Source organism: Panthera onca, chromosome A1 (assembly GCF_046562875.1).
Source record: "Panthera onca isolate mPanOnc1 chromosome A1, mPanOnc1 haplotype 2, whole genome shotgun sequence".
NCBI lineage: Eukaryota > Metazoa > Chordata > Mammalia > Carnivora > Felidae > Panthera > Panthera onca.
Window position 1 is genome coordinate 79,145,558 of NC_138339.1, and position 144,179 is coordinate 79,289,736.

The 144,179-nt window shown below is 36.1% G+C and overlaps 1 protein-coding gene, 1 long non-coding RNA gene and 1 pseudogene across 4 annotated transcripts; 2 read left to right on the forward strand and 1 right to left on the reverse strand.

The window, feature by feature from the left end:
* Positions 1-10,265: 10,265 nt before the first annotated feature.
* Positions 10,266-33,627, reverse strand: LOC144616593 (uncharacterized). Its single transcript, XR_013555939.1, has 3 exons — positions 33,549-33,627; positions 14,142-14,265; positions 10,266-11,718 (listed from the first exon to the last, which is right to left on the reverse strand). It is a non-coding gene; the product is annotated as an uncharacterized LOC144616593 (long non-coding RNA).
* Positions 32,901-109,911, forward strand: CHD1 (chromodomain helicase DNA binding protein 1). 3 transcript variants are annotated; one of them, XM_060635300.3, is made up of 38 exons: positions 32,901-33,990; positions 36,073-36,268; positions 42,580-42,637; positions 59,103-59,304; positions 60,263-60,373; positions 61,408-61,472; positions 64,383-64,532; positions 64,662-64,930; positions 66,619-66,844; positions 67,297-67,397; positions 67,623-67,801; positions 68,684-68,811; positions 69,576-69,792; positions 70,482-70,571; positions 71,617-71,807; positions 72,523-72,711; positions 74,463-74,625; positions 75,697-75,849; positions 78,687-78,758; positions 79,235-79,384; positions 85,364-85,512; positions 85,907-86,003; positions 86,148-86,243; positions 88,241-88,417; positions 89,342-89,502; positions 90,797-90,838; positions 91,961-92,091; positions 92,795-92,933; positions 93,155-93,305; positions 94,289-94,411; positions 95,238-95,366; positions 95,819-96,082; positions 96,435-96,575; positions 101,597-101,775; positions 103,455-103,551; positions 104,540-104,591; positions 105,342-105,552; positions 107,318-109,911. In XM_060635300.3, exons 2-38 carry the CDS (start codon positions 36,220-36,222, stop codon positions 107,661-107,663), a joined length of 5,448 nt encoding a protein of 1,815 aa, XP_060491283.1. In that variant the 5' UTR covers positions 32,901-33,990; positions 36,073-36,219; the 3' UTR covers positions 107,664-109,911. The 3 variants fall into 3 exon arrangements, with proteins under 3 accessions (XP_060491283.1, XP_060491286.1, XP_060491285.1); XM_060635303.3 differs by lacking the exon at positions 95,819-96,082; XM_060635302.3 differs by lacking the exon at positions 42,580-42,637.
* A 31,692-nt stretch (positions 109,912-141,603) lies between these two features.
* Positions 141,604-142,145, forward strand: LOC132680153 (peptidyl-prolyl cis-trans isomerase A pseudogene; annotated as a pseudogene).
* Positions 142,146-144,179: the final 2,034 nt, after the last annotated feature.

A 144,179-nucleotide genomic window follows, 5' to 3' on the forward strand; every position in this document is an offset into this window, starting at 1 on the left:
GGACATCAGGAGTGTGGCCTTCTACAGCATAAGTCAGTTAGAGCCTCTCCTTTGGTCAAACTACAATTGTGGTCTTTAGTTCCTCCTATGCTTATCATCATAAGAATGTAAACATTCTGCAGTTGCCTCATCCTTATCTATTTTTCACAATGTTTTGCTGACCTTACACTTTCCCCTGAATTCAGTGACCTCATACATTTTGCTCTGGATAACCCACATTAATATAATTTCATCCTCTAATAGAAGATATTTTCCTTCTGATCAATTCTACTCCACATCAAGGATTTGAATAGTCTAATCCTTCTGATTCTCTCCCTTAAGCTTTGCCTCAGCCCCTGCTCTCCCGTCCAGAAACTGACTGAACCTTCCTTTTTCTGTCTAATTGAATTCTCCCTTTTAAAAAACCGCTAGGCTAGTTTTTTTGTTTGTTTTTTACTCTGATCACAGTTCAGTGTGTTGTGAATAGTGTATTTAAAAGAAATGAAATTATAATGAATAAAGTATATCAAAATACATTGCAAACAATAAGAATTTTTTATGTAACAGCTTCGTTTCAGCTATAACAGAGACAGATGATAGATAGAAAGATGGCGGATAGATAGATAGATAGATACTGAATATAATACATACAAGTGAACTGGGTCATAACACATTGTTTTCTATTGTGATTAGTGGTGCTTTGAAAGCCCAATAGCTATCAGGCCTAGCTTTTGATATGTTAAATGCAAGTAAGAGGAGTTTGGGAAAACCTTTTCACTCTCCAGGTTTGCAAGACAATTCTCTTCCTAGAGAGGTCAAGAAAGTCAGCTTTTGAGTCTAAAGCTCACCAATGTCCTTTTTGGTGCAGCTTCTTTTGTATAATAGTCTCTAGCTCTTTTTTGTGTAAGAAGTCTCAAACCCTGGGGGAGAAAAGATGCAAACAAAAAAGCACTAAATTGTATCAGTGTTATATTGTAAACTATTACCCTATTAAACATGCCAATTATAAGTCTTGGGCTTCCATGTAGATTTGCAGTTGCTTAAGCAAGAAAGGCATTTTTTCTCATTGACCTCGAGACATGTTTGAGGAGATGAAGCGATGTCGACTTGCAGATCCCTTGGACAGCTGTGGGAGAAGATGCTGGTACCTGCAGGACAAGCAGTTTCTCTTCTTAACTAACTAGTTCAGCCAGGTGGGTAGGTATAAATATTATGGTCAGCATTCCCCTCCCTCATCTCTGGGCTTCAACAGATGTACTTATCCCACTAGACTACAAGCATTTTCGTTGACTGCTACATCATTAGCAATCAGAACTGCATCTAGCGTTAGTGTATACTCAAAAAAATTTTTTTGTTGAAAAAAAAACTGCTGATTTAAAGTGTATTTTTGCACCTATCTTTAGGAAATGTATGTTCCTAGAATCAACAGCAGCAGAACGCCCATTGTCCCCACACAGGGATTAAGTATTACGCTGCCCTGGGCTACAGACCTTCAAGCATGGGAATGACCACGGTAACTACATTGACTGCAGAGGCCCAGAATAAAAAAAGGTAAGTCAGAATCTCAAAATTCAAGATTTAAGAGCCAGAACATACACACAAATGCCAAGTTGAGGAAGTAGAAGAGATGGAGTGAAAACTCAGTGTGTGTATAAGAAATGGACCAGAACCAGGGAAGTGGGGCCCAGAATGGGCTTTGCAAACACCACCGAGTAGTGTCTTTTATAGGCCTACAGTTAAGTGACCTATAGTGAATTAGACTAAGAGGTAGAGGACTGAGAGAGAAAGTGGGGGGATGGTTAAAGGAGCAAAACTTGATATATAGATGGGCTTTTGGGCAAAAAAAGTAACAAAAGAGAGAGGGCCTGAAGAAAGTGAAGGAAAAAATAGATTTGGGACACATTTGTTTTATTGTAATCTTCAAGATTTGGTGACCAAGTGTTTGCAAACTCTTAAGAATAACAATGATTAAGGTAATCTACTTTGAGGAACTGAGAAGATAGTGATTGTATTAAAAAGGAATGGAGACTATGGGGGAGCAGTTTTGTTCGTTTTATGAGTTTACTTCTGAACATAATGAAGTGTCTGTAAACATTCAACTTGAGAAATCAAAAAGGCCTTTGGAAAATTTTATGTACATCTTAGAAAAGACATTAGAGCTGGAACTAAAGATTTAGGAATCCAGAGCACCTGGGTGGCTCAGTCAGTTGAGCATCTGACTCTTGATGCTGGCTCAGGTCATGATCTTGTGATTTATGGGTTCAAGCCCCCACATCAAGCTCCTCACTGACAGCTTGGATCCTGCTTGGGATTCTGTCTCTCCCTCTTCCTGCCCCCTCCCTTGCTCTCTCTCTCTCTCAAAATAAAGAAATAAACTTTAAAAAAAGAAAGATTTAGGAATCCATTTGTAAGTGTTAATGAATTTCATAGGAGTAATTTGAATGTAAAGATTGCTCATGGAATCGTACAGAGAAAAAAGAATGAAGCATGGAAGGATGAGGTAGTTTAACATTTAGGGATATATGGAAGAAGATCATCCAGTAAAAGGAATATAGATAAAATAGGGCCAGTGGTATTTAAGAAAATTAATTTGTTATTCAAGTCTTATTTTCTTATCCTTCCCCCATGATTATGCTACATGTGATAGCGAAAATTAATCACCTCATTCAGATTCTTCCTTTCTCTCCTCCATTTCCACATATATAAATATGTATATTATTGCAGATTGGGATCCCAGGAAACAGACTCTAAGATTCTAAGATCTGCATGTAGGGGTCCCATGGAGGAGGGAGATTCTCTTGGAAAAAAAGATCTGTGAGAGGTAAGAGAAATAGGATGGGAAAGAGGGAGATTTTGCTTATTTTTAAAAATATTTATTTATTTATTTATGTATGTATGTATGTATGTATGTATGTATGTATGCATGCCAGAGCAGGGAGGGAGCAGAGAGAGAGAAAGGGCAAGAGAGAATCCTAAGCAGGCTCTGCATTGATGTGGGGGGGGGGGGGGCGCGGGGGTGGTGAGAGGAGAGGGGTTCAATCTGGAGACTATGAGATCATGACTTGAGCAGAAATCAAGAATCAGACACTTAACCAACTGAGCCACCCAGGCACCTTGGAAAGAGGGAGAATTTGAACTGTGATGCAGTTATAACACAGGGCTCAGTTAACCCACTTGGAGATCGGAAGCCCCTTGAGAGAAATTCCCGACATCAACAGAGGGGGTGTAAATTTGATGCAGGAGTTTTTTTTATGTCAAGATGAATTTCCAGAGAATACAACTATGAACAGTCAGCAGCCAATACTCTAGGCAGATGCAAGCATGGGTGTCTCAGTCCTTAAAGGGTTGAAATCTGGGTGTAAAAGCACAGCATCCACTACAGACTCTCGTTTATATCTTCATAGGTGTGAGCTCGCTCACATGTGTGTGTGTATTTAGTTACTCTCTGGTTTATCAGTCAGTATATAGTAAAAAAATGATTACTGATGACAAAAGCATTTTGGCGATTTAACAAATATGTTGGTACACTGACTGAACCTGCTGTTGTTGTGAAGCTACTAGTAAGAACAATTTTCCAACTCATATCCCAGAGGTGGAAACAGCATAAACCTGTGTGGGAAAACCAAGATCAAGAAAGCTTATCTCTTCCCTAAGAGAAACAGTCAATTAAACTGTCTATTTTGGGGTGCCTGGGTGGCTCAGCTGTTTAAGTATCCAACTCTTTATTTCAGCTCAGGTCATATCTCATGGTTTGTGAGGCTGAGCATTGAGGCAGGGTCCACAGTGTGGAGATCCCCACAGTGTGGGGATTCTCTCCCTCTCTCCCTGCCCCTCCCCCATTCTCTCTCTCTCACTCTCTCTCTCTCTTAAAATAAATAAATACATATTTTTTAATGTCTCTCTTATGCCCTGATCTTTACAGTTTGCTTATATTGTAGCATTAGAATGGGAACTGTATTATATTATTCAGAGCTACCTACATAATAACAAATGAGATGTTTGCCAGAAATTTTCACAGCCTATCATAGTGCTTACTAAGGATAATTTTTAACAGACATATAGATATAATGTGTTGTAATGATTTTTTTTTTTTTTTTTTTTTTTTTTTTTTTGGAAGGGACTTACACTATTTCTGCTTGGGCTCATTTGGAACTCTCAGAGGCACTTATATGACAGTGAGGGCCAGGCTCTGGCCAGGACTCTGGTGTCTGGAGGTTATGTGCACACAACATAACCAAGGTTTTAGCTTTTTGGTGGTAAGGAGGGGGAACCATAGTTCAGAGCAGGGAAAGCCCCCAGATGCACCATAAGCAGGGCAATGCAGAGTTCTTACTGACTGAATAATAAAAGAAGCATCTAGTCAAGCAAAGTAGTACAGACCTGGGATTTCATATGCAATTATTTTTATAGATCATCCAAACTTAATACTATAGTACAAAGCAAATCTAAGACTTCCACGCTTTATAAAAATATGTTTCTGGGTTGTCTCAAATCCTCTTTGTAAAGAATTCAGATGTATGTAAATACTAACATAGTAATAGAAATAGTAGTAGTCAGTGAAAACCAGGAATAGGATCAGGAAGAGACATCAGATTTATTTGTGAATTCGGGTAATACAAATTAATAATTTTTGACTCATTTTTTTGAATTATTAAATAATTCTGAGGGGATAAACTTGACTTTATTCAAGCCTAAATTTCTTCAGATCTCTTCTAAATCTACTGCACAGTTCATAAGTAGCTTCCATTTCATGGACACATACTAAAAAAAATGGTTTGTTGTGTGGGTGATATTAAGGACAAAATCAAATTCTGCCATCAAGTGGTTACATAGTTTTGGATATATCACATAAACCCTTTAGGCTTTCATTTTCTTACCTATAAAATGAGGGGTTAGACAATTACTAAGGATCCTTCATGCTATAAGGGATACATTTGAGGTATAAATGATTCATTAGTAATGAATTTTAAGAGCTTAACATAAAACTGAAGGAAGCATCTTAAAAGCAAAATTATAGAATTTTGCCTCTGACATATATGCTAAGCTATAGAATTCTTGAAAGTAGTCTGTTACTGCCCTCTCCTGTTAATTATATGGTGAAGATAAGAAATAAACCATAAGAAATGTGAAAGGTACTAATAGGTACATGAAAATATACACAATATCACTAATCATTTGGGAAATGAAAATTACAATCACAATGAGATATCACCTCACATCTGGCCATCATCAAAAAAAACAAGAGACAAGAAATGCTGATGAGGATGTGTAAAAAAGGGAACCCTCGTGCAATGTTGTTGGGAATGTAAACTGGTGCAGTCATGACAGAAAATAATATGGAGGATCCTCAACAAATTAAAAATAGAACTACGGCATGGTCTGGCAATCCCACTTCTGGGTATGCATCCAAAGGTAATGAAAACCAACTCGAAAACACATGTGCACCTCCATGTTCACAACAACATTATTTACAATAGCCAAGATATGGGACAATCTAAGTATCCATCAATGGATGAGTGGCAAAGCAGTCATTTACCCTCCTACCTATACACACGGCGGAATATTACTCAGCCATAAAAATCCTACCATTTGTTTTGTGACAACAGGGACAAACTTTGAAGGCATTATGCTAAGCGAAATAAGACAGAGAAAGACACTCTATGACCTCACTTGTATGTGGAGTCTAAAATAAACCAAAACCAAAAACCAAAAACCAAAAAATCAAAACTCATAGAAAAAGAGATCAGACTTGTGGTTAACAGAGGCAGGAGGGTTGGGGGAGAGGGAATTGGAGGAAGGTGGTCAAAAGGTACAAACTTCTAGCTATAAGATAAATATGTGTTAGGGATGTAATGTATAACATGATGACTACAGCTAATACTGCTATATGATATATAGAAAAAAAGTTACAATAATTCCTAAGAGTTCATCGCAAGAAGAAAATTTTTTCATTTTTTCTTTTCTTTTTATTGTATCTATATGAGAAAATGGATGTTAGCTGAAGCTATTGTTGTAATCATTTCACAATATATATAAATCAAACCATCATTCTGTATGCCTTAGTGATGTATGTCAATTATTTTTCAATAAAACTGGAAAAAAAGTAAACCAAATATGAAAGATTTTTATTTTAAACTAACTTATTAGATTCCTAATACCTCTCCCAACAAATATTCATTTACTCAGAAAGGAGGAAAGATATTAAAATACTGCATTCATGTTGAGATTGATCAAACATTGTAAATTTTTATAGTTAATAAAAAAGCCCATGACTATCACTGCATTAAGAAATTGATCCAAGGAAATAATATGCAACATATGAGGCATCATGAATTCATGTTATTAAATGTAAGTGTAACACTTCCAAAGCAAAAAAAAAAAAATTAAGTGCCATAAAGGATCACAGCTGATCTAATCACTATTTTGCCTTTAAAAAAAAAACAGCAAGAAAATTTCTTTTATATGCAGGCTTGCCAAAATCTCAAAGTTCAAGGATATAGCTCAAATATCTTTAATGTCTCCTGACAACTAATGCTGCTATTAGGTATTTTATGTATATTTCCTGTTTTTATTTTGTTTTCTCTTGTCTTTGGTTGTTGTTGTTTTATTCTGAGCATCAGACATAAACATTTTACCCTACAACCCAGCAATTGCACTACTAGGCATTTATCCAAGGGATACAGGTGTGCTGTTTCAAAGGGACACATGCACCCCCATGTTTATAGCAGCACTATCAACAATAGCCAAAGTATGGAAAGAGCCCAAATGTCCATCAATGGATGAATGGATAAAGAAAATGTGGTGTGTATATATATATATATATATATATATATATATATATATATACACACACACACACACACACACACACACACACATACAATGGAGTAGTACTCAGCAATCAAAAAGAATGAAATCTTGCCATTTGCAACTACATGGATGGAACTGGAGGGTATTATGCTAAGTGAAATTAGAGAAAGACAAAAGTCATATGACTTCACTCATATGAGGACTTTAAAAGAGAAAAATGATCAACATAAGGGGAGGGAAACAAAAATAATATAAAAACAGGGAGGGGACAAAACAAAAGAGACTCATAAATATGGAGAACAAACTGAGGGTTGCTGGAGGGGTTGTGGGAGGGGGGATGGGCTAAATTGGTAAGGGGCATTAAGGAATCTACTGAACTCATTGCTTCACTATATACTAATTTGGATGTAAATTTTTAAAAAAATAAAAAATAAAAAATCAAATAAAAAAACTGTACAGCATAGCACATTAACATTGAAATGTAAATTTTGAAATATAATTACTAATAACTGTATTACCAGGTCATTATTTATTAAATATTGATATGTACAATCTGCGCATTAATTTTAGAAATGCTAGCATCTTGTAATGAATACATACATTACCTATAAAAATAAAATTCACAGGGAATAAGACAAAAAAAATAAACATTTTAAAATTGCTACATGAATTAATGTCTACATTCAAAATGCAACATTTTATTCACTCAACAACTTTTTTAAAGGTTTATTTAGGTTTTGAGAGAGAGACGGGGGCGGAGGCGGGGAGAAGAGATTGTGAGTGGGAGAGGGGCAGAGAGAGAGGGAGACACAGAATCTGAAGCAGCCTCCAGTCTCCAAGCTGTCAGCACAGAGCCCGACGCTAGGCTCTAACTCACAAAACAGGAGATCATGACCTGAACTGAAGTCAGAAGCTTAGCCGACTAAGCCACCCAGGCACTCCAGCAACTTTTTTAAATTGACATGTAACTCACATACCATAAAATTCACAACCCTAATGTATACAGGGCAGTGATTTTTAGCTAAGTCACAAGGGACAACAACTATTTATTGAATGCCTACCATGTTCCAGGTTTCTGGTCAATTTGATCTTCATGTACTAGCAGAGTTTTCAAATTACAACATGAAAATTCCTTATCTATACCACATAAATCAGGCAATGTTGGAATAATTCTTAGTTCCTGACCAGAGATGAATTTAGCCAATACAAAAAATGAAATATGCTTCCAGAGTTAAAGACAATTCAGAGTACAATCAAGTTTTGTTTCCCCTTTGGCATAGTCTGCTTTGTTCATGAACCTAGATTAAATCTCTGTTATCACCTGGTTAGATGTGGAATGGTTTATAAACAGGTAGAAGGAGATCATAGAATTTAAGGGCTGAGAAGTGCCTTAGAGATCTCCTATATCCTATATCTCCACTGAGAAAATCAGGGAACCTAAGACCAGAGAAGGTTAATGACCAGCTCAAAATCACAAACTCAGAGCATAGCTTTCAAATTCTTACCTAGTGCTTATTTCTCTGTAACAGTTTCCCAGCTGCATTTCTTAGGGGCCCAGGATTCTTGAAGGAGCTAACAGGACTTCCAGGACAACAGAGAGGTAGCTGAGTGGAAGAACCTCTGCAGCCCTCCCTTACCTTCAATTCTACCATCTTTACTTTTACTTCCTTGATTGCCTATGATTCTAAACAAGTTTTTGTTTAAAGATAGCTTCCCTGCTAAAAAATAAATACATTTAAAATTTTGGAAATGCTTAACACCCAAAAAATAAATAATCTAATTTAAAAATGGGCACAAGACATTAATAACATTTTTCTTTTTTTAAAAAATGTTTATTTGTTTATTGAGAAAGAGAGAGAGAAAGAGAATGAGAGGGGGAGGGGGAGGGGCAGATAAGGAGGGAGAGAGAATCCCAAGCAGGCTCCATGCTGTCAGTGCAGAGCCTGACATGGGGCTCAATCTCATAAACTGTGAGATCATGACCTGAGCCAAAATTAAAAATCGGAGGCTTAACCGACTGAGCCACCCAGGCGCCGCATGAGTAACATTTTTCTAAGGAAGATGCACAGATGACCAACAGACACATGAAAAGAAGCTCAACATCACTCACCATCAGAGAAATGCAAATCAAAACTATAGTGAGATATTACCTCATACCTGTCAGAATCACTAAAATCAACAACATAAGAAACAACAGGCTCTTATGGCAAGGATGTGGAGAAAGGGGAACCTTCTTATACTGTTGGTGGGAATGCAAACTGGTGCAGCCACTGTGGAAAATAGAATGGAGGTTCCTGAAAAAGTTAAAAATAGAACTACCCTACAATCTAGGAATTGCACTAGTAGGTATTTACCCAAATAACACAAAAATACTAATTCAAAGGGATACATGCACCCCAATGTTTACAGCAGCATTATCTACAACAGGCAAACTATGGAAATAGCCCAGGTGTCCATCGACTAATGAATGTATACAGAAGATGGGGTATATATGCACAATGGAAAATTACTCAACCATGAAAAAGAATAAAATCTTGCTATTTGCAACAACATGGTTGGAGCTAGGGAGTATTATACTAAGCCAAATGAGAAAGTCAAATACCATATGATTTCACTCATATGTGGAGTTGAAGAAACAAAACAAATCAGCAAAGGGAAAGAGAGAGAGAGAGAGAGAGAATGAAGGCAAACCAAGAAACAGATTCTTAACTATACAGAACCGATGGTTACCAGAGGGGAGATGGATGGGGGGGGATGGGTTAAATAGGCAACAGGGATTAGGAATGCAATTGTGATAAGCACAAGGTGACGTATGGAAGTATTAAATTATTATATTGTATACCTGAAACTGATACAACACTATATGTTACTTAAGTGGAATTAAAATAAAAACTTTAAAAAAATAAAATAAATTTTGGAAATGACTGAAGTACTCCATATTGTCCAGAGGAGGTATGCACCTTATTACTGCACACAGTGTAAATATTCTGCCTAGAAAACTGCTCAACACCACCCAAACACTTAAGAGGTTTCTTACTAAATGATATGTTTTACAAATTGCTCCTTTTTCATGCTAGCAGGATTTTAAAAATATATTGTGCATATTTGAAAGTCTAAAAAGGAAAGCATTTTTTCATTTACTGACCTCATGTTCAGGTACTGAAACTACAGAAAACAAATACACATGGGGAGATGATTGTATTCATTAACTGAATGTAAATATACATGAAAAAAAAAACCAGATTCCTGACTATAGTTTCCATAGTATTACTTAATCCGAATTGAAAATAGATTAGCATCTTCCCAAGAACACTTGATTTTTAAAAGAATTTATAAAGGCTTTAAAGTCTAATTATGCCTAAAGGAGCAATATAGACACTTTGCCAAATAGTTTACTCCAATATATACTCAGTACTAGTATCGTACTTCTATTAATATAGTATTTATTTCCTAGGGGAACCAGTCTTCAAGGAGTACAAAAGGCTGATCTGACACTTAGCGTGACCAGCTGAACTAGGGGGTAAAAAGAGGGGGGTGAACACAATAGATTACCAAAACTCTGAAAATCATGTCAATAAATTGTCTTCTGTACACTTTGATACTTTCTAGGTCACTTAGTATATTAGTTTTCCCCAAGAAAGTACCACAGATTGGGTTTCTCAGAAAACAGAAATTTATTTTGAGTTCTGTGATGCCAGAAGCTCAAGATCAAGGTGTCGGCAGGGTTGATTTCTTCTGGAGCCTCTCTCCTTGGCTTGTTGGCCATTTTCCCCCGAGTCCTCACACGGTCTTCCCTTCGTACCCATTTTCAAATTTCCTTTTTATGAAGACACCAGTCTTTTTGATTAACTTAATTCCCTCTTTTAAAACTTTATTCCCAAATGCAGTCACATTCTGAGGTACGGGGAGTTGGGACTTCAACGTATGTATTTTGGGAAGGCACAATTTAGTTCACAATGCTTACCATGAAGCAATAAATGCTGCTGGTAAATGTTTAACAAGCAGCTCTCCAAAAAGGAAAGGTCCTGCATGGTAGCATTTGTTAGTTTCTATGATAAAAATTCTCCCACCACAGCCTATTTCAAGCTACCAATGTGATTTCTCTGAATACAAATTTGGGAAGGGATATGCCACAACACAACATTTTTAAAATTATTTCTGCCATAGAAATATATAAACATAACTAATCTTGAGAGAGAAGGAGTCAACAAAAACTTTTCCGTATAGTGCTAGGTAGTAAATATTTTCGATTTGCTCACCTCTTGTGTTGTAGGAAGAAAGCAGCCATAGGCAGTACGTAAACAGAAGGTCATAGCTGTGTTCCAGTAAAACTCCACTTTCCCGTTGGCCTTTGCCTGGTGATACGGACTTGGAGAGATCTAGTGTTGTAATTGCTTCTTCAGTAGCTTTCAATCAGCCCTCCTATTTCAGCCTTCCTTCCCATCCCCTGGATCAAGTTCTTTGGCTACTCGTTGCTGGCACACCTGAGCCTTCTCAGACTAGATCAGTAGGACAGACATGGAAGTGCACTACTTCGATCTCCCTTCAAGATAGAACTTGCAGTTCAGCTGCAATTAATGCCATTAAAGTAATTGCCTCTACCTGCAGCATTTTTGAGTTTTGATACAGCATTCCAGTGGAGACAACCTCTTCTCTGGTAGCCCTCAGCCAATGACTGAGCATGGCAATCACACTAGGGCACAGCCATTTCCCCCAATGTAGGATTTCCCCAACAGGCAATATTTGTTCCAGAGCTCCATGTCGTGTTGTGTGAGCTTTTGTCAGATTTGTACCATAATCTGAAAGCTTTGTTTCCCGATGCTGCTGTCTTTCCCTTTACCTTTCTTCCAATAGACTTCCTGTACAACTAACTTCATGTCATCTTTTTCTTGGAACACTGAAGGCGGCACAGTTGATAAAAGGTGTCGTCTGAGAAAGCAGTAGATGGGGTTTGGGAAACTAAATCAGAACTGTCCCACTGTCAATGAACCTCACCACACATGGTATCTGGGGCACGGAGAGGCCCTAGGAGAAATGTGGTGGCCCAGTTATGCCAGTTGGCGCTAAGGCAATTATTCTGAAGCAGAGGAATGCTATGGCTGGGGCAAAAATTTCAGGCAATTCAAAAGTGTGTGTACATGTAGGAACAATACATACAAGGTCTTATTAAGTTGCACAAAGGCCTACAAAAGGTTAATGAAAACCAGAGAGCAGTTAAACAAGTGAAAACTCACTACTTCACTAGTAGCTTCCAAAGTCACTCTTATCCCCTACCCTGGGAAAACAGAAAAAGCTTGAACAGCAAACTCAAAACTTAATTAATCAAGAAAGTTTTAAAACAATTGAAACCAAGGATAGGTAACTTGTTGGACAACTTGGGACCCTGACACGTGGGATATGGACAGCTGTGCGGATGCCCCCAGACATTCTGGCTGCTGAGACTCATCTGAACACTCAGAGCCTACGTATGCTCCCCACTTTTCTGATTAAAAGTTAGCACTCCCTTCAGGCAGAAAGTTACTATAGTGAGTGGTTCTGAACAAAGCAAAAGGAGGCTCTCTCAGAAACTTACCTCACCTTCTCTCATGGCTGCCATACCAATAACTAGGGTTAAGTCATAGCATAATCCACATGGGAATAAGCTACCCCTGATTTATATCCCAAAGAAGAGCAAGAACTAGTCAGCATATACTGATAGCAAACAGAGGAGTATTTGGGACTGGATTTTCAGAGTGCTTCATCAAGAGAGCTAGAACATAAACTAGACAAGGCTGAGCTTATTGACTTGGAAGCATTCTTGGAATATGGGATTTAACACCCTGGCAGGGGCCCAGGGGGTGGTGCAAACCTCCTGTTAGGATGGTTCCTAGAAGTCTGGACAAAGTACTGGTATGCTGAGAGATGTTGAAATACCTGAATTGCCATGGCAAGCAATGGAGGACGAGATTTAAAAAATCAGAAAAGTAGATACATTATTGAGGCCAGGAGCCCACAGGGAAGATTATGTTCCATGAGAGAGGTCAGAGGATACACCATTCACCAAGACATTGGGCATGCCCAGGTAAGAGAGGCATTACCCTTACAAAGAAGTTCAGTGACAGCTTGCCTTTAAAGGCCAGAGTTCATAATAGGTGATATTATCATAGAACTCGGCTTATTAACAGCAACAGGAATGTTGGGACCCAAATGCACAATAGATCCAGAAGACAAAACTTAATGCTAAAAGTCAGGGTATTCACAATTATCCTAATAACTGTCAAAACCAGCATTATAGCCAAAGGAGTTAACCTGGAAAGAGTTGTAGAGATGTTTTCTAGAACTCAGTGTTCCTAGGGGGAGAAATTGATGGGCAGTCAACAAGGATACTGCCTAATATATGTAATCAAAGAAAGCAAGAGTGGATGAAGATACTTGGTCAAAATAGAAAAAAAAGTCATGATCCCTTGCCCAGTTCCCAGATCTCAGCTCATTTTCAGGCCCAGAACCTGTTGATTATGGAGGCAGCCAGGTCCTGGAGGAAAGGACTCCACAATACTATGGAAAATAGATATTATACTGATTCTTCTAGTTAGTCCTTCTCCCAAATGAACCTCGGCCATTTTCTCAGGTGACTGAACATTAAGGAAAAGGAAATATCCAGACATTTCAGGGAAAATTGGACATAGGGTATGAGTTGACATTGATACTTGGAGACCAAGAGTGTTATCCTGGTCTCCCCATTAAAAATAGGAACATATAAAGGCCAGGTAATAAATGTAGTCTGGGACAAACCTGGGCTCGCAGTGAGTACAGCGGGTCTGTGGAAACAGGTAGCGCTCTCATTTCTTCAGTCCCTAAATGTTATGAGTATGATTGACATATTCGGCAGTTGGAGTAATCCCCACATTGGGTTTTAGCTCCTAAAGCAAGAGCTGTTACAGTGGGGAAGGCTAAATAGGAGTCTTGGAAACTAATACCCCGTTCACTTCTGACTAAACTACAACAAAAACAAAGCAATATATCATATTTTGGGTACAGATGGTAAAGATGAGTGCCACTCCTAAGGATCACAAGGATGCCTGGGTGGTCGTCTGTAATGGTTAATTTTATGTGTCAACTTGACTGGGCCACAAGGTGCCCAGATATTTGGTTAAACATTCTGGGTGTGTCTGTAAGAGTGCATCTGGATCCAAATTTCCATTTGAATAGGTGGACTGACTAGATTGTCCTCCCCAATGTGAGTGGCCCTCATCTGGATTTATTGAAGACCGGAATAAAACAAAAAAGGCTGAATAATGGAGAATTTTCTCTGTCTGTCTTAGAGCTGGGAATCAGTCTTCTGCCTTTGGACTCAGACTCAGACTTGAACTTACAATATCAACTCTCCTGGGTCTCAGGGCTTTGGACTAGGACCAGAACAATACCATCAGCTCTCCTGGGTCTCCAGCTTGCCAAATGCAGATCTTGGGAATTAGTCTCTAAAGCATGAGCCAATTCCTTAAAAAAAAAAAAAAAAAAATTTAAAGATATATATATTTATCTATCTCCTATTATTCCATTCCTCTGGAGAACCCTAATACATGGTCCCTATCATATCTCCATTTAATTCACTTGTCTGCCCCCTGCAAAAACTGGGTGAATCCTGGAGAATTATCATATACCACCATAAGCCCAAACAAGTAGTAGCTTTGACTGCAGCCCAGGCTTGGCCTGTCCCTTTAATAGAGCATATTAATATGGCTTCAGTTACAAAGTATATGGTAAAGCAAACTGAGCACAAAATCTTCTGGAAGTTTATGCTATTTTACTTTTTTTTTTTAATAGTTGCCTCACACACACACCTCATTTATCTGAATATTCTTGGCCAGTTGTCTTTCAGGTTTTCAAAATCATTCCCAAAATTTTTGTAGAAACTAGTTTCCCTTCTTAGTTCACCAGTTTATGTAATTTTTTTCAATGACTTAACTACAATAACAAGTACAACTAGCATTAACAGGCTTCAAAGAACAAACACATAATTTAAAATATGCAATTCAACTTATAGGAGTTCACCAGTTTATGTAATTTTTTTCAATGACTTAACTACAATAACAAGTACAACTAGCATTAACAGGCTTCAAAGAACAAACACATAATTTAAAATATGCAATTCAACTTATAGGAGCAGAAATGTATATTGCACTAGAGTAGCTTACCACCTATAAGCCTTTAGAAGTTCAGCGTGCTGATGACAGCAGTCAGTGTGTTTTACAGAGGGAATGGAAAGGGTGGGTTCTTCATTCCAAGGAGGTGTAGTGGATTTAAGATTAAGTGGCCCTCAGTTGTGATTATGTTTATACTCAGAAAGGACATGATTCTCCTCTCCTTCCTAGAGCCATGTATGTGTATATGGTGGGGGCGCAGATGAAATGAAAGGCAGTGGTACAGAAATGTACTTTTGGTCTTTCCAACCCTAAACATATCTGATCTTATCCTTTGCCTGCCCCAGACCATTGCTAGTTCTCATTGCTCTCAAGACAAATAAAAACTCCTTTAAAGTGCTGTGTAAATCCCTTCACCAGCTCGGAGTCCCTGTGTTTTCAATCATATTTGTACCTTTTTCCACTTCCCCCACCGACCCTCCTGCCCTGCCAAAGCAGAGGGGATCATGCTTTTCCACTTGCTTATGACTTTGCCACTCAGTCTAGAATGAAATTTTCTTTCTTCTTCAGGGTGACTATATCATTTACTGTCCAAACTGGTACATACTTGAGAGCAAAAGGGGACACGAACCAGGTGGGACAATGGGAGAAAATACAAAAACTGGGGTAGTCAATATTCATTATGGGCCCACTGATTTCCTCACTTCTGTGATCTCAGTGCCTAACACTCAGAGGATGCTCCAAAAATTTTGGTTGAAAATTGATTATATATTCTATGATCTTCTCCTACTGCTGTTTTTTATTTTCCTCTAACACATATAGAAACTGTGTGAATTATCGAATGTGCCCTTTCTTCATGGCAGCAAATTCCAGACTACATAGCAAGAGGACACAGGCTGGATTTCAGCCACTACTTTCCTCTCACGCGGGCATTTTTCTGTAGTGAAAAAAAAAATTAGATGTGTCTCCAATTATTTATCCTATAGAAAAATTAAGTGGTTGTGGGAGATACTGAAACACTCCACTAAAATATATGTTAGACAACATTTGAAATCTGGATGAGAAAAGATGCAAAGTGAATTTGTAGTAAGAGGAGGAAAGTATCAAATTATCCATCTAGAATTTTATGCAGAGTGAACAAGAGAGCACTGTGAAAATCTATAGGGGAACGATAAATTTGCTTCACATTGAAACAGGAAAATATTTTACAAGAGGAGCATGGGGCCATAATATTACTTAGAGAAAGCATACTGTCAGTATCAAACTAAAAAAAAAAAAAAAAACTGATACTCTTATTGCTCAGAAACAGGTTATAACAACTGTATACATAAAATGCTCATTTTGTTCTAAGAAATCTTAACAAACAAGAATTCAGTATTGTTTGGGTTGTTCAATACTTCTGCAGCATAGTACATACATTTAGAGATATTATCCACTGGGCACTTTAAAAACAGACAAACCTGCTAACTTTTTATCTTTTAAGAGCCTGCCTTTTTTTCTATGTGCACTCTCTATACCCCACTCTTCTATTACCATTCTCTACATCTAGGATGTCAGATACTTTGGTTAAAAAGTAATTAAAAAATCATTTTTTTAATGGACTCAGTTTAAAATTCTACACTTTAGGGTGCCTGGGTGGCTCAGTTGGTTGAATGTCCGACTCTTCAGCTCAGGTCATGATCCCAGGGTTGTGGGATCCAACCCCGAGTCAGGCTCTGTGCTGAGTATGGAGTCTGCTTGGGATTCTCTCACTCTCTTTCTCTCCCCCTACCCTCTACCCCTCTTTCCTACTCATGTTCTCTAAAATAAAATAAAAAATTCTAAACTCCTTTGGTTCTTTTTGAAAAAGTCTAAAAAATTAAAGTACATGGTTAAAAAAATGAAATAGTTTTGATGGACTAACAACTAAAAGAATAACCGATGCCTCCTTTCTCTTCTCTTCATCTCTGGGCCCTGAGGCAAACACTTTTCAGGTATTTAAAGCTGTTTCTTCTGTTAACAAGCCCCATTTCCTAAATAATAGATATTAAAAGCTATTTTATTTCTTTATTTACATATTTTAGACAATGTCTCTTCACTTGTTAAGAGACTTATTAAGACAAACCTGATAGGGCAAAGGACACCTGCGTGGTTCAGTTGGTTAAGTGCCCAACTTTGGGTCAGGTCATGATCTCCAGTCCTGACACGGTTTTGTCAGGTAGGATGCCTCAACTTCTAGTAATAGCAATCCGCCTCATTTAAGAAATAAGAACTGCACTGATTTCCACAATTGGAAGCCCAGAGTTTATTGTGAACCTGAGTCCACTTCCAGTGGCACTGGCTCCATTTTTCTGTGGTTCCCTCAGTTCTATTATCCTCGGTATGATGTCCCCATCCTTAGACTGCCTCTCCTGTGGAGGTAAATGGGTTGTAGGAATTCCTGGTTTCACATTAACACAGCTGACATCCAAAAGAAGAAAGAGGTCATTCTCCGATTTTTCACATTAAAACAAAGAAATCTCTTTTTCTGAATACCTAGACAAACCCCCGATAGACCTCTACTACAAATTGGGTCATATGTTCATTCCTGAACCACTCCCTGTAATCTAGGGGATGCCATGAATTTATTGGTTTCAAACTGCCCATCCACAAATTTATTAGAGTAGCAAGGGGAATTGGATTACAATAATTGATTTCATCAGGATGAGCTCTAAAGGGACTACATGGCCACTATGCAATGGGGAAGGGTGGAATGGATGTTGGATCAGCAATGCCAACTTCCACCATAGGCATTTAGCACTCACTTACTACATCCACCCCCTACCACTTCAGGAGGATTACATCGCCGTATGTATTAAAATCCCTAATAGTGTCAACTTCATGATAGCCATGAAAAAGATGGCAAGAGGGTACTACAATTTTATTTCCTTTCTGTAGAATGTTGTTTTACCTGTAGTTTTTAATTGCTTTTAAAAATCCTACCAAAAAAAGTTACTTTTAACATATCCTCAAACTTTTCCAAATGTTTCATCGTATCAACTGATCAGGAAGATTATCTTGTAGTAGGGGAGAAAACAATAGGCCAGTAAGACAAGTAAAATGAGGTAACTGTAAATCCTAATCACTATTTGTATGAGGAAAATAAAGAAGGGAACTAGCAAAAGTAACTGAGGAAAGCCTCTTTAGAGAATGCTGTTTAGAGGGCCTCTCTGAGGAAGTGACATCTGACCGGAGACCTACAGGATGACGGATAGCCTGCAGGAGAAGAGCTGAGAGAAGCATTCCAGGCCTAGAAAGGACAAGAGCAAAAGCCTGCAAGTGGAGAAGAATTTGGCAGGCTTGCGGATAGAAAGGAGGCCAAGTGGCTGGGACATAATGAGTAGGGGGGAGAATGATGGGGTAAGACTCTGCAGAGCTAGACTGAAGTGAGGTCATGCAGGCTCTTGGAAGACCATGGAAAAAGGTTGGATTTTTCTGAAAGGGTGTCAAACAGTGGAGCAATAGGATTTACTTTACGTTTTTAAAGACGCTCTACGGATTCTTTGTTAAGAGTAGATTCAGAGGGTGGGTGGGATAAGAGCTGAAATGGAAGTATGAGAATAGGCACGATACTGGCTGCCACTTCCTTCCTCATAGCAATTCTACAGACTGTACTCTTTATACTATGTTATTTATTTATTTATTTATTTATTTAATTTTTGTTTATTTATTTTTGAGAGAGACAGACAGAGCATGAGCAGGGGAGGGGCAGAGACAGAGGGAGACATAAAACTCAAAGCAGGCTCCAGGCTGTAAGCTGTCAGCACAGAGCCCAACGTGGGGCTTGAACTCACGAACCGCAAAACCATGACCTGAGCCAAAGCTGACTGAGCCACCCAGGTGCCCCCATCCTATGTTTTTTTTTTTAAAAAAGTTTGAATAGTGTTGAAAATGTTTAATCAGCTTTATTTATTAATGACTAGATGTTAATTTAACTATGAAGACAGAAAGAACATCAAATTTAAAGTACTTGTACTTGTTTGTCTTATTCATTTATTTCAGATGAATCAGGTAGGCTCACCTACCATCTTCTCTGGAAGTTTTGTTAGTGACATAAATAAAAGGATAGTGTCATGTAATTTTTACTTACATTTCTCTAATGAAAGTGATCTTAACTAGTCAGAGTAAAAAATAGGTGATCCACCATATTAAATAATATTAAGAAAGCATAAAATCAAATTGATTTTTAGTTTTTCTTTTTAAGTAAAGCATTTATGCCTTAATATGCTATACCAAAACTCTAAATATTTCACATTTCAGGGTAAAAAATTAACATCTATGGAGAATTTAAAATGTGAAATGTGTGCCTGGATGGCTCAGTTGGTTGAGTGTCCGACTTTGGCCCAGGTCATGATCTCATGGTTTGTGGGTTCAAGCCCCACGTCGGGCTCTGGGCTGACAGCTCAGAGCCTGGAGCCTGTTTCAGAATCTGTGTCTCCCTCTCTCTTCCCCTCCTCTGCTCATACTCTGTCTCTCTCTCTCTCTCTCTCTCTCAAAAATAAATAAACTTAAAAAAATTTTTTTTAAATAAAATGTGAAAAGATAGAGAAGCTTCTGGCTAAATGAGCACTTTTACTTCCTCAATGTTAATACAAAAATTAGTATAAACAAACAAATAATTTGAATGTGAGTGCTCACTCTATTGAACTCAAATTAGATTCCTTGTTTATTATTATGTACCCTCTGGCCTTATGGCTTTGTCCTCTCTCTTCCTTCTGCATGGAATGCCCCTGCCCCCGCCAAATATCTGCACGACTCTCTGCTTTACTTTATTCAGTTTTTGGCTTACATATCTATGACCTTATCAGAAAAGCTCTCTGTGACCTTGTTTAAAATACCATCTCCATCACCCTCTATCCCTCAAAATACGTATTTTTTTTCTTCGCAGCCCTTACCACTACCAGATATAAGGTATGTGTAATTTCTGGCTCCCCACACAGGAATACAAGTTTCAAAAAAATGCAGAGACTTGGATTTTTTGTTGATTGCTGTATGTCAAACACCTAAAACAAAAAGCACAATATGTATCTGTTTCACATATAGCTGTTGAATAGAATGTGTCCCTATCAAAATAGGACCTACATTCTTAGTATTAAATGAGTCTCTGCTGTATTAAATTAATAATGACTCAACTATATTCTTTTCAATGGAAGACTTTCTTTGCCCCTATATAGTGAATCCCAGGGACAGGCTCTGGGGCATGTCCTCCTTGTCTCCAAGAATATAAGGTCCTCTGAAGCTAATGTCACAGCTCTATCACTGGTCAGCCCTCCACAGCTGTCCACTTCTAGTCATTCTGTTATTTATTGACTGCTTTATTTCCTGGTTTATTATCCTATTTCCCCTTTCCAACACTATACGTAGTCATTCTCAGTGACTTTCAAGTATATTTAGATGATCCATCCAATGGCATAGTCTCTTAGTTCTTTTGTTACGTTTTTGTTTTTTAACCTCTATCATTCCTTTTTGTTTCTTTCTTAGGATTTCCAACTCTCTCCGTACATTGCCCATCTGCTCTTTTATGCTGCCTACTTTGTTCATTATTGTTCATTGTATATTAATCATAGTTGTTCTAAATTCCTCATCTGATAATTCCCAACAACTCTGCCATGTCTGGTTCTGATGCTTACACTGTCCAAGTTGTGTTTTTTTGCCTTTTGGTATACCTGGAAATTTTTTCTTCATAGTTGGACATAATGTACTGAATAAAAGGAATTGCAGTAAATAGACTTAGTGATACAGTGTTGAGGTGTTGGTGGAGGAGAAACATTCTACAATCAGGTGATTAGATCTTAGTCTTTTAGTGTCCCTAGGTCTGTGAACTGTGAACTGGGTTTCTCGGTTTTTTTCTGTCCTCCTGAGGTGGGACAGGATGACTAGAGTGGGTAGGAATTGGGTGTTTCCCTTCCCCTAGGTCAGTTAGGCTTTGATAATAGCCTAGCAAGTTAGGTAGGTGCTGGTTAACTAGTTTCTCCTGAGGGCAAGCCTGTTTTAAAAGAAGAATGATCTGAAGTATGTTCAAATGGTTCTTTCCCCCTCCCCCTGTAGAAAGCACAAGGGAATTCTTGTCAGATATTTACTGTGGGAACCTAGTCAAGCACTTGGAGGTAAATCTCACAATATTTGGGTAGGCCCCTCTATGACTGGGTCCCCTGATTTTGTAGCTCTCAGAGTTGTCTACACGAAGCCTCCAGCAATTCATCAATTACAGTTCAGACTTTTCTAATCTGTGTATTTGTTTGTCTCGCCAATCTTGGTGGCAGAGGTTTGTCCTGTGTTGTCCCTTCTCTTCCTGATCCAAGAAGAGTTGCTGATTGTATAGTTTGCTAGCATAGAGTGGAGACTTCCAAGCTCCTTACACATGGAACCTTCATCACTTCCAAAGACCATTGCCAACCTCAGTTTATATCCTGGACTAATCCTGGACTGTGTAAACACTGATAACTGTACTCTGTGAAATATCAATTTTGAACATCCTTTTTGGTCCACTACTTCCTATATGTCCAGCTCACTTTAGCTTGGCTGTAAGTCTTTAGCTTCTTACAGACCTCCAGTTCATTGACAGCCTCCTTCACTCCCACTGCTTTTTAATTATCTATATTCACTCTTACATTTATCCAGCTTGGATTTCATGTTTTCATCATACAACCATTCCTTTTGAAGTGAAATCAACTGCCTTGGTTCCCATCTCTCTGTTGAGCTCATTTCACAAAATCTGAAATCTGCTTGATTTCAATTATTTGTTTCTTTGTACAGAGACCCAAGCAATTTCATAAATAATACAATCAGCTAACTCATTTCTCTTTAAACTCATAACCACAGACTGCAAACAAACATCCAAGATAATCTGGCAGTCCTACTATGCTTCCCTAGGAAATTCGTCTTTACATCCTATAAGGGGAAAATGCCATATATATATATATTTTTCCTATCATGTCAGACTCCTTCACTTTTACTCATTTTCAGCTGATGATCTATTTCCATAAGTCATGGTGAGTACAGAAACCATCAGACAGGATTTACTTCATTTTCATTATAACAAATATTCAAACCTCTCTGCATCTGCACTCACCTTCTCAGCCTTCTTTCCTGTTAAAATGGAAATAGTGTCATTTTCCCAATCATGGGCGACTGTAACTCTTGACACCTATATTTTCTCTTCTTCTCAGTGTTGCTTCTTCAGTTATTCTGTCTACAGCACATCATCAAACTTTCATTCTCTGCTTATTATTCATGCCAGTGTACCAACATATATCAGTATTTTCAACTAAAAAAAATGCTTTGTTGACTTATACCATCCATTACCACACACCTTTTCACAACAAAGGTTTTATGTACACACACACACACACACACACTTTTTTAGTAAACAGTGATATTGAATGTTTATGGGAAAAAAATAGCATCTCCCTCTCCCAGTCGTCTCCACTCTGAAATACCTTCAACATTTCTAGCGCTTTGATATTTATCTCCACATTCCCCTCCAAAAATACTTGTTTGCTATTTACTGATATACTTAGATTCTACTGTATAGCAAACAAGGTCCTCAACTCAAATGTTGTTACTCTTCCATCCCAAATTAATCTTGATTCCACCTTTTCTACATTTCAAAGATACTCTTCTAATCCTCACAGCTATTGTATACTAGAATAGCTTTATAAGTGGAGAGTTAGAGCCATTTTCACTTTTGCTACTATTATCCATTTTCTACATAGCAGCTACAATTTTGTAGAAAGTAAATCAGATTATGCTATTCTTTGGTGTAAAGCCTTTCAATAGCATCTTCTTGTGTTTGGAATTAAACCCAAATGCTTTCCAGAGACGACAAGGCTCTGGATCAAAGGAGGTTCCTTGAATGTCTTTTGAGTCCATTAGCAACTTAACTTCTCACACACTATGCTACAGCTATACTTGCCTCCTTTGGTTCTTCACATAGAAGAAACCCCTTCTTACCTTACGGTCTTTGCACCTGTTCTTCTTCCTGCTTTTCCCAAGGTTCTTCATACAATAGGCACTACCTCATCTTACCAGTAACAGCTCAAAGAAGCCTTCCCTGACCACTCTACTTCTCTTTCCATTTAAGTGTTTTTACTTTCTCTGGCGTTACCTCACCTTTCCCCTACAAAGCCCATCCCAATTTGTAAACTTGTTTCCTTAATGATCTCTCTTCTTTCCCTCCCCAAAAGTAGAATATCAACTCCAAGTGAGAAAAAAACCCATGTCCATCTTAACACTGCTTTCCATATACCTACCACAAGGATAGGCATAGAAAGTGAACTTAAGAGGGATGCCTGGGCGGTTCAGTCTTTTAGGCCTCCGAGTTTGGCTCGGTCATGATCTCACGGTTCCTGAATTTGAGCTCTGCGTCTGGCTCTGTGCTGACAGCTCAAAGCCTGGGGCCTGCTTCGGATTCTGTGTCTCCTTCTCTCTCTGCCCCTCTCTTGCTCACACTCTGTTTCTCTCTGTCTCTAATAAACATTAAAAAATTAAAAAAAAAAAAAGAGCACCTAAGAAATACTTGAATAGGGGCACCTGGAAGGCTGTCGGTTGGGCGTTCAACTTCGGCTTAGGTCATGATCTCATGGTTTGTGAGTTCCAGCCCTGTGTGGGGCTCTGGACTGACAGAGCCTGGAGCCTGCTTCAGACTCTGTGTCCCCTTCTCTCTCTGCCCCTTCCCCTGCTCACACTCTGTCTCTCTCTGTCTCAAAATAAATAAATGTTAAAAAAAAAAAAAAGAAAAAGAAAAAAGAAATACTTGAATTCTGCAATATGGGGACTAAATGTAAATTCAACTAGTTCAACTAAATTATATATTATATCCAGCAGGAATGGGATAGTAAATAGGCCCTTGAAATCTTATCAGGCATGAGCTAATAGACACACTTCCTAGTAAGTTATTAGGAAATCTGGCTGCAACCAATTTGTATTCTCATTTACAGAGTCTTCCAGGGCCACCCCTGACAAGGGACACTAAGGTTCTTCATTTGGGTCAAGGGTGCCCACTTCTGGCTGGTGCAGATTCTTTTGTGCTGGAGAATGAGAGGTGTTTGAGGGGTTGAGGTAGTCTGTGGTCTGAGTCTACTATGGGGTTTATGGCATGCAACCTGCCAATTTTCTTTCAGGGAGATTTGTTTTGTATTTAGCTAATGCTGAAGACCTTAGTGGGTCAGGTTTCTCCTAAAGTTGTCAATTCTTCTGGACTTCTGTTTCTTAGCAACAGCTGTGATTCTGCCCATCCTCATTGTTCTGAGTTAGCCTCAAAGCAAACAAGAGGAAACGTGTGCATGACAGCTTGCAGTTTGCCATTTAGTAACATTCCCAGACACATAGTGCATTCCAATCTTAGCAGCTACTGATAGACAATCTAAAGGATCATCACACTTTTGTGAGGCATGGAAGGGGATGGGCAGTGAAAAATGTTTTGAAGGAAACTGAAAAACTGGAGTTCCTTAACATCATTTGCTTCTTCTTGAGTGTTCCATTGCTATTAATAAAATTTCACTTTCTGGAATTCAATGTAAAAACTTCAGTGTTAGAAACAAGGTGGCAAAAAAAAAAAAAAATGTTGCAATTCAATAAACCCCTTAATTTCTGGAGCTGTTTATACGCTTTCAGACCAAAGGCAAATTGGCTTCCAATAATTGTCCAACGTGCTAAATTTGGCATAAATAGCCAAATTTGGTGCAACTGACTTTCTTCTGAGAACTTTTAGAATTTCTCTTTCCTAATCGACTTTTAAAAACTCAAGTGCATATAGTAACCAATGCACTTGACTTTTTTTTTTTTAATGTAGCTACAAAATTCTCTAATGCCTTGTTGCCTCAGTGTATATATACTTTGAGTTCTAAGAGACTATTGGAGAAAGCCTAGGTAAAAGATTCAGAATTGTGTAACACAAGCTAACAAGTCCGCATGTTAGGGGAGGAAGAATTGTCTAGGATTCCACCTTGATTCAGTCAGTTTCAGTTTCTCTGAGCTTTGTTATTTTCAATCCCATTCACAAACTGGAGACTCTTATAGTTGCAACTGGCAGAAATTCAGTCAAGCTAGTTTAAGGAACGGCAAGAAATTTTATTGTAAGGATAAATTATGATGAAAAATTCAGAGATAGGAAGCAAACTCAATCTTTTCAAGGCAATGAGATCAAGAAATGGAAACCTATCTGGAGCCAAGGCAACTCTTACAGCTGTGTCTGATCTGTCAGCATGGCTTCATGGAAAGCACAGTCTCTGGAGTCAAACTGCCTGAGTTTTATTTTAGCTTCCTCTCATGTTTACTTTGGTCAAGATTCTGAATTTCCTCACCTGTAAGGTAGGGATAATAGTACCAACCTCACATAGAACACTGAATGACATTATAATCTGAGATCATTCTTAGTCTGCAACACAACTCAGATTGAGTTTGTACTGGAGAAAGAGAGGTGCTTGAGAGGTTGAGGTATCTGTGGTCTGACTTGCTGCTCCCAAGTAAGGTAGCCTTGACCTAACTTCCTTTCTCAGAACAGATCAACTGATAAACTTTCTCAACCCCAATTTTATTGTTTTTAATTTTTTGAGAAAGAGAGAGAGAGAGAGAGAGAGAGAATATGAACAGGTGAGAAGTGCAGAAGGAGAGGGAGAGAGACTCCTAAGCAGGCTCCATGCTCAGCACAGAGTCCAACGCAGGGCTCCATCCCATGACCTGAACCAAAATTAAGAGACAAACACACTTAACTGACTGAGCCACCAGGTGCCCCTCTCAATCCCAATTTCAAATTCTCAAGAGAATCTGACTGGTCCAGATGGGATGCAGTTGTCCATCCTAGCTAAAGATGGAGGCATTAAGTTACTTAATACACATATATTTGCTGAAGCTCACCCCTGGATGTCTGTAAATATTTCTCAGTGGTGGAGGATAATGAAATAAGACTAAAATTAAAACAAAACAGGGGCGCCTGGGTGGCGCAGTCGGTTAAGCGGCCGACTTCAGCCAGGTCACGATCTCGCGGTCCGTGAGTTCGAGCCCCGCGTCAGGCTCTGAGCCCCGCGTCAGGCGCTGGGCTGATGGCTCGGAGCCTGGAGCCTGTTTCCGATTCTGTGTCTCCCTCTCTCTCTCTGCCCCTCCCCCGTTCATGCTCTGTCTCTCTCTGTCCCAAAAATAAATAAAAAACGTTGGAAAAAAAAAAATTAAAAAAAAAAAAAAAAAAAAAAAACAAAACAAATGGTGGATTTTTCTATACTTTTAACTCACTGATCTTCTGTTCTTCCACAGTCACAAAAAAGTCCCAATATCAGTGACTTGCCCAATGTCACATAGCTAATAATGAAGCTGTGGTTCAAAACTAGATATAACTCCAAATTTGAAATTTATTTTCACTAAAGCAATGCATTAGAGTTGTTTGCATTGTGAACCTATTAGATAATAACACTGTATTTAACCAAGCACTTGAGATACAAGACTTCAAATAGTTCAAAATTAGGTTTCCTAGTTTCCTTCCTCAATTTTTTAAAAAAAAATTTAGTATTTATTTTGGAGGGGGGCAGAGAGAGAGGGAGACAAAGGATCTGAAGCAGGTTTCAGGCTCTGAGCTGTTAGCACAGGGCCCTACAGCAGCAGGGCTCGAACCCGTGTACCATGAAATCATGACCTGAGCCAAAGGTAGATGCTTAACTGACTGAGCCACCTAGGCACCCCTCTTTCCCCAGTTTTTAAGAAATGGGGATATATTATATACACAGTAACAAAACTGAAATGTTCAGCTCAAACTTTTTCATGTTTACACTCATAGAATCAGCCAGATCAAGATATAGAAAGAACATTTCCATCATTTCATTTATGCCTCTTCTAATATCCATGCCCTGAGAGGTTACTATCCTTTTATCATCATAGTTTTTTTTTTTTTATTTTGTATAAATAAAATTATATAGTATGAGTTCTTTTATATCTATTTCACTGAACACAATTCCTGTGAGATCCATCCTTATTGTAGGTCTTCTTTTTGACTGCTGGGTAGTATTTCATTGCATAGATATACTTCACTTTGTTCCAGTTTGATGCCATAATGAATCAAACTGCCACGAACATTTGTATACAAAACTTTTAGCAGACACCTACATTAATTTCTCTCGGAAATACACGGGGTAGAAACTGCTGATATAGGGCAGGCGTAAGTTCAGCTATAATGGATACTGCCATCAATTTTCCAAAGTGGCTGTGACCAATTTACACTCCCATCAGCAAAAGAGTTTCAGGTATGCTGTATTTTCTTTTAAACAAGGAAAACAACAGTCTATTAATGCTAGTTACATTTCTTTGTTCCGCAAATGTATTTGCGGGTTGTTTTGTTGTTAGCTACAAGCAAGGCTGAGTTTAGGCTGTCAGAGTAAATCCTCCTTCATTAGCACCCTTACCAAACCACAACTCCACCCGTTTTCACTAAAAATACTACCTTGCTTGTCATCCTTTATAGGAGGGTTTCTCAACAATGGTACTATTGTCTTTTGGGGCGAGATGACTCCTTGTTGTTGGGGCTGTCCGGTGCATTGTAGGATCTGTAGCAGTATTTCTGGCCTCTACCCACTATATGTCAGCAGCACCTGCCATTCATCGTGACAACCAAAAATGTTTCCAGATATTGCTAAATGTCACCTGTGGGCCAAAATTTCTCCTTGCCCCATTAATAACCACTATTGTCAAACTAAGTGTCCTGGCCTCTCCACAGTTTATCTAAACTGTCATGAGTCAATGCAGTGTTAATACAATGATGTCCACAGTTTTCCAGTACTAATAGCACATTGGAATCATCTTTAAAAAAAGGTAAGCTTTTGGGGTGCCTGGGTGACTCAGTCAGTTAAGTGTCTGACTCTTGATTTCAGTTCAGGTCATGGTCTCACGGTTATGAGATGGATCCCTGCACTGGGCTCTATGCTGACAGCATGGATCCTGCTTGGGATTCTCTCTCTCTCCTCCTCTCTCTGCCCCTCCCCTGCTGGTGCTACATCGCACAGATGCACTCTCTCTTAAATAAATGTTAAAAAAAAAAAAAAAAGAGGTGAGCTTTTAAAGAATGCATAGGCCAAGGCTTCACCTCAAAACAATGGGATATAATCTCTTGAGGTAGGGCTTGAGCATTTTTCTTGCAAAGCCACCCAAAATTTCTTTTTACACAGTTGAGAACTTACTTTATAGCATATTACTCTTCCCAGCAATATATGCTTTAAAATAGATTTGTACCAACAATTTTTCAAACATTAGTAGAGTATGAGGCATACATATATTTGGGGACTAGAAGGCTGCCAGAAATTCTCAAATCACATTAACCACCTATAGCCCCTAAGTATAAATAGTGGTATCTTGCGTTTAGTTCCTGATTGAAAAAAAATATATTTTTTTCTCAGATCAGACTTTTAATGTATTTCCTTTTTTGAATGATGAATGTTAATCCTTCCAGCTAATTCTTATCCCTCTTTTCTAATCAGCCTGTCTCAAAAGGGCATTTCTCACTGTCTTTGAAACATGTTAAGTCTCTCACCTAAACTAATAAAAATCCACAGCCCTTCCCCCATCATAAGCAAACAGAGCAGTTCATATTTCCTCCCAAGTCAAAGTCAAACCATCTGAAAGAGAATTTTAGACTCAATGATCCAATTTCTTCATTTGTCACATTCCACTCCAGTCTGGCTTCTAGCCCTATTATTCCAACAAAATAGTTCTAAGGCAACAGATGCTTATCGTGTTACTAAGTTCAATGGATATTTTGACTTTATTTCATGATTCTCAATAGTACTATACACTATTTACCTACCACTCTTTCCTTGAAGTACTTGTCTTTGTTCTCCATTGCACAACACCCTTGACATCTGCAACTGCTTATCCAGCTCATCTTCCTCTACTGGCCAAAAATTAATTTAAGTTCTTGACTGCATACTCCTAGGCTGTCTTCCAAGTTAATTTCATGTATACTTAAGACTTTAACTTCTCCACACACACTTAACAGCTTTTATTCAGTCCAGATCTCTCTTCTAAGTTCTGGACTCCTATCTCAAAGACTTAGATGGCTCAGAGGCATCAGAAAGTCAGTTAAATCCCAAATTTATGATCTCCACACCTACCCATCTCCAAACATTTTACAACTGAAGTGAATGCCATTACCATTTTTTCCATTCCATTATGTGTACAGCTTCCCTCCTCCTCCTAACCCTGATTCTAGTTGCATTGGCAAATCCTGTGGACACTTACAAATCTGCTCTCTTCTACCATTAACACTATCAAGTTATTTTTTAGCCTAATTCACTTAAGAATGTTGTGTCTTCCTTGACATGCCACTAATCTTTTTTTTAAGGCTAAACTTTCCAAATTGCAAAATAAACTCCACAGTTTAAACTCCTCCAAAAGTTTCCTTTTGTTCCAAGAACCCACTTCTTTACCTAGCTTTGGGCCCTGAATAGCCTGGCTCCTACACAGCTTCATCTCCCTCAGTACTGTCTGTTCTAGCAGTACCAGGTTCCATACCAGTCCAAACCAGAGCATTTCTAAAAGTGAAAAATGCCCATCCTCGGCAAACTGGGAGAGAAGTTGACCTCATTTCTCTGGCCCCAGAATTTTTGCCCATGTTATTTCTTTTACCTGTAAAGCTCTTTACATTTCTTTTGCTTACCTACTTCATATTAATTCTTCAGTTTTCAGAATGTCACTCCTTTGGGGAGACTTTTCTGACCAGGATTCTCCATTATGAATTCTCTTATGATTGATTCTTCATACCATTTTTCTGTTATGATTTCACACTAGGATTGTTTCCTGTACTAGACTTTAACTCCTTAAAGTATCTGTCTTTACTCTATTATGATCCCCTCACAACTCTCCCCCTCCCCCCGCAGAATGGCTGGTATGCAATTTATTGAATAAATATCAACATAATGCACTGGGGACAGACAGCCTGTACTCAAGGAGCTCACGATGTAGTATGAAAACAAATGCTTTATTACAAAGACACGGCTGCACTTAGGATACACAATTTGATGACCTAAAAGGGAGGTGTCGCATAAGGCGTCAGTACAACTGCATGAGGACACTCAACAATCCTTCATGACTTACTTAAACTTGTAAGAGGCTAATTCATAAGATAAACTATATCCATTTACAATGAAAGGTACCTTTAGGATGACCTGAAGAAATGTATGGCTAGTGTCATGTGCCTCTTAGGAATGACGGGAGGCAATGCTGGGGTCAGATTGTGAAAAGACTAAATAAAATATGTAGGCAGATTTGTGGTATATTTAAATATGTGTACTTAAATCAGGGGAACAATTTCATTGGATTTCAAGTCTGAAAGGAAGCCTACAGGCTGAGCTAGAGGAAAAGAAGTAGAGAAATTGAGGCCTAAATAAACATAGTGAGGATTAAGAGAAAGGCTGAAGACAACATACATGAGGTAAAATGGACAATAAAGAATCTGCAGGTGAGGAATGATACAGCATCAATGTACCAATTTGATATTAGTAGCTAAACTTTTTACCATCTGTACACTTCACTTTGAAATTAGAGGAGGTAGAATCTTCATATATACTCCAATGGTTAGACTTTATGTATTGTTGCCCCTTAGTATCACCTCTTAAAACTTTCATTTGAAATTTAACTTGTGATTCAAGAATTTATCAGTAAAAATAACCCAAATGCAATGGCCATAAACATGGCAAATGAGATGTTGGTGGATGTCAGAAAAAATTTCTAAACACTATCCAGAACCTAGAAATTTCTGTGCATCAGAGAAGGGAAGGGAGTGCCCAATATGTATCTTTAGGAAAAAAACTTCCTAGGTACAGACTCCTGCCCCTTGCCCAACGCTGGGAACCACAGCTCCTGTTCTAGAATTTTAATGATTAAGAAAATAGAAAATGTAAATATTCACTATAAGGTGACTTAGAATTTCCTGGGTTCTATTTATAGAGGGCTCTGTAAATTTAAGTATCATATTTGGAAAGCTATTCCTCTGTTTGGCAAGGATCTGGGGGATGATGACATAGGTTTAGATTCTAAGCTATTTTAATACTATTCTGATGGTTTTAGCAGCTTCTCAAACACAAATTCTCTAGGCAACAAGAACATAATTATGGAATTAAAATCCTATCTTGGCATCCAAAACATTTATGAGAAAAACAAGAGTTACCATTGTCTTTATGTTGAACATCTTGCAATTCTGGATGTTTCTCAATCTACCTTCACCTACGGATACCCATCAGTAACTAGTCCCAGTAGAGCATATCAGAATCAAGGACCCACAAAGGGCTATTCTAGATTTTGTAAAAGTAATATGCTTTCCAAAGAATATGGAATTTCTCAAACAGGAAATAATAAAGACTTCCTGGTTGACATTAATTTTCAGGATTTTGCTAGTCATGTGCTGAGATTATCAACTGTCTTTTTAGTACCAATAAAGACAAAGTTTGTTCAAACAAAGTGAACCTAAAAATTTAACTGTGCAGATAATAAATATCAAAAAAATACACTTGCTTTATTTATCAAATAACTTAAAAAACTTAACTGGCAAGAGTGTTCCCATTTTCCACTTACCTTGTTATTTCTTCACATTCTCAACATTCTAAAATTCTGTGGAGTCATAAAGTATATTATGATTTTACCAGAAATATAAATCTCCAAGGTTCAATATTTTCTTATAAATTTATTAAGTTTTTTTTGCAAAAAAATCCAAAGTGTCTAGTGTTTATATGTAGTATATCACACCCGAATAGCAATCAGTAGTTTAAAAACATTTGCTATATGCTTTCAAAAAAAAAAAGAGTAAGTTCATACAATTGTTTTTGTAAGATAATAACAAATTACAGTACAGTTATAACTCAAGACTTCATTATCTGAATCATACTTCTGATGATTCAGAATGGTTACTGCAATGGTTACTGCAATGGTTACTGTTTTTCTGGGCCTTTTTCTTTTTACTTACCACTCTAGTAATCCAAGAGAGATTAGAGGCACAAGAAGCCCCTATCAATAAGGCATCTTTATATTTTCAAAGCATAATATTAAAAACTAGCAGTTCCTACTTTTAGGGACTTCAGAAATGGATATTTGTTATGATCCTATCATTCTTCACAATCCAGCATTAGAACTATTTAACAACTAGGAAAAAAGAAAAATAAAGAGACTGAGGCATACATCATTTTGCAAATTATGGTAGTGTTACATTTTGTTTTACTAGTCATTAATATTTTTTTGAGTAGACCATGTGCACCTGTTTGTCCTTCCCTACTCCCAAAGGGTGAATGAATATACTCTTCCATATAATGAACAGGTATTTGGAGATACGTTTTGAGATCTTTTTGAAGGCTTTAAACCAAACTATTTCAACAGCTGGTAGACTAAAACATCAATATTTCCCACAGGAGAAAAGCATTATTTTGGGGATGGAGCTACCGCATTCAAACTCATTTGGCTTGGAAGGGAGGCCTTTGCACCAAATCCAATCACTGGAGAATAGGATTAGAGAGTTTTATCATTAACCTCGATTGATTCAAGACTGATCAATGGACTGGAAATAAAGTATAAAACAATTCTGATTTTAAAAATTCTTTCAAACAGAGTGAAACGGGACACCACCAGGCTTGAAAAGTGTTTCCGTCGACATTTCTAAAGGTTTGTAACAGGCCCGCAGTTACAGTTATGAAAGAAACCGTCAACTAAATTGCAGCAGGTTAAACTGACACAGTTACCAACGTCCCTTGAGTTGTTTTTCTGTTGCGAGTTGGCACCGCACCCTCCACCCCGCCCTCCAGGGACTTACAAAGGTAGTAAAAGCTTTTTACTGAACCAGGCAAGGGATACCCACAAATGAAGAAGAGTTATAGGAGGTCAATAACCCGGTCTCTATTTTTCTCCGTCTCCTCAGGTGCCCCGCCCGTTCGGATCAACAGCCACCCCCCACCCCCCCCACCCCGAAGGAGCCTGTGTCGCAGGTCGCCTAAGCGTAGTAGGCGGCGGGAGGTGACCACAGTTGCCCAACAGTTGGGTTCCCAGGCTGCCTGGTGTGACGCACAGCCACTCCACACCCCTCCGGACAGGCGCTCTGTCTGGTCCGGGAGCCCGAGGGAGATGCGATTCGAGGCTTGGGCAACCGGACCCCACGCAAGACCCTGCTCCCTCCGCGTATCCACCTCGGCCCTCCCGCTGCACCCCCAGGCCCAATGTGGTTTTTAGCATTTCCCTAGCCCCCCTTCCCCCGGGCCGCTTCCCCGATAGCTTCTCAGTCTCTTCGCCGCGAGGTCCTTGCGCAACGTTCCCAGTGACAGCAGCGTCCATACCCGCACGGAGCGGGCCTGCAGCTCCCACTTCCCGGAATTCAATTCCGGGCCTCTAAGGGAGGGCGCCGGAGCAAGGATCAACAGCCCACGGCCGTGGCCAGAGTCCTGCGGCCTCCGCGCGGCCGGCGTGCGCGCCCCCAACCGTGAGCGTGCGCGCCTCACTCTCCGCCCGCCTCAGCACCAATAGCTTTCCTTCTACACGCCGCGGCTCCAAAACGTAGCCCCTCCCACCGTCCGCGCGCCAGCCGGAGGTGTTCGGCGTGCGCGCGCCCGTTCGCCCGCCGGCCCGCCTCGCGCCGAGTGGGGAAGGGGAGTGAGCAGAGGCGCTTACGTCGCGCGGGAGGCGGAGGCGACGACGACCTCGGTGGTGGTGGCGGCGGAGGCGGCTACGACGGAGACGGTTGCGCTCGCTCTCTCGGCGTCATGGCGGCTGCCGGGAGCCGATAAGCGGCGGGAGCGGGAGCGCGCGCGTGGCCGCGGCGACGACGACGGCTCGTTACTTCTCGCTTTTGCTGCCTTCGCCGTTGGTGCTTCAATAATGAATTGATTGTTGGATCCGCTCCGCAGGGGATCGCGCGTTGGTGCCGCGGCCCGGGGCTTCCCCTTCCCCTCCGCGTCCTTCCCCTTCCCCCTCCCCCTCACGGACTCCGGCTTACCCCGAGACGCCCGGAGCCCGAGGACTCACTCGGCGGCGGAGACCGCGGGCCCGGGCGCGGGGGAGGCCGCTGATCCGAGTGGGCTCTCTCCGCCCCGCGAAGCCTGCACGCCCGCCGGTAAGAAAGGGGGTGGCGGGCGGGTCAGGATGTGGCGGGGAGGACGGGAGCCGGCCAGGCGGAGGGCGGGGGCGGCGCGGTGCCCGGGCGGCGGCCCAGCGGCCGGGCGCCGGGCGAAGGCCGGGCCGCTCTGCGAGGGCCGGCGGTGGCTGACGGGCTCGGAGCACAGGGGGCGTGTGAGTGGTGAGCGCAGGCCGGCGCCGAGGAGCGCATCCTCGCGCAGGACGGGCGGGCAGCTGGGCAGTCGAGCCCGGGCCTCCTCGGCTTGGGGCTGGCCGGGCCGCGAGGGGAGAGCTGCAAGGCTCGAGCGGCAAGCACTTGCCCGGTGCGTTGGTCCCGCCGCGACCCGGGCTCCCAGCACGTGGGGAGCGGCGGGGAGGGGGAGGGGGCGGCGGCCCGGGCGAGCCCGGGAGGGCGCGGGGCGGGTCTGCGGGAAGTTTGAGGCGGGAAGAGAGACTCTGGGACCGGGATGAAGGCCCAGAGAAGGACGGGGCTGGAGTGGGGTCGTGTGCGTCTGGTTGGGAGGCTGCTTGAAGCGAAGCTGCGAAGTATAGATGAGGGAGGGGGAAGGTTTCCAACCTCCTTTCGAGTACCGCTTTGAAAACTTAGCAGGAGTGAAGCAACTGTGAAAAGACGGGGCGCAGAGAAGGAAGATTGAAGAGGTTTAGCCACTTAGGGAAGAGTCATTGTTAAGACGCGTGAAAGGCACCAGAGAGCTGCGTGCGCTTGGAGCTTCACAACTTAAGGTTGTGAGAAGGGTCTCAGAAAGAGGACTTACTCCGACACGGAAGATGGGGGGGGGGGGGGGGACAATGTACGGAGAAAGCCATTTTGAGGGGCGAAAGGAAGGTGAAAAGGAAATAACGAAAAGATGAGTGAACTTTCTCGATGAAGAGAGACTTTAGAGAAAGAGAGGCAGTTTATTAAGTAGCTAGATTTTTAAGACCTAATTGTTTTATGGTGTAAAGCTCTTTGACTAGTTGGAATTAATATTTAGTGTTAAGAATAAATGTTGCGTGGAATGGTTACTTTTTGGATGACCAATTCTTGCAAAGAGTCTACTGGACTGTAGTCTCTGGAGAATTACAGTCCCAGTGAAGATGCAGAGTTTGCTCTGATTGAGTTGGCAACAGCATATTTTCCCCCTCTTTTTTGTGGAGTGGAAATAATCGTAGGAGTAAATTCTCTTTGCTGAGGTCGGCGGACAGCTCTGCTTTCAGTCGCCTGTCTCGGTACTTTCTGGCTGGGGAAGGATCTGACGTCTCCTTCCCCCGCTTCTTCCTCTCCCTCCCCTGCCAGAGATCTCCTTTGTTTATTCGTGGATGGCTTGTAGGTGACTCTCCACTGTTGTGCTGAAATCTTGAAAGGTGGAAATGCTGTGTCTTGGCTCATGATTTCTACCCCAAGCCCCTTTTTTTAAATAATCCTAGTGTATATTACCTTTTTTGTTGTTGTTTTTGAATGGAACCTCTGCAAGCCCAAACTGGATAAATATTATTTAAATTTTATCACTCCACTCTCGGTTTACCTGTGAAAGAACACATTTGTTTTGACCTACACATTTTTCGCTAAGATTATGTGATACACTTTTATTCTGTTCTTAATGTGAGCATTTTCAAAACTTTTTCTCACTCAAGTACAAGAAGTTCTTGATAATAGGAATTAGTGCTTGATTAAGTTTTTCCCCCTTCATTTGTTTGACCACGTATCCATTAAGACTTCATTTTCGGTTCTTGGGAAACATATACATGTATGTATATGTTATGTACTACCACTTTGCTTTAGTTATCTGTTTATAATGTGTATGTATGTGTATTGACACACAGTTTTAGTCTAAAAGTTTTGTCATTCCACAAATATTTTAATTTCGTCTGTCAAAAATAAGCAATAGTGTGCTAAATTCTAGTAAGTAGGCAGGAGTGTAGTTAGTAGAAGCCTAAGCATTTTGAGTGAAAGACTCCTACTCCTTCCTTACCATCTCTAATTTAATTGGCCTAAGTAGATTTGTATAAGTTCTGAATAGATGGATTTATCTTTTTTCTACAGGATATTTTCTTAGCTTTCTTAATATTTTTTTTTTAGGTGAATCAGAAGGGCCCCAGGAAGCCTGTGAATGTTGGAAAGAATTCATCTGTGAATTTTTGATGTTTAAGGAGTTCATATTTGTATTCATCTTTTTAACTGGGAACATTTGTGTTTTATTTTAAAACTTCTTGATATTTACAATGAATGGACACAGCGATGAAGAAAGTGTTAGAAACAGTAGTGGAGAATCAAGGTAAGCACTTTATTATCAAGTATGTATTATGAAGAGAATGTAAAACTTGTGTGACTCTTTAGTTTTCCTAATAGGTGGCAGAGTTTTCAGATCAAATTCTTCCTCTTAGTTATCCAAACACTTAAAAGTTTCTCATACGCTTTGTCGATAATACAGGTTTTCATTTTTTTTTTTTTCATTGAGATGTACAAAGAAGCATTTAAATACAGAAAGTTTAGGTGACTTAAATCTCTTTGTGGTTTATATTGTTTGGGTCAATGAACTAGAGCAAGTAAAAAGAAACATTTAAATTGATTTGCCTATTAGTGCACTCTCCAAATAAAGGCAGCAAGAAGTTCTTTACTTACTTTTCTCTAGGATTTTGTTTTCTATACCTGTCCTGTCCAGTATAGGAGCCACTAGTCACATATTGCTATTTAAAGTTAAACTATTTAAAATTACAGAATATTCAAAATTCATTTATACAGTCATGCTCAACACAATTCAAGTGCTCAAAGCCATATGTGGTTAATGGCTACCATGGTGTATTATGCACATAGAAAACCTTTCCCTTACTGCAAAAGTTCTTTTGGGCAACACCGTTCTGGACATCTGTTAAAGTATTGTTGCAACTCTTTTTCTCCTCTATTTTCTTTTTAAATTTGAGTTTTAATTATATACGAATGAGTAACTTGGGCCATGTCTTTGCAAAGAAGATATAGTTAATGGGAATAACCCATACTAAGCTGTTTGAATGTGTTAGAAACCTCTTAAATACAAGGACTCTTTAAATTCTTCTGTAGCCCCCTAATTTTGAGTTATCTGCACATTGATACAGTCCACATAGTTATGTGTACTTATCAGTAGAGATCAGGAATGTGAGCATTAGAGTCAGACTACCTGATTACTTTTCCCAGTTCTCCTTATTAGCAGTGTCAGGGAAAATTATGTTACCTCTGAGGTTTTGATTTTTCACTTACAGATGGGTATTACAATATTGTTTATTTTATTTAAAATTGAGAATAAGTGAGGTGTTCTATGTACAGGTCTTAAGAGAGTTCCTGATATAATGAGCACTCAATATTTGCTTATTATAATTAGCATCATGTTTTATGTACCATAGGATACTACATAACTGGAACGTTAAATTACAGTAGTGGAGAAAGGTGAAGGACAAGAAACAGGAAAGTTTTGGCAGTTGGGAGGGTTTCAGAAAAAATGTTGGATAGAAAATGAGAAAATGAAGCAGTGGTATAAGTATTTGACTTGAAACTTGGTATTTTCTGGTCATGTTAGGTAGGGTTTATCAGCTTTCACAGGCAGACTATTTAGATAACAAGAACATCATAGAGAAAAAGGAGCAGTTATGGAAAGCAGCATTATTTAGTTGAATAGGTATGGTATCAACATTACAAAACCTGAGTTGACAACTCTGTTAACTTATTTCTCAACTGTAAAAAAAAAGACTTAAACCAAATGATTTTGAAGTTTCGTCTTACCACTTAATTTACAAAGTATAATAACGTATCAGACAACGGAGTTCCAGAATCACCAGAGTTGAGAGGTTAAATTATAAGAGTTGTGAATCTCATCTTTGATTCATATCTCTATAGCTGTATTGACTGTATTAAGTGATTAGAAGAGTCACCTTGTCCACATTCTTTTATTTATCAGTGAGCAATGAAATGGTTAACAGAAATATCTAGAGAATACCCAGGAATTTAATAAACTACTCACAAAATAGGAAATAAGACTCGTGAGAGTAAATGTTATAGTTGAGTATTCAGATAGATCTTGTGCTTTTACACTGTGAGCCCTTATTGCTCCAGTCATGTTTTATGTATTTTGCTGCCAGATCCAAAGCAAAAAAGGAGTAGTAGTAAGTCAGATTTGGTAGTATAAAGTGAAAAAAACCCCTGTGAAATCAAATTCACTTAAAGCAATCTTTTATATGTATACTTATTTAAAATAATTGCAAATCATACTCTCTATTCTGAGTCATTATTTCTAGTGTATAAGTTTTATGTGCTTCTGAGTAGTGTGCTTGTCAAGTTATCTTGTTCTTGCAACTGCCCGGTGTTTATCAGAAGGAGGGAGACCTGCTTCTAATTTGCTTTCATTTTCTTCCTTATTGGTGTTATGCTATCCTTTTCCTTTGCTCTAGTGTCATTGTTACCAACCCTCAGTCACCGTCACCCCTCACCCCAGAAAAAAAGTTTTTATATTAAGGCAGTACAGAGAAGGGAGATTGTGCCTAGTTAAGAGTGACGATATGAATTTATATTAGGGGGATTTCTTGCAGAAACAAAATGTAACTATGAATATTAATATAGGGTTGAAAGAGGAGAAATACGCTCTGCTTTTAAAGTTGATATACATTGTAAATAGTTTTTAAGGTAAAATTTGATTTTTATTAGCTAGAAGTTTTAAATGTACTTGTGCTTTCGATTTTTTTTTTCTTTGTGGAGGTTCCATTTGTTTCATGAAATAAAATTAAGCAAGTAGCCATTTGACAATTTTGGTTGGTATAATTAGCTTTGTACTGAAAGTTTTTTTTTATTCTTGTCATGTGGAAAGGTATCTATGACCATTGACTGAAAGGAGGAAGAATACACAGGAAGATGTCTCTTTGGCTATGCTATAACTGACAATTTTGAAACTTATTTACTAAGAAATGTGGGTCAGGATGCACCTGCACATCAGTTTAAACTCAGCATAAAGTTTATTATATAACTGAAGTTAAGCTTTCTAAAGATGATTTTGGAAGATTTCAAAGCATCAATTCCCAGCTGTGTGGATTTGAGCAAAAAAACAAACAAACAAACAGTCCCTCCCCCCCCCCCCCCAGGTTTTCCAAATCCTAGTTAGACTTTATTTTAAAGTTCTCTTGAATGATGATTTAATCCAGAAATAGATTTGTGGATGAAGACCAGAAATATATAGTCACATTTTGCTAATTTTTAGATGATTACTACATGCTTAATCCTCAGAAGAATTTCTCTCCTTGGCCTGCAGATTAAATTTTTAATCTAGAATTGTTCATGTAAATTTGATTATGTACTTGAATCACTTTGATTAGCAAACTATGCTCTTGAAAAATTTCTAGAGTGAGGGAAATTGTTGGTGATGTGCTACAGTGGTCTTAAGCATTTACACTTAATGTATGTCTGGCAATTGAGCTTTATCAGCCTTACTCTTAAAATTCTTTGGATTTCAACTTTTAAAGTGTTTTGTATAACTATTAAGTAGGAAATACTATCAATGAAAAGTTTCCAACTGAAAATCTCCTTTTGTAGAAACTCACAGTTTTTAAAAGGCTTTTTAAAGACTTTGAGAAGCCCTGTAGTCTAAAGGACCTGTTAATTTTTTTTTTTTTTTTGATGTTTGTTTATTTTTGAAGAAGAGAGAGACAGAGCATGATGGGGGAGGGGCAGAGAAAGAGGGAGTCACAGAATCCTAAGCAGGCTCCAGGCTCTGAGCTATCAGCATGGAGCCTGCCCCATGTGGGGCCAAACTCCAGAACCTGGAGATCATGACCTGAGCCAAAGTCAGAGGCTTAACCGACTGAGCCACCTAGGCGCCCCTAGGACCTGTTAAATTTAAGGAACACCCAAGTTAAAGTTAACTTAGACACAGGCCATGTTGGTTTTTTTACCATATATTTATTAGTGTCTTGTTGAAGACTACTATGGTATACCATTTTTGGAAACATTGCATTTATGTACACACATTCCAGAAAGTTTTCTTGCATCAAAACAGTTTTTTTCACTAAGTAAATTTGAATAATTTTTAAAGACAATACTAGTTAAAATGGTATTTTCTAAGTTTCTTTGCATTTATCTCAGTTTTAAAAAAAGACAATTCTTAATTTTTTTTTAATGTTTGTTTATTTTGGGACAGAAAGAGGGCAAGTGGAGGAGGGGTGGGCGGGGGGGAGAGAGAGAGAGAGAGAGAGGGAGAGAGGGAGAGAGAGAGAGAGAAAATCCCAAGCAGGGTCTGCAGTGTCACTGCAGAGCCCCACATGGGGCTGGATCCCACTGACCTTGAGATCTTGACCTGAGCCGACATCAAGAGGTGTGCACTTAACTGACTGAGCCACCTAGGAGCCCCTCAGTTCATTCATAAATTTCAAAAGGTTGTGCTAAGAAACATTTTCCCATGATGTCATTATTTGCAGGAAAGTATAGCTCTTTTATGCCATATTCTGTTAATCCCTGTTTTTCAGCTCTGTATATACTGTCTTCATCTTTTCCTGTTAGTTTTTTCTTTCCTCAAATATTCTGTATGTGCTACTTAATCTAAGATCATTTCTTACATTTTGAAAATTCAATAAACCATTATCCAGGAGCTTTAGCAATAGGTTACTCTCTCTCTAAGTAGAATTTATTGAATTAAAATTTTCATAGTATTTCCTAGGATGGTTGTTAATCTAGATTACTATAAAGTGTTTAAATGTACTTATAACTGGTAAGGATAAGACAACTGTATATGATTTGACTTTCAAATACATTACTTTTATCTGCATAGGCATGAGACAGTGTGGAGACAGACATTAATTTGTAATTGCCCCTTTTTATACTGTTTACATAGTTGTTTGTTTAAGGTCTTGGTGACTGGTGGGTTGTATCTGGTACAGTTCTGTATTTAAAAATAAAGAGTATTTCTTTGTGGTGAAGAGATAAAGAATAGATGGAAAAAATTTTCTTACCTTTTTTACAGAAAATTTAAAAAAATACATAAATAGAAAAGTTAAAGCTCCAGTTGTGGTCCTTGGACCAGTAGCATCACCTGGGAGCTTGTTTGAAATGTACAACCTTGGCCTTCCCCCATCCCCACCCCCAGCCCTCGTGAATCAGAATCTTCATTTTAACAAGATTCGCAAGTGATAACGTGTTCGTATTAAATTCATATGTATGTAGATGAAGCTTTTTGCCTGGAGTCATTCAGTACCTTGCTATTTTTTTCGTTATTGAACTTGTTGTTATTACACATGCTTTCTGCCCCCCCTCTCCCGGAACCCCCAAAAGATGGTGTCATGGCCCATGCCAGCAAGAGGTTGAATACATTTCATATCTCTTGAAACAATATTAATGGCATGCAATAATTATTGAGCTCTTATTCTTACTAGGCAGGCATGGTGCACATAGTGCACAGTGTATTACATGAATTTATCATAGTTCATTCTCATAAAATTCCTGTGATGTATGCAGTATTATGATTCCTACTCTCCAGAAGGGGAAACCAGATTTTTAGCCATTTTTAAAAATCTTTTTTAAAAAACTACTAACTAAATTCCACACTTTACTTGGATTTCATTGGTTTTTCCATCAATGCCACTTCTGTTCCAGGATTCAATCCAGGGTACCATGTTGCATTTAGTTGTCAACTGTCCCCAGTATCCTCTGGTCTGTGAGAGTTTGTGTTTTTCCTTGATATCCTTAACAGTCTTGATAAGTGCTGGCCAGGTATCCTATAGAATATCCCCCAATTTAAATTTTTCTGATGTTTTATTAGGGTAAACTGGGGTTATCAGTTTTTAGAAAGAATATCAGAGATGAAGTGCTCTTCTAGTCACATAGTATGGGAAGCATTAATAGCCACATGATATTACTGATGATGTTAACCTTCATCACTTAGCCAATGTAATATTTGCCATACTTCTCCAGTTTAAGTTACTGTTTTTTTCCTTCCATACTGTATTCTTTGGAAGCAAGGTACCATATGTCCAGCCGTCTCTGGGGGAAGGTTGGAATTAAGTTCCATCTCCTGCTGGGAGGGACTATCTACATATATTAAATAGAATTCTTCTGTAAAGAACTCTTCTCTTCGATTCATTCAGTCATTCATTTATATGAGCCTGGACTTTCATGTATATGTATTTTATACTTTGGATTATAATCCAGTAAATTATTTATTCTGTTGCTCAGGTTATTCTAGCCTTGCCCATTGGGAACTGACTTTCAAGTTGGCCACTGTGTCCTTGTTACATACTTCTATCCTTTTGCCCTAGAACCAGCCATTTTTCCAAAGAGCTCTGGATCCTTTTGTTGGAGACAAGGGTATTAGAAACCAAGGTTTGGGTGCTAGGTATGCTCGTTACTATGCAGTTATCACTGCTTCCAGGTCCTCTCAGTGGAAAAAGCAGACAGAGCTATGTAGTATATGTATGTATACTAAACTACCTATATCTGCCTATCTATAGTTTCAGTGTCTATCAGTATGCATGTTAAGGTAAACATGAGTTCGTACTGATGTCTCCAACTCTAATTCTGTACTACAGGATTCATCCTAACCTTCCTTTCTTGCTCCTTTATAACTTCAATCTCCTTCAGAGAGAAAGCTGGCTCCTACCATCCACCATCCCATCATGCACTTCAAGCTCATATACAGGTAAAGCAGTTTCAGAATTTTTAGGCCATACTCCCAGAAGAAAAAAATTATCAGCTAGAATACAGTGTTTATGTAGCGTATTTACACAGTTGGTAATATATTTAGCCTTACGGTTTCTAGTCAAAACACTGTTTTCTAAAGTTACTAAAGTTAGCTTCTTCCTACCACCCCCTTTAGTGTGGTTGTCATAAATTTGTAATAAAGTTAGATTCATTTGGCACAGTTTACATTCCATTCTGTGTTCTTCAGTCACATGGGTTGATTTTTTTTTAATTTGCATATATTACATTTACTCTGTGATGTACAGTTTTATGAGTTTTGACAAATGCACAGAATCATTTATCCTCCACCCCATTACTATACAGAATGATTTTTTCACCCTAAAAGTTCTCCTGTGTCCCAGATATACTGAATCAGAAATTTCATTTTAACAAAGATTCCCAGAAGATTTGTATGCATATTAAGTTCATATGCATATAGGAGAAGCTATTTATCTGGAATCATTCAGTATCTTGCCATATTTAAAAATTATAAATTAACTTGAAGAAAGATTATTATGATTTAGAGGTGATAATGGAATAGCTAGGTGTTAACGCGCAGTGAAGTGAATATACTCAAATTCATGGAACATATAGGTATACAAGTGAGGTGAAAGAAAATGGAATTACTAGAGTAAATAATAGGCTATAGGGAAAGTTTTCATGGAGCTCTTCAACTTTTGTAATCTTGATGATAAGAAATGATGTAGTTTGGAAAGAAAGGAAGAACAAATGGTATATATTCAGTAGTGGGATGGAGAGGAAAGTTTTTGCAGAGGTCATAGTCCCCCAATAAAGAAGTGTAAGTTCCTAATAAAGAGAATGTGTTGGACCTGCTACCTTTGCAGTTCTTTACTCTGACGTTTAGTCCCAAATGAAGGAAGGAGAGAAAAGAAGTATAGCTGAATAAATGCAACATGTATTTTTTTAAATGTTTATTTGAAGAGAGAGAGAGCACATGTGTGCATGCAAATAAGTGCCAGCAGGGGAGTGAGGGAGAGAAGGAAGGGGGGGTGGGAGAGAGAGAGAGAGAGCGAGAGAGAGAATGAGAGAATCCCAAACAGGCTCCACACTCAACTGGAAGGCAGACATGGGCTTGGTCTCACAACCTTGAGATCATAACCTGAGCCGAAATCAAGAGGCAGACGCTTAACCAGCTGAGCCACACAGGAGCCCCAAATGCATCATGTACTGAGAGAAAATCACTCATGTGAATAGACTGGTCAGAACCACTGGTTTAAGGAGATAGTCTAGAAATTTATTGTACCAGAATCAAGTTCTTAATGTATGAATGACTGAGAAAATTGCTGTTTATAATTAAGGATATATTATCTGTCACTGTGATAGGAGGTGATTATTTAGTCAACTTTAAGTAAATGGTAAACTGTATTTGAAAGTTCTTTGGTGTGGATGTATTGAGATCTAAGTTATCATTGAGGTTAAAGTACAAAGACATGGAAAGTTTTGTCTAAACAGTACTGGTTTCTGGCATCCAATGTCTACAGTAACTCTCGGAGATGAGCCATAAGGCCCAAAAATAGTGGGGAGCTCCTTCCCTCCCTCCCCCCTCCCCCCCTTCTTTCCCTCCCTCTATCCCTCCTTCCTTTCTCTCCCTCCCTCCTTCCTTTCTTTCTCTTTTTTCTTTTTTTCTTTCAAGAGGGAGAGAGAGAATTCCAAGCAGGTTCTGTGCTGCCAGTGTAGAGTCCACCACAAGGCTTGAACTCATGAACCGTGAGATCATGACCTAAGATGAAACCAAGAGTCGGATGCCTAACCGACTGAGCCACCCAGATGCCCCTAAGTCAAGTATTGGCAGTGTCAGGTGGTTATAGTCGGTACAAACAGAATGACAGCGTGCATCAATTTGAAGGTAGGAGACAGAGAAGTTTAATTGTAAGACAAATGGTTAGTTTCTACATCAAGCCCAATGTCAGAATGAAATTTTTTATTGTTGTTTTTTAAAGAGATCATGTAAAACCCTGGTGATCTTAGATTTTATGTGTTAAAAGTCTTGATAATGGGGCTTTTATGATGGTGAGGTGTGTTGACAGGCTTAGGCAAAAAGCAAAGAGAAATTTTTATACCCAGGAAAATGATTGGTTAGATGGCAGTAAATACTGTGCTGGAGAGCTATTATGTAAAGAAATGGGTCCATTGGAGAAGAGTGGAGTTGCAGTCTAAATTCCTTCAAAGGAGACCATTATTTTTGTGCTTGAAGTAGATTATAATATGATTATTGCCATTTGATGCAAACTACTACAATATTCCCATTTCTAAATGAGTAAATCCTGAAGTAATAAGAAGTATATGAAAGGAAATTTTATAAGAATTACAATTAGTTGTACATGAGTACAAAAAATGTAAATTTCTTTATTACCGTTTTTGTATGTATTTTATAGCAAAGGATTGACTTAGGGTTTGGTAGTTTGTCTTAGTCATGTTATACTACTTTGGTGATTTTACTTAAAAATTTTTTTTTAATTGAATGGTTCACAGTAAGTGGAGGTTTTTTGTTGTGTGCAGTACACTCCCATGGGTATCTGCAGACTGATGAAATACTATAAATAACTTTGTTAGTAAAGCATATAGTGCTGGGAACTTAGTTTTTGCAGTAGTATTCATTAAAGTAATAAAAAGTATATACAATACATGTTTCAAAAGTCTTTCTTTTTTAATTTTTTTAATGGTTATTTATTTTTGAGAGAGAGAGAGAGAGAGAGAGAGTGAGTGAGTGGGGGAGGGGAAGAGAGAGACGGAGACAGAATCTGAAGTAAGCTCCAGGCTCTGAGGTGTCTGCTCAGAGCCCAGCTTGGGGCTTGAACTCATGACCATGACATGACCTGAGCTGAAATCGGAGGCTCAACCGACTGAGCCACCCAGGAGCCCCTCGAAAATCTTTTTTAAAACAAATTAATCAAATGGATAATCTCTTGAATGTTTATTTCTTTAATATTTGAGAGAGAGAGAGAGAGCGAGCTCATGCCAGTGAGGGAGACGGGCAGAGGGAGAGAGAGAATCTGAAGCAGGCTTCATACATGTGGAGCCTGATGTGGGGCTGATCTCATGACATGAGCTGAAATCAAGAGTCAGATCCTTAACTGACTGAGCCACCAAGGTGTTCCTGGATAATCTCTTTAAAATTAAACTTTTAAATATAGTCATTTTATTTTATTATTACTGTTAAAAGTTGAGGATAATCTTAAGCATATGCAAAAGTAGTGACCAGTAGTAAAATGAACCCTCATGTACACATCATCTAGCTTCAACACATTTCATCTCTTGGGCAATCTAGTTTAATTTCTAAATTCTCCCACTCATTTATTTTGAAATGTCTTAATTTCTACATAGATTAGACTTATGGTAGGAAATACTTATAGGGAAAACATAAATGTCATCAGTTAAGCTTTATCTACTTGTTATAAATTACAGAATTAGATTTGTGTCATGTCATTAACATTAACAACAGATTTTATGTGTTTTATGAAACTACTGTTTAGTAACTTTCAAATATATATAGTAGCCTTTATTTCTCATCTGTCTCCCTGAATATTTATTAGAGAAACTCTTGAGTTTACTGTCTTTACCTGATATTCAACATGACTAAACCTAGTCATCTTTGAAAGTAGTGATGCTAAATGTGACCCTTTCTAGCAGTTTTATTCTTATTTATGCAACTGGAAACTTTAAGGTGGTAGAAGCATACTGTATTGTGAGGTTATAGTAAAATTTTGACTTGGATTTGTAATTTAGAATGCTAAAAGGAACTGTTGGGTTGATGTTCAGTGTCTAACAAACAGTGACATTAGTTGGTTTTCAGAACCATACAGATGGATAGATACATTCCATATTTTCTCAAACCTTTAATATTTATCTGATGGCTTATAGTGAAAGATAAGCTGGGTAACAATTTCTAATACAATGTAATTTTAAAGAATTTAAAGGTAGTCTGATCTTAGTTATCTAGATGAACTCTTATTTTAAAAAAAATTTTTAATGTTTTTATTTATTTTTGAGACAGAAACAGAACATGAGCAGGGGAGGGGCAGAGAGAGGGAGACAGAGAATCCAGAGCAGGCTCCAGGCTCTGAGCTGTCAGCACAGAGCCTGACGCCAAACTCTTCTCGTTTTTTAAATGATTGTTCTAGGGTAATATATTTTAAATAGTAAGTTGCAGCATGTTAGAGGATTATGAACAGTTTTTTTTTTACTGAGAGAGGATAGTGTAAACTAGAATAGAAAATACAGTGTGCCTTTTGTACAGTAGTAGTTCGTCACACTTTTATGCCTATGTGTGCATGCATGTGCATGTGTGCACTGCCTCATGATATAAAATGTATAAGTCATAGTCCAGAAAGTTTGAGAGCCATTGCCTTTGGCCACCAATTCATTGTCTTAGTTTTAAGTATTTCCTCAATACCTACTAGTTTCCATATTGTTTCTCTAGTCCCTTGAAGTAGATAACAGTCTATAAAAATAACAGAAATGAAGTCCCTGACTTAATGAATTCTAGGATGTAGTTAGAGATACATGCATAAAAATAATTGTAATATTGTGAAAGAATAATAACATGACCAAAATATCGTGAACACGTATGTTGCTACAGTGATGTGCCTGAAGAAATTGGAGAAGGTTACATAAAGAATATATTTTTGAGTAACTTTAGAGTGGATTATCAGTTACTTCAGAGATGACTCATTCTCTAGAGGGAAAATTATGGGGAATACTACCAGTGAGTTCTAAGATGACTATTTCCATAAAGCCTTGCCCTTGATTCCATTTCCCTTACCTCTAGTTCCTTAATCAGAAATCAATGCATCTTTATATCTTTGATTCTCATAAGTTTTACTTTTTACCATGGTATTTTGTCTCTTCTAAAAACTCCTGTTAATTGAAGAGATGAGCCAGTGAATTCACATTGTATACGTATAGAACTTATTCTTTCAAAAGTGTTTATCGCATAAACGTTATTATAGTATGTTAAGTAGAGAACCTGTTAAAGTGCTGTATGTACTAGATACCTCAAAACACAGGGGCTCACATAGTCACTTCTTTTCCACTCTCAGGTAAGTGAGCTCTATTCCTTGAGGTTATTCAGTTACTGTGACTAGTGGGACAGTTTTGCTATCCTTAATACATAGCTGCTTTTGCTCTACTAGTTGCCGTTTTCAGACCACAGGAACAAAATAGGGTAGGGGAAGATTTAAGGCAAGCCACTTTATTAAGGCTATGACATAATAATCCCACATCACTTCTAGCCATATCCCGTTGGCTGGAACCTGTTCACATGGCCACATGTAGCTGAAAGATAGACTAGGAAATCTAATCTTTAGCTGGGTGGGTGTATACCAATGAAAACTGGACAACAGTTATGCAATACTAAAGGGCAAACAAAATGGATACTGGGTGAGTGTGGAGGAGCAAGTAGACAACGTACATAAGGCATAAATATAAAAAGTTACTTTAAAATAATCACTTATACTAACAAATCATTGGATTTTATTTTTCTGAATTTTCTTTCATTTCTTCACATGTGTTCATAATTTGTACACTTGTTACAATACTGGTATTTGGTTTCTTCACTTAACCTTCTCTGAGCCTCAGTTTATTTATTATAAAAAAATGAAAGGATTAAATGAGAATCCAGGTTCTGGCACATAGCACCAATTAGTAATCACCCTGTTTATCCTTGTTAGTAATTTGTATTGAAAACTTGAGTACATCATAGGTGTTATTCATAGACACTTTATATATTTATAATTATGACAGTCTGAAGAACAGCTTAAAGCAGAACTTGAAGTAATGATTCTGGTCTTGAACTCAGGAAAAAGACCAATTTTTTTTTTTTTTTTTTTTTAAATTTCTGATATCTACTAGTATTGAATTCCCACAATACATCAGACTATATGCTTTACATCTCTTAATCTTCACAGTAATCCTTAAGTATATTTATTATTTCCATGTGCAGAAACCTGAGGCTTGTCTAATGGGTGTACATATATAAATATAATTAACAATGAGAAGAAAGAGCTAGAAAGCTAGGAAAAAATAGGTTAGGGTTAAACTTCAGAGCATTCAATCAGGTTAGCCCTGAATTTCCCCCATAATTATTTGTCAAAAACTTCTTTCAAAACTTCCCCCAAAGAACTCCTTTTGAATGGTATTGATCTTAAAACAGTAATTAGGAGAGGGAACAAGGCTTGAAATGAGAATTTAGTGCAGTATGTTTGTTCTTTAGCATAGTAAATATAGTTGTTTGTTTATGTATTACTATGTCAGGCATTTAATCTTTTATTAATATTTCTGTGGAAAAGCAGTTTACCTTTTATCAGTGTATCCTATAGCATTCCTTCCCTATCTTTCCAGAGTCTAACCTACAGTTTCTTGACTTTGTCAGTCCATTCCTAGTCCTTTATCAGGGCCAGTTTCTTCTGTTGCTGATCTGATGGTAAGGGAAGCAGCTGCTCCTTGTTGCCATTTTCTTAGATTATTTTATTCATTCTTCCTTTGTGTGCCATTGCAGACTTAGTTTCCAGTTCCTGTGATAAAAAAGCAAAAAATACTTGAAGACTTCTTTTTCTTGTAATACAGAAGAATCTTTGTTTATTCACTTGAGAATATATTCTTTTCATGTACCCATTATAGGTCTTGGTGGTTTTTTTTTTTTTTTTAGTTTAAAGGACTGATTTGAGTCTAGAGTTGAGTGCAGATAAAGGAGGTGTTGCTATGCTGTCATATGCTAGGTTAAGCTAAAAGATTCTCCTAAAGTAAAGTATTTCCTACCCACAAACATATGAAAATCTAAATAAAATAGTGCAAGTGGGCAAAAAATAGGCACACTGCTAAACTTCAAAGAAGGCTTCATTGTGCCAGCAATAAAAAAGACCTCAAAGCCAGCATTAGGAGCAGTAAGCTCTGAGCAAACATGGCAGCACAGGGGTATTTGCAGGGGATATGGGGTCTCTGGACAGCAGGGTGAGATTGGAATTGAAAATAAGTGTTTGACAATGGAATTAAGTCTCCTTAAAGTTGGGACCCTGTGTTGTATGGATAAATTAGAGTATAGTGATGAAGATATTTTGAAATCTGTGAAGAGCTACTTTAAGTTTTGTCTAAACTAGAGTATAATTGAGAGAAAGGACCATAGGGTCCAAGCCAATAACATAAATGAATGAAGTTGTCTGAATATAAGACACTTGTTTGTGGGAGGTGACCAGTGAAGGTCATGCAGAGATTTGGTGATTATGTGCATCATTGGAAGGAACCAGTGCTACTTGGATATAGACAATTGTGACCATGTGGGAAATAGATTCAGTGTTCTAGATTTTCTGTTTCCTCAAAATTATTTTCCCCCAAACAATTTTATTTTTATTTTTTTTACATTTATTTATTTATTTATTTATTTATTTATTTATTTATTTATTTATATTTGAGAAAGAGAGAGAGCACGTGAGAAGGGGAGGGGGCAGAGAGTGAGAGAATCTAAGCAGGCATGGGGAACCTAACGCAGGGCTTGATCCCACGATCCTGGGATCATGACCTGAGCTTAAAATCAAGAGTTGGACGCTCAGCTAACTTCACCACCCAGGCACCCCTCCCCCAAACAATTTTATTTATTTATTTATTTATTTATTTTATTTTTTTTTAACGTTTATTTATTTTTGAGACAGAGAGAGACACAGCATGAACGGGGGAGGGGCAGAGAGAGAGGGAGACACAGAAGCGGAAGCAGGCTCCAGGCTCTGAGCCATCAGCCCAGAGCCCGACGCGGGGCTCGAACACGCGGACTGCGAGATCGTGACCTGAGCTGAAGTCGGACGCTTAACCGACTGAGCCCCCAAACAATTTTAAATTAGATGACTTAGAGAAAGAAAAAAATCTGAAAGAAGAAAAGTAGAGGCAGAGAAACCAGGAGGAAGGAACAAGACAACTTTGAAAGACTTATTAGGCTTATGATATTTTGAATAAAAAGCCAAGAGGTGGTAGTACTGTTTACTTACATATTTTTAGAGTCTGTTAGAGTCCTAGAAAGTAGGGGTAGAATTAAGTAAAATATCCAGGCAATACAACTATCTTAATCATGTACCACTGCCAGAAATCTTGCTAGGTGTCTTATGTAATCTGGGGTGGAGATTTAGAATAACTTGATTGGAGAAGTGAGGGATGAGTAGAGTAGGAGCACTAATGAATAGTGCAGAAAAGTTGCAAAAATAGTACCAAGAAATTCTTTATATACCCTTTGCTCAGGTTTGCTACTTTAACTTTTTGCCTTTATATTTATATATGTGATGTATACGTAATACGTATTTATTTTTCCTGAATTATTTAAGAGCACATTGGAAAAACCATGCCACTTTACACCTTAGAATATATGTATTCCAAGAATATAGGCATTCCCTTACATAAGGCATGTATAGTTATTAAATTTACATTGATAGAATAATCTTCAGTCAGTAGTCAGTTTGGTCAATCCTAGTCATCTTTCCATATAGAGTCCAGTCTGAGATCACATATTGTATTTGGCTGTCATGTCTCTTTAATCTCCTTTAATCTGGAACACTTCCTTTTGGTTTTTCATGGCATTAGTATTTTGAAGATGATAGGCTAGTTATTTTATAAAATATATTTCTTAATTTGGGCTTGTCTTCTATTCACTTTGGATTAGATCCAAGTAATGCATCCCATACCACATGCATCCCTGGCTGGAGTACTGTGTAAGTGGTGATATATCTTTCTCAGATATATCTGGAGGCTCATGTTGCCTGTTGGTCCCTATTCACTGTGTTTGTTTCGATTACCAGGACAGGGTGGTTTCCGGTTTTTCATCTGGTTTCTCATTTATCAGTTACACCAGAAAACAATTTCTAAGAAGACACCTTGAGACTGTGCAGGTATCTTACTCATCAAACTCTATCCCTAGATTTAGTGTCTCTTGATGATTCTCGCCCAAACTAGTATTTCTCTGGTGATTGAAAATGGTAATTTTCTAACACTGCTCTCCTGGCCATATTGACCAATTGGTGGTCAGAGCCCTATCAGAGCTCTCCACTGTCTTTATTTCTGCCTGTCTGCCTACCTACCTACTTATTATCAGCATGGACTTGAGGATTCCTGTTTTATTTACTGGGTAGTAACCTTTGATGGACTGTTTCTATGCTTAGGTCAGATTTGCCAATGAAAGCTTCTTCAAGTTGGCTCCTATGTCCTGTTATGTTTGTTTGTTTGTTTTTTCCTGTTCTTTTGAAATGCCTCCATTTCTTTCTTCTTTCTTTCTTTCTTTCTTTCTTTCTTTCTTTCTTTCGCTTTTGGGTATAGCAGGATAGTTTAGGTTCGTCTTGTACTTTCCCTGTCTCTGGAATCTGCCATTTTTCAAAGGACTCCCAGTTTATTTAAGTGTGGAATAGTACTTAGCTATCAGGATCTGGGTGCTAGGCGATTATAAAATTTGAAACTTTAAAGGGATATGTTTACATTGGTTGATAAGTAGCAAATCAAAACATATGCTGTCAAATACAAAAAGATATATGCAGTGGGCCATGTTTTTAGGCTTGGAAGCAAAGCATATTCATCTTTGAGGGACAAAGTGAAACTGTGATACATCTACAAAATGGAGTATGTGTAGTTGCATAAAGGGAGAGGAAACAAATCTGCTGTAGAATGATCTCCAGAATACAATGTATATATATCATTTAAGAGTGTAAATATGTTAATGATTTTTTATGAAAGAGGAGATATATACAAATATATCCTTATTCATAATTTGCTTATATTGAAGAAAAGGGAAAGTACATTTAGAACTTTAAAAAAGAACTATAGGGGGAGACGACATAGTGTAGAGGAGACAAAGATGGAAAGTAGATTTTGACTTTAACTTCTGTAGCCCTCACATTGGATCCAAGTAAATAACAAAGCAAAATTAAGTCAAAATGAGTAAAAAGCAGTATCTAAAATGAAGAAAGGCAAATGATCCTAAGTAACCAAATTGGTGGCTCTACAGCAATAAATTATTTCAGTTGTTTTAAAGCAATAATTTGATTCTAGGATTATTCTTAGGACAAAAGAATTTTAAAGAGATTTTAACATTTAGTAATCATGTTATTAATAAGGTATCATTTTGGAGCTATTATATACATTCTCAGGTAAGGAAATAAATAATTTTAATGTCATTTGGAACAAAGAAACTCAACCCAAGTGATACTATAAATATATAACCGAAAAAATAAAAACCTACAAATTTAAATTGGAAATGTTAGTATAAATTCTTAATGCATTGTCTTTAAAAATGTATGTTACTAGTTCATTCCATTAAAAACAATCTTAAAAACAGTGACCAATCCCATAGTAATAGACTCACCTAGTACTCAGATTGCAATTTAAGTTCTAATCTAAACAAAAGCATTTTGATGGAATGGCTGGATTACATTTTGAAGCAGGAAATACACAAGATGAGCCTGGTTCATCTTGTCAGACAAGAAAGTAAGGAAGCTATCAAAGACTACTTGAGGTCTTGTCAAAAGGACTCTGGAACTAATAAAGTATTTCCTGTGGGCTAAAGATGGGACAATTTGGACATCAAGAATGATATAGTGGATTAAAACTTATCAAAGAATTCAAAACCATGAGTTCATGAGACATAAAAACTATTGGTCAACTTTGAAAGGATGCTAGCAACTTAACTCACTTTCAAAACTAACAAATATAAGGAAAACAAATAAAAATGGCTTTCAGGTATGAACTGTAACTTAAGGTTAACAAACATGAGGGAAAGTTAATTAACGAATAAATGATATAATGGGTAAGTGAAGAATGGTGTATCACCATCTTACTGCCTCTAAATGAATAGATGATAAAGCCATATGATCAGTGGCTGCTAAAAAATTAGGTGTAGAGGTTATAGGGAACTGTGTAATGGATGGATAAGGCTGAAAATGCCAACTAAAATTTATCTTTACTTAAAAAGAGACAACCAAACTTCAGTTTGTTCTAAGTCCACAACAAGTGTTTAAAAATATTTTTGCTAAAAGAAAAGCTGAAGTTGAATCTGAACCTCTTGTTCTAACAGTTTACAAGAAATAGGGCCAGAAAAATATGTTAATACCACAGAGTTACAGTAAGCAAAATCTGAAAAAGCAGAAAAAACGACCTAATATTTTCCACAAAATAAATTGCAAGGGAATGCAAAAAGGAAGAGGGAACTGTCACATTAAGAAGACTTAAAGAGTTAGAGAAAAAAAAAAACAAAACATATGATTTTACTCATCTATGGAATTTAAGAAACAAAACAAATGAGCAAAGGGGGGAAAAAAAGGCAAACCAAAAAACAGACTTTTAACATAGAAAACAAACTGATGGTTACCAGAAGAGGTCAGGTGGGAAGATGCGTGAAATAGGTGATGGAGATTAAGGAGTACCCTTGTGATGAGCAGGTGATATATGGAAGTGTTAAAGCACTCTGTTGTACACCTGAAACTAATACTACACTGTATGTTAACTAGAATTTAAGTAAAAACTTAAAAAAAAAGATACAAGTGCAATGTGTGAACCTTTAATGTTCAGGAGTAACTCATGCTTTAAAGGTATAGTACTGTTTTTTTGGATATTTAAAAATAGTGTTCATTTATAATACTTTTATTTTTTTTTTTAAATTTTTTTTTTTTTTTTAATGTTTATTTATTTTTGGGACAGAGAGAGACAGAGCATGAACGGGGGAGGGGCAGAGAGAGAGGGAGACACAGAGTCAGAAACAGGCTCCAGGCTCTGAGCCGTCAGCCCAGAGCCCGACGCGGGGCTCGAACTCACGAACCGCGAGATCATGACCTGAGCTGAAGTCAGATGCTTAACCGACTGAGCCACCCAGGCGCCCCAATACTTAAATATTTATGGATAAAATTTTAGAGTGCCTGAGATGTGTGTCTTTGGGAAGCTAGATTGTTGGAAACAAGATTGGTAAGAGTTGGTAATTGTGAAGCTGGTTTTTAGATATATGGTAATTCATTCTATTGCTCTCTTGTTTATATTTGAAGTTGAGTATAAAAACAAGCCCCCAAAAAGACTTTAATTTGAATTGCTCTTTTATTTTTTAAATGCTGTGTTTCTATTTAATTTACTGTAAGAAACAATATAATTTTATCAAAGTGCCTATAAACTTAACGGTGGATTTTCTTGTGTACATTGAGAAAGGTGAGGAAAAGAATTCAGTGTTTCTAGTAACTACTGCTTTATTGTTATTGTGCTAGTGAGATTTAATATAAATAATAAGGATAACTCTTAAGTGGCTTATGTTTAAAAAGTTACTGGTATTGGTTATTACCTAAATAAATAAAATGTTGGGGCGCCTGGGTGGCGCAGTCGGTTAAGCGTCCGACTTCAGCCAGGTCACGATCTCGCGGTCCGTGAGTTCGAGCCCCGCGTCAGGCTCTGGGCTGATGGCTCAGAGCCTGGAGCCTGTTTCCGATTCTGTGTCTCCCTCTCTCTCTGCCCCTCCCCCGTTCATGCTCTGTCTCTCTCTGTCCCAAAAATAAATAAAAAACGTTGAAAAAAAAATAAAAAAAAAAAAATAAAATGTTAGAGCTCAGCAGTATTTCTTGTAGGCAGATATAATTGTGACTTTTATACAGGAATTCTAACCCATGTATCTTGGATTTATGTGGAAATCCATCTACCCATCATTTTAAAAAAACGTTTATTTATTTTGAGAGAAATAGAACACATGTATGTGTGTGTTTGAGTGAGGGAGGGGCAGAGAAAGAGGAGAAAGAGAATCCCAAGCAGATACCACGCTGTCCATGTGTGCAGAGCCCATTGCAGGGCTCCATCCCATGAAGTGTGAAATCAGGACCTGAGCCAAAATAAACAGTTGGACACCTGACTGACTGAGCCACCCAGGTGTCTCCCCCCTCCCTATTTTTTTTATTTTAGAGCATGAGTAGGGGAGAGGGACAGAAGGAGAGAGAATCTTAAGCACGCTCCACACTTAGTTTGGAGCCTGACGCAGGGCTGGATCCCATGACCCTGGGATCATGACCTCAGCTGAAATCAAGAGTTGGTTGCTTAATCAACTGAGCCACCCAGGCGCCCCACCCATCAAACACATTGAGTTCTTTGTTTGGTGTAAAGGGCAACAAGTAAAAATCTCAACACTCTAAGAACATACGATATGATAGAATATTAAAGATGAGATACCAAAAAAAAAAAAAAAAAAAGCCATGAAAGAAAGCAGAACTACAGTGATCATTGCATAGTATACTCACAGCCAAGATAGTAGTATGTATACAGTGTTTTGGGAGTGCTGAGGGAGGGTACCTAATTTACAGTTGGTTTGGGAATACTCTGGAGTCAGGAGAGATTTGTTGGAGAAGTGCCTCTGAGATGAGGCTCAAGTAGGAATTATATAGTGAGGGAAAAAAGAGAAGTACTTGTACAAAAGCAGGAAGTAGAAAGAGAAACCGGCTCTCAGAATTACAAATAGTTTACCATTTGTAGAACTAAAGGTGTAAGTGGCTGGAAATAGGTTGGCAAAGACAGATTCCTGAAAGGCCTCATAGGTACTTGCACTTTATTATAGAAACACTGAAAACTTTAAAAAAAAAAAAAAAAAAAAAGGAGGGCCATGCCCAGACTTTTATTCTGGAAAGAGCATCTTATAGCAGTGAGCTGAAACAGAATTACTTTATTAGGGAAACATTAGTCACCGATTTTAGCTCATAATTTTATGTCTCAATATAGATATTTTTTCCTAAACCTGTGTCAATTTTTCTTGAAATTTTTAGGATTTTATTTTTAAAAAACTTATGTAAAACATATACATGGTTTGAATCTGATGATTCATTTCAGACCTTGTTCCCTCTACTCTTCCCTCTGTCCCACCCTCTGTAGTTAACCATTTTTAACTTAATTGTTGGTTTATCTTGCCATTATTCTTTTTTTTTAAAATATAGGCAAATATGTATGTTTTTCCATTATACAAAGGAAGCATAGTATAAAACATTGTTTTGTATTTTGGATTTTTTTTTAATTAAAAAAAAATTTTATTTTTAGTCTTTATTTACTTTTGAGAGACAGAGTGTGAGTAGGGGAGGAGCAGAGAGAGAGGGAGACACAGAATCCGAAGCAGCTCCAGACTCTGAGCTGTCAGCACAGAGCCCGACGTGGGGCCGGAACCCACGAACCGTGAGATCATAACCTGAGCCAAAGTCGGACGCTCAACCGACTGAGCCACACAGGCTCATGTATTTTTTTTTTTTTTTTTAATTTAACTATATCCTGGAGATTGTTCTGTGACAGTATGTAAGATATTTCTTACTTAATCTTTGTATATATTCTTAATCCTACAAAAAGCAACTAAATAAAATAAATTCTTTGTGCTTCTAATGCATAAGGTGAAGACATTCTATAATAAATCTGTGTCATTAGAGTAACCTAGATTCAGGCTGTTTGCTTTTATCTCCATCCAGAACTACTTCTACCTGAAGAGTATGAAAGGAAATATTCCCACTTTCACTTAGAGTTTTGTTATATTAACAAGGAATTTTGACCAGCCATTCATCTGGAATGGCTAATCAAGACATAATCAAAAATATAGGCCCATGATAGTCCCCCAAATTCAGTCATTCTCATGTGTCTGCTTTTCAAGTATCTATTGAGCACCCTCATTGTGTAAGGTGCTATTGTTAGGTACTCTGGAAAAAATAAATGGTATCCTCAAGAAGCTTACAAGAAATCACAGAGATACCCCTCTGCTTCATACTCCTTTTCTGTCAACTGCACTTTTTTCTCAGTGTTCCCCAATTACTTTTCTTAGACTTGCTTGTATCTTCAGTGCTCCCCATACTCCTGGATCTGTTATCTTAAAAATAGCACACAGAACAGCATTTATTGGTAGATATGACTGTCATCTCTCCATACCAAGTTAGAGGTTCTTTTAATGGTAAAACTTAGTCTTTCCCAGTCTAATAACATACCTCTTAGTAAAATTTATTGAGTAAATGAGTTATCTCTTAGTGGGTTAATGGAGAAACAAAATTCTGTGTCAGGAAAAATATCTTCTTACTATTCTTGCTGAAATTTCTCAGAAGGGACCTGAGTAAAATATGGGTAAGTGGGGTTTGTTGTTTGCTTATTTATTAATTAAAAGGCATTGTGTTGTTTTTGATCTCTGAGCCATGTGACCATTGGTTAGAAATTGTGGCAAAAGTGATCTTAGTATCACAGCCATTAAAAGGCAAATTTTGCTTACTGTTTTCTGTGAAGAAAAACATTTATTCCTCTAGATTCCCAGATTTTAAAAATATGCATATGTTCACACTTTGAGCATTTTAATTTATATCTAACTTTTGGAATCAAAAGTCTTCTTTCATATTTTTATGTCTCTGTTTCCATGTGAATACTAAACTCCTTGCTCTAGAAAAGGAGATATTACTTTTATAAATGAATTACTTTTAATATTGCAATCTATTTCCCTAGAGTAATACCTCCATCTGGTGGTATTTCTGAAAATTACAGCAGAGGACATGAAGTTGAATTTAGCCGTGTTGTGTATACACAAGCTATATTACCTGTCGTTTGTCATAAAGTCTGGTGAAATTATATCAAAAGCTGAGTCTATTATGTGTGTAAAAAATTTAATGCCCTAGTTTTCAACAATTCATATGTAAATACTTTGTGAATAAACGGCCTTGGAAATAATAGTAATTTACACAATCACCTGTTTAGGCCAGACCATTTCTAGGTTACTTTGGACTGAAAATTAGTATTAGGAAAAAAAGGTAGTTTCTCAGTGAACTGTTAATTGTTTTCATAAGTGCATATACAGAGTTTAAGAAAGATTGTGAGAATTTACTATTATTTCATATTTACTGCTGTGGAACCATGACAGATTCAATGATTTCTTCAGAGAAGCAATTACTGATTCTATCTTTCAGTAAATTGTATTTGATCATAGCTTAATATCAATAAATTATTTCCCCTGGAATGAAAGAACATAGATATAAATTTGAAAATAAGTAGAAGATACAAATTTTTTTCTAACTGTGACTGTGAGAATTTTCAGGATGTGTATCCTTTTTTTTCACACAATTTCTACATTATATTTACTATGGTTAAATATTAAATAGCCTTTTAAGGATAAGGATTATGCCTTCAATTTCTTGTTTTCCCAAGTTTGTAGCCCAGAATTCTGTAATTGGATAGATTTTGCTCATTATCTTTGAGAAAGATTGTGGTCTGATTGCTTATGTTTTTGCCAAAATTGTACTAAATTTATCAAGTACGTCAGTTACTATAGATTAACATTAATTTTTTTTTTCTATTTGTTTGGCTGTAGAAAGTTGAAATATGACATACAATTTAATGCTTTGGGGCTTTCTGCTGACTTAAGGAAAATTAAATTCCTAATAAATTTTGGTCGAAATCTGTTTATTTTCAAATTGTAGCCAGTCGGATGATGATTCTGGGTCAGCTTCAGGCTCTGGATCTGGTTCAAGTTCTGGAAGCAGTAGTGATGGAAGCAGTAGCCAAACAGGTAGCAGTGACTCTGAATCTGGATCTGAATCGGGCAGTCAGTCAGAGTCTGAGTCAGACACTTCCCGAGAAAACAAAGTCCAAGCAAAACCACCGAAAGTTGATGGAGCTGAGGTAATAAATACAATATCCTGAAAGGTAGATTTCTTGTACTACTTTGGGAAAATTTATAACATTGGTTTATAGCATTCTTAATCTAGCTTTTAGAAAACATTAATTTTAAACACTGAAATTACTTTCAGTGATTCTTAAACTTGTGGTTAAATATCTCAAAAATGGTTAATTGGCTTGGAAGAGAAGCTGTCAAGCAAGTACAAAATAAACACACAAATACAACTTTCTAATGCATAAACTGAATTTCATAAATATTTATTGTTTCATGGATAAAAATTAAAGGCTTTGTGAGGTCTTTCTGTTAATCTTAGTGTGTCTGATCTCTCCTTTCAAGATCTTCAAAGGAGATACTTTGTTGCTAATAGCAGGCGAATCTAATCGATTTGCTTCCTTGAAGATACTTGGTAGATAGGCTAAGGGTCCCTCTGAACAAAGCTTCTGTAAGATTTACTAAAACCTGTCTATACCTCATAATAGAATACAGTAGTGTTACTTAGAGTGCCAGTCATGATAAGATGGTTGGCCAGGATATACATTAACACACTTCTTTTATGGAGGCAGTCTTGTTATCTAATAAATAAAAAGTTCGTTGAACTGAAACTGCTTAGTGACATAGTTTATTTGCATTCTGACACAAGCTCTTCATCTTCACATCAATTAAAAAACTGGGCACTTTTTGAGTAGCACTGGTGTCACATATTGTCACTTTGTTTTTTGAAAATAATATTCCACATCAAAGAATATGTTGATTAATATTGTTTGTCTCAGCACACCATAAGTTTTTTTATATGCAACTAAGCTCAGAAGTTTAATTGCTATAATACCGTATTACATATAATGTAAGGAAAATAGTCTGAATTTATTATTTGGAGGCAGTGAAAATGTTCAGTAATTTAACCTTGTTAAAATTTTTTTCAAAACTTCATCCTTCACTAGTTCATATTTCTTTTTATGATAGTTTTGGAAATCTAGCCCTAGTATTCTGGCTGTTCAGAGATCTGCAATGCTCAAGAAGCAGCAGCAGCAGCAGCAGCAGCATCAAGCTTCATCTAATAGTGGATCAGAAGAGGTGAGTTTTCATTATGAAAGCTCTTATTTTAAAAGTAGATATAATGTGCCATCATTTAATTAGGTGTAGATATTTATGAAATTATTAGAAATAGTAAATGTTTTGAAAGGATAAGGAAATAACTATGTTTATATGTATCAAGAGCCTCGAAGTATCAATATACTGCTATCCAATAATTCCAATTTTAGGAATTAATCCAAAATAACCAGTGAAAGTGTATGTGCATTTGTGCATCACAGCAAAACTGGAAATAAACTAAATGTGAATACTATGTGCACAGATATACACATTTGTCTATTAAACCATATTTGTTACTCATATTGAATAACAGAATTCTCAATATGTTTTTAAGAATACAGGCTACAGCTTTAAACAGTATAGTTCCTATGCACACAAAAGCACACCTGCATATTTGCATGGAAACATTTAGGAAGAACTATATCAAAAGCTGTCTAGGGACACCTAGGTGTCTCAGTCGGTTAAATATCCGATTTTGGTTCAGGTCATGATCTTGTGCCTGGTGGGTTTGAGCCCTGCATCATGCTCTGTGCAGACAGCTCAGTGCCTGGAGCCTGCTTCAGATTCTGTCTGTCTGTCTGTCTCTCTCTCTCTGTCTCTGTCTCTGCCCCTCCCCTGCTCATGCTCTGTGTCTCTCTCTTTCTCTCAAAAATAAATAAACTTAAAAAAAAAAATTAAAAGAAAAAAAAGCTAATGGGGAAGAAAAATACTGAATCAAAATTTGACATACCAACAATTAGAATTCCTTTTGAAGGCCATACTAAGCAACAATAATGGTCTCTAAAGATAGTGGATTGTAATGTTTTCTTAATTTTAGTGGCTGTTGTAAATTTGTAATAAAGATGTTATTAATTACTTTATGTGCTAATGATATAAATATAACATGGGAAAAAAGGTTTACAGTTAGTGTTATTAGCAAAGTGAATGTTAAATAGTATGACAAGCAAAAATTTGATATCATGGTCAAATTCTAATCATTAATAGCACTGACCTTGGTTTTTTTTTTTTCTCTGTAGGATTCTTCAAGCAGTGAAGATTCTGATGACTCATCAAATGAAGTCAAAAGGAAAAAACATAAAGAGTATGTTATTTTGTTCAATTGATCATTTTCATATCAGGAAGACCCTATTGATTTTGTGTTTCTTTTATGAAAAATTATTGCCAGAAGTAGACTTTTGTAAATTCTTGGCTCATGACATTTTATTAGGTTAACTTAAACCATTAATCCATAACATTTATCTTTCTGTGAGGACCTGAGATTTTTTTGTGCCACTTGTTTATTGTCTGTGATCCCTCTCTCCAGAGGGGTGTTTTTAAACTCAAGAGATCCGGGGGTGCCTGGGTGGCTCAGTCAGTTAAGCGTCCAACTTCGGCTCAGGTCATGATCTCATGGTCCATGAGTTCAACCGCCGCGTCAGGCTCTGTGCTGACCGCTCAGAGCCTGGAGCCTGCTTCAGATTCTGTGTCTCCCTCTCTCTCTGCCCCTCCCCCGTTCATGCTCCGTCTCTCTCTGTCTCAAAAATAAATAAACATTAAAAAAAAAACCAAAGGGGCACCTGGGTGGCTCAGTCGGTTGGGCGGCCGACTTTGGCTCAGGTCATGATCTCACGGTCCGTGAGTTCAAGCCCCGCATCGGGCTCTGTGCTGACAGCTCAGAGCCTGGAGCCTGTTTCAGATTCTGTGTCTCCCTCTCTGTGTCTTCTCTCTCTGACCCTCCCCTGTTCATGCTCTGTCTCTCCCTGTCTCAAAAATAAATAAAAAACGTTAAAAAATTTAAAAAAAAAAAAAACAAAAAAAACCAAAACTCGAGAGATCCGCCTAGTCATAGTATCAGAAAATATTAATAACTTGGGAAACCTACATAGAAATGTAGGACCAGTGGATGATGAATAGTGGGTATTTCTGTTAAATTTTTGTTAATAGCTATCTTACTTTTAATCTGCATGTGAAATTTACTTTCCTGTAGAACTCATTTAGAGACTCACTATAATTTCCTCAAGATCTTGACCTGGAACGTGTTTGAGTACTTCAGATTTTCACTTATTTAGATGGTCTGGGGTTTTTTTTGTTTTTTGTTTTTAAGTTTATTTATTTATTTTGAGAGAGTGTGTATGTACATGCATGAGCAGGTAAGGGGCAGAGAGGGAGAGAGGAGAGAGAGAATCCAAGCAGGCTCCATTCTGTGAATGCAGAGCCTGACATGGGGCTCAATCCCGTGAACCATGAGATCATGACCTGAGCCAAAATCAAGAGTCAGACACTCAACCGACTAAACAACCCATGTGCTCTTGGTCTGAGTTTTTTTCTCCCTTGTTTTGTCAAAAATACTGTTCGATTGTCTGTGTCTTATTTTTCTACTTTCCTTGGCTGTCCTGCAGTTTTACTTTGGTATATCTACCTTTGGATTTGTTATTTATTTGTTCCACTTTATTCACTCCTGTTACACATCTTTAACATGAAGATTCCTATCTTTTATTAGTTTCTGAAAATCCAGTCATTGTATCCCTGGACATTTTCTCATTTTGTAAATATCCCTGGTACTACTTTAATATATATCTTTTTTACTGGATTGTGTCTGTGGTAGATATCTATTGGATCATCCATCTTCTGTGTAAATCTTACTGTATCCTGTTTTTTATCCCTTTATTGCTGTGTTACATCCTGGCTAATTTCCTCAGATCTGTCTACTGGTTTACTAGAAGTTTACTAGTTTACATTTTCAACTACTGTGTCTCATCAGCTCTATAACTCTTCCGCTGAGTTAGTAATTTCTAAACTTGGCATAGGTGCAGGCAAGGACTATTTTTAAAACTAGTGATTTGGGATGATGGGTAGGTTTGGTTAGGTATAAAGGTCACAATGTGTATTATAAGAAATATGGAGACATTTTCATATATTTTACCTATTTGTTGCTATTTCTAGTGTGCATACTCTCAAAAGATCTCAAGATAAAAAAGGGATTACTTCCCTGTTACAGTTTTACCATGAACCAGATTTTATCATATGTGCTTGCTTATGGAACCCTTAGCATAGTCATAATTGATGCTTGAGGTACAGAGCAGTGGAGTAGAAGAGTAGCTGTGAGACTAGTTAGGGCATATATATAAGAATTTAATGTGTATCTTCCACTTGAAGTTGATATTATAGCAGAATATTAATGTGTACATCCAGTAATTTTTCTCTACATGTTTACTAGAATTGAATAGACTGAGTATAAACTCAAATTAGCAATAAAGCTAAGATAATAATTGAATGTTGGTTAAAATGCACTAGTTTTTTTTCTTTATTACATTTTTCTATACTGAGTATATTTTAGGTTTCTTTATGAACATGTATTACTTTAAAAATAAGTTCCAGAGTGTGTTTTTTTTTTAAGTTTACTTATTTATTTTGAGAGAGGGACAGCGAGCGTACGTGAGGAAGGGGCAGAGAGAGGGAGAGAGAGGGAATCTCAAGAAGATTCCTCACTGTCAGCGCAGAGCCCAATGTGGGGCTCAGACCCATGGACAATGAGATCGTGACCTGAGCTGAAGTCCGATGCTTAACCAACTAAGCCACCCAGGCGCCCAGAGTGTATATTTTTAAAAATCACACTCTCCAGAAAATTAAAATGAAAGAGATTAGAATCTTTTTTTTATGAGAGAGCAAGTATAATTATACAGGATTTTCAAAATTAAACCCTTTGACTCTTTAAATTATCTTTCCATGTTTTCATTCGTAGTGATAATCAGAATAACATTTACTTATTTGCCACTCATTGAGGTATAACTAAATGATTAACAAAACCCTGGAGTTATAGGAGAACTGTATGAAGAATATTTTCCAGCATTTTTTTATTCTACACACATTTTAATATGTTAGTGTAAATGAAAGCAGCAATTTTTTTATATTAACTAAAACATAATTTGATTTTTTTTGTACTTTTATAAGAGGTAAAATGTGCTATACAATATAAGGATAAATAAACATACTTTGTATATTCTGTATACAGTGAAGATTGGCAAATGTCTGGGTCAGGATCTCCATCTCAATCTGGCTCAGATTCAGAATCTGAAGAAGAAAGAGATAAAAGCAGTTGTGATGAAACAGAATCTGATTATGAGCCAAAAAACAAAGTTAAAAGCAGGAAACCTCAAAATAGGTAAGTATAGTTCTCAATTTCATGCTGGAAATTGTTGGTTACAGAGATACTCTTTTTGTATATAGTGTCGCATGTCTTGTTTTATGCCATTGTTTCTGTAAAACACCTCTATCTCTTGGTCTTCCTTAGATCTAAGGCAAAAAATGGAAAGAAAATTCTTGGACAAAAAAAGAGACAGCTTGATTCATCTGAGGAGGAGGATGATGAAGATTATGATAATGATAAAAGAAGTTCTCGTCGCCAAGCAACTGTCAATGTTAGCTATAAAGAAGATGAAGAAATGAAAACAGATTCCGATGACCTACTGGAAGTCTGTGGAGAGGATGTTCCTCAACCTGAGGAAGAGGAATTTGAAACAATAGAACGTTTTATGGATTGTCGGATTGGGAGAAAAGGAGGTATTTTCTTAAAAAACATATTTGATTATTTCAGTGAGATTTACTAAAGTATTTCTTGAAGTTATTTCAGTTTTGAAAGTCAAGAGGGTGGCTTTTCTTCTGTTTTACTTGTTATAAACTATACTTTTCTTAGCCTGAGTATTTTCTCCCCACAAAATGATCCATTTAACCTCACTTGACCTTACTTGATTTACTGCAGGTAATTAGAAAAAATTTTAACTTATGTATCAGAGTTTTTCTGTTATACCTAAATAATAGGTGTTATTTAGGTACTTTCAACTTTACAAATGGTTATTTCAAAATGTTTTTATGTAGGTTATTTTCAGTTATCTTGACATGCATTTTTTTTCTTTTCAGTTTTATTGAGATATGACGTAGAACGTTGTATAAGTTTAAGGTGGACATCATAATGACTTACATATATTGCAAAATGATTACCGCAATAAGTTTAGTTTCCATTTATCCATCATTTCATATAGGTAGAATAAGAAAAAAAATTTTGTTATGATAATTTAGAATCTGTTCTCTGAGCAGCTTTTAAATATACCATACAGCAGTGTTAACTGTGGTCATTATGTTGTACTTTATATCCCCAGTACTTACTTATTTGTCTTATAACTGGAAGTTTGTATGCATCTACATCATTATCCCCTCCCCCCCCCCCCCCGGTTGCCCCCCCAACCTACATCCACTCGCTGCCTCTATTAACTACAGTTCTGATTTCTTTTTCTATGAGGTTTTGTTTGCTTTAAATTACATGTATAAGTGAGATTATACAGTGTTTGTCTTTGACATTTCACTTGGAGTAATGCCCTCAGTGGTGTTCTACATTGTTGCAAATGTCAGGATTTCCTTCTTTTTTGTAGCTGAATAGTATTCTATCGTGTGTGTGTGTGTGTGTGTGTGTGTGTGTGTGTGTGTGTGTGTGTATCTCACATTTTCTTTATCTTTTTGCCTGTTGATGGATACTTAGGTTGTTTCCATGTCTTGGCTATTATAAATAAAGCTGCATTGAACATGAGGGCTGCAGATATCTCCAACATAATGATTTTGGACATGGCAGTTTTTAAAGATGATTTTTCATTATTTTATTTGTAGTTATCAGGCTGCCAGTCATAAGTTGTTATAAATTGCTGTATGATCTTAGGTGTGTCACTGACTTTTAACCTTGTTTTTTCTAATTTTAAAACTGAGGAGATTAAATTAGATGTTTCTGTTCTAAAATGCAGAGTTTCTTTTATGTGTGTGTAATACAATTTTACTTAAATTCTTGTACCCTGATATTTTGCCTATTTAAAAGAGAACTGGGGTGCCTGGGTGGTTCAGTTGGTTGGCCTACAGACCTCGGCACCAGATAATGGTGAGGCATGTGGGTGGCTCAGTCAGTTAAGTGTCCGACTTTGGCTCAGGTCATGATCTCACAGTTCATGGGTTTGAGCCCCACGTCGGGCTCTGTGCTGACAGCTTAGAGCCTGGAGCCTGCTTCAGATTCTGTGTGTCCACCTCTCTGCCCCTCCCTTGCTTGTGCTGTGTCTCTCTCAAAAATTAATAAACATTAAAAGAAAAACATCAACAAAATAAAATAAAAAAATAAAAGAATATATTTTTCTATTTATATTGAATTTTTGAGTTGAAGGAAATAAGCTTATAACTGAATTATATGGAATGTATCGTGCTTTCTTTTTCAGCTACTGGTGCTACTACAACCATCTATGCAGTTGAAGCAGATGGTGACCCAAATGCAGGATTTGAAAAAAACAAGGAACCAGGAGAGATCCAGTATTTAATTAAATGGAAAGGATGGTCCCATATCCACAATACTTGGGAGACAGAAGAAACCCTTAAGCAGCAGAATGTTAGAGGAATGAAAAAATTGGATAATTACAAGAAAAAAGATCAGGAGACAAAAAGATGGTAAGTGTTTTATATTACACTTAATTTTTTAGCAGTTCAAAGGTTATTACTAAAGTTTTGTTAATAAGGAATACATAGTCAAGAATCCCGTAATAACCTAAAATAATTATTTATAGACTTACTGTATTGCACCTCAAGGTAAAACTTTTTAGAAACAGCCATATCTAAATTTCTCCTTGGTGACGGTCATGTAGAATGTGTGTCATATATAATGTAAATATATATGCGTGTAATGTAAATATAATATACAATGTAAATATAGCTTACACATTTTTAAAATTAAAAATTAATGATGCTTCACTTTATTTCTATTTCAATTACTTCCTTATTCAACTGAGTCATATTTAGATGAGTGGCAAAATGGGAGATTTTGTGCTATAGAGAGTGTGGGGGGGAATGGGTTATTTAGAGGAGATTTTTAAGTCTAATTCTGGATTAAAATAATTTTTCAGGTTGAAAAATGCTTCTCCAGAAGATGTGGAATATTATAATTGCCAGCAAGAACTTACAGATGATCTACACAAACAGTATCAAATAGTGGAACGAATAATTGGTTAGTAATAAATGATTCTAATTAAACTTTTATCTTTCCATGCTTGAAATCAGAAAAAATAAATAAATTTACTATTTATACAGCAAATACAGTAGCTTAGTCTTACTGTAATAGGGTAGTATAAACCAGATGGCTAATTTTTGCTTGTGGTGTTGTTTTACCAAAAATTAGTCCTTGGATAAAATTCATTGTAAAAATAAATAAATAACCTGATTTTTCTCACAGCTCATTCCAATCAGAAGTCAGCAGCTGGTTATCCCGATTATTATTGCAAATGGCAGGGCCTTCCATACTCAGAGTGCAGCTGGGAGGATGGAGCCCTAATTTCCAAAAAGTTTCAAGCATGCATAGATGAGTATTTTAGCAGGAATCAATCAAAAACCACTCCTTTTAAAGATTGCAAAGTGAGTATTGTTTGAAATTTGTAATTGTTGAGAATAGTATATATGCATCATAAAAATATTACAAGCTCAAATAAAGAATTGATCCTGCCTGATTTCAGATAGGCTGAGAGAGAGAGAACTGCTTGGTTGGTAGGTCTTACAGGAAATGGTGTTCCTGTAATATGTGGTCTTAGATGTGGCACTGTCTTTTCGCCCTGGTGAGTGAAACTACATCAGTAAGATGATAAATTGGTGGTGGTGTTGTGAAGAGTGGCTTGGGGAGACCAAATAGGAAAATTTCCTGGAAAATAGGTATATATATATATATGTATGTTTGGTTTAAAAGATAGGGAGTATTTTCTTTGAAGGTAGGAAAGAAAAAGAAGGATGTACCCATAGGAAAAAAGTTAGTACCTAAGATTACCTTGCTTTAATATAGGATGTTTATACTTAAAGTGATTATTAGCAATAGTTTTGAGGATCTGTATACTAGTAAAACTTGTTTTCTTATTACAAGATTGAATTAAGTTGATAATGGTAATTAAGAAATCAGAAATTTAAGCCAGTTGTATGGTTTATTTCTGGGTCAGGGCTGCAGCAGCAGTTAATTGAATGAATTTAACATAGGTTTTGTTTGTGAACTATGTGAGACCCCAGGTATTTCAGCCAGAACTTATTTCTATCATTTTTTGTCCAAAAAGGGCAAAATATTTCACTATACTTTGTTATAGTAATAGAAAACTGTCTTTCGATGAATCCTGAGATAACATCTTGAGTCATGGAATTTCTGATTTTGATGATTTGAGATGAAATGTCAAAATTTATGGTAAAAGCTGAGATTTTCATGTCTTAAAATAATTTCCCACATTTAATGGTTCTTATTAACATTTATTTCTACTAAAGGTATTAAAACAAAGGCCAAGATTTGTAGCCCTAAAGAAGCAGCCATCCTACATTGGAGGACATGAGAGTTTAGAATTAAGAGATTATCAACTGAATGGTTTAAATTGGCTTGCTCATTCTTGGTGCAAGTAAGTATATTTTGAATTATCTGTTTAATTTGAGAGCATACGAATTTTACAAGTAGAGGATTTGGAAAAGATTTCCACCAACATGAAGGGTAAAGACTGGTTTTTATATGCAGGTTTTCAAATTTCCTTAGTATATAAATAATGCTTATTATATACTAAGAAGAAGATCCAGTGGAGTTTGAGGTTTAACCTGTTTGCTGCAGTACTCCATATTGAACTTAAAATCAGCATACATATATATATTTCTATCCCACAGTCCTGGACTCTTTCTCTTCCAGTTATTTCTAATATTTAGGCCTCTTCCCCTGCCCCCCACCCCCACCCCCACCCCGGCCCTGCCCTGTGTTTCTTGTTCTATTCTTGGCAATATAGGTAACCCTAGGGTGCAGATTTTTTGTATTTAAATTTTACTGTAGCTATAGTTTATCCTGCTGTATATTTTCTTTCTGCTAATTTTTTTACTTATTTAATATGTCTGGACTCTATCACTTGTAGATTGTGTTCTTGGCTGCATAACTGATTAAAAATAATACGTTAATCTTTAAGCTTCTTTTGTACTAAAATGGTAAACTTTGTCCACTTAAACTATTACAAAGGCCTTTATTTACATTTATTATTTATAGGTAATAAAAGTGGTATATTGTTTGTATACCTGTCAGACTTATTTTAACTGTTCATATAAATTTGTACATAGGTTATGAAAAAAAGTTTCTTTACAAATTTGAATCTTTATTGCATACGTAATTTTTGTTTTTACTTTGTAGAGGAAATAGTTGCATACTTGCTGATGAAATGGGCCTTGGAAAAACAATACAGACGATCTCATTTCTCAACTATTTGTTTCATGAGCATCAATTATATGGACCTTTTCTGTTAGTAGTACCACTCTCCACTCTTACTTCCTGGCAAAGGGAAATTCAAACATGGGCTTCTCAGATGAATGCTGTGGTCTATTTAGGTGACATTAACAGCAGAAATATGGTAAGTTGTTTCTCCACAAATATAGAAATCTAGATATACTTGTCTTTCAGGATAGGTATTGTATGTGTCTTTGTAGTCTTAATTTTTAGAGTAAAACTTGCCACAAGTAAGTGCTCAATATGTGTTTAATTGGCTGAATACTAAAAGTCAATTTTCAGTTGGATGTTACTTTATGTAATAATTTTTTCTCCTAATTTGTTATGGAAAATTTCAGATACACATGAAAGCAGACAGAAGAGTATAATAAACCTCCATGTTACTCATCTCCAGCTTCACAGTTTTTTAATGCATTGCCAGTTTTGTTTCCTCCCAGATATTGTGAAGCAAACCTGAATATCATTTCATCCATAAATGCCATGTTATTAAATGCATTAATCACTTATGTTTTGTTAAATGAGAACTTCCTTTAGTGGAAAATGTGTAAGAAAAATATATCTGCTATTTTTTGTAGGTTCTGATATGCTGTGGCATTTACATTTTATTTATAAGTAAGATTAGTGCAGCTTGTTAGGCATTGTTAAGAATAAAATGATTTTTAACGAAAATCTAAATAAAATAATTAAAATGATTTTATTACATAAACATACATTTTTTGTGTGTATTTTGAACAGATTTTATTTTAGATATTCAAGTACAAGTATACTTTTCATAATGATTATCTTAAAATTATCTTTAAAATTTATTGATAGATAAGAACTCATGAATGGATGCATCCCCAGACCAAACGGTTAAAATTTAATATACTTTTAACAACTTATGAAATTTTATTGAAGGATAAGGTATGTATTACCTATGGTTTTCTGTTTGGTGTATATCCATTTTTCCTTTACCATGTGTTGTGGATAGGATGAGAAGATAACTTAAATCATGGGTCAGCAGACTGCATCCTGTGGGTCAGATCTGGTTTATTTTTTATGACCTTTGAATTAAGAATATTGTTTACATTTTTAGTGGGTGTAAAAACCAAAGAATATGCAGCACAGGTCACCACACATTTGTCTGCACAAGCTAAAATACTTCATGTGAGTCTTTACAGGAAAAGTTTGCCAACTGCTGACTTATATATGCAACGAGTTTGGCATAGTGCTTTGATTTGTAAGATCTTTGAAAGAGGAGGAGAATACCTAAAAGGATTAAGCTACCCATGGATGAAGCATTGTACTAAATGCATAATAGATGTTGTCTTATTTAATTGTTTATAGTTAATATGTCAAGTAATTCTAATCTATTATATAAGATCCTGCTGTCATCTCTACTTTATTGGAAAGAAAAATCATGTCTCAAAGTGGTTATTGAGCTTGTCTCTTGGATCATGCAACCAGTAAATAGTAGAATCTGGCCTGTCTCTGTTTTAAGTCAGAGACCCATATTAATATACACAGATCCACAGTGTTTAAAGGTTATACAGTGAATTATTCCTACACTTGGAGTAAAGACACTTCCAAATTTATATCTTACTTTCTCCAAATTGACACTAATAGAAGCTTCTGCTGCCCTTCGGCTAAAAATCTTTTGTAAAAATGTTTAACTGTTTTAAATGATAGTTATCATTTAATTTTTTAAATTTTTTCTCTCTCTCTTTTTTTTTTAGAATGTGTATGCTATTATGCTCTGTTTTCCAGTGGGTGAATTAGTCATGGAGGGAACTGTATTTTGCATGTTGAGTTACTTGATTTGAAGATTCCAATAAATCTTGAAATAATACGTAGTTTTTATCTGAAAACAAGACAAAAGCATGTTCTCAATTTTAATTTGCCTCAGTTTAATAATTTGAATTTCACTTTTCTCTTAAAACATTAACTGTGTTCTTCTGTTCATTTTAAGGCATTCCTTGGAGGTCTGAATTGGGCGTTTATAGGTGTAGATGAAGCACATCGATTAAAGAATGATGACTCTCTTCTGTATAAAACTTTAATAGACTTTAAATCCAATCACCGTCTCCTTATTACTGGAACTCCTCTACAGAACTCCCTTAAAGAGCTGTGGTCTTTGCTACATTTCATTATGCCAGAAAAGTAAGATAAGTTAGGATATGCAATTTTAATGTTAGTTTTGAATGTTAAGCTTAGCAAGAAAATATTAGTATAGGTAATAAGGTCTGTAAGAAGTATTAATTGTCCTTGAACATTAGATTACAGATTTTTAAGAAGGAAGAAAAAAGGGGGGCGATGCAGCATTTCACATTTCTAATAATATTTTAACTTTTCAAATTTGTAAATAAATAAGCTTGAGTCATGTGTAATAAATTACAACAGTTGATTCTGCCCATGTTCAAAATATACTTTGCTTGAAAAACAAACAGTATCATTCTTAGTACTTAATATTAACAATAACAACAGTAATAAGGTACTGGTAATCCCTTTTTCTAAATGGGGAAAACTAGACTAACTAAGGATAAATAACTTGTCTAAGATCACAAAATTGCTCTCTTTCATAGATTCAGAACTTTAATATATTCTTTGAGAAATATTTTAGTGACAATTCTGTACTTGAAAATATTTTATTTAATATCTTTAACTCCAGGAGAATCCTAATTTTCATAAAATAACCTATTTTTCACCTTTATGTAGATATAAGATGGATTTCTTGGGAAGGATAGTCCTTAGAAGTGACTAATGTTAGCTAGTCTTTTCCTGAAAGTCTATATTTTGCTTATATGTGACTACCCTGAAAATTTTCATATGTAGTATGACTTTTTCAGTGATTTTTCCATTTTCTTAAATTTTTAAGGTTTTCTTCCTGGGAAGATTTTGAAGAAGAACATGGAAAAGGCAGAGAATATGGTTATGCAAGCCTCCACAAGGAGCTTGAACCATTTCTGTTACGCAGAGTTAAAAAAGATGTGGAAAAATCTCTTCCTGCCAAGGTTGAGCAGATTTTAAGAATGGAAATGAGTGCTTTACAGAAACAGTATTACAAGTAAGCTGTAAACAGAGCACATGTTCTGGACCTTTAATTCTAAATAATCGCCCTATCCTTGTCTCATGGAGGTGCTGTTTCTCCTCCCAGTAGGGTCTTAGAGCAATAACAATTCTTGAATATTAAAATAGGTTTATATTATGACATATTGAAGCAAAGAGAGATCAACTTGTCCAAGATAACAGGTAACCTAAGATTAATTAAATCATCATTAATTGCATTTGTCTACTTTATGCTCTTTTAACATACATAGGGTTTGTTAAATATTAGTTAATATTGACTACTTAAGTGTTAGTGATACTAAGGCATTATTATATAATTATGATAGTTACATAATTGACAGAGGTAGAGGCCAGAAAAAGAAAGTTTTAGGACACACCCTCTTTTTTCCCCCATGTGGAAGAATATTGATTGCACTTTAGATAAATTATATATGTCGGAGCACCTGGATGGCTCAGTTAAGCATCCGACTCTGGCTCAGGTCATGAACTCTCAGTTTGTGAGTTTGAGCCCCACGTCAGGCTTTGTGCTGACAGCTGGGAGCCTGGAGCCAGCTTCAGATTCTCTGCCCCTCCCCTTGCTCATGCTCTGTCTCTCGTTCTCAAAAATAAACATTAAAGAAAAATTATGTATGTCAGAACTATACATAATGTTTCAAAGAATCAAAAAGAGAATATTTATCCTAATATCTGTTTAAACATTTAATTGCATAAAATCCATGGCTACCTGCGTTTGGATTTTCAGAAATTTATGATAAAACTGTAAGTGCCATACATAAAAAAAACACATTCATTGCATGAATTTTAGGTTTGTATTATGGAAAATCTCAAGCATATACAAAAAGAGGATGACATAATAAACCCCCAACACTCAGCTTTGTTTTCAATTCAGATAGCCAGTCTTATTTTATCTCTAGACATTCCCATTTCCTATCATGTTGAGGCGAATCAGAGATAAATTATTCCAAGTTCCTTCAAAGACTAACCTTATAAAAATGAAGAAAATAAAAGGTGGTAGAAGACAAAGTACATCATAATGAGAGGAAATGTTACATAGTTATATAAATAGTTTGGAGTAATAAAATCTACCTATAATTTTTCTACAAGTTGTAATTGTAGTGTGTTAACTGTAATTTAGAGAAGGCATTGTGGTTAAACCAGGTATGCTCATGAGGTTTTTTTATAAGTCTACGTATTGGTTGCCTAATATACTAAGATTTGTTGGAAGGTTAATATAGATAATAGTTAACCATTAAAAAAAATTTTTTTTAATGTTTATTTTTGAGAGAGAGAGAGGGGGACAGAGCGTGAGTGGGGGAAGGGCAAAGAGAGAAGGAGACAGTGTCAAACAGGCTCCAGGCTCTGAGCTGTCAGTACAGAGCCCGATGCGGGGCTTGAACTCACGAACCATGAGGTCATGACCTGAGCTGAAGTCAGACGCTTCACTGAGCCACCCAGGTGCCCCGATAGTTAACCATTTTGAAGTAACTATGGGGGGAAAGGGATTAATACACTATACTCACTATGTTACATTAAGCCTTTACTGTATATTGATCGGATTCTCAGTCTTACGAACAAAGTTCACGAGTCTTCTGAACGATGTTTGGACCATAGTATATCCAGTTGTGAACTTCATAATGGTACAGTTTTGCTTTGGTGCTTGATTTTTTTTTTTTTTTTATGGTTTTAGAATTCATCCTGGTAATTGTTCTGCTAACCATCATTTTCATGGTATTTTTTTTCTTTAAACAGATGGATATTAACTAGGAATTACAAAGCCCTCAGCAAAGGTTCCAAGGGCAGTACCTCAGGCTTTTTGAACATTATGATGGAGCTAAAGAAATGTTGTAACCATTGCTACCTCATTAAACCACCAGATAATAATGAATTCTATAATAAACAGGAGGCCTTACAAGTAAGGATTTTTACTTTGTAGTAAAGCAAAATTCTAGAAATGTTTATTTCAGTTATAACTGAAAATGGCATGATGCTTTAATATATTGGTTAGAAGTTTTCTTTGGTTATGGTATATTAAATAATGGTGTTATTTTCTTTGTCTTTATTAAAAAAGCCTTCAGAATTATAATTTATACAATTATTTTGATCATTTTTCTAAAAATGGATTTGTATGGACTACCAAGAGTTATCCAGTAGAAATCCCTTAGTATATTCTTAAATGACAAAAATTCACATTATGATGCTGAATTTGTGATATGGCAAATGAAAGTTTTTTAATAAATATATATATATTTTAATGTTTCTTTATTTTTGAGCGAGAAAGACACCGCACGAGTGTGGGAAGGGCAGGGAAAGAGGGAGACACAGAATCTCAAGCAGGCTCCAGGCTCTGAGCTCTCGGCACAGAGCCTGACCTGGGGCTTGAACCCACGGACCACAAGATCATGACCCCAGCTGAAGTCGGATGCTTAACCCGTTGAACCACCCAGGCACCCCAAATGATAGTCTTAAGAAAGGCATCTTGAGCTTAGAGTTTACACTTCCTATTGCTTCTGGTAGACAGATGAGGTGTGAAGAGGGCCACAATTGCCATTCAACCACAGTAGTGCTTTAAAAGAGCTAGGTTCAGTGGCTGATACATATAAGTTAAAATCTGTTTTCTTTTAACCTTCAGCTGTTTAGTTGCTGCTGCTTTCAATGTATTGTTTTTCAGCTGAGATTTTTGGAGAAGTAGTGTAATAACTAGCAAATATAGTGAAACGCCCCCCCTTTCCCCAAAACACAGTGAAAACCTAGGTGCTAAATGGCAAGGAAAATTTTAGCTTAAATCGTAGATAAAAATGATCCTAGAAAAGGTTCTAGAAAATTTTGGAAACTGAAAAATAAACTTTTTCAACATTATAAAAATACAAAATCTCAATTTTCAATAATTAAAGAAGCTAAAGTTTTAAGTGGGGCATTTGTTTCATTTGGTTGATTCTTTGCACATGCTCACATGCTCTAACCATTGTAATTTATTGTTTCCTAGCACTTAATCCGTAGTAGCGGAAAATTGATTCTTCTTGACAAACTGTTAATTCGCCTAAGAGAACGAGGCAATAGAGTTCTTATTTTTTCTCAAATGGTGCGGATGTTAGACATACTTGCAGAATATTTGAAATACCGTCAATTCCCCTTTCAAGTAAGCATTTCATTTTTTCCTTTTTGTTGACAAATTTCATCGGATCTTTACAAAATTACCTGTGAAATTCTTGTGTAAATGAAGTATAGATTTTTTAATAAACTGTATTTTCAAGATAATATATCTCTGTTTTAAACATTTCTATTTGTCATTATTCCCTTTTTTCTTCTTGACCTTATATTTAGCAGCAAAGTAATTTTTCTATTCTCTAGTCTTTATTTTAATTTTGTATTTCTCTTCTATGCTCAAATGTAAATGGGCAGCCTTATGAATTAGGCTTTATTTTGAGGAAGGGAGAGAGAGCAGCCTTTGTGAATGTTACCAGGACTGCTGCAGATTCTTTTGCAGTGAAGGGGAGGGTGTGCTTTTTCCTGTGCTCACCCCCCCGACCCCCGTCTCCCTCCTTTCTCTGCAAGCAAAAACAGCTCCCTGCCCTCTGCAGCTTCTCCCCGCCCCCCCCCAGTTCACCTCTCCGTGCCGTGTACCTGCTGAGTTCTGTAGTTTAGGTTGTGCAGATTGTTGTGTTAATCCTTAAATCAGTTTTCTAGGTGTGCAGGATGGTTTAGTGTTGATCTGGGTGTATTTCATGGATGCGAGACGCAAAAAAAAAGCTATGCTGTTCCCTCAACAACTTTTTATTCAGTGCCTGCTATGTGTCAGCCAATATCAGGACTGTTACAGATTCTGAAGAATAATGTTCTCATAATTATTCTAATGCATAATTTACTGAATAAAACTTTCAGATGACTTTAGGGAAGGTATTAAAGACCAAAATGAGCTTATATTCCATCTATTCAGTGTTTATGTTGAAATCTATTCAGTGTAATTAAAGCTAGTATGAATGAGTGTTTAATGTTAGAGTCAGGTGCTAGTTTCAGTACTTTTCTAATAATTTATTTAATCCTTATTTAATCCTTTCTTGAACAGTGCCTAGAACATAGTGAACATTCACATAGCTAGTAAATGATGAATGTTAGTGCAGGCAATAAAATAGAAGTAGAATTATAATGATGAATCTCAACAGACATCATTTGAGGGACAGGTCTTTGGTGATATGAACGTGATTGAGAAATATATGGTCATTTAGGCTAGGGAAAAATATAGAAAAAGTACTATTGTTTGATTTTCTTAACATCTTTATTGAGATGTGATTTCCATTCCATGCAATTAATTCATCCATTTAAAGTGTACAATTCAGTGATTTTTAATATATTCACAGAGTTGGGCAGCCATCAACACAATAAATTTTAGAATGTTTTTATGACCTCAAAAAGAAACAGTACCCTATTAACTATCACCCTGTTTCCATTCCACCCCTCTATCCTTACCCCATTCCTGTGTTGGTTTGTTTTTAGACAAATTATTGTGTTTACATGGTCACACAAAACAAATAGTAAACAAGTGCTGGTAATTAGTTCTCTGCCCCTAATCCCTTCTCATTCCAGTATTATTTCCCAGAGAAAATTATTTTTAACATTCTTTTAGTTTAGATCATGCCTTAATAAATGATATACACTGGGTTTTCTTTTTTTGTTCTGTTTTGTTTTTTTAAATTTATTTATTGTGAAAGAGAGAGAGTGAGCAGCAGAGGGGCAGAGAGAGGGAGAGAATCCTAGGTAGGCTCCGTGCTGTCAGCACAGAGCCTGATGTGGGACTCAAAGTCATTCATCATGAGATCATGACTTGAGCCTAAATGAAGGGTCAGATGCTTAACCGACCGAGCCACCCTCCCTGGTGCCCTGATATGCCACTGTTTTTAAGAAGTTTTTACTAATAGTAATTTTTAGTGAAAATGAAACCAGTAGCACATTTAAATTTTTAAAAAATGTTTATTTATTTATTTTGAGAGAGACAGAGTGAGAACTGGGGAGGGACAAAGAGAAGGAGAGAGAATCCTAAGCAGACTCCACTCTACGTGGAGCCCATTCAGGGGATATGGGCGGCTGGATCTCAGAACTGCAGGATTACTACCTGAGCCCAACTGAGCCCCCAGGCACCCTAAAATTTTTTTTTTAATTTTGGACATCAGCTAATGTTTAGTAAGCACTCAATATATATGCCAGACACTGTGGTAAGTGTTTTACTTTGTTCTCTCACTGAATCCTCTGAATTTTATGAAGAAAGTACTATTATGTTCATTACCTAAGAAAGAAACTGACAAGATGAAGTCAGATCACTTGCCCAAGGCACCCATGGATATTGAAGATACTCAGATGCAGGCTTTTTGACTCAAATCAGTGACTTTGAAACTTTAATCAGGGGCTTTGCTGTACCTCTTTTCTCAGAGTTTCTGATTTCAGTACACTCAGTAGATCTGGGATGGGGCTCAAAAATTTGCATTTCTAAGTTCTCAGGTGACAATGATGTTGTTGGTCCACTAACCACACTAGATTTCACCACTGTTTTTAAAACTGTGGACTGTAACCTGTTAATGGATCTGGGAATCAATTTAATGGGTTGTACCAACATTTTGAAAAAATGAAATAGATTTTAATATATGAGGCCATATCATGATACATGTGTCATGTAACTTGCTTTGGATGTACAGTTGTGTACTCATTCACATGTAAAATTTATTTCTTACAGTGAGACTCAGACACAATGATAGCCAATGCTATTTACTATTATTATCTGGGAAAATAGTCCTAATGGTTAAGAGCACAGACTCTATAGACAGAATGCTTGGGCATTGTTTTCTTGCCTAACAAGTACCTTCTACTGTTATAGTCTTAATGAAAGTAATGCCGCATTTTCATACTTAACTTCATAATTGATTTTAATACCTTTTTAAATATTTGATTCTGTTATGTGAAGTATTTTAATGTGTTTTATTTTAGAGATTAGATGGATCAATAAAAGGGGAGCTGAGAAAACAAGCACTAGATCATTTTAATGCTGAAGGATCAGAGGTATGAATGCTTTTAAAACTAAATAATTTTAGTCATAATTTTAGTAAATTATTTTTGTCATTATTGTTTTTTTAAAAAAACACTGACTTTTTTAAAAAAAGTCTTGTTAGCTAGTTTTACTTTCTAAATGAGGTTTTAAAATCAGTATTTTATGTTAATCTGAAGAATTTTGCCCTTATCAATACTGTTTCAGCATAGAACAGTTAATTTGCTTCTAAATAAATTATCCCATTTTCATTTAAAATTCATTGTAGATTTGGTGTTCATTATTTCCATGTATATTTGTATTTTGGAATCCTGTTGATTGATTTTGCTAGAGGTTTTTGTATTTTATTAGTATTTTTTAAAACTATCTTTCAGTTTTATTGGTAAAATACTTTTAAATTCAAAAAACCAGTTGTAAAATTCTCTTGCTGATTATTCATATTCACGGTTCAGAAGAATTTAAAGTTGAGCCTATTTATAATTTCTTACAGGATTTCTGCTTTTTGCTTTCCACAAGAGCTGGAGGTCTAGGAATTAATTTAGCCTCTGCTGATACTGTTGTTATATTTGATTCTGATTGGAATCCACAAAATGATCTTCAGGCACAGGCTAGAGCTCATCGAATTGGGCAGAAGAAACAGGTATTTTTTATTTTGTTTATTTTGCTTTTAGAATCTTTTTTTATGATTAGTGTTTGGAAGTGATTTTGGTTTATTCTCCTGGAAACCTCATCGGAACACAGTCATGTTGCTCTTTAACATGTAAAATACTAAGGAACTCAGATTTACCAAAATCACCTGTAAGGTTTGACAGAATTGAGGTAACTATGCCAAAATAGGATCATGCCCTCTCTTTTAGTCAAGAGTGTTTATAACTGTAGAGTACAGTGTTTTTCATTCAATACATAAACCTTAAAATGTATTTACTTAATTTTAACTATTGAAAGAGATTTTGCTTAGTATATTACTACCTTTTAGTTAGCCTATATTTTATCCATTTGCCTATAAAATTCTTTATGCAAACAAGCCATTCTAAATTTGTAGTTTTTGTATTGCTCTCAGTAATAGGCCTTGAGAAAAACCATCTGTCATCATTCTGATGTGTTTGTTGTATTTTAATTGATTTACCGCCATCTAGGGCAGTGCTTCTCAAACTTCTTTAATGCAGAAGATATGAACAAGTAGCACAGAAGGACTTCACACATTTATATTAACCTTTAAAAATTTCATATTTTCTATTTAAAAATGTATCCATCATTTTAAACTAAAAAAGTATTTTACCCAAATAATTCTCATAAAGCTATTTCATTGGGAATATAGTACACTTCTTTCTGTAATTTTTTAATACTCTGGAACAATGTTGTGCACCCTTAAGTGAAATCTTGTATTTAGAGTAGTAGTTCTTAACATCATCGGACCCAGTGACCCCTCTTTACAACAACTCTTTTTAGCAGCCCCTCTTCCTTGAACTGGATACATGAATTTGGAAGGTAATTTTAATGCCCTAACACCAATTTAGGTTTAAAAAAAAAACAGAGTTCTTTTTAAATATATATGTCTATATATTTTTTACACTTTTATTAATTTATTATTTATTTATTTATTTTTAAAATTTACATCCAAGTTAGTTAGCTTATAGTGCAACAATGATTTCAGGAGCAGATTCCTTAATACCTTAATACCTTATTACCCTTTTAGCCTACGCCCGCCTCACACCCCTGCAGTAACCCTCTGTTCTCCATATTTAAGAGTCTCTTATGTTTTGTACCCCTCCCTATTGTTATGTATTTTTGCTTCCCTTCCCTTATGTTCATCTGTTTTGTATCTTAAAGTCCTCAGATGAAGTCACATATTTGTCTTTGACTAATTTCGCTTAGCATAATACCCTCTGGTTCCATCCATGTAGTTACAAATGGCAAGATTTCATTCTTTTTGATTGCCGAGTAACACTCCATTGTGTATATATACCACATCTTCTTTATCCATTCATCCATCAATGGACATTTGGGCTCTTGCCCTACTTTGGCTGTTGTTGATAGTGCTGCTATAAACATTGGGGTGCATGTGCCTCTTCAAAACAGCATACCTGTATCCCTTGGATAAATACCTAGTAGTACAATTGGTGGGTCATGGTAGTTCTATTTTTAATTTTTTGAGGAACCTCCATATTGTTGTCCAGAGTGGCTGCACCAGTTTACATTCCCACCAGCAGTGCAAAAGAGATCCTCTCTCTCTCTGCATCCTCGCCAGCATCTATTGTTGCCTGAGTTGTTAATGTTAGCCATTCTGACAGGTGTGAGATGGTATCTCATTGTGGTTTTGATTTGTATTTCCCTGATGATGAGTGATGTGGAGCATTTTTTCATGTGTCGTTTGGCCATCTGGATGTCTTCTTTGAAGAAGTGTCTGTTCATGTCTTCTGCCCATTTCTTCATTGGATTGTTTGTTTTTTGGGTGTTGAGTTTGATAAGTTCTTTATATAGATTTTGGATATCAACCCTTTATCTGGTATGTCGTTTGCAAATATCTTTTCCCTATTCCATTGGTTGCCTTTTAGTTTTGCTGATTGTTTCCTTTGCTGTGCAGAGGTTCTTACTTTGATGAGGTTCCAGTAGTTCATTTTTACTTTTGTTTCCCTTGCCTCTGGAGACGCGTTGAGTAAGAAGTTGCTGCGGCCAAGGTCAAAGAGGTTTTTGCCTGCTTTCTCCTCGAGGATATTCATGACTCCCTGTCTTACATTTAGGTCTTTCATCCATTTTGAGTTTATTTTTGTGTGTGGTGTAGGAAAGTGGTCCAGGTTCATTTTTCTGCATTTCGCCTTCCAGTTTTCCCAGTGCCACTTGTGAAGAGACTATCTTTATTCCATTGGGTATTCTTTCCTGCTTTGTCAAAGGTTAGTTGGCCATGTTTGTAGATCCATTTCTGGGTTCTCTATTCTGTCCTTTGATTGGAGTGTCTGTTTTTGTTACAGTACTGTACTGTCTTGATGATAACAGCTTTGTAATACAGCTTGAAGTCCAGGATTGTGATGCCTCCTGCTTTGGTTTTCTTTTTCAAGATTGCTTTGGCTATTCAGGGTCTTTTCTGGTTGCATACAAATTTTAGGATTGTTTTCCACCTCTGTGAAGAACGCTGGTGTTATTTTGATAGGGGTTGCATTGAATATGTAGATTGCCTTGGGTAGTATTGACATTTTAACAATATTTGTTCTTCCTACCCAGGAGCATGGAATATTTTTCCAATTTTTTGTGTCGTCTTCAATTTCTTTCATAAGCTTTCTATAGTTTTCAGTATATAGATTTTTCACCTCTTTGGTTCGGTTTATTCCTAGGTATTTTATGGGTTTTGTTGGAATTGTAAATGGGTTTAATTCCTTGATTTCTCTTTCTGGTGTTTCATTATTGGTGTATGGGAATGCAGCTGATTTCTGTGCATTGATTTTTACATCCTTCAACTCTCCTGAATTCATGGATCAGTTCTAGCAGTTTTTTTGGTGGAATCCTTTGAGGTTTCCATATAGAGTGTCATGTCATCTGCCAAGAGTGAAAGTTTGACCTCCTCCTGGCCGATTTGGATGCCTTTTATTTCTTTGTGTTGTCTGATTGCTGAGGCTAAGACTTCCAATACTATGCTGAATAACAGTGGTGAGAGTGGACATCCCTGTCTTGTTCTTGACCTTAGGGGGAAAGCTCTCAGTTTTTCCCTCTTGAGGATATTAGTGTTGGGTCTTTCATATATGCCTTTTATGATTTTGAGAAAGGATCCTTCTATCGCTACTCTCTTGAGGGTTTTTATCAAGAAAAATGTTGTATTTTGTCAAATGCTTTCTCTCCATCTGTTAAGAGGATCATGTGGTTCTTGTTCTTTCTTCTATTGATGTGATGAATCACATTGATTGTTTTGTGGATATTGAACCAGCCCTGCATCCCAGGTATAAATCCCACTTGATTGTGGTGAATAATTTTTTTAATGTACTGTTAGATCTAGTTGGCCAATTTCTTGTTGAGGATTTTTGCATCCATGTTCATCAGGGAAATTGGTCTATATTTCTCCTTCTTAGTGGGGTCTTTGTGTGGTTTTAGAATCAAGGTAATGCTGGCTTCATAGAAAGATCTTGGAAGTTTTCCTTCCATTTCTATTTTTTGGAACAGCTTCAAGAGAGTAGGTGTTAACTCTTCCTTAAATGTTTGGTAGAATTCCCCTGGGAAGCCGTCTGGCCCTGTACTCTTGTTTTTTGGGGGGAGTTTTTTGATTACTAATTGGATTTCTTTACTGGTTATGGGTCTGTTCAAATTTTCTATTTCTTCCTGTTTCAGTTTTGGTAGTTTTTATGTTTCTAGGAATTTGTCCATTTCATCCAGATTGTCCATTTTATTGGCGTATAATTGCTCATAATACTCTTATTATTGTTTGTATTTCTGGTGTGTTGGTTGTGATCTCTCTTTCCATTCTTGATTTTATTTATTTGGGTCCTTTCCTTTTTCTTTGCGATCAAACTGGCTAACCAGCTTCTGGTTTCATTGGATCTGTTCTAATGTGTTTTTTTGTTTGTTTGTTTGTTTTTTGGTTTCGGTAGCATTGATTTCTGCTCTAATCTTCATTATTTCCCGTCTTCTGCTGGTTTTGGGTTTTATTGGCTGTTCTTTTTCCAGCTCTTTAAGGTGTAAGATTAGGTTGTGTATCTGAGACCTTTCTTCCTTCTTTAGGAAGGCCTGGATTCTACATACTAATAATTTATCTGCACATTATAAGAGAGGGAAACTTGAAGTAGGAATAACATGCCAATGTAAATTACAGATTGTCATAGAGGAGATGGTGAGAAAATAAGGTAATCTCACAAGTGAGCTGGGCCTAATGTAGATGTGAATACTCAAAATAGACCTCTTTTATGAATGAGATGGGGAATAGTGATTAATTGCACTAAATAGCAGATACCTCCTATATCGAAATCCTCGACCATGGCTGAACTCACATTCTGTTTATACTTCTCAAACAACTACTTAAAGACTATTTAAAGGCCACCATATTTTCTAATAGGTGATAGAAAATAGAGGATATTAGAAGAACCAGTTAGGCAAGATACTGTAGAAAGTTGTGTGGTAGACCTCTGGGAAGAATATCTGAATAAGATGGCAAAATAATGGTAACATGTATTTCTAACCATTATGTTACAAAACTGTGTAAAAACAAATGTGATATAAATATGGATATGTTTTAAAATATTATTTAATACATTAATGTACATTTGTTTAATACATTATTTAATAACATTTAAAATATAAATGAATATATAAATACATTTTTATGATTTTGAGATGTTTTTAATTATTTCATTATTGATGCACTATGGTAAGATTCCTGTGCTTTTGTACCTGCTTTTTTGTTTTTTTGTAAATTCCACTTAACATACATTGTATTATTAGTTCCAAGTGTATAATATAGTGTGATTCACCACTTCCATACAGCACCCAGTGCTGATCACAAGTGCACTGCTTAGTTCCCATCACCTATTTAACCCATCTTCCCACCCCTTTCCCCTCTGGTAACCATCACTTTATTCTCTGTAGTTAAGAGTCTGTTTGTTTCTCTCTTTTTTTCCTCAATGATCATTTGTTTTATTTTTTAAATTCCACATATGAGTGAAATCATATGCATGTACCTGCCCTTTTTTTTTACTAGTATTTGGTTCTAAATCTGACACAGGTGTTTCATATTTCTTGTTAAATATTTCCATGCAAGAACTACAAAATGACTATAGATGAGCAATACAGGTGAGCTTTATTTGTGACACCAATACTATACACATTTGGAGATGATAACTTTGGTAGAGATCCAAATAAAACAGTATCTAGTTATCTGCTGATTCATGCAATAGTTGCACTGCTGAAAAAAACTATAATGTTCATTTAAACTCTTATTTACATTGAAATAGAGGGTGAATTGAGACTCAAGATAATTTTAAAAGTTTTGAAAAATCATTTGAAAGAAAAGACTCAGGATAGTTTTTCTTTGTGTCTGAATGTACAATTTAGTGCAGAGGGTCTAGTGTCCCAGGTCACTGTGTTCTTAAGTACTCGTAAGCCCACCTAATCATTGCAAAAGCTACAATGTTCCTATAAATTTTCAAAATATCCCTTTGGGTGCTATTTGATATAGAACTGCTAACCTTGAGAAATAGGGCAAATTACTGCACACCAATTTTTGTGTATTTTGGAAGTCTTCGTTTTATGGCAGGATTTCATCATTAACCTGGGGTATGGTTCATAGAATTTTGAACTATGTGGAATATGAAACATTAATTAGAATTAAGGAAACAGGTAGAAATTGTTATAAATTTACTTTTTTTCCTTCTCAGCTAAAAGATAAAAATTACTGTTATCCCTTTAAAAAAATAAAAAGCAAATAAAATCTGTTCAAAATGCAAGAAGTATACAACCATAAAATACTCTTTAAATTGAAGAAATTTAGCTTTTATATATATTGTTATATATTTTTTAATTTTTGACTAGTGAAAATTTCACATAGTATGAGCTTCACTTTATGTACAGTATTTGGGTATTTCGCATTAGCAAAACAAATCCTTTTTGCTACATTGTATTTTCATTGTGTGTATCTTTACAGGTGAATATTTATCGTCTAGTTACGAAGGGATCAGTTGAAGAGGATATTCTTGAAAGGGCCAAAAAGAAGATGGTTTTAGATCATCTTGTGATTCAGAGAATGGACACAACTGGGAAGACAGTACTACATACAGGTTCTGCCCCGTCAAGGTAGTTACCTTAATATATCTTTAAAAAGTCATTTTATAATCGTACTGTACTCATTTTCTTGAAATGTTACATGCTATAAGCAGATCTTTGAAGCACTATGTTTAGTATTGTGATTTTTTAAATTTTTTAAAGCATTGGAGTAATTTCTAGTCAAAGGCACACGTTCATTACTGGTTTTTATCACTCAAATTTTGTTAAGTCTTGGAAGAAATTCCTTTAATTTCCAGGTTTCAAGTACTTTACTTTTAAAATAAGTAAACTAAAAATATTTCGCCTAACTCTGTCATATAACTTCCATAGAGTTGACTGTGTCAATAATTAATAAAAGTGCAACATAAATGTTAAATTGTTAACTGTTAGTAGTATTAAGCATTTTTGTTTTTCTTGGTTTTAGTTCTACTCCTTTCAATAAAGAAGAATTATCAGCCATCTTAAAGTTTGGTGCTGAGGAACTTTTTAAGGAACCTGAAGGAGAAGAACAAGAGCCCCAGGTTAAAAAAAAAAAAAAAAAAAATATATATATATATATATATATATATATATATATATGGCATTTCTTTAAACTATAAGCATAAGGTGTATTTACTTTAAAATATATTAAAGTATACTTAATAAAGATTTCTTTCTAATTACAGGAAATGGATATAGATGAAATCTTGAAGAGGGCTGAAACTCATGAAAATGAACCAGGCCCTTTAACTGTAGGAGATGAATTGCTTTCCCAGTTCAAGGTAGATTTTCTTTCTTTTTTATTTTTCTTTGTAATTATTTCAGTTGATAGTGATTATTTTTTTGTCATTACGTGTTTTCTTAAAACCTCTTTAAGCACAATCAGCAAGTGCTTAACATTTTTGTTTTAAAATTTGGTATGGTGTATGAAAACTTTTCTCCCTTATACTGACAAAGCAGTAGCAGCTTGATGTGGAAAGGACCAAACTGTATATGAATAGGTACATTTAGTGGAATGAGGAGGGCAGTTATTTCCTAATTAGCATGTAAAAAAATGCTTGGCAAATAGCAGGTCTTCAAATATTTGGGCAAATGAGGGAACGTGGTATCTCTAAATTTAGATTTCTGTGACCAAAGGCTTTTAGCTACTGTTTGTTGGAGTAGTTCTGCAGTTTTTGACATTAGATTAAATTAAGCATTATCACAACTAAGAAGATCCAAGTTAATCAGTCCAAGTAAGCAATGAGCTCCTGTTAGTACTTATAAATACTCCTGGTTTCATGAGAGCTAAAAAGGTTGCAAGCAGTCCTAAAGCGGCAGAAGTCAAGCAACCTCACAGAGTAAGTTGTATGCCACTTTAGTATGAAGAAGCAGTTCCTCTATAGCCATGTTCAACAAATTGAAGTTTTTCAAATGGCGAGGGTTTTTTTTTGTTTTTTTGTTTGTTTTAATTTCTTTTGTGTGTGTGTGTTTATTTTTGAGAGAGAGAGCAGCAAGCAGGGCAGGGTCAGAGAGAGAGAGACAGAATCCGAAGCAGGCTCCAGGCTCTGAACTGTCAGCACAGACCCTGATGTGGGGCTTGAACCCATGGACCATGAGATCATGACCTGAGCCAAAGTCAGACGCTTAACCAACTGAGCCACACAGGCGCCCCCACAAACTGGAGGTTTTAAGGAGCAGTCCAGTTTGTGTCATTTGTTCATTCACCAGTTATTTATTGAGCACCTGTAGTGTGGCATGCACCAGGGACATAGCAATGAATAAAAACTTTTTTAATTTTAGTGAATCACTCTGGCTGCAGTGTGGAGGATATACTATAATGGAACAAGAATTAAAAGCAAGGTGATAAGTTAGAAGACTATTCTTTAATCTTGAGAAATAAACGTTTCTGGAACCAGTACTCATTCTGGTGTGATGAACTCTACATTAAGTTATACTGTTTGGTTTTAATTTGACTAACTGGCAGTCTGAAAAAAATGTCACTGATAAGCTAACCAAAATACAGATTATTTTTACACCAGTGAGTTGATACTCATACTGCTGACTTTAGGATTTTCATCACACTTAAATAATAGACATGAGAAATGAACACTATTTGTGCAGTGTTATTCCTTACACAGGGTGAGCATAGGTTCTTTCATCTAGCTTCTGTAAGTTTTAATGTTCCACTATTGGCAGTTAGCTTTAATGAGTGCTTTCTGTGTACCAGTCTTCATAGTTCTTTAAATGTATTCTCTCATTTAATCTTCACAGAGTTAGTGAGCTCTTTTTATCCTTTTTTTTTAAGAGATGAAGAAACTAGGAACCTAAGTAAGTTTATGGACTCAGAGCTCTTTGTGTTTTGTTAGCTCTTTGTACTATTTATTATGATCCTAAAAATAAGAATATTGTATTGTCTACAGCACTTTGTAATACATGCATTGGTGTGGTATTTTCTGCAGAAGATGATTAGCATGTTACTATACATTATTTTGTTATTCTTTTAACTAATTTTGTTGAGCAGCAGGACAAAAGAGAATCATTCATGGAAGAGATTTCTTACAAGTCTTTTGGTTTGATCTACTTTGACCTAATAAAGAAATCATAATAAAGAACTAATAAAGAACTTAGTTTAGCAGGTAATTTTGGTTCAATCCATAGTCATATTCATTATCCTGAGGATATTTAAGTTTATTGTCTTGTTCTGGCATGTCACTTCCTCTTCTCTGAAATGTAAAATGTAATTTAAGGATGAGTTCTTCTTTAATGCTTACTGTTTCTTAAAATTCTGGAATTTAAGGTTGCCAACTTTTCAAATATGGATGAGGATGACATTGAGTTGGAACCAGAAAGAAATTCAAAGAATTGGGAGGAAATAATTCCTGAAGATCAACGAAGACGATTAGAAGAGGAAGAAAGACAAAAGGAACTTGAAGAAATTTATATGCTCCCAAGAATGAGAAACTGTGCAAAACAGGTGACATTTTAATCTAAAATATATGTCTGTTGATGTAAGAGTAGTCATATCTGGGCTGATCTGGTTTTGTTAATAAGGCATACTGGTCCATCCTTTTCTTCTTTTGTAAGTGTTTTCATCTGATTTGATAATTTTTGCCTTATAAAATGAGTTGGAAGGTATTCTCTCCTCTTCTGGTTTTGAGAAGAGTTTGTATAGAATTGGTATTCTTCACTAAATGTTTGGCGCTATTTGTCAGGGAAACCTGCCTACATCCCAGGCAGAAATGGAGCCAAATAACATGTGTTTGGTTTGAAAGTGCCCATATACAGTTTCTTATTAGTGATTATTTCTGCCAACCCCAAAACGATCTCCTTTTATGGTACATGGGAAGCATAGCATTATATTACATCTTGTCAAAGTATGAAAGGAGGGTAGAATGAGTGAGAACTGTATACCAAGCTTGACTTTGAATTAGCTTCAGCATATTAGGGGTTCAGAATATGCACTGTGACTGTGGAAAGACTCCAAAGACTTATTAGAAAGTATGTTTTGATGTTTCTGTTAAATAATGGATGTTATAAATAAATAGTTACTTTAATTTTCATTTGAAAAAATTAGCAGTGAGGTTCTGTAATTCTGTGTTTATGTTATTTGATTAATTGCTTGTTGATAATTTTTCTCATATTTTTACCGAAGGACAATCTTGTATTTTCCTGCTGATTTATGATAATGTTTTAAAAAAATATTAGGGCTGTTACTAACTCTTTGCCATTAACCTGCCATGTTTTTCTCTGTTTTATTTGCTTTTTAATATTATTTATAGGAAATTTTTGATATACAGACCACATTTGAATTTGTTCTGTTGATCTTTTGTAGTGTTTTCTTTGCTCTTACCATAGAAGCTGCCTTTAAGCTTCGGTAAATTTTTGTTTTCAATTCCAGATTAGTTTTAATGGAAGTGAAGGGAGGCGCAGTAGAAGTAGGAGATATTCTGGATCTGATAGTGACTCGATCTCAGAAAGGAAAAGGCCAAAGAAACGTGGAAGACCACGGACTATCCCTCGGGAGACTATCAAAGGATTTAGTGATGCAGAAATTCGGCGGTAAGATGACATAAGACTATTTTACTTCAACTTGATTTTTTTAGAAGGTGAAATAAAATATACAAATCCCATATTTTCAAAGATTAAAATGAAAGTTTTAGAGGAGGCAAATATATGATTGTGCAGGGATTAGATGATTCTGGTTTTGGGTGTTCATTATAGCTATGAAAAATAAAGTTTGATTATCTAGTCTCTGCATGTTATTTATTGTTAGTCTGTTTAGACTGCTACATTTTTTTGCTTTTACTAATCTGGTTCAGAATAGTGGCCCTATTGAATAATGTATATTTTAGTACATTCGATTTGTTTATTAAAATTTCTCACTGCATTTATGATTCCCAGCGTTACTATTTTTATGTGAGAATACTTTAGTTCCATATTTTTCTAGTTTTCTTTAACACTGAGATTTGTCTTTTGAAAGTAACAATGTTAAAAGTATTTCTGATATGTCCAGGTAGGAATTGAGGTAAGATAGTCATGTAGGATAAATTGTAGTTCTCTTTCAAAATACGCGTTTCTTTATACACGTTTATTTAAGGGGAACGGGATAACAGCCAACTTTTGTTTATGTCAATTTTTGCTTATGAAATTTGTGAAAAGGTTGCTCATTGCTGTATTTTGGGAGTTTGTTGTTTCTTTCAAGTCATTGTAACTCTTTTCTTTTAAACCATAGACCTGACTGATAAAGTTCTTCCTCCTTCTTTCTACCAGAAAACTAAATATATTGTTAGATTTTATTAAGAGTACTTTTATGACCACCTGATTTGCTGGACTTTCTGTCTTTAGTTGAAGAACATTTCAGCTTCTACTTTTCCTGGATATTTTCCCTCATCCATCAACCACTTGGGTAGCTTTGTTCTTAAGTAAAATTTTTATTTTCCATTGTTGGTATAATACCATACATCTGAGTTAAAGGTATTATGAAAACAGTACTTGGAATTTGAGGAGGAGTAGTATGATTGATAATTTGGGAGACACTTCCTGTGGTAGCCTTGAACTTGTCTTGTGAAAACAATAAAGTAATTTCTAAAATAAAATTTAGCTTCTATTGTTTTATTTATATTGGTTTCTGAACATCATCCTGGGTGTAAAAATATGTCTTGTCTTACTTGGTATATCTTAATGTTTTAACATTTTTGTCTTTAGCATAGTTTATTCATTTGTGTTGGTAGTAAACAGTACCTTGAATTAATTTTTGAACTAACAAGTATTTTCTTATTTCTGTATATTTACAAATCTATTTTTTAATGGATAGTGAAGCCCACATTTAAACCAAACAATTATTTTCTGTTAGGTTTATCAAGAGTTACAAGAAGTTTGGTGGCCCTCTGGAAAGGTAAACATGTTTGTCATTCTCATAGAATTACATGTGGGTTACATGCCGTCAGCTTTATTTACTTATGCTAATACTCACTTTAGCTATTTTGTTAAATTTGCTTTAAAAGTCATTTACAAAGTCTGTAGAAAGCAAATTTCAAGTAGACTTTTAAAAAGATTTTTATATTCTCAATTCCTTCTAGTCTCTAAAATTTTATCTACAAATGAAGTTTTCTTTAAAATACATAGATCTATAAAATACTCAACATTTTTTTTAATACTCATTGTTTTCATAATTGTACTTTGCATATGCTTTTATCCCTTTTTTTTCCATCACAAACATGAAAAGCAGATTTATCCTTCCAGAAGGTGAGCTGCTAATTTCAGTCTTTTGACTTAAAGACCAGTTCTGTTGCCCTACTAGGGAAATTTTCTTAAGTTTCCCTAATTAGAGTTCCTTCTTATACCAGCTATTAAAATTCAGATTATCAGGACAGGTTTTTTTTTTGTTTTGTTTTGTTTTGTTTTTTTTTAAGTTAATGGTTAATCTCAGTAATTGTTGGTGATTTGAATATTCTTTGACCTTTGGTTGTGGCTAACCCACTGTCTGAATATACAGTGGCAAAGACTCAAATTGGCTTAGTTCTATTTTTTCTCTCTTAACCTCCATTTTAAAAGTATTTGTTTTGTTTTGAATATTTAGAGTACTATACTGTATTTATCGAAAAAAATCCAGATAACTGGACCTGCCCAGTTCAAGCTTGTGTTGTTTAAAGTTCATCTGTATTACAGTGCTTAACTGCTTTTGAATTTAGTATTTGATTGGTTATTAAAAGCTTTTACAGAATTATTACATAATCTTCAATTTGAAGCATACCATTCTGTAATGAATTGGTTAACTGTATTATTCTTGAATATATAAATGAATTGTTTCCCTGCCAAATATTTTAACATTTAAAAAAAAATTTTTTTTTTATTGTATTTTTTTTTTTAATGTATCTTGTGCCAGTTATCTGAACCAGAATTTGTAGGGCATGGAAAGTGACTTGTAGAGCTTGAGATAAAGTGAAACTTAGTCTCCCTTAAATGGTGCCACTTTATTCTGCATGTTTACCTGAGAATTATATTATTTCATTAACAGATTAGATGCAATTGCTCGGGATGCTGAATTAGTTGATAAGTCAGAGACCGACCTCAGACGACTAGGAGAATTGGTACATAACGGTTGCATTAAAGCTCTAAAGGATAATTCTTCAGGAACAGAACGAACAGGTAATATTAAAGTGAGAATGATTTAAAGGGAGGTAAATAGAAGTTTCAAATTATGCTTTTATTGAGTTTGGTATGTATTATATCTTAGCTACCTATTCATCACTCTTGAAAGATGCTTTAAAAAACAAAGCAGGACCATTCCTGGGTAATAGGAAATGGGTAATAGAATTGTATTACTGAAACCAATAGAGTTTGTCTTTCTGTCTGGTATATTCTAGCTGGTAGGTAGCATTAGGTGTTACTGTATTTTTTGTATATAAATGGCTAGGAAAAGATAGTGTACATGTATAATATTGTTTTGGGGCATAATTACTTCATTATGCTTATTTTGTAATTTACCTAAATGAAAATATTTAGATAAGATTTAGTAATAAAATGTACTGGAAAAAATCATGCTAGAACTCTATTTAGAAGGTGACAGCATTAATAGATTGAAGTATCTTGTGCAATTGATAAAACAATTAAGAAATGCTTTCTGTGAAATGCTTTCTGTGAATTCACATCTGCTATAATGTAAGTACTAGTATGTACTGAAAAATCTTGTAGTGAATTTAGAGTTTGCCAACAAGTGCCCCCTCCCAATAATATAAACAGGTAAAATGAATTGATTAGCTAAATAAGTAATGCTTATTAATATACATCATAGTGTATCTTGCTTAGAATTGTATATTTCATACTTTTTTATGTCTTAAAAAAAATTAAGGTGGTAGACTTGGAAAAGTGAAGGGTCCAACATTCCGAATATCAGGAGTACAGGTGAATGCCAAGCTCGTCATCTCCCATGAAGAAGAATTGATACCATTGCATAAATCCATTCCTTCAGATCCAGAAGAAAGAAAACAGTGAGTTACTTACTATACCCATTATAAAATATTTATTGTTAATAATTCAGCTGTGTATGGATGTTCAAAATGTTTTTTTATGTCACTGGCTAGCTTGAATGAAATGTTTTTAAAGATAAAGTAAAGCATAGTATTTTGAAGTTCTAATAATTTAAATATGTTTTTCAAAATTTTAATATGGCAGTTATAAACTTGACAGTGGTTATTAACTTTGTTATTAGGTATACTATCCCATGCCATACAAAGGCAGCTCATTTTGATATAGACTGGGGCAAAGAAGATGATTCCAATTTGTTAATTGGTATCTACGAATATGGATATGGAAGCTGGGAAATGATTAAAATGGATCCTGACCTCAGTCTAACACACAAGGTACTTAAATATTTGTTTCTGTTGACCATTGATGTTAGATTTTTGCTTTTAAATTATGTTAGAAATTAATTAGACTGATGGGAAACCAAGGCCCTAACGAGCTGTATGACCTTGGCTTCTTGGTTTTCATGAAGGGGTTGAATTTAAATGATGTGAGATTTTGCTTTACCTCTAAAATTATATACTTGTTACTAAGGCATAGGTATATTTTTCTTCATAGCATTAAGTTTAAACCTCTAATTCCATCATTATCTTATTTTTAGCAAAAAAATGATTCTGAAATATTTTATAATTTTTTGCTAAAATCAAACAATATTTAGGGATTTTGGTGATTTGATACTACCCTAGTAGCTAAAATCATTTCTTTGCCTAAACTGGAAAACAGGGGAAGCATTGCCTTATCTTTTTATCTTATTTAAATTATATTTTTATATTTTACTTTTTCACAGACAGAGGGGAACCTTTTGATATTGGTGCTGTGTCATTTGTTGCCTGTGAGGCCAAACTTAAAATAGTTTAAAATCCCACTGTGGATATTTTCTCAAGGTGCATGCTTTGGGTCACCTTAAATAGATGATAACATTGTTCTAGGACTCTTTGTATACTGTACAGTTAAATGTACTGTTATTGAGAAAGGAAGGATATCTAAGAATACTGTAATGTTTAATAACACTGAATGCTAAATACACTTGTATATTGGAAAAGAAATTTTTAACCTCACACTTTGTATTATTATTTTGAATGTAGGCATTTTTTTTTCATGTATTTATTTAGAACTTATTCCCAGGCAAATTAAATCTTTGCTGTGGCGCAGGTATATAAAAATGTATTTTGCACTCTTAGTTGTTTAATGCCCATAAATTTTAACAGTTGTAACCTGTCAGTAAATTATATGTATTTCTTTCAATGAGTGAGAATTTTTTAGGCAGTAACAGTTTCATGTAATTTATTAAGAACAACCTGAGAAAGTTAATTTCTTTCAGATTCTTCCAGATGATCCTGATAAAAAACCACAAGCAAAGCAGTTGCAGACACGTGCAGACTACCTCATCAAATTACTTAGTAAAGATCTTGCAAGAAAAGAAGCTCAGAGACTTTCTGGTGCAGTAAGTTAAAACTTAGTGCTTGAGAGCAATTTACTTTCCAGTAAGTGTAGTTCAGTGATAGCCCTAGACATCTGAGTCTAATATGACCTTACAAGTGTATTTTTCTATATTTTAGTAGCTTTAATTGTATATGGTGATATTTGCCTTCAGTTGTCTCTGTATTTCTTTTAAAACTGGTAAGTCTTTCAGAAGTAGGATCCTGGGTTGTGTGTGTGTGTGTGTATGTGTGTGTTTCCTGGTGTTTGGATAGGTGGTGGGGGCAACTTGTTTAGAGAGGAGTAATTTTTGAGAGGTCGGGCCTCTATGACTATTTTATTTGGTGTTATTGGAGAGCTAAAGGTACAGCATTAAAGGTCACAGAGCTTATTTATGAGAGGGGTTCAGAAGAGTAGGAAAAATACACTGAAAGAGAGGTCATTGGAAACAGTCTTTACAATTTACATTATAATCACAATGTGATTATATAATTACATTGTGTAAAATAATTTTTATGTAAAATAATTTTAATGCTATCTCTGTTAGGATCAAATTTAGTTGAAGATAATTGTAAATTAGGAAGGTGAAAAACCTTCCATTTTTTTCAACTTCCACTTTGCTTTAATTCTTTTTTAAAGGAATAATTATAGTTAGTATCAGTTACTCATGATAATATGTACTTGACTCATTAAATTATGTCAGTTTTGTTGACTTTCTAAGATTGGTGTAACTTATTACCAATAGACCAAGGATTGGGTAGGAATATGTATTAACTTTTAAGATTTACTACTTAAGGAATTTTTTAAAATTGAATCTCTGGAGTTGGTTAGAATAAAATAATTATTTTTAGGGAGGTTCAAAGAGGAGAAAAGCAAGAGCTAAGAAGAATAAAGCATTGAAGTCTATAAAAGTGAAAGAAGAAATAAAGAGTGATTCTTCACCCTTGCCCTCAGAGAAGTCTGATGAAGATGATGATAAGGTAAGAATGTGTTTTGGAAGAACAGCCTTTTTGTATTAGAAAGGGAACATAACGTGTTTTAGTATACTTGCCATTTAAAAATTGAACTAAGACCTAAAATTTTACATTTAGGTACTGAAGTTCATTTTGTGTAGTTTATTACATAGTCTCACATGCAGAACAGAATTCTACTTGTCCCATAGAATGTCACTAAGAGGGATAGAGCAAAGGTTCTTCCTTTTCAGAGGTTTGCCATTTAAATGAGGTTCTGTCTCCTTTAATTTTATTTTGAATGGGACTGGCTTACTTTAGTTTTTATAGGAAGGTTGAACATTGCATGTATCATTATTAATGGGATTCTGGGTTATTTCTTTCCGAATCCACATACATGCAATCCATAGTCATACAAAGAAAGAAATTAGTCTTTGTCAAGATTTGGTTAGTAATACATTGGCCATACTTGCACTTTTCAGGATGAGATCACTTCTGTGAAACATCCAAATAAAAAAATTAAAACAGAAAGAGACAGTGAAGAAAGACCTGAGCCAGATGTTTTTATAAAGAAGGAATCAGAAGAAAAGAGGGAAGCAAAAGAAAAAGAGAATAAAAGAGAACTTAAAAGGGAGATAAAAGAAAAAGAGGATAAGAAAGATTTAAAGGAAAAAGATTTTAAAGAGAAAAGAGAAAACAAAGTAAAAGAAGCTATACAGAAAGAAAAAGACATAAAGGAAGAAAAGGTATGCAAATCATAATGTAAAACTTAGAAAGTGACAAAATCAACATATTTACATTTTAGGAAAATAAACTGCCTATCAGCCCAAATTAGCCTGAATAAGTTCTTTAAAAATACATGTGGGTATCTAGAAGAGGAGAAAAATAGGTTTGGATCTGTTTTTTTTAAATGCCTTACCTGTAGGGTAATGTTACACAGTAATTTATTTTTGGTTTCCCCAAATAAAATTGGGGAAAGATAAAGAGTATGGAATGTGAACAAGCAATTATAGAATAAAAAGATACATTAATTGTTTTCTGAAAGTGTTAATCATTTCACCTTTGTTGTTGCTGGATTTTTTTCCCCTTTTTCTTTAGTTGAGTGAATCCAAGTCTGATAGCAAGGAAAGATCCAAGAAATCTTCAGTGTCAGATGCTCCAGTTCATATCACAGCAAGTGGTGAACCAGTTCCCATATCTGAAGAATCTGAAGAGCTAGATCAGAAGACATTCAGCATTGTAAGTAGTAGACTTACTGGTTATTAGTAAGAATTCATATAATATTTTATTTTAATTGGCAGTTTTATCTTTTGGAGCTTTTAATTTAGAAATGTATTTGAATTGGGTAGTATTGCAATTCAGATTGATAAAGGCAATAGATTTAAATTTTGAAAGTTATAAATGTACAATTAACTTGGAAAAACTTCTTATTAAAGACTTTAGGGAAAGTCATTTAAGGAATACTTAGAGTGAATTTTTTTCCCTTCAACTTCAGAATTTTAAAGTTTTCAGTTCCTGAACCTTTTATCTATATAAAACAGTGCTTCTTATCTACAGTAAATGACTAGCTGTTTTCCCCCCAGTATTTTATAGGCCAGTATTCTTAGAAAGTATAGTTAAAAAAATAATAATTTCATTAGAGAAGTGAAAGTAAGGGAAAAATACACAAAATGTAATAAGCCCACTGGGGCTTATGACAGACATAAAATTGCACTGTCAAATTGATATGAAGGTTTCTAAAATTTCTGTACCTGTCCCCCATTGTGGACTAGTACAAGTTCATAGACCTTGAGTAACACTGGTCTAAAAAATACTGGTTTTACATGGTACCATGCTTTTATGTTCACCAAAGTCAGAGAGGAACTATCTTGGCCTTTTTCCAGATGATTTATTTACTGAATATAATCAGGAAACCAAAATAGTCTCAACTGTGAAATTAACTGTGATACAAATTTTGAGGAAAACTTTATAGTGAGGTTGCAGTGTGGAAAAACAGTTTGGTATAGTAATTGAATATACTGGCTCTGGAGCCAGTTCAAAAAGTAAGTATAATGATTAAATGAGTTAATACATGGAAAGTTTTTCAGCTAGTGCCTTTATTTTAAGAAATTGTTGTAGTGGATGTTGTTATTGAATATAGACATGCCATCAGATTGATAAAGGACTAAAAGAATCCAGATACAGAGCAAAATGAAGAAGGAGTAATACTGTTAGAAAAAAAAGACTGCATGATATGAGACCGGTACAAATTATCCTTGAATAAGAGACATGCTGTTATTGGTAGCACCCAAAGTGAAAATTTATAGTCTGATATATAAATGTATATCTCATTGGGGCGCCTGGGTGACTTGGTAAAGCATCTGACTCTTGATCTCGAGGTCTTGATCTCGAGGTTGTGAGTTCAAGCCCTACACTGGGCACATCCCCTGGGCATGGAGCCTCCTCAGAAAGAAAGTATCATATTTATATATAGTTACGGTATGCACAAATACGTGTAAATATATATTCTTATAAGAAAGTATTTCCTCTTTAGGATCCCTAGAATCTGAATCTTTGGCACTGCTAAGGTGTAATCTTAAGTCAAGTTTATCGCTGGTATAAATTAAATGCTAGACTTGAAAGGTGGAAATTTTCACTTCTAAAATCACGTTTTTGTTTTACCTACTGTACCATTCTAGATTCCCCGGGTTAACTTCTTGTCCTGTTTTTTTCTACTTTGTATCCTAACTAGAGAAGGTTGATCAGTGAACCCATTTATTCATTCCTGCTAATTCCATGGCATGCCCTAATAGGGCTTCAAATATTATTCATGCACTTTAAGTATAATAGTTCCTACCATAGGTTTTTCTCCTCCTTATTTTTGGCTGTTCACATCCCTCCAATCCCTAATAATATTGGAGACATTCAGATAAGCTACTCTTGTTCCTGTCTTCCATCTTACTTATTTGTACATATCTCTAGACTTTTCATTTCTGTGTCTTCAGGTTTACAGGCTGGCATTACTTAGCATCTTTTTAAGATTAATCTTTCTGTTTGTGACTTGGTTCTTCTTAACCTAGCGTATCCATTTTCTATTAATTTTTTATTTTAAACCCCTCTCTGTTGGGTAGAAATGGGAAGATAGATGGTGATGTGCTTTTGCTTTTCTGAGGTGAAAATGAACTCTTTGAACTGCTTCCTTTACCTGCTCGTTACTGAGTTTGGTGTAATTGCATCTCTCGCCTCTTTTCTTTGCCCACATTTCCTCCTTGGCTTTCTGACTTGTTCATGTAACTGCCTTAAAGGAAAATTTCCTGTTGTGCCCAATACATGAATTTCTTCTTCACTAACCTTCATAATTGATCTTAAAATCTCTTGTATTATGGAGATGAAGAATGGAATTATTTTAAACATGGACTCTGGAGCCAGAGCTTACATGATTACGATTTTACTACTGTATAAATTTTATTTGGGAATAGCTATTTTGTGCCTTACTGATCTGTCTCCTAAATGTGAGTATAATTTAATAGTCAAGAATGAATACAGAGTTCCAGGTCAGACCTGGGTTTGCCAGATGTTATTTCAGTCTGAACTTCAGTTTCTTCAATAAAATAAATAGTATTGCAAAGGCCTACTACTGGAATCAAAAGAGGTGCCTTTTACACAACACACAGCTTCTGATACATAGTAAGTACTTTATAAATATTTATTACCATTGCTCCATTTCCCATCTTCAGGCCCTGGCCTTAGCGCATGGATTTCAGTCATGAATTCCTCCTTTTTTCTTATCCCCTCCCCCCGCCCCCCAATCAGTCAATGAACAAATGATACTGGACTAAGCAAATGATATTGGCTCTGCCATACTGCTTCAAGCTACAGCCATCTCTTCCCTGGATTCTTTCAACAGCTTCATAGCTGTTTTCACCATTCCCACTCTATCCCCTGCTATATACCCTTTTCGTTCCTCAATGCATACTCCCCACAGCAACCAGAGTGATAGTGACTATCAGGGAGAATAAAGTCACCCCTCTTATTTTTTACTTAAAATCCTTGAGTGGCTTTCCCTCTCACTCAGTATTAAAAGATTCATAATTATAGGCCAAAAGATGCTGCATCTGATTTATTACTCCCATCATCTCTGCTACTTCCCTCACTTAGTAGGTCCCAGCCACACTGTCATTTATACTGTTCCTTTGAACATAAAAATTTTAGAACTTCCTCTGCTCAAAATGGCTTACTCCTTCATGTTCTTTAGATGTCTGCTCAAACATCACTCTTCTCTGATACTGTATATGAAGTAGAAACCTCTCTACTTTTTCTTGCTTTCTTTTTCTTTATCACAGTTGTCACCATCCAACACATAGTCTATTTATTTATTGGCTGTTTTCTCCTACTAGAGTACAGGTTCCACAAAGGCAAGGTGTCTTTTTATTTACTGCTCTGTCTCCTGAGTCTAGGACAATGCTGAGAACAGGGTATGCAGTCGAATGACATACACTGAATGAATCATTTTCTAGCAGAATATAAACTACCAAAATTGAACAAGAAGCAGGAAATGTAGAGAACAGATACAGGAGTAATGCTAAAAATTAGAAAAAGGTTTCTTAAAAAAAAAATCAGGCCTGGCTGAGTTCTAATTTTAAGTAAAAAATATTTGATTCTAATGTTATTTAAGTTATTCCTGACAAAAGTTGGATAAGTTCCAAATGATCTGGACAAATAGGTCAGTAAAACAGAATAAAATCCACAGAAACAATTCCACACATAATATAGACAGTTAATTTATAATAAGAGTGGCCCTTCCACAGCAACAATACAAGGATTTTTTTTTTTTTTTTTTTTTTTAAGTGTTTATTTATTTCTGAGAAACAGCACGAGTGGGACAGGGGCAGAGAGAGGGGGAGACAGAGAATCTGATGCAGGCTTTAGGCTCTGAGCTGTCAGCACCAAGCCCGACATGGGCTTGAACTCACTAAATATATTGTCTGTAATTGATCCATCCTTAACATTCCTGAACTAACCCAACTTTACTACTTGTAAATTATTAATTATTATTAATCATTGTTCATTTTAAATTTGCTTTACATGTTAATATATGTTAATATATGTTAATATATGTAAATTAGTTTGCCTTTTTAGTGATATTTTCATTCTACTTTTGGTGTAAGGTTATAGTTTGTTTTGTTTTTTAAATCTTTTATTTATTTTTGAGAGAGAGCGAGATCGAGCAGGGGAGGAACAGAGAGAGAGAGAGAGAGAGAGAATATGAAACACATTCCAGGCTCTGAGCTGTCGGCACAGAGCCCAAAGTGGGGCTTGAACTCACAAACCTTGAGACTGTGACCTGAGCCAAAGTTGGATGCCCAACCAAATGAGTCACCCAGGCACCCCTGAGGTTATAGTTTTTATTGCACGAATTGTATTTTAACTGAATCATCAATTTTTGTTATATCCTCTTTTTATTAGCATGCTAGTGATATGTAGGGTAAGGAAAAAGGTTTCTATCAAGTATCCCCAACTCTTTGAGTAGCCAAAATATGGTAAGAGCAAAATTCATTATTTACTTTGTTTTGTCCCAAAGGTTTAGAAGAATAGACAATTTATACTTATAGGTCAATTGATTTTAATAGTTTGACAGCATATTTTATTTTATAAAAGGTCCTCATATTTTTACATTTTGTTCTACATTAGAGTGAGTCTAGGGTATTAAGTTATAGTCTGAAATATTTTATTTTTTAGCATTCTGTGTTTTAAGACTGCTTGATGATGATTGGGGCGCCTGGGTGGCTCAGTCAGATAAGCACCCAAGTCTTGGATTCAGCTCAGGTCATGATCTCAACCTTGTTCTGTCAGCATGGAACCTGCTTGGGATTCTCGGTCGGTCGGTTGGTCTGTCTGTCTCTCTCTCTCTTTCTCTCGGCCCCTCCCCCACACAAGTGCACATTTTCTGTCTCTTTCTCTCTCGAAATAAACTTTAAAAAAAAAAAAAAAGACTGCTTCATGATGTGTTGCAGTGCAGAAAGTAACCATTTTTACAGAAGGTAAATTAATCCAAAGCTTTTACATGCACAAAGGTTGAATTTAAATGATAATGAAAAACCTTACTTTCTGAAGATAATCTGAGGGAAAAAAACCCTGATATTTAAGAGCTGTGAGGCGAGCTTTAATGCTTATTTTAACATCAAACAGTGCTATATTTACTCATATAGATATCATTGAAAGAAGTAGATCTTTGTTGAATTCTTGTTTTTAATACATGTTCTTATTTTCCCATTTTAAAGTGTAAAGAAAGAATGAGGCCTGTCAAAGCAGCTTTGAAACAACTTGATAGGCCTGAAAAAGGCCTTTCAGAAAGAGAACAACTGGAGCATACTAGACAGTGTTTAATAAAAATTGGAGACCATATCACAGAATGTCTGAAAGAGTATACAAATCCTGAACAAATCAAGCAGTGGAGAAAGTAAGTGATGTACTTTTCAGGAAGTGTTAATTTCCTAAATTGTAATTATGTAACCATCTAATTGTCTCATATTTCAATTTATTTTTCCTATTCTGAAGTTTAGATAACAAAATACTATTTAAAGAAGTAATCTGAAGGCGATTGTTTTCATTTTTTCCCTTTAAAGCTTTTTATTTATGAATGATTGCTTAATTCACATCATGATAAGGCACAGGTGGCACCTCTGTCATTAAGAAATAGTCAACATTGTTTCATTAAAATTCAGATTGCATTTTATTTTTAAAAATCTCTGCACTTCACCAAATTCTTCTTAGTAATATCTTTAGTTTGCAGTTCCAAATAAATTTGTTACATAAATTTAGCAATTCATCTTCCAGGTGTGAGTATATAGCCTTGTAAGAATTAATATTCTCAAACAGTGTAAAATGCACACTTTTATTTTCCCTTTTATTTTAGAAGCAGCAGCACAGTTGATCTTAAAATTTTAAGTCTGAGCTGCTGTATTATACAAATCACTTAATGATTACCAGATCAGATCAGTGTTAAGCCAAACTGCAAGACAAGTTAGGAATACTATAAAATGACCATAAACCAGTCCTGTCAGTTTATTAGTCTGCTGATTTCTTGCTTTATGCAGTGCAGCTACATACCAAAGCAAAAAACTGTAATGATATATTTCTGAAGGAGTGATGATTAAAGTTAAAAAAGAAATTCTATCCTTGTCCCCTTTCTCCTTAATGCACATTATCTGATGGTATCTTTACTCAGACTACTAACATAGCTTGTTTCTTTTATACCTAATATAAATCATAATACGAGTCCCTTTTTGACTTGTAAATTTACATATTTTTGGTTTCAATAGGATGGATTACTGTTTTTTTGCTCTAAAAGGCTATAAAATTAAGGGATTTGGAAGAGAACTAAAACAATGTTTGGTTTTATTTGGAGTCTTACCCAAATGGGGACACCAATTTGGCTCAGTGGGTGGAGCATGTGATTCTTGATCTCAGGGTCATGAGTTCAAGCCCCACGTTGGGTGTAGAGATTACTTTAAAAAAAAAAAAAAAGGTTGGAGTCTTAGCCATATAAAGTTTTTATTTTATTTTTTATTTATTTATTTTTGAGAGAGAAAGCACAAACAGGAAGGGGCAGAGAGAGGGAGACACAGAATCTGAAATAGGCTCCAGGTTCTGAGCTGTCAGCACAGAGCCCGATGAGGGGCCTGAATGCCCGCACTAGAGATCATGACCTGAGCCGAAGTCAAAGGTGTAAACAGCTGAGCCACCCAGGCACCTCCATATAAAGTTATTTATTTATTTTTTTATTTTTTTAAATTATTGTCAAGTTAGCTAAACATACAGTGTATACACTGTGCTCTTGGTTTTGGGGATATATTCCCATGATTCATCACTTCACATACAAAACGCATTGCTCATCCCAATAAGTGCCCTCCTCAATGCCCATCACCCGTTTTCCCCTCTCCTCCATACACCACCCCCCCATCAACCCTCAGTTTGTTTTCTGTATTTAAGAGTCTCTTACAGTTTGTAGAAATAATCTCTTTAGACTTTGTTCTACGGAAGGCTAAGTATATGTGTATGTGTTTCTACCTAGGGGATAAGGATTCCATGAAAAAGCTAAATATTTTCTACCAGACTGATTACCTGTTCTTTTTCTAGAAACCTGTGGATTTTTGTATCTAAGTTTACGGAGTTTGATGCAAGAAAATTACATAAGTTATATAAGCATGCTATTAAAAAACGGCAGGAATCTCAGGTAAATTGATGCATCATATTTTTCCTTTAATTTATGTTATTAAAACTGAGACATTCTTTCTTGTAGAAGAATTCAATTAATAAATGTAGGAGGAATAAAGGAAATACAGAATCACTGTCAGACCACAATAAAAGTTGCTGCAGGTAGATGTTCTGAAGGAAGCTAAAATTAGTGGCTGAGAAAATAAGATATTGGCATAGTCTAAAAGTATCTCATCTAAGATGTTTATTAATTACAAAGAGAAAAATAATGACTTTATAGAAGAGAAATCTGGTTACACCACCTTAAATGGTGAAGGGTAACATCAGCTAAAATAAGACCTATCAACTTCATGAACCATCAGTATAGTGTGCTAATAAGAAAGGTAGATCACTTCTGTGGAATTCTTGGCAAAAATGTATTACCTTAATTTGATCATGTGAAAATACCAGACAAACTCCAATTGAGAGAGGTATTCTACAAAATAACTGTCTTACATTTCAAAAGTGTCAAGGTCATTGAAGACAAAAAAACGTAAAAAGCTATTCATTAGATTAGAGGAAACTAAGAAGATAAGAAAACCCAATGTAATATGGAGTTCCAGATTGGATCCTGGAACAGAAAAGGGATCTTAGTGGAAAAATGTTAAAAATTTGAACACAGTTTCTAGTTCATTTCATAGTATTGTGCCAGTGTTAACACTTAGTTTTGATTATCATACTGTGGTGTTATGTGAGATGTTAACATTAGGAAAAGCTGGGTAAACAGCATATGGGAACTTTACTGTTTTTGCAGCTTTTCTGTAACTCTAAAATTATTTCAAGGTCGAATTTTTTAAGAAAGACAGTCTATGTTTAAAAAAAAAATCTGCAAGTGATGCATTTATACATGTGTATGAGAACTTCTTTCAGCATCAGGATTTCCATTTTGGGGTGTTTTTTCTTTTTCCTATTTTGTAAGGGTATTTGAAGCCACTTAAAAGATTCTTACATATGTGCATTTATTTTAGCAAAATAATGACCAGAACAGCAGCCTGAATGCTCAAGTAATTAGAAATCCAGGTAAGTGTTACTAATTGTTTTAGAAAGTAAATTTAAAAACTGTTTTCCTCGGGGCGCCTGGGTGGCGCAGTCAGTTAAGCGTCCGACTTCAGCCAGGTCACAATTTCGCGGTCCGTGAGTTCGAGCCCCCCGTCGGGCTCTGGGCTGATGGCTCGGAGCCTGGAGCCTGTTTCCGATTCTGTGTCTCCCTCTCTCTCTGCCCCTCCCCTGTTCATGCTCTGTCTCTCTCTGTCCCAAAAATAAAAATAAAAAACGTTGAAAAAAAAAAAAAATAAAAAAAAAAAACTGTTTTCCTCTTTCAGGTTTGTTTTAGATGACACATACTCAGGTTTTAGTATTGAATCTTTTATCTTAAACAATAACTTTAGCTTATTAACCTTTCCATAAATCAACCTTTTTTGCCAGTTTCAAGAAATGATAGAATAATTGTTAAAATGAATGTATTTTTAAACAATATTTAGAATATAATGTATTCTGTCTGTGCAAGAGTCACAAAAGTATAGTCTGAGAAGGAAATGGTCTCCAAATTGTTTCAGTTGTGGTTTTTCACACTTCAGAATACAGTAACCCTTTATAAGACTTAGCTCTGCCTTTATAGACCGGTTCTAAAGTCTTTAACAGTATTTGGCAACTGATTTTGTTTATCTGGATTTGAAATAAGAGTTCTTGTAATCTAGCAGCAAAGTTACTTTTGTTTACCATGTGTTTTTTTTAAGTCATTAACAAAAGCTGTACTCTTTTATCTAACAGATGTGGAAAGATTAAAAGAGAATACAAATCACGATGATAGCAGCAGGGACAGTTATTCATCTGATAGACACTTATCTCAGTATCATGATCATCATAAAGACCGACATCAGGGAGATTCTTACAAAAAGAGTGACTCTAGGAAAAGACCCTATTCTTCCTTTAGTAATGGTAAAGATCATCGTGACTGGGATCATTACAAGCAAGAAAGCAGGTAAACTGGATGGTTTTGCAGTTTTGCTTATTTGTGTCCTTCTCTTTTTGACCTTTATGTACTCTATTTGACCTTGCCAGCCAATTCATTATTCAGGTAATCAGAACAGATCTTATGTGAAATTAAGGTGTTTGTTTACAAATTAAAAAAAAAAAAACTGATATAGAGTACTTTTTGTTAGTATTAAGAACTGAATTTCTCCAAAAATTTTTTTAGTTATAAAGTGTGCAGTAAGAGATGAAAGTATAGGGAGTTCTGTATAAGTCATAGGATTCATTTTTGTTGGTTTTAGAGGATATTGGCTCAAATACTCTTCAAAATACAATAACAGAGTAAAATTAAAGCTTGATGGAATATGACTGAAATTTGATGGGCAGAATTCTGTGTTCCATTCCACTAAAAAACTCCTAGGGGAAAAATTAATTTATGTGAAAACACCGTACTGAGGATAAACTTAATCATGGCAGTCTGGGGTAGTCCTGAAATCAGGAAGTTTTCTCTGTTTAGTATTGTTTTGTTGTTTTTTGAAGCCTTTAAGTAGTTAAACAATCTGAATATAACAACAGAATACATTTTATTTCATAAAGGAGTATTTTCATCAGTTAGTTACAATTAAAAGCAAAAGAAAAAACTGAGAAGAAAAAAAGATCAGAAATAGAGGAATTAGATTTTCTTCACATTTTAGTTGTGCTTACTGCAATCATTTCTTCTCTATGATAGAAGTGCTGTCACATAATAAGTATCAATTGTAGAATGGCTCTTATAATTAGAAAAGGGCACAAAATGCAAAGCCCTGTTTGTAGCAGTAAATATTTATAATTTCACAGACTTACAGAACATAATTCATATTTTTTTTGTAACAAGGACTTTTCCCCAACCAGTGAAAGTTCTCTTCTACAAATTAGTTCATAGACTGAATTTTAGAGGTTTTTATTTTTTCTGCTTAGAGTTTCATAAAAGGCTCTGATTTCAAGGGTATTCTATATCATTATCCTAACCCCCACTTCCAGATAATTAAGATGCATTAAGACAAATGTCCCATAGAATAAAAATTAACAATCAGTTGAAAAATGGGCATGTGAGCTAATTGAAATAAGTTAGAGAAAGACAAATAGCATAAAATTTCACTTGTATCTGGAATAAAAAACAAACAAAAACAGTGGACAAACAGAAAAGCAAAAAAGACTCATAAAGACAAGAGAACAAACTGGTGGTTGCCAGGAGGGAGGGGAATGGAGTCAGGGAGATGGGTGAAATAGGTACAGGAGATTAAGAGGTACAGATTTTCAGTTATAAAATAAGTCATGGGGATATAAAGTACAGCTTAGTAATATTGTAATAACTTTGTATGGTGACAGATGGTAACTATACACTTACCCTGGTGAGCATTTCATGATGTATATAATTTCATATCACTGTGTTGTACCCCTGAAACTAATATACTGCATGTCCATTATAGTTTAATTAAAAATAAAATTATATTAAGTAAATAATTAAAAATGGGCATGTAAAATTAGATGGTATCTGAGGTTCTCTGTATGGTTCACTTTAGTTTTGTGAATTGAATGATTTTTCCACAGAGGCATGCAGAGACAGGTCCAGTGACTTAAGCTCACTGAGGAGGTCTTGTTGTGAAACACAGAGCTTCTATACAATTTAAAAGGATGCCTTAAAGTATTTTTCTGTTTTATTTTTTTAATATTTTTTCTATTTGGAAACATTTAATTTCCATCATTAATTTAATCCCTAATTTCTCTTTCATTAGGTATTATAGTGATAGAGAGAAACACAGAAAACTGGATGATCACAGGAGTAGAGATCACAGGTCAAATTTGGAAGGAAGTTTAAAGGACAGATCTCATTCTGATCATCGTTCTCATTCAGACCATCGGTTGCATTCAGACCATCGGGCAAGTTCTGAATATACACACCATAAATCTTCCAGGGATTATAGGTATCACTCAGATTGGCAGATGGACCACAGAGCTTCCAGTAGTGGCCCCAGATCACCACTAGATCAGAGGTCTCCTTATGGCTCCAGATCTCCATTTGAACACTCAGTTGAACACAAAAGTACACCTGAGCATACCTGGAGTAGTCGGAAAACATAACAAAAACTGATACTTTTTGTCTTTCTGGACTTTTCTTTTAGCCATATATCATAAACCAACACAGTAATTGCCTTACATGACTTGAAAGATATAAACAGATCTTCTATCAGTAGCAGTATTGTTACTTCTTTCCAGGATGCAAGGTCTATTATCCCAACAGAAGAGAAAATATTTTTATATTTAAGGATTATGCTGCACTGTACTACAAATACTGTAGTACTTTTTTTTTTTTTCTTTTTTAAAGAAATGGAAAATGTTTACTATTACAGGGACCTCAACACTGCCCTTCCATATAGGCTGGATAAAACTGTTTTTAAGTCAGTGATTTTAGACTGACCTCCATTTAAATTATGTTTGTATATGAACTTTACTCTGACCTGTGATCATGTTTCAGGAAGGAATGAAAGAGAGTTCTTTTCTTAATAAAGAAAAAACACTCAAGGACTTTGTTCACTTTCCAAAGCTACTTGTTTACATTGTACACTGCGACCACCTTGCCGCTTTTCATCACAAGCTTGAATATTTAAATTCTGTACTTATATCTGTAAAATAGCCAGGAATTTCCTGTTTGTGATCTGTTATTATGCCTTTTTACACATACACACACACATGGCTGTAAATTATTGTAAATGGATTAAATGAGCTTTCCTTACTTCCTTTCCCTGCTCAGGCTTTTTTTGACTGTTCCTTTCCCTACCAACTCAGGCCTTCTTATCATTTAAAAAAAATTATCAGTGTAATAACACTTTTTAATGATTTGTCTTGATGGAATCATTGTTTAGAATGTAAAAAATGGGGAAAGGGGCCACTTAATTCCATTAGTCTCTTTTTATATTGACTATTTTATTAGATAAATGTTATTTCTTTCATTTTTTCTTTTTTAGTAAATATTGTGTTTGTAGTAACAAAATGGTGAGATAATATGTAAAATCTAAACTGCATGCTCTGGAAACATTTTTTTCAGATGCATTTGGTTTAAAAGGGTAGGTGTATGAACACTTTTCAGAATCCAAAATGGCCAAAAGTTATTGTAAAATCCATTTGTTTTCCCTTTTCATGTGGGCAATAATGTCAAATGTGCTATGCAGCCAGGTAACATTTTAGATAAACTTGATTGACTTTTAATATAAACTGTTACAATGCACACTGATTGTATATAAAAACCTTATATATGACAAATTAAATTTAAGAAAAAGGATATGTGGGCTCCTGTAATTTTCTGCTGCATTCTTACTCGCTCAAGCACTTAATTTTTTTTTTTTTTTTTTTTTTTTAAGTAGTAACGTTTAGCTACCAGGCAAAAGGTATTTTGGTAAGCAGTTGAATATTAAGTGTGTGGCACTACAAAACTAAGTCTATTTTGAAGACTATATGAATCTATGAAGTAAAATTAGATCATAGAAATCTTTGTTGGTTTCCTGCAGATTTTATTTCAGAATGCCTTATATTTATTCACAGATTTTTATTTTGTTATATTCAGTGGGGATTTTTGAACATGTGACACATTCTTGGATGTGCGCTGTGATGTAACAAATTTGAATCTTAACTTTGACAAATATAAGTATATTGGTATATGCCTATAATAGTCTTTAAAGTGTCCCATGTTGATAAACTGTGGGAATAATCTACAGAAATTTGTCCATAGATGGATGTATTTTTTTTAAACATTTTAATTTTCTCCATTAAAGTCTAAAATTTTATGTGAACAAAGCTTTCCTTTTTTTTTTTTTTTTTTTTTTTTTTTTTGGTGATCCCTCTTTTAGTTACCTGAAGAACGATAATCTGTTTTTTCCTGGTATATCAAATAACATAGGAACACTAACTCAATTTTTAAATGTCAATTTATAATTAAATTTAAAAGTGATAAAACATAGTGCCGGTACACATTTTTAAGCTTTTCAACTTTTTCCACATTTAATGTAAATGATTATTCCACAAGATAGCATTTAACACAACAAGATAATGCTTAACGAAGTTATAATATTGACATAGTAAAAAGATCAGGGTTGCATTTTTAATTCATCACTTTGTAGCTGGGATATTTGCATTATATTCTATTATACAAAATATCATAGAAGAACAATATTACATTTTTTGAGGCAATGGAATGGGCTCTTTCTTAACAATGCCATATTTAGTTGAATATATCAATCACCTAATTAGCTGAGTTGAATGGAAAACCTAAAACTGTATGTAACATTAATTGATGGAAAATATGTTCATTATTTGTAAAAAGTCAGCAATCATGTAGAAGAGGAACAAGCCATAAACTTACTAAGACACAATGGAGAAGAACATTGGTACATAGATATAACAGGGAACATTCTCTATAAAATATGCTTAAATTTTGTCTATTACATGCTCATTCTGCTTTGCTATTTATATCCATTTGTGTTTAAATTTTTAAGGGTGAGAGATTATGCATAGTACTGTACCAATTAACCCTCCACTTTAATAATATACAATAAATGATTTCTTATTAAAAGCAATGGCCTGTTTGCTTATAAAGAAAGTATTTTTCAGGGTATGTTAGAAAATAATTTTAGACTGGAAAGCTGTGGAAAACTGGAGTGTGAATGATTTGTTCACTAATTTCAGAGTGAGTGGCTTAATAAAACTGAAATTTTTATAGAAGTTGCATAAGACATGGTAGATTACAAATACAATAATTTCTGTAATTCATTTTGTAGTTAAATTATGAAAGGGTTGTATAGATACACTGATTTCATTTTCTTGAGATTTATCAAGACTATACAGTGGTATAAATGGCATAATTCCTATCTTCGTTACTCTGTTTCTGACTAGACAATGATCTTTAAACCATAAATAATAATGTAGGTTTATAGTTGTGATATTTCTTGTCAAGGGCTGTGGTGATTTGAAAGGGGGAGGGGGTTGGAAAAGCAACTAGTTTTTAAATACGGGCTTCATTTAGACTTACCTTGCTTCGTCTGAAATTTTAATGTGAACTCGTAAATGTGGCTTAATTATTAAAATTTTGAGTAGTTCATTACTTAGCAAATAATGGAATAATATTTTTAAATGTTTCTAAATTGATATCTAACAATATAAACAACTATCAAACCCATTGCTTAAGTTTAAGACTCGATTTAAAAGTATAGATAAAACTATTACATATGTTGCACCTTATGCAAGATTTATGAGCATGTTTAAGGGGAGGCAACTAGGTGCAAGTACAACAAAAATATCTTGACAATGTCAGAATTTCTGTGTTAAAATTCTCATCTTCTCATTTTAGACATTTAAAACAATTCAATTGAAATTATATTTTCTCCTGACAATGACTAGTGAGTAATTTTATAGATTCTTTATGCTAATATTTTTTCTTTTTTTTTTTTTTTTTTTCCTCCAAGAACCTAATAGACTGATTTTATTAGGAAATCTTTGGATTCTTTTATAAAGAAAGACCTAATGATAGGGATATTAGCTAAGTTAAAGAATGAAAGATGAGATTACTTGGTAAAGTAGGATTAAAAACTACTTTCCAAACTGTTTCCAAGTATCTATACAAATTCTTCAATGGATCTTTATGTGCCACATTTTCTATCCTAAAAGGCTATTGCCATCTTGGCCTTCAGTTAAAAAACAAAAACAAAACTGGGGTGCCTGAGTGGCTCAGTCAGTCAAGCATCAGACTTTGGCTCAGGTCATGGTCTCATAGTTCTTGTGTTTGAGCCCACATCAGCTTCTATGCTGTCAGCATGGAGCCTGCTTAGGATCCTCTGTCTGCCCTGTCTCTGCCCCTCCCCTGTTCCTGCATGTACTCTCGCTCCCCAAAACAAATAAACATTACAAAAACATAACCAACCTTTATTTGAAACAAGATTGGTAGTTCAAACTGAAAAATGAGTAAGATGCTTTTAATTCTATGTCCCAGTCTACATTTGAGTCTGGATCTAAATATTAAGTTGAAAAGGTATAAATAGCCTCAAAACAAAACCTGAGCTCATAATGCTTCTGTTAAATGAGCTAGGATGATTGCATTGATGTGTTGATTTACATTATCTGGCAGAAATGGGAATTGCATTTTAATTTCATTACTGTAGGCTACTATTAGGTTTCCAGTCTGTAGATGAGCTGTGGAATTAACCTGGCACTCATTGTTTTTTCCTGTTACTACCTTTCAAAACTTTGCTTTGTCTCTGTTCTTCAATTTCACTCTGCTGAGTCTAGGTGTGGTTTTATTTATTTATTTTTGTTCAAGTCTTGTCCCTTGGCCAGTTCTTTCTATTTTCTGGAAACCTGGTATCACTATCACAATATTTTTGATTTCTGTCCTCTGTCTTAACAACTTTACTATTTTTCCTTCTCTTTCCATTTCTCTGCTTGGTCTCTTCAGCTTCAGCCATTCCCCTGAACTCGTCTCCACTTAGATATCTAATAGGTATCTACTCTTTTTCTTTATTTTTACTCATTTTAGAGAGCAGGAGCAAGGGAGTGGGTCAGAGGGAAATAGAATCTTAAGCAGACTCCAGGCTAAGCCCTACTGGGGCTTGATCCCACACACCTGGGATCATGACCTGAGCCTAAATCAAGAGTCGGATGCTCAACCAACTGAGCCACGCAGATGCCCCTAATAGATATCTACCATTAAAATACAGAAAACCAGACTCTTCCCCACCAATGACATTAAAAAAAAAAAAAAACTGGCAGGGTGCCTGGGTGGCTCAGTTGGTTGGGCGTCTTACTTTGATTAGGTCACGATCTCATGTCTTGTGAGTTTGAGCGCTGTGTCAGGCTTGGTGCTGACAGCTCAGAGCCTGGAGCCTGCTTCCAATTCTGTGTCTCCCTCTCTCTGCTCCTCTTATGCTTGCGCTCTCTTTCTCTAAAATAAACATTAAAAAAATTTTTTTTAAGAACTGCCAGTGTTCCATAATTTTTGATAAGGGAGTAAACTCAGCATTCACAACTTTTATAATCTATGGCGCTTTATCCCTGTTTTTTTTCTATTTTTTCTGCCTCACTCACACTACCCTCTTATAATGCACCAAAGAATACATATGGATCTTTGTTTCGCTGTTTCCTCTGTCAAGAAAGCCTTTATCCCTGATTTGTACAAAGCTTGTTCCCTCACTTGAATGAGTCCCATCAAGTCTCTAAACTGGTAAACATGCCCCTACCATTTTTGTATCCCTTATCTTGCTTTTTCTTCTAGCACTCACTATTACTTGACTTCATTTTTTTTTTTTTTGATTTGTCATTCCCTCCTTACTAACATGTAAGTTTCATTAGGGGAGGGACCTTATCTTGTTCACCACTGTATCCCCTAGCACTTTAAACAGTGTCTCAACATATCAATTGTATTTTTTTCCATTATTTTGGTTCTTTCCCAGAAATGCTATGTCCCATAAGTGGCCAGCATTATTAAACTTTTTGTCTTTCCATTGTTACCTGATCTGTTAATGTTTTTGGAGACATTTGTATCACTTCTTATCTATTTAACTAGAGTCTTTTGCTATCTTTTGTTTTTTAACTCAACTAATAAAAATCACCTGAAACATAGAGAAACACCCAAGTCTCATGTCTAGAAATTAAAATAGGCAGAGAAAGGCCTCAAGTAATATGATTGTAAGAATTTTAATATTTATTCTGTTGACTTGAATAATACAGAGGTTAATTCTCCTGTTATAATTAAAACACTTATGTAATGAAAAACTAGTTTTTGTAACTTAAGGCTATTTAAGAAATATGATACTTTGTGGAGAGATATTCAGAGATGTATGTTAGGAAAATATAAAATATTTTGATTTGTCTTTATCTTTTGATAGGACATATGTTTCTAGGTGGCATGATAGATTGTCTTTTTCTACTCGTAAGGAAAGAACACAACTTGTAAAGGCACCATAATACAAGAGAACTATGTTGCATTTCCAATGTTTTTAAAGTGAAATAGAAAAAACATCTCTCTGGTTTTTGATGTTTTTTTCCCATTAAAAAAACTTTAGATCATGTTTATATAAGGTAAATTCATCCTTTTTAGGTGTGCATTGTAATAAGCTTTGACATATTATACAGTTGTTCAACCACCAACATATTTAAGATCTAAAATCTTTCCATCACCCCCAAAAAGTAATCACACGCTGATTTCCCCACATCTAGTCCCTGGCAACCACTGATTTGTCCCTATAGTGTTTACTTTTTCATGTTACTTAAAGGAATCATACAAAATATTGGCTTTGAGCCAGCCTTTCATTTAGTATAATGTTTTTGAGATTCATCTGTGTTTTTGCATTTATCAGTGGCTCGTTACTTTTCATTATGGAGTGATATTCTTTGTATTGAGTGTTTACAATTTGTTTATCCATTCACCAACTGGGTTTCCAGTTATTTGGCCATTTTGTTTAAAGATGTTGCAAACTTTCACATACAAGTCTCTGGGTACATATTCTAAATTTGGGGGGAAGTACTTTGGAGTGGGATTTCTAGATTGTATGCTAAAATATATGTTTTACTTTGTAAAAAACTGCCAAACTATTTTCCAAAGTGGATATACCATTTTATGTTCCCACCAGCTATAGATGAGAATTCTTGTTACTCTTCATGTAAGAGCATTTTGTATTGTAGGGTTTAATTTTTCATGTAACCATTCTGATAGGTGGGTAGTGATAACAATTTGTATTTCCCTAGTGACTACTGGTATTCAACATCTTTTTTTTTTGTTGTTTTTTGTTTTTTTGTTTTTTTTTAACGTTTATTTATTTTTGAGACAGAGAGAGAGCATGAACGGGGGAGGGTCAGAGAGAGGGAGACACAGAATCTGAAACAGGCTCCAGGCTCCGAGCTGTCAGCACAGAGCCCGACACGGGGCTCGAACTCATGGACTGTGAGATCATGACCTGAGCCGAAGTCGGCCGCTTAACCGACTGAGCCACCCAGGCGCCCCTCAACATCTTTTAATGTGTTTACTTGCCATTATTTCTAGTATTCAAATTTTTTTTTAATTTTACAAAGTAGATTTGTTGATAAAATTCATGTATCAGATAGATAAACTATGATATGAGTTTAGATAAACTAGTCTATGGCTTATCTTTTTCTTAACAGTATCTTTTGAAATGGAGAATTTAAAAAAATTTTGATAAAATCCAGTGTTTCCATTTTATTTCTACTATGGATGTTTCCTTCTTTGTGTGTAGAAATCTTTGCCTAACTCAAGATCACAAAGATTTTTCTCCTATGTTTTATTTATTAAAAATTTTTTTTTTTAATATTTTGGAGAGAGGGAGAGACAGAGCATGAGCAGGGGAAGGGCAGAGAGAGAGGAAGACAGAATCCGAAGCAGGCTCCAGGCTCTGACCTGTCAGCACAGAGCCTAATGCGGGGCTCGAGTTCACAACAAGAGATCATGAGCTGAGCTGAAGTCGGATGCTTAACTGACTGAACCACCCAGGCGTCCCTCCTATGTTTTCTTTTAAAAGGATTATTATACCTTTAGGAATTGCATTAAGTCTATGAACCATTTCAAGTTGATTTTTGTATGTAGTGTGGGGTATGAACCAAGCGTTGGGGGGGGGGGGGGGTTGGTTTTTAGTTTTTGACTTTGTTTTTTGGATATGCATATCTAATTTTTCCAACACCATTTGTTGAAAAGACTATCATTTTCCACTGAATTTCTATTTTACCTTATTGAAAATCAATTGTTCGTATATGGCTGGGCCTCTTTCTGGGCTCCCTATTGTTTCTTAATTTATATTTGTCTATGCCAATAACACGTCTTGATTACTGCACTTGAATTCGTAAATTATGAAATCAGGTAGTCTAAGTTCTAAATTTTATTATTTTTCACAATTGTATGGCCTTCCAAATTCCTTGGCTTTTCCACATACATTTTAGAATCAAATTGTAAATTTCTACCAAAAGCCTGCTGGATTTTGATTGAAATTATATTGAACCTATAATCAATTTGGGGAATATTGTCACTTTAACAAGATTGAGACAGCTGACTTCGGAACACAGTGTTTATCTCCATTATTTAGGTCTTTAATTTTGCTCATCATTGTGATTTTTCAGTGTATAAATCTTGCACATATGTTGTTATATTTACCCCCTTAAAATGCTTTTTTATTTCCATTTTTTTAGTCAGTATTGATTTTTGGACTCAACCTTTTTCCTGTGGACCTTGCTACACTCAACAATTAGTTAAAATAGCTACTTCCAAGTGCTTTAAGATTTTCTACATCAATCTTCTCTGAAAAGAAGTTTTATTTGTATCTTCACAATCTTTTATGCCTTTTGTTCTTGCCTTAATGTACTTCCTAGGACCTCTGTTATACTGTCTGTAAGAATAGGTATCTTATTATAAGAATTGCCTTATTCCCATCTGGGGTGAATTCATTCTTTTCTCCAATGAGTATGGTATTAGCCATAGTTTTTTTGTATGTGACCTTTATCTTGTCAAGGAGATTCCCTTCTAATCTTAATTTTCTGAGTATTAAAAGAAAAAATGATATTTTTTGCATTGTTAATATAACCACAAGTACTTATTCTCGAAATATGTGCACCTGTTGTACAACTTCTTAAATCATGGAATTAGATTGGAGTCTGCCACCCTCATTACCTATTCTACATTGATTTTCTCATAATACTTGATTCTTATGAAAGAAACCATCAAAAAACAACTTTGTAATGTAGTGGGATCTAATGATGAAACTGAACTATCTCAAGTGGATAGATAATGTTGTTTTGGACAAATGGACATTATCAATATGTTTCCTTCAAAAACTTAAAATTTCCTGTAGTACCTCTGTTTTTTCTGCTTTTGCAAACCACAGCACTAGCCCACAATCGGCCTTTAAGAGTCCATCAAAAATTAATGGATTGGGGGTGCTTGGGTGGCTCAGTCATTTAAGTATCTGACTCTTGATTTTGGCTCAGATCATGATCTCACAGTCATGAGACTGAGCCCCGTGTCGGGCTCTGCACTGTATTCTCTCCCTCTTTCTCTCTCTCTCTCTGTCCCTCCCTCATGTGTGTGCTCTCACACATACACTTTCTCTCTGTCAAAAATAAACATTTAAAAAATGAAGAAAAAAATAACTGATTTATTCTTTTAAGTTTATTTTTGAGTAGTCTCTACACCCAACATGGGACTCGAGCTCATGACCCCAAATCAAGAGTCACATGCTCTTCTGACTGAGCCAGTGAGATGCCTCTAACTTATCCTTAATTGCTTTATGCACTCTTTCTTGTCAATATACAGTTCATTTATATCAGCTCCCCTTGGAGAATCTGGTCACTTTTTAGAATTCAGCTCACTCTGTTGCCTGGTGACCTCTACTCTCTAATGGGCTCAAGTAAAAACTATGATTTTTAGATTAACTGTATTGTTTTCTTGTTAGGATAGGAGGAATGTTCTCTTACGACTATATCCTAAGAAGATGCACTCCAAAATGTGTGTGTGTGTGTATGTGTGTGTGTTTCTTTTTTTAGTCACCTTTATTGAGGCATAATATACCTACAACAAATTGCATGTACTGTACTTGTGCAGTTTGATGAGGTTTGAGAAATGTATATATTAACATAATAATGATACAGAATATTTCCATCACCCTAGAAGTGCTCATTGTCCCCTTCACTGTCAATCCCTACACTTAAAAGATAGCCCAGGAAAGCACTTACTGATTGGCCCTATATTACTTTATATTACTACAGATTACATTTGTCCAACTAGTTTAGTAAGTAAATTAATGAAATCACACACTCTTTTTTTGTCCGGATTCTTTTGCTCAATATAGTGTTTTTAAATTTTTTTTTTTAACGCTTATTTATTTTTGAGACAGAGAGAAACAGAGCATGAACAGGGGAGGGGCAGAGAGAGGGAGACACAGAATCCGAAGCAGGCTCCAGGCTCTGAGCCATCAGCCCAGAGCCCCATGCGGGTCTCGAACTCACGGACTGCGAGATCGTGACCTGAGTTGAAGTCGGACGCTTAACCGACTGAGCCACCCAGACGCCCCTCAATATAGTGTTTTTAAGATTAGTTAATGTTGCATGTATCTGTAGTTCCTTTTTATTGCTTTATAATACTCCACCGTGTGGCTATACTGTTCACCTAACGAATGGGTTTACAGCTTTTAACTAATATAAATAAAACTTCTATGAACATTCCTTTACACATTGTTTTGTGCATATGTTTTCATTTCTTGGGTAAATATCTTCGAAAATAATTGGCAAATCATATGGTAAACACTTAATGAACTTTTAATGAGGCTGGCAAACTTGCACAATGTAGCTGTAGCATTTTATATGAAAGTTCCAGTTGTTTTGCATCCTTGCCAGCACTAGCTATAGCCTTCTTTTTTTTTTTTTTTTTTTTTCAACTTTTTTTTTTTTTTTTTTTTTTTTTTTTTTTTTATTTTTGGGACAGAGAGAGACAGAGCATGAACGGGGGAGGGGCAGAGAGAGAGAGGGAGACACAGAATCGGAAACAGGCTCCAGGCTCCGAGCCATCAGCCCAGAGCCTGACGCGGGGCTCGAACTCACGGACCGCGAGATCGTGACCTGGCTGAAGTCGGACGCTTAACCGACTGCGCCACCCAGGCGCCCCTATAGCCTTCTTTTTTAAGCTATTATAATAGTTATGTAATGCAATGACATGGTTTTATTTTGCATGTTACTGGTGACTGATATTAATCTCTTTGTGTGCCTTTGGCTATTTATATGTCTTATGTGAAGTACCTATCAAAACTTCTGCCCATTTTGTAGTTGGATTGTTTGCTTTCTTGTTACAAGTTGTAAGCATTTTTTTCTGTCCCAATTTTTTAATAGATTTTTTTTTAATTTTATTAGAGAGAATGCACATGTGAGCGAGGGAGAAGGGCTTAGTGAGACAGAGAGAATCTTAAGCAGACTCCATGCTGAGTGTGGATCCCAACGCAGGGCTGAATCCCACGATCCTGGGATCATGACCTGAGTGGAAATCAAGAGTTGGACGCTCAGCTGACTGAACCACCCAGGCATCACTAGATTTTATTTTTTAAAGCAGTTTTACGTTCATAACAAAATGGAGCAGAAGGTAGAGATTTTGCATCGATCCCCTTCCCTCACACATGCACAGCCTCCTGCATTATCAACATCCTCTCTAAGCATTTTAAATATAAATATTTTATGTAAATATAAATAACATATTTTTAATACTAATCTTTTATCAAATATATGTATTGTAAATATTTTCTCCAAACCTAAAAGGTTTTTTTTTCTTAACAGTAATTTTTAAAGAGCAAAAGTTTTAAATTTTTATGATGTCCATTTTCTAATTTTTTCCTTAATATTTCATACATTTTGTATCACACCCATATAAGGAGATTTTGTCTACCCTAAAATCAAAAAAGTTCTTGTGTTTTTCTTAGAAGAGTTATTTAGGTCATTGTTCCATTTCGACTTAATTTTTCTGTATGATGAGAGGAATAGTTGGGGTTCATTTTTCCTCCATGTGGATATCCAGTTTCTCCAGTATCATTTACTGAAAAGAGTAATTTTCCTCATTGAGTTATTTGACTAGTTTATAAAGAAAAAAAATCAGTTGACCACAAATGTGTGTCTATTTCTGAACATTCTATTCTATTGACTATATAGCCATGCCTATGCTAAAATAAAATAGTCTTGATTATGATAGCTTTATATTAAATTCTTGAAGTCAGACAGTAAGGGTGTTTCAACTTTGTACATTTTTCATATTGTTTTGGCTACTAGAAGTCATTTATGTTTGTTGGCCGTCAAAAAGCCAGCTATTGAGTTTGTTGGGGAATAGCAGAGGAATTGGATTTCAGGACAAGTAAACTATGGTGAACCAGAAGCAAGTCTGGAGAACAGAGATGGGCTTACTTTTACAGAAGAAAGGAGGAAGCTGAGAGGAGTGTTTCACTGAGTTCTCATTAGCTGGGCTGTTGCAGGACAAGGAGAAACTCTTCCTTCCCACTGCTGGAGTATGTAAAGTAAGTTTCCTCTTGGGAAATATCAGGTAGACTTCTTGCAGTGACTGACAGTACATGAAAGATCACCCTTTGGGGCTTCCTGATTCTATTTCAAATGAGGTTTTCTTTTATTTATTTTCACATTTCCCCCTTTTGATTAAGATCTTTCCTCAAAACATTACTGCTCAAGATCAGGGGGTTTGTTTTTTTAATGTTTATTTATTTTTTGAAGAGAGAGCAAGAGAGAGGCAGAGAGAGAGGGAGACAGGGGATTCAAAGTGGGTTCTGCACTGACAGCAGAGAGCTCAGTGTGGGGCTCAAACTCACGAACCATGACCTGAGCTGAAGTCAGATGCTTAACTGACTGAGCCACCCAGGTGCCCCAAGATCAGGTTTCTGATATTCAGTGGTTTTGTCCCTTGGTGCCAGAAAGGACATTTACAGGTTGTCCTGTTTCACGTCAGAGGGAAAGTGCACAGATTGCAAACCATTGAGGCCATAGTTGACTAAAAGGAAGGGAATGAGGGCAAAAAAAATCTCAGGTATTTTCCAGCCAAGGTCTATATCTTATCAAGGTTGTAAGCATTGGATATCATCTCTAAGCGCTGAGCTAACACCACCCACCTGGGTGCATCACTTCTGTAGAGATTTGACCACACGCACAATGTTTAAAAATGATTATATAACAGGACAATGACTCCAGTTTGTATGTAGTTCTAAACCAGGAGCAACCAGGTTACTTCAACCTGGTTGAAGGCAACCAGCTAAAGAAGTATGGCTATGGTTAGAGAAAGGTTAAAACAGGCATGAGAACATCTGGCTCTAACAGCATAACTGAATAGGTCTTGCAGATATAATTTTGGGATACTTGCTTACTGATAAGACCAAGGGATCCCTGACATCATGAATAGACTGGAGTTTCTGATAATAGATCCAATAGTCAGAGAGTTTTCCTCTTTTTTGCAACAAATTGGGTCAAGAAAATAAAGAAGGAAACAAGGTAAGCAGCAACAGCAAGAAAAAGGCATACAAGCCTGGTTCTGTCATCCCGGGAAAGCTATCTCCTTGAGCTGCTTCAGTTCCTGGAAATCTTTATTTTCAGGCCACCAGTTGGTGTCAGGGTTTGGTGCCTTCTTTAGATGCAACACATGGATCCAAGAGTCTACTCCTTGGAGTTTGGCTACATAAGCGTTGGTCAGCAGTAACTGAGAGGGGCCTTTCCAACAGAGGTGCAGTCTTTCTGGAGATATCGCTTCCAATAGACAAAATCTCCAGGCTGCAAGGTGCGATGTTTAAGGTCTTCACCCCCTGGGGTGTGCTGTGTAAAGATTGTTCTACTAAAGCGTGGTTAAACAGGACTTTACAATAACGTCAAAAGGGGTAGACCAGAGATTTAGAAGGATTAATGGCAGTGCCTTTGGCCAAGGTATCTGAAGGGTCTCTGCAAATTTTGCTAATTGGGTCTTAATTATGCAGTTTTTGTGCTTGAGGACTGAGGGTGGTAAGCACAGTGGAAGTATAAAACTGACCAACCAAACAGCACAGACCTTTACAAGCATTTGCCCAGTGAAGTGAGTTCCCCCATCACTATGAAGTTCCAGGGCGGTTCCTCAGGTGAGGATAATCTTCTAGTAGATCAAGATCTTTTCTTGTTCTGAAATGAGGGGCCCCGAATATCAAACCCCCTTTAGGGAATGTAAAGTACCTGGGAGCAGTGTGGACAGGTTTTCTTGAATTGCATTTTGGCAGGTGGGGTAGGCAAGCAAAGTAGGCACTTTTTGCAGCCATATTAATATTTCACCACCAGTGTTGATCCATGAAGATTATCATTTTTTTCCCAGTATGCCAATGATTCAATGCATGGATAGCAGTCAGTAATGGAAATTCAGAGTCTCTGGCAAGACTGGATTATTATTTGGCCTAAGCCAGAGTTTTCTTTTTTTAACCAAAAAACAATTAGTAGATTTCCAATATTGGTTTTCCTTTTCTAGATCCAATTGTTGGGCATCTCTGGTCAACATTTCTAGATTATCATTTGGAGGAACATCTCTTGGGCCACGACAGGAGTTTGGTTATTGGCTCCTTTGAGAGCAGTGCTCTTTGTGGCGTTCTAAAGTCATGAGCTACTGCAAAGCATACCTATTGTCCTATAGGAATATGCAGTTTTGTTTTTGGCTAAAATACAGGCCGAAGTAAGACAGTTCAGACTGTTGGGCCGAGGTAACCAAGGGCAGATGACTTCAAAAGGAGTTGATTTAGTATATCCAGGAGTTTCTGGTAAGACATCAGGCAGGGTCAGGGGGGTGATCTATCAAATAGTCCTGAGAGCACCATCCACAGAAGAGGGAGGGAGGGTAGCAGGGTGAAGATTAGTTATGTGGGGAGTGGGTAAGTGTGATGAGAGTTTAGGAGGGAGAGGAAAATAGGAAGTTGGTCATTGGGATGATCAAGAGCAGGGGATTTCTTTAAGCTTTCCTTTAGGGTTTTAAAGGATAAATCATCCTGATCTTCCCAAATGATAGGGTCATATGTGTTGTTTTTTTCATACAGTAGCCTGCTTGTCTGAGAAAACCTTGTAAATGGCACTTAATTTTCGGTTTGGACAAGTTGAAGATGCCATGGAAACTGTTTGGATCTAAATGTAGCCCTTGTTCTGAAATTGGGTGCCCCAAATAGCAAAGTTTAGTGTAAGCAAATTGCAATTTCTCCATGAAGACTTTGCGTCCCCTTAAGGCTAAAAGTTGTAACAGGTGGATGCTATCTTCCTCTGAAGAGCCCTGAGAAGGAGAGCACAGAAAGCAAGTCATCTGCAAATGGTCAGAAAACAGAGCCTTCAGGTTAGTAACTCTGTATCATCTAAAACTGCTTTTAAATTTGGGGAGAAGTAGGAAGGACTTTTGGTAAATCCTTGGGCATTACTGTGAAGTTGTAATGTTTTCTGTCCTAAATAAAGGCAAAGAGATATTGGCAGGTCTTATCCCCAGGGCAGAAGTAACGAGGCCCTGAACATTCTTATAATATTTTATTATAATCTTTTATTATTGGGGTGTGATGCTCTACAGAAGATACAGTAGGGAACAATTGTTAATATCTTTAAAATTAGGTCTAGTGTTTTCAGAGATGGAACAAAGATGATGAAGGGTTATTAGATTCATCTGGTTGCCGATTTTGGTTGCTGCTATCATATTCTAGAATTATCTCCCCCTTTCAGGAGAAAGAAATTCTAGCATGATATTTCTCTTAAGAAATGTCAGCCCAAAAAGAATAGAGGTGAAAGAAGTAAGGAGAAAAAGATGAGTATCTCTTAGAGGGCTTAAATAAAAGGGCACTGGTTGAGAGACAGGAATACATTGAGTTTTATTAGAAATGCCTGGTATTTGAACCATTTGAATACTCTGAGGCAGGGGTTATTTAATAACAGTGGGACTGAGCTCCAGTGGTGTAGCCTTGCTGTCAATAAACACAGAAAGAGCATCATTTCCAAACTTAAGCATGTACAATGAACTATAAATATAAATAAGTTAGAGATTCTCTGATACTCCTGTATATAACACAGCTGGGGCCACTCTGTTCGTATCCTGTCTCCTACACCTGCTCTCCAGTAACAGGAGAGACTGCTGTGGTCAGGTTTGCTCTTTGTGACTGTATTAGTCAGGGTTTTCCAGAGAAACAATATCTATCTCTATATCTACCTATCTACCTATCTGTATTTATAGACAGAGAAAGGAAGGCGTCAGAAGGGGAAGGGAGAGAGGGAAAGATTTAACTTTAAGGCCCTGGGCCACATGATTTTGGGGGCTACTGAGTCCCAAATCCTTATAACAAGTCCGAAGGCTGGAAGCTGAGAATTTCTATTCTGCAGACTTGAAACAAAAGTTCTTCTTTGAGAAAACTGTCTTTGCTCTCAAGGCTTATAACTGATTGGATGAGGCTCCCTCAAATTTAGGGGAGGGAGGAGGGAGTTAATCTGCATTACTCAAAGTCTACTGATTTAAATGTTCATCACATCTAAAAAAGCCTTTACAAAGCAGCATATCTACTGGTGTTTGACCAAACAACTGGGCAACATAGCATAGGCAAATTGATGTAAAAATTAACCATCACAGTGACCCTGCCACTCCTTGGCCATAGCTAATTGAGAAAAGATGCACAATTTAAGCTTAGACTAATCCGGTCTCTCTTATGGACATTTATTGAGGGAGCCTAAGAGACTCTTGTGGGTCTTTATTGATCCCTTGACCTAAAAAGTTATATACTGGAAGTATTCAAAGGAGCAGAAGAACGAAGCAGACATGCAGAGACAAGGAGGAGCAAGAGACTAAGTGTACTCAGAGAGGCCCAGTGAATTCTCTTCTAGGGCTTGGCTGTATTTCCTGCCCTTAGATTTTGTGAGACAGTAGAGATTTTTGTTTTTCAGATGAATCTTTGTCTACTTAAGTTACTTTGGGTGAGTTTATATTCTTTACCATCAAATCATCCCTAAGATACCATTTGCATCCGCCATATTTTTTTGCTCATTTGAGCGGTCAACTGTCAGAAGTTGCCAAGGAATCTATTAAGAACAGAGAAGGGTTTATTGGATTTGGTGTCAGAATTAAATTTCTCACCTTGACAAGCCTCAGTCAAGGGGAAGGACATTATTCCATATGGAGTAGATTGAAGAAAGCATATGATAGAAACTGTGAATATAGACAACATTTTCAAGATGTTTAATGATGAAGGGGAGCAGAGAAATCAATCATTATCTTCAGGGTTATGTGGAATACAAAGCTTTTTTTTTTTTTTTTTTTTTTAGTGGGTACAAGTTGTTTGTTTGAAAGAGAAGCAGATATATGAGGATATTTTTCGTTAGAAAGGAAACAAGATGATGCAGAGGAGAATGGGTAATTGCAGTGGTCAAGCCTTCATGAAGGTGAGAGTGGTGGAGTGTCGGAACATGCAAGGAGAGCAGGTCCTCCCCATAGTGAAAGAAGTGAGCATGGCATAGCTGTCGGCGTTTGACTAAGGGCAGGCTGGTAATTGTGGAGGCTGCATCTAGTTTCCTGTTACAAACCAAGTTCAATCACCTGAGGAAGGGAGGAGAGTGGGCAAGTTTAATACAGATAGAAAAAAGGTGAAATATTTCTCTCAGAGGGTAGGAAGAAAAACACTAAGGAAGATATATGTGATGGCACTGCTGTGACTGAATAACTCAAAATGACCAAGATACCTGGAGTGATTCCTTGTGACTATATTCTGTGTCCTCCAAATGGAAAGACCTGCTTATCTGTCATGAGTGTAAAATAGCAATAATTACATTTGGTTGCTATTTTTGAGCACCTTATCTGTGTGTTTTTACAGTTGTACATGGCATCCGTGAGGTCGGTTATTTACTGCTGTAGAAACTGTCCAAGAGAATTCTATTAATTCTACCAAGATCACAGTTAGTGATGGGTTGGGTAAAAATTCAGATACTATTCTTTCCGATTTCATTATCCCCTGGTCCGTCTACTATGCCACACTCTCTCCATAATGGATATTGTAGTTGTTGACAGCACCAGGGCATGGGGGGCCCCCGGGGGTAGAGATAGGAGGGAAAGGGCAAGGAAGGAGGAAGTTGTTGCAGAAACTGGAAAGGAGGTAAACTCCACATTTGCACAGGGAACAACCCGAGAGTATGGGCTGATTTTGCATTCAGCTGATGGAGTGTCCACATCATGGGTCTAGACTCTTATGTACAGTCTAGATATCTCTGGAAAGCAAAAATCTTGTTACTTTGTCAATACCAAATCACAATTATTGAATGCAGACAAGCTGGGTTTTTTTTGACCCATTTGGTTGTTATATACTAACTTTCAAATCCTTTTACTATATCTTCATTTCATAAAACTAGTATGAGTATGTGAGATGTAGTCATCTCTATGACCAGTTGCTATTTATTCAATGCAACAAGAAGGAAGTGCAATTCCTGTGTTTCCAAAATGCCACATGTCCAGGTTTGTACTTCATGTGTTCCACCAGTGAAACCACAAGAGGGCAGTGGAAATCCACCCATTAAAGTGGGCAGGGGTTCTGCAAAATTTTTGCTCTCAGACTTTTAAAAATAATTTCAAAAATTGTGAATCCCCTCAGAGAATTGATAACTAAATTTAAGATATTTAAAATCCATCTTTATTTATATTGGTATCTAAAAATTTTCAAGATGAAGGCATAATTTTTATGTTACAACATGTCATTTCTCATACATTTTTAAATACTGACATTTTGAAATAAAATGTATATAATCTTTTCTATACATCCAAAGGAATATAAACACATGACAATTTGATAGATATCACCATCCATATAAAAGTTAAGATGGTGGGGTACAGAGGAGGGAGGTCCCAAGGGACTGTGCTTTCTATGGGTGGTGGTCCTCTACTCCTGCCCTGCCTGGACTCACCCTTGTATTTAACTAATTTAAAAACAAAAATAAACAAACTTTGTAATCCCTAAAAAATCATAAATTGAAAACAAACAACCTCTGCAATTCGTTAAAAAAGTTATAAGGAAAATCTTCCTTTAAAAATTGGAAAATTTGTACTTTTCTACTTCTTATATATAAATTCCACTTCCATCACAACATATATACTTGTAGGGTTTTCTAGATTGCCCTTTCAACTTTTTCCTGCAACAAATAGAAAACTGAAAGAGTTTATATTAAAAAAAATCAAGTGACCATAATTATTAGTTATTACTAATATAAAATTAATCATGATAGCATAAATATATTATGAAGGTTGATAATTATTGAACTTAAAAAGTAAAACTGTATTTGAAATGTAGATGTTGATGAGATGGATGAGGAGATATTTATTTTAGAATGATACAGGATTCAGCATCAATTTTATTTCTTCTACTCTGACAAACTTGATCACATAAATATGTAGATAAAAATGGAAAGTGTTTTGCTGAGGCAATAACATGATTCCTTAAACTCTTCCCATGTCATAGGCTGATAATCACAGTGACTGTCAGAAATATTTTAATGGTCTAGTAGTTTAATGACTGGATTACATACTCCTACTTGGTGGTAAGAAAGAATTGAAAACGACTTGATTTGGAAAATGCTTGTTCCCCATTCATGAGAGTCATTCACTTGTGTAAGTAGTATTTTGACTTGTCCCAGGGCTTGATGCTCCAGAGGTTTTTCAAACCATGGCACTGTCCCTTGGTAAAACGAGGGATGAGTGAAGGATATGCATTTCATTTTGTATATTGGGAGAAAGGCAGTTACGTAGATGGAATGGGCAAGAAAAACCAGCATTGTCTTCAACCCCAAGGATGTCTTCAGGCAGAACAATTTTAGGACATACTACAAAGGAAACAAGCAAATCTGGAAATCATGGGCACAGTGAAAAGTATTAATGTAAGCTAGTTGGAAGTTTGTTGCCTAACTAAAAACAAAATACAAGGCTTTTATCACATCTAGAACTTTGAGGTCAATTGAGTTGAGAACATGTGATGAACACTGAGAACGATGCAAGCCCCATATTTCATTTGTATCTAAATAAACATCCTGTTTATTTCTTCAAGGAAGAAATTTCTTTCTCCAAATCAATATGTTTATTAATTAGTACCTTCTTTTTTTTAAGTTTACTTATTTATTTTGAGAGAGAGAGAGAGAGAGAGAGCGCGCATGCACTCTGGACAGAGAGAGGGAAAGCATCTCAAGAAGGTTCTGCCCAACGTGGGATTCAAACTATGAGATCATGACCTGAGCCAAAATGAAGAGTCAGAGGCTTAACCAACTGAGCCACCCAGGTGTCCCTATTAGTTCATACCTTCTTTTAATTCTTGTTCATATTACAATAGATATGATTTTGTATTCTGCATTTTAACTGTTTGAAATGTACTTTTTAATTTTTATTGAAATTAAAAATACATATATTATAAAGACATAGATACCTCCAGAAGCCTATTATGAAAAAGAGTAGTCCTCTGTCTGCCCCACCTACCCCTCACATTATTTGCCTGCCTTTTTAGACTCTCCTGCCTGATCCAATGGCTGTAACTAACATATACCTAAATACAATGTGTGTGAGGCTACTTCTCAGTCTTACCATTTTAGGCATTCACTATTAACTTTTCATTTAGAAAGAAGAGGATTTAGTTCAATTTTACTCCATCTTAGCCCCACACAGAGTTGCCATGGTGATCTTTCCTGTATAGATAGAACCTTAATATAAATAATATTCAGTTTTCATATTATGATGACCTAGTGAACACTGTCTGCTGCTGAGTCAAACAAACAGTACATTGTGATTACTCTGTCTCATCTACACAATATTTTGTTTTTCTTGGAATTACATCTTATTTATCATTTACATAGCTTTATGTACTCAATTCACTTCCAAATTCTCCATCAATTGTACAAATCTTCAATTAATGTGTTCCAACACATTAAGTACTCTTCCAATTCCATCTTTAGAAGCCTTTTCCAAGTCTACTGATGTTTCTCATTTGGGATGGGTGGGCCTCTAGCTTCTTGCACAGAGATAGTCTTAGGATCTTCCTTTACCTCATTTTGGGATCCTGTTTGATTCCCTCCTGTGTTGGATGGTTCATGGATCACATATGTCCTTTCTTGGTTTATCCCCTTATTTTGGTGGAGCATATCCTCCAACAGCATTCTGAAAAAGGGTAAATAGGAATTAAGTTTCTGATAGCGTATTTCTAAAAATGTGTTTTTTGAAACCTCCAACTTAATGGATGATAGGGAAGACATCAGAATTCTAGATTGAAAATCCTTTTTGCTTTTTTTGTAATCAATGGGTTTAGTAGAACATGATACATTCCAATCTTAGTCCTTATTTATGGCACATATCTCCTACTTCTTTTATCCATTATGCCAGAAACACAGTCTTCCATATATTAATTTTTTCACTCCAGGGAACTGGTCTACTCACCACTCACAAATGTACGTAACGTTTCATACTTCTCTGTCTTTTGATTGTATAATTTTCTGGGCCTTGAGACATATCTATTAGCAAAGACTTTGAATTCCTACTTGAGTTCCTATTTGCTTCATGCTATTATTACCATATACTTCTTAAAAAAACTTTATTTTTGAACATTTAATGCAAACTTCCAGTAGCTTTGGGCCACTTTATATGTAAAGCATAGCAACCAATATTTAGGGAGATAACAAAAAACAAGACTTCATCACAACTTTAAAAGGGGAACACTACTTAAACCATGTATGATCTTTATTTGAAATCGTAGAGACAAATGACAGTATATGGTCTTCATGAAATTAGCATAGTGAAATTCCATATCTGGAGGATTTGTTATCTTCAGCTCAATTTTATTTTAATTAAAAAATCACATTTGTGTATAACTGAGAATGGGAGCGACTGATAACAATTGGGTTTTCATGTTTGAATTGAACAGGAATCTCAAAGTTAAAAGAGATTGCTTACTTTCAATCGCTTCGTTGCACACTATAAGTGGGCCGTCAAACTAAAAACAGCAATAGCAACAATTAACTTTTAACGTTGGTTGCTTTGACATATGCAGTTGAACTTGTAAGTTTCATTTAGATCTGGAGACATTTGGCCCCAAAATAAATTATTTATTACATTTTCCAAAGAATGAAAAAAAAAAAAACCAAAAACCAAAACCAAGTGTTTGCAGAGTCAAACTCCACAATGCAATAATTTGAATTACAGTTTTGTCTTCCTGTAAACAGTTTTATGCTATTCTCAATACAAAATTTGTGGGGATATGGGTTTTGAGCTGTTAGAAACTGGCTATTCGCTGGAGTGATACAACATTAAACTAAAAATGTTTTGCCTGCTGGCATTTCCAATGGTAGCATCAAGTGTGTTCATGTCATCCCTCCTTTCAAAAACTCACGCAAGCAACTCTCCCTTCAAAGCCAGTTTACTGTAGAATGTAAAAGCAGAGAAACTTACTAGCTCATATTTCTTCACATAGCTTATGGGAAGGAGTTACAGTCATAACCACAGTTTATAGTAATATTTTTCACAATTTCAATTAGTGCTGAATCATGATTGTCATATTCTCTACGTAACTAACTCTTCTCTGTGAATTAAGCAGTGTATAAATTGGTATCAATCTATAGATGATTTCCAATTATGTCTCTTCCTTCTGCATATCAGCTGGAGTGTTTTGAGACACACGTTTAGAGTCTACGCAGGAGGGTTAGTAAACTTTTTCTCTAAAATGCTGCAGAGTTAATATTTCAGGTTTTACAGGCCCTACATTCTCTGTTGCAACTACTGTTTGTAGCATCAAAGTAGCAAGAAACACTGTATAAAGGAAAGTGCCTGTGTTAAAAACCGTTATGAATGTTGAAATTTTAATTTCACATAATTTTCACATATCAGGAAATTTAGTGTTAATTATTATGAGTATTGTTATTTTTTTACCATTTGGAAGTATAAAAGCTTTTGTTAGCTAGGGGACTCACAGGTGGTTGGTCAGATTTGGCCTGTGGGCCATAGTTTAATACCACCCCACCCCCACCTATATTATGGCTCAAAAACAAAAACAGAAAAACAAACAAAAAACCAGTTCCTGGGGGCACCTGGGTGGCTCAGTCGGTTGAGCATCCAACTTCAGCTCACGTCATGTTCGAGTGGTTCATGAGTTCAAGCCCACATCTGGCTCTCTGCTGTCAGCCGGAGCCTGCTTGGGATCCTCTGTCCCCCTCTCTCCCTGCCTCTCTCTCTCTCTCTCTCTCTCTCTCTCTCCCAGAAATAAACAAACATTTATAAACAAACAAACAAAAAACCAGTTACCAAATGAAAAGTCTATTCTCATATAGTCTGGGCTTTCAGTGATAAACAAAACAAGAATCTATCATCAAATATTTCTACCTTATATGTGTTACATACATAATCTAAATCACCACCTTGATCACCAATGATAAACAATGAAGTAAATTAGCTGCTAGCACACAGAAAAAAATGATTGCTCCTCCACACTGTATGTCCTTTCTATTGTATAACATCTAACCATGTCATCTAAAAAGGGAATTTTACCAATGGTTTAATTTCTATTTGTTCATTGGCAGGCAGATAAGAATACTTAATGTTTGGTATTCCAGTTTGATAATAAATTTGTTCCATCCCAGCCCAGATGCTTTGATTCTTCTGGTACAAATTATAGCCAAACACATCTTAGTTCAAGCTTAATATTTCCTTAAGAAAGGTGTGTGTTCATGAGAATTCACAAAGGGTGTGTTTAAATCTTGATTCATATCTTTCATCCATTTTAAAAAGTATTTCGCCATTATCTCTTTGAGAATACCACTCTCCCACTCACTCTCACATTTCCTTCTGCAGCTCATACTTCACAAATGATGGAAATCACGTTCTACTTGCCACATTTCTGAAACATTCTTTAGTGTTTTTTCTATGAACTATTTTCATAAAGTAGAGAAATTTTAGAAAATATTATAGCCCACACCAGTAAGTTAACTTTATCACACAATAGCATTTTGCTATACATGCGTAAGCACACATATTTGGGAGAAAGTCTATAGACATAATGGAATCTCCTGGGTATCTTCTCTGAATCTGTTTCCCTTTTGACCTCTCCCAAGTCAATGATTCATTTTAAAAATATTTTCTGTATGTAAATGTGTTCTAAAATTTCATATCAAAGTTAAAGATTTCAAATTTATCAACCTTTTTCTTTACGTAGGTTGCTTTTTAAAAAATTTTGTTTACTAATTTTTATTGGAGTATAGTTGACATACAACATTATGAGTTTCAGATGCACAGCATAGTGATACAACATTTATATACATTACATAGTGATCACCAGGAAAACTAGCTACCCTCTGTGCTATACAAAGTTATTACATATTATTAACTATATTCCCTATGCTGTACATGTACCCTTGTGTCTTATTTATTTTATAATTGGAGGTTTGTACCTTTCATTTTTATTTTTAAATTTTTTAACGTTTATTTATTTTTATTTTATTATTATTATTATTATTATTTTAATATGAAATTTATTGTCAAATTGGTTTCCATACAACACCCAGTGCTCATCCCAACAGACAGAGAGACAGAGCGTGAGCGGGGTAGGGGCAGAGAGAGAGGGAGACACAGATTCTGAAGCAGACTCCAGGCTCTAAGCTGTCAGCACAGTTTGTACCTTTTAATCTGCTTCACCTATTTTGCCTGTCTCCTCACCCTCTTCTCTGGCAATCACCAGATTGTTGTCTAAATCTAAGAATTTGTTTCTATTTTGTTTTAGTTTTTTTCTGCTCGTTTGTTTTATGTTTTTAGATTCCACATATAAATGAAATCATACATACTTGTCTTTGTCTAATTTATTTCACTTAGCATGCTACCAACTCCTTCACGTCCTCACAAATAACAAGATTTGATTCTTTCTTTTATGGCTAAGTAATATTCCATTGTGTATCTATACCACAGCATCTTGGGTCACTTCCATATCTTGGCTATTGTAAATAATGCTGCATTAAGCATTGAGATGCATATATTTTAAAAAAAATGTTTATTTAACTTTAAGAGAGAGAGAGAGAGCACCAGCGGGGGAGAGGCACAGAAAGAAAAGGGAGACCCAGGATCCAAAGCAGGCTCTAGGCTCTGAGTTGTCAGCACAGAGCCCAAAGTGGGCTCTAACTCATGAACTGGGAGATCATAATCTGAGCCCAAGTCAGACGCCCAGCTGACTGAGCTACCCAAGTGCCCTGGGATGCATATATATATTTTTAATTGGTGTGTTCATTGTCTTTGGATAAATACCCACATGTGAAATTGCTAGATCATGTGGTGGTTCTATTTTTAATTTTTTGAACACATTCCATACTGTTTTCCATAGTGGCTCTACCATTTTGCATTTTGACCAGTAGTTCATGAGGTTCCCTTTCTCCACATCCTTATTAATGCTTGTTATTTCTTGTCTTATTGATCATAGCCATTCTAACAGATGTGAAGTGATATCTCATTGTGGTTTTGATTTGCACTTTCCCAGTGATTAGTGATATGGAACACTTTTTTTTTTTTTTTTTGTCTGTTGGCCATCTGTATGTATTTTTTGGAGAAATGTCTATTCAGGTCTTCTGCCCCCCCCCCTTTTATGTTAAATTGGATTGTTGGTGTTTTTTGATATTGAGTTGTGTGGATATTAACTCTTTCTTTATTGGTTACATCATTTACAAATAACTTGGTTACCTTTTCATTTTGTTAATGATTTTTATCAGTGTTGAAAAGTATTTTGTTTAATGTGGTGTCATTTATTTATTCTTGTTTTTGTTGTCCTTGCCTGAGGAGGCAGATCCACACACACACACGCACACACAAAACCATTCATCAGACTGATTATGTCCAAGAGCTTAGTGCTTATGCTTTCTTCTAAGGGTTTAATGGTTTCTGATCTTAGTGCTTATGCTTTCTTCTAAGGGTTTAATGGTTTCTGATCTTACATGTAAGTCTTTAATCCATTCTGAGTTTGTTTTCATATACAGTGTAAGAAAGAGGTCCAGTTTCATTCTTTTCTATGTACCTGTCCAGTTTTCCCAGCACCATTTATTGAAGAGACTGACTTTTCCCCATTATATGTTATTGCATCCTATGTTGAAGATTAATTGAGTGTATAAGCATGGGTTTGTTTGTGGACTCTTTGTCCTGTTTCATTGATTGATATGTATGTGCCAGTACCACACTGTTTTGATTATTAAAGCTTTGTAATACAGTTTGATATCAGGAAGTGGATTCCTCCAGCTTTGTTCTTTCTCAAGATTACTTTGGCTATTTTTGGATTATTTGTTCTAATTCTGTGAAAAAATGTCATTAGTATTTTGATAGGAATGGTATTGAATCTGTAGAATGTTTTGGGTAGTATGGACATCTTAACAATATTAATTCTTCTAATCCATGAGCATGGTATATCTTTTCATTTGTATTGTTCTTCCAATTTCTTTCATCAGTGTCTTATAGATTTTAGAGTATTGGTCTTTCACCCCTTTGGTTAATTTATTCCTTAGGTATTTTATTGTTTTGGTGAAATTATGAATGATATTGTTTACTTAGTTTCTCTTTCTGATAGTTTATTATTAGTGTATAGAAATGAAACAGATTTATGCCTATTAATTTTGTATCCTGAAACTTTACTGAATGTATTTATTAGTTTTAGTAATTTTTTGGTGCTCTTCAGGGTTTTCTATGTACATAGTATCATATCATCTGCAAATAGTTTTATTCTTTTCCAATTTGGATGCCTTTTATCTTATTTTATTTTTTAATTTATAATTTTTTTATTTTTTAAAATTGAATTCATTTTGTTTTGTTTTACTTTTCTTTATTTTCTTTATTTTATTTTTTGCCTAATTAATATGGCTAAAACTTCCAATACTATGTTGAATAAAAGTGGCAAGAAAGAGTGGGCATCCTTGTCTTGTTCTTAATCAGAGGAAAAGCTTTCAGGTTTTCACCATTGAGTATAATGTTAGCTGTGGGTTTTTCGTAAATGGTCTTTGTTATGTTGAGGATACGTTCACTCTATGTCTACTTTTTTGAGAGGTTTTTTTTTTAATTGTAAATGGATGTCGAATGTTACCAAATTTTTTGTATGTATTGAGATGATCATAGAATTTTTATACTTCTTTTTGTTAATGTGGTGTATCATGTTGATTGATTTGTGGATATTGAACTATTCTTGCATTCTTAGAATAAATACCACTTAATCATGGTGCGTGATCCTTTTAATGTATTGTTAAGTTCAGTTTGCTAATATTTTGTTAAGAATATTTACATCAATGTTCATCAGGGACATTGGCTTGTAATTTTCTATTTTGTGGTATCTTTTTCTGGTTTGGGTATCAAGGTAACGCTGGTTTCATAGAATGTGTTTGGAAACTTTCCTTCTTCCTCCCCCCCTTCCTTCTCCTCCTCCTCCCCCTCCTCCTCTTTCTTCTCCTCCTCCTCCTCCCCCTCCTCCTCTTTCTTCTCCTCCCCCTCCTCCTCTTTCTTCTCCTCCTCTTCTTCCTCCTCCTCTTCTTCCTCCTCCTCTTCTTCTTCCTCCTCCTCCTCCTCTTCTTCTTCTTCTTCTTCCTCCTCTTCTTCTTCTTCTTCTTCTTCTTCTTCTTCTTCTTCTTCTTCTTCCTCCTCCTCCTCCTCCTCTTCTTCTTCTTCTCCTCCTCCTCCTCCTCCTCCTCCTCCTCCTCCTCCTCCTCCTTCTCCTTCTCCTCTTCTCCTTCTCCTTCTCCTTCTCCTTCTCCTTCTCCTTCTCCTTCTTCTTTTGTTCCTTGGAACAAAATAGTTTGAGGAAATGTTTGGTAGAATTCATCTTTGAATCCGTTTGGTCCTTGACTTTTGTTTGTTGGGAGTTTTTTGATTACTGATTCGATTTATTACTAGTAATTAGTCTGTTTAGATTTTGTATTTCTTCTTAATTCAGTGTTGAAATGTTGTATGTTTCTAGGAATTTATCCATTTCTTCTAGGCTGTCCCATTTGTTGGTATAGGATTGTTTATAGAAGTCTTGTATGATCTTTTGTATGTCTATAGTATGGTTGAAATTTCTCTTTCACTTCTGATTTAATTATTTGAATCATTTCTCTTTTTTTCATGATTAGTCTGCCTGAAGGTTTATCAGTTGTATTTATCTTTTCAAAGGACCATTTTAGTTTCATTGATCTTTTCTATTGTTTTTAGTCTCTATTTCATTTATTTTTTCTGATCTTTATTATTTCATTCCTTCTACTATGTTCTTTTTCTAGTTCCTTTAGGTGCAAGTTTAAGATTGTTTGAGATTTTTCTTGTTTGTTTACTTGGGCCTATAGTGCTATAAACTTGCCCCTTACAACTAATTTGCTGAGTCCCATAGATTTTGGAAAGCTGTGTTTCCATTTTCATTTGTAAATAGGTATTTCTTCTTATTTCCTCTTAGATTTCTTCATTGACACATTCGTTGTTTAGTAGAATGCTTTTTAGCCTCACATGTTTGTTTTTCCAGTTTTCTTCTTGTAACTGATTTCTGGTTTCATACCCTTGTGGTTGAAAATTTATTTTTTTTAAATTTATTGAGGGTTGTTTTGTGGCCTGACATGTGATCTGTCCTGGAGAATGCCCTGTGTGTACTGGAGAGAATGTGAATTCTGCTGTTTTTGGATGAATGTTCTGTATACATCTATTAAGTCCATCTCGTCTAATGTTGTCATTTAAGACCAATGTTTTCTTATTGACATTCTGCCTGGATAATCTATCCATTAATGTAAGTGGGATATTAAAGTCTTCTACTCTTGTTTTACAGTCAGTTTTTCTGTTTATGTCTGTCAATACTTGCTATATGCATTTAGTAGCCCCTATGTTGGGTGCATAGATATTCATAAGTTGTATATCCCCTACTTAGATTATTACATATGCTCTTTTCTGTCTTTTGTTGCAGTCTTTATTTTAAAGTCTATTTTGGGGCCACTTGGGTGGTTCAGTCAGTTGGGGGTCTGACTTCGGTTCAGGTCATGATCTCACCACTCAAGAGTTCAAGCCCCGCATCAGGCTCTGTGCTAATAGCTCAGAGCCTGGAGCCTGCTTTGGATTCTGTCTCCATCTCTCTGCCCCTCCCCTGCTTGCTCTCTCTCTCTCTCAAATATAAAAAATAAAACATAAGAAATAATTTTAAAAAAGAGTCTGTTTTGTCTGATGTAAGTATTGGTATCCTGCCTTATGTTTTTGTTTATATTTGAATGAGATAACTTTTCCATCCTTTCACTTTCACTTCACCTTGTGTGTGTTGTTAACTCTGAAATGAATCTCTTGTAGGCAACAGGTATGCACGTCCGTTTTTTTAGCCATTCAGCCACCCTATGTATTTTGATTGGAACATTTAGTCCATTTACATTTAAAGTAATTATTGAGGGGCGCCTGGGTGGTTCAGTCGGTTAAGCATCGACTTCGGCTCAGGTCATGATCTCGCGGTCCGTGAGTTCGAGCCCCGCATCGGGCTCTGTGCTGACAGCTCAGAGCCTGGAGCCTGTTTCAGATTCTGTGTCTCCCTCTGTCTCTGACCCTCCCCTGTTCATGCTCTCTCTCTCTCTGTCTCAAAAATAAATAAATGTCAAAAAAATTTAAAAAAAATAAAAAATAAAAAAATAAAGTAATTATTGATAGATACATACTTATTGCCATTTTGTTGATTGCTTTCTTGTGGTTTTGTAGTTCTTCTCTGTTCTTTTATCCTTCTTTTGTTCTCTTTCCTTGTGATTTGGTGAGTTTCTTTAGTGTTATTCTTGGATTCCTTCCTCTTTATTTTTTGTGTATCAAAGGTATTTGGTTTGTGGTTAGCATGAGGTTCATATATAACATCTTATGTATATAGCAGTCTAATTTGATGGTCACTTAAGTTCATGCATTGTAAAAGTACTACATTTCTGGGGGGCACCTGGGTAGCTCAGTCGGTTGAACATCTGACTTTGGCTCAGGTCATGATCTCACTGATTGTGAGTTCACGCCCCATGTCAGGCTCTGTGTTGACACCTCAGAGACTGGAGCCTGCTTTGGATTCTGTGTCTCTCTCTTTCTCTGCCCCTTCCCTGGTCTCTCTCTCTCTCAAATATAAAAATACATACATACATACAGTACATTTTTACTCTCCCTCACCATATTTTATGTTTTTGATGTTATAATTTGCATCTTATTATTTTGCGTATCCCTTGACTAATTACTTTAGGTCTAGATGATTTTACTATTTTATTCTTTTAATCTCCATACTAGTTATATATGTGGTTGATCTATTACTTTTACTATATGTTTATCTTTGCCAGTGAGATATTTTTTCCTTCATAATTTTCTTCTTTCTAGTTAGGACCTTTTCTTTTTCATTTTAAGAAGTCCCTTGAACACTTTTTGTAAGACCAGTTTGGTGTTGACAATCTTTAGCTTTTGTTTGTTGGAGAATCTCCTTATCCCTTCTTCAATTTTGTGTGATGACTTTGTCCCGTAGAATATTCTTGGTGGTATTTTTTTCCTTTCAGTACTTTTTTTTTTATGTTTATTTTTGAAGGAGAGAGAAACAGAGTGCCAGCGGGGGCGGGGCAGAGAGGAAGGGGGACACAGAATCCGAAGCAGGCTCCAGGCTCCGAGCTGTCAGCACAGAGCCTTATGCGGGGCTCAAACTCACAAACCATGAGATCATGACCTGAGCCAAAGTTGGACACTTAACCTACTGAGCCACCCAGTGTTCCCCTTTCAGTACTCTTTAAACTTTTTATTTTTTGAGAGAGAGAGGGCACACACAAGCAGGGGATGGGCAGAGGGAGAGGGACAGAGAGAATCCCAAGACTGATGTGAGGTTCAGTCTCATGACCATGAAATCATGACCTGATCCAAAATCAAGAGTTGGATGCTTAATTGAGCAACACATGTGCCCTCTTTTCAGCATTTTTAATATATTATGCCACTCCTTCTGGTCTATGAATTTTCTGCTGAAAATTCAGCTAATATTCTTCTGGAAGTTTCCTTATTAATAACTACTTGTTTTTCTCTTGGTGCTTTTAAGATTCTCTCTTTAACTGTTGATTCTTTCATTATAATGAGTCTTAGTGTGGGTCTCTTTGGGTTCGTTTTATTTGGGACTGTTAGTGCTTTCTGGATTTGGATGTCTCTTTCTTTTTTCTTTTCCTTAAGATTTTATTTTTAAGTAATCTCTATACCCAACATAGTGTTCGAATTTACAACCCCAAGATTAAGAGTTGCTTCTTCCATGGACTGAGCCAGCCAGGTGCCCTTGGATATCTGTTTTTTTCACCAAATTAGGGAAGTTTTCATCCAATATTGCCTCATCTAGTTTTCCTCAGCCTTTTTCTCTCTCGTTTTCTGGGACCGCTACTATGTGAATGTTATTATGCTAGATGTTCTCCCAGAGTTTCCTTAAGCTATCTTTTTTTCCCCCTCTTCTTTTTCTTTTTGTTGTTTTGGCTGGGTGATTTTCATCATCCCATCTTTCAGATCACTGATTGATTCTTCTGTGTCATCTGATCTGCTATTGATTGCCTCTAGTGTATTTTTCATTTCAGTTTTTGTATTCTTCACCTCTGATTGGTTCTTTTTTGTAGTTCCTATCACTGTTATCACTGTGTTCATTAATTATTTTGCTGAGTTCAGTGAATATCTTTATGATTATTACTTTGAATTCTTAATGTGACAGATAGCTTTGTTTTAATTCTTTTTCTAAGGTGTTTTTCTTGCTCTTTTCTTGAGAACATATCCCTCTGTCTCCTCATTTCGCCTAACTTCCTGTTTCTTTGTGTTAGGTAGATCATTTATGTCTCCCCATCATAAAGGAGTGGCTTTGTGCAGAAGGAGTCCTATGGGTAACCTTGGTAACCTGAGCCAGCTGCCCTAGAAGTACCCCCTGTGTGGGCTGCATGTACCTTCCTTTTGTGGCTAGGTTGTGATTGGTGCAGACTCACTGTTTTGCAGGACTGTCCCCCGGTGCATCTGTCTGTGAGGTCTTGTTGTGACTGCTGTTGGCATACCAGTAATCAGGGCTGGCCCCTGGCATCTCTCACTGAGAGGCCTGGATATGACTGTTATGGGCCCACTGGGTGTGCTGTCAATTCTTGGTATAGCTGGCTACAGGCTTGGCTGTGACAGTGATAGCATACCGATGGGCAAGATAGGCCTCCAGTGAGACTTGCTGTGAGGTCTGGCTGCAACTTTTGTAGATGTTTTAGTGTACTGGGCTGATCCCCTCAGACAGAGGTGCCCAGGAAGAATTCTGGTGCTGGCTGAGGCCACCTGTTGGGAGTGGTGGGGGTGGTGAGCCCCTTGAAAAGGGCTCTGGTGATGGCCATGGGGGCCTGTCAGGTGTGGCAGGGTGGTGAGCTGTTTGGAAGGGGCTCTGGGCCACGTGGGTGGCATGGGCCATTGAGTCTGCAGGAAATGCTGGAGTGAGTAAGTAGATGGAGAGAGTATCAGAGCTCCATGAGAGCCAGGCCAGCTAGGTAGAAGGGAAGGGCCAAAAAAACGGTGCCTGCTAGTGCTTTCATCCTTGGAAAACTTTTCAACAGATCCCCATAATATATCAAGTTCCTATGTATGCTTAGGTCAACTTCTTACCTCTTTTCTGTTCACTGGCTTATTTTTCTCATTCTGAGGCAGTATCACATTGTTTTATTGTTTTGATGTTATATAAATTATTGATACATGGTAAGACATGTTGTTTGAAGATGTTTTTCTTGAAACATATAACAAGAAAACAAGACATTGTTTTTGATATAACAAGACGTTGACCTTTTTTGTTTTTTTTTTTATTTTTTTATTTTTTTATTTTTTTAAATTTTTTTAACATTCATTTATTTTTGAGACAGAGAGAGAGAGAGCATGAACAGGGGAGGGTCAGAGGAAGAGGGAGACATAGAATCTGAAACAGGCTCCAGGCTCTGAGCTGTCAGCACAGAGCCTGACGCGGGGCTCGAACCCACAGACTGCGAGATCATGACCTGAGCTGAAGCGCTTAACCGACTGAGCCACCCAGGCACCCCCTTTTTTGGTTTTTAAATCTTCACAGCTATAAAGGGTAGCAGGTGTATAAATACTAGTATGTAGTTTGGTCATTCATCTGCTCTCAGAAAAAAAATTTAAGCAACTGTATATTGAATAACATTATTTTGCATAGTTTTACAAAAATGTGATTAAGTTTACAAGAATAGTCACTATGCATAAGACCCTCTAGGGCTATATGCTACTGTAGACAAGTATTTTAACAGATAATGCACTAGGGCTGGAGGCAGTGGATCAATTTTCCAATAAAGTTCATTTATCTTATATTTTTCACTGTATATAATTTTCTTTATTGGTTGCTTGTGGAATAGCATTACATGTTTAGATTTTCTTGCTTTCACTTATGCAGATTCACTTTCTATATTTATACTGATGTTTTGCACCCTATTTATTTTTCTGCTTTTATTATGAGTCACAGTATGTACATTACCATTTTCGTCACTCCTTTTAATCTTTAGTGAACTACTTTATACTATGGATATATTTTCTTTAAATTTGGACGATGAAAAATGCATATTTAACAAATTGAAATGACAGTATTCAGTAGACTTGAAAACACTGTGAACAGACAGTATTTTCATATAGTTGAATGTTATACAAGATTTTGTGATGAGTACAGTCCAAAAAGCACATGTACAACTCTAAAAGCTTAGACATTGTTAAGATCTAATGAGATCTTAGCAAAAATTAAAATTCACCTTAAGTGTCAAATTTATGAAATAAATGGGGAAAAAATGTAACATTAAAAAAAAAAGGTTACAATTGCCAGACTGAGGATCCTTTGTAGACTATGAGGAACCATCCAGGGACTGAGGAAAACACTTTGAAACACACTGTCCTAAAGCATTTACTTCACAGTTTAAAAGCTCTATACTGTGTTCAGAAAAGTAAAACTCAAACAACCTAAAGACCTGTGAGTTGACAAGAGACTTGTACTAACAGCTTCAAATGCAGCCAGACCTATATTCCAGCAAGTATTACCTTAAATTTCATCTTGTTACCCAGGAAATCCCCTATGATAGATCATCATACTGTCCATATGCTTCCAGTGAACATAGTTATTTATCAAAGGATAGTCATTTTTGTGATCTGGAAAGTTTATGTAGATGTTGTAATTGTATTTTTAATTCTTTATGGTAATCATGCCCCAGATTAAAAAATTTTTAAGTATGGGACCATCTGGGTGGCTCAGTCAGTTGAGTGTCCAACTCTTGACTTTGGCTTAGGTCTTGATATCACGGTTCTTCATGGGATCGAGCAGCATGTTGGGCTCTACACTGACAGCGTGGAACCTGCTTGGGATTCTGTCTCCCCCTCTCTCTGCCCCTCCCATGCTTACATGCATTCTCTCTCTCTCTCAGAATAAAATTTAAAAAACTTAAGTATGAAAAGGCTTTAAAAAACCCCATACAGTATCCATGTCCCTCACCTCCAAATCCCACTCTTTAAAAGCAAGCACTTTAGGCAGATGCTGACGCCCTGGAATCACCCGCGCGGCTCAGCCATGGTCAACCCCACCATGTTCTTTGACATAGCCGTGGACGGCGAGCCTTTGGGCCACGTCTCCTTCGACTTGTTTGAAGACAAAGTCCCCCAAACAGCAGAGAACTTCCGTGCTCTGAGCACTGGGGAGAAAGGATTTGGTTACAGAGTTCCAGCTTTCACAGGATCATCTCGGGATTTATGTGCCAAGGTGGTGACTTCACACGCCATAATGGCACCGGAGGCAAGTCCATCTACGGGGAGAAGTTTGACGATGAGAATTTCATCCTGAACCACACAGGTCCTGGCATCCTGTCCATGGCAAATGCTGGACCCAACACGAACGGTTCCCAGTTTTTCATCTGTACCACCAAGACCGAGTGTTTGGACGGCAAGCCCGTGGTGTTTGGCAAGGTGAAGGAGGGCACAAACATCGTGGAAGCCGTGGAGCCCTTTGGGTCCCGGAATGGCAAGACCAGCAGGAAGATCACCAATGCTGACTGTGGACAAATCCAATAAATTTGACTCGTGTTTTATCTTAACTACCAGACCATTCCTTCTGTAGCTCGGGAGTGCTCCCCTCCACCCCCATCTGCTCGAAATCTAGAGTCGCTATGCTCCCGCCACAGTTCTATGGGTCCCGTGTCCTCCTTACTCCCCTCTAAGTTTAGCTGGATTGCAGAGTGAAGTTTATGATCATGAAATAAAGGCTAAACAACAACAACAACAACAATAACAACAACAACAACAAAGCAACCACTTTAAATTGTTAGATTTTGTCCTCTGTATTTACCTTTGTATCTCTATATATTTATTGCTTTCTCTTAATTCATCAATTCTAAGAATTTTCTGTGTTTATAGCAAATAATAATTTTTGCCCTCTTACATAGTTTGTCCACCTCTTTTTTTCAATATGGTACAACCACAACATAATTTTTTAGTTAAATTCATGTAGTATTTCCGTTAGTATATTCAAGTATTTTTCTTCAGTGGACCAAGTAGTGCCCCACTCCCCCACCAGGAGTTGTTTCATGGTTTCATTTGCTTGTCATTCTTCAATCCTCTTTGTCTTTTCCAAATGATTTTTTAGTTCAATCTCTCTGCAACTCTCAAGAGTCAATGTTCACATCCAGGTTTGATACTCAAAACCAAACCAAACAAACCTTTTCTCTCCTCTTGTTCATTACTTAGTTTTTCCATCCTACCTTCTTAGAGATTTCCTAGACTTATTTTCCATGTCTCCTAGGGGTATCTTTAATTCTGCTATAATATTTTTAGTCTTCCAGAATTCCTCATTTGTTCTCAAGATTTAAAAAAAATAGGATCCAATTCTTTGGTTGTGGTTGTGAAATCTTGTACATCTGAAAATCTCTTCTCTGCAGTTTGTTTTTCCCCTGCTTCTCCCCCTTGCCTGACACCTTTTAAACTCATGGCAGGGCTGGGTGGGTTAGAGGTGAGGGTTTTTTCTCATTCAGGAAGGGGTGTCCCTTGACCTCTTGGTGACCCTAGGTTTCCCATTCATGTGTAAGCATGGACATTCAGAGGCTCACTGAAAACTCCCTGTGAGTAGTGGGTCTTACTGACCCACTTACTGACAAGCTTCACTGTAGGTCAGTAGTGTGTTCATTTGTCACTCTTTATTGGTCTCCTCCAGGAGTAGTTATCTACAGGTTGTTTCTCTGGACCAGTTTTTCAGGGGAGACCTGGATTCTTATTGCGTTCACTTCTGGAATCACCCATACCTTTCTTGGTACCTGGTATCTCCTTTTCCTGAGGTTTTCAGAAATGATTCAGGGCAAATTGACTTGTTTTCCACTGGTATCTACCTTTACCTGCATTGGGTGTTTCTTTGTCTGGTAAATGCATTCCCATTCCCCTATTCACTTCTGATTTAAACATGGTTTAGGGAATGTGGATTTATTTTAGGATCATCTAAAATTGACTTTCTTTTATTCTCATTTTTGGGCTGATTTTAAAGTGAATAAGGGATCAAAAGGTATTTTCTTTGCCATTTTGTTCTTGGTAGTGGGATTAGTCTTGTCTGAACTGTTAATTCTTCCTTCAGCTGCTGAATTGTCCACAGCCAAAGTCAAGGGCATAATATCAACCCAGGAGGAGAAGAGCACTGTACTTTGGGAGTAAAAGACTCATTCAGATTTGCCCTGCTAATTAATCCAGATGTCCCATGATTCTTAATAATTCAAGAAAGTATTCATAGCATGTTGCACTAAAATCCTCAAAAAGAATCCTTAAAATACTCACGGAAATCCTGTTCCCGAGTTCTCAGGATTTTTGAAGATGTGGAATACTTAGTTTCAGGCAGCTAACAGGACTTAATTGCTTAATTGCTTAATAAAGCAATAAGATGAATGACGGAGGACATTCACTAGAGCACTTATAGATACTATAGATTTCTAAATAAGGAAACATATCTCTCAGAAGTCCAGGAAGAAGTATACTCTGAAACATCAAATCACTGATGTTTCACTAATCTTTCAGTACCTCAGTTTTTAATCACCTCTAAGTGGATATAATAGGTACTACTACATGGCATAATTATGAGAAATCATTGAGTT

Coding starts and splice junctions, on each gene's coding strand:
- CHD1 (XM_060635300.3), top strand. CDS start 36,220: ATGGACACAGCGATGAAGAAAGTGTTAGAAACAGTAGTGGAGAATCAA. Junction 60,374..61,407: donor CTAATAGTGGATCAGAAGAG/GTGAGTTTTCAT, acceptor TTTTCTCTGTAG/GATTCTTCAAGCAGTGAAGA. Junction 70,572..71,616: donor AAATTTTATTGAAGGATAAG/GTATGTATTACC, acceptor GTTCATTTTAAG/GCATTCCTTGGAGGTCTGAA.